The sequence below is a fragment of the Manis javanica genome, chromosome 6, assembly GCF_040802235.1.
Source record: "Manis javanica isolate MJ-LG chromosome 6, MJ_LKY, whole genome shotgun sequence".
Classification (NCBI taxonomy): domain Eukaryota; kingdom Metazoa; phylum Chordata; class Mammalia; order Pholidota; family Manidae; genus Manis; species Manis javanica.
In genome coordinates this window covers 116,423,656-116,567,834 of record NC_133161.1, presented here as the reverse complement: position 1 = coordinate 116,567,834, position 144,179 = coordinate 116,423,656, and the positions used below count along the sequence as shown (strand labels likewise).

General features: G+C 38.4%; 3 protein-coding genes and 1 non-coding gene across 6 annotated transcripts; 2 read left to right on the top strand and 2 right to left on the bottom strand.

Moving 5' to 3' along the window:
• Positions 1–8,247: 8,247 nt before the first annotated feature.
• On the bottom strand, positions 8,248–21,110 carry MSANTD4 (Myb/SANT DNA binding domain containing 4 with coiled-coils). Of its 2 annotated transcripts, none has more exons than XM_017675545.3 (3): positions 20,896–21,110; positions 10,845–11,456; positions 8,248–10,495 (listed from the first exon to the last, which is right to left on the bottom strand). In XM_017675545.3, exons 2-3 carry the CDS (start codon positions 11,304–11,306, stop codon positions 9,920–9,922), a joined length of 1,038 nt encoding a protein of 345 aa, XP_017531034.1. In that variant the 5' UTR covers positions 11,307–11,456; positions 20,896–21,110; the 3' UTR covers positions 8,248–9,919. The 2 variants fall into 2 exon arrangements, with proteins under 2 accessions (XP_017531034.1, XP_017531033.1); XM_017675544.3 differs by having other exon boundaries at positions 20,949–21,110.
• A 1,530-nt stretch (positions 21,111–22,640) lies between these two features.
• LOC118967717 (U6 spliceosomal RNA) lies at positions 22,641–22,747 on the top strand. The gene has a single exon (XR_005054936.1). It is a non-coding gene; the product is annotated as a U6 spliceosomal RNA (small nuclear RNA).
• Positions 22,748–61,318: 38,571 nt separating this feature from the next.
• Positions 61,319–97,684, bottom strand: KBTBD3 (kelch repeat and BTB domain containing 3). 2 transcript variants are annotated; one of them, XM_017675543.3, is made up of 4 exons: positions 97,529–97,663; positions 85,333–85,406; positions 72,493–72,737; positions 61,319–69,175 (listed from the first exon to the last, which is right to left on the bottom strand). In XM_017675543.3, the coding sequence occupies exons 3-4, from the start codon at positions 72,723–72,725 to the stop codon at positions 67,573–67,575; spliced, it is 1,836 nt and encodes a 611-aa protein (XP_017531032.1). In that variant the 5' UTR covers positions 72,726–72,737; positions 85,333–85,406; positions 97,529–97,663; the 3' UTR covers positions 61,319–67,572. The 2 variants fall into 2 exon arrangements, with proteins under 2 accessions (XP_017531032.1, XP_017531030.1); XM_017675541.3 differs by lacking the exon at positions 85,333–85,406 and having other exon boundaries at positions 61,322–69,175; positions 97,529–97,684.
• Positions 97,685–97,810: 126 nt separating this feature from the next.
• Positions 97,811–135,323, top strand: AASDHPPT (aminoadipate-semialdehyde dehydrogenase-phosphopantetheinyl transferase). Its single transcript, XM_036994709.2, has 6 exons — positions 97,811–98,103; positions 99,729–99,954; positions 123,393–123,514; positions 124,145–124,306; positions 131,585–131,656; positions 133,391–135,323. The coding sequence occupies exons 1-6, from the start codon at positions 97,921–97,923 to the stop codon at positions 133,553–133,555; spliced, it is 930 nt and encodes a 309-aa protein (XP_036850604.1). The 5' UTR covers positions 97,811–97,920; the 3' UTR covers positions 133,556–135,323.
• The last annotated feature ends 8,856 nt before the right edge of the window (positions 135,324–144,179 follow it).

Below are 144,179 nucleotides of genomic sequence, written 5' to 3'. Positions count from 1 at the left end.
GAACAAAACAGCAGTGGAATTACAGAACCCAAAAATGGACTAACAGGTACCAAAGGGAAAGGAACTGGGGAGGATGGGTGGGCAGGGAGGGATAAGAGGGGGGAAGAAAAAGGGGGTTATTAAGATTAGCATGCATGGGGGGGAGGGAGCAAGGGAAGGGTGGGCTGCACAACACAGAGAGGACAAGTAGTGACTCTACAACATTTTGCTAAGCTGATGGACAGTAACCGTAATGTGGTTGTTAGGGGGGACCTGATATAGGGGAGAGCATAGTAAACATAGTATTCTTCATGTAAGTGTAGATTAGAAATTAAAAAAAAAAAAAAAAAAAGAAAGAAAGAAGGAAAAGGGGGATTACTCCTTAACAGGATAAAACTATTGGTAAATCAAAGATCAACGCATGCTTTAAATATCCTTAATGTTGATCACTTAAAGGGTGTCAGATGATCAGCTATGGAGGTACTCTTTCCTGATAATATTCCTTTCTCATAATTTAAAAAAAAAAAAAAAAAAAGCAGTTACTGTGTGCTGACCTCCAATGAGTTCTGCACAGTGGTATAGAGGGCATGTCAAAGTGTGGGCAAAGGGTCTGTTTGTTTCTATGCAGGAGATCAAGGCCTAGCTTGGATACCCAGAAAATGAACTAAGATATGATATGAGGAGGAGCTTCCGGCATCAGCACTCTCTGGAGGACTTGTGCCGGGGGATGATCATCAAAAAGCCTCCACAGGGATTCGGACGATGCTGCGGTTGTGGCTGCATCCAGCCCACCATCTCCTGGACTTGCCATAAGAATGAGGAGGGAGATGTCTAGGCTGGCATGTGCATACAGTGAGACAACGAATTTGACTGGATCTGTACTGTTGGAACTCAACCAGGAGTTGGGAGGGGTGCAAGTTGTAGCACTCCAAAATCTCATGACTATAGACTATCTATGGTTAAAAGAACATATGGGATGTGAACAGATCCCAGAAATGGGCTGCTTTAATTTGTCTGATGGTTCAAGTACAGTTGGACAATATCCATCATATCATAGATAAATTTTCACAAATGCCTAGGGTGCCTAAATGGTTTTCTTGGCTTCACTGGAGATGGATGGTAATTATAGATTTGCTTTGTTTATGTCACCGTATTCCTATTATGTTAATATATGTGTGCAAATTAGTTAGTAGTTTAAAACCTATACATACTTAAGGTACTATACAAGAAGATATGTCAAAGAAATAATCAATCCTCCCAAGTTTCCCTCATATGCTACATCTATAGCTTTTCTTCTTCCTTCCTAATTACAACCCTTAAATAGAATTCGTGCCTCATATCGAATTTACCGAGTATCATAATTCCTCCAGGTGGTAAAGATACCTTGAGACAAGTGCTGGGCATAGAAGCCACAGGGCATAAATCTGCAAAGAAGTAAAAAGCTAACCTTTGCAAACAATATGGCTTCTCTCTCACTTACCAACTTTACATTTCCCTGTATGGCCCCGGAAGATGACTGGTTAGCCAGAGACGGGTAAGATTCCTCAAGGGAGGAACAACCTAAGACAGGCACAGTCGCAGGGGGGCCATCAGGTGAGAATTTGGGGATCAACAGAGGTGAGACTCAGAACCTCACCCCCCCTGCTTTGAGAGAAATCTTCTGCATCCGTGGATGTCTTGATGCCCTTGTCTAGCCTGGATTAATACTTAGTCCATAGGCACACACCTGATCATCTGATCATCTACATTTGCCTTCTTACAGCACTAAACTATGTTTTCTACCTTTATCTTGCATCTACCTACCACTTCAGCATTTTATTAAAAATAAAAATAATAATAATAGTAGGAGAAATGGGGGATCAACATATAGATCAAGTACAAAAATCAAACGAATATTCATATTTGACCTGATTGTTTATAGGTCATATTGCATGATCAAAACCGAAAGTTTCTGTGATGACTGCCCTTGTACTGTTCACCATGTAAGAATTTATTCACTATGTAAGAATTCGTTCACCATGTAAGAACTTGTTCGTTATGCTTCAGAAGATTGGAGACTGACGAGAATTAGGCTTGAGATGGATTAATGATTGTACATTGAGCATTGACCCCCCTATACTGAATTTTACTGTTGTTAACAACCATTTGATCAATAAATATGAGAGATGCCCTCTCAAAAATAAAATAAAATAAAATAAAATAAATTTAAAAAAAAATTAAAAAAAAAATGGAACAACCATGGGACTCCTCTGGGGGAGGAGCAGTCCCCTCCCCAGGCTGTGAAGCACTGCACGCTCTGCCCCTACACCCAGGATGAGCTGGTGGACGTGAGCATCTGGTATAGGCAGAGGCCATCGGAATCTCTGCCTACATGGCTTTTATGTCTCTGGGATATAGGGGTCAAAAACATTCTTATGTCCAGTACTGAGATGCGTAGAATGGCTTCCCTGACGATTCACCCTTCCCTACAGCAGCAGTTGCAAAATGCTTGTCATGCCTCAGGGAATCAGACGCTCCTGGAATGGCTGACAGCTGCCATCAGGGTAGTTTGGTCTCATCAGGGTGATTTACCATATTTTCCCAGTAGTTGGAAAATATATGCAGAGCTCCAACAGGTACTGTGGGAATTGGGTATGAAAAATATCATCAATAATATGGACCCCCAGGGCCCTGATGAGTAGGTGTTCACTGTAGGAATGAGAAACCTGGTGCTGCATACAGCTCCCACATCTCTCTTTGGGTCCCTAGTGACTACTCTTGCCCCCACATAGGACAACCCATAAGTGACACTTTAGCAGATCTGGGGGAGGGTGAAACAATAAGGGCACAGAGGGAAGTATAGGCCATGACAGAAAGGAGAAGTGCAAAAAGCCCCGTGAAGGTCTCAAGGACCCAGATGTGGGCTGATTTGATAAAGGCCGGGGCAGTGAAAGAAAAACTCGATGGGCAGCCCAATAGAATATTGTTAGAATATTGTTAGAACTGTGGCACCAATTAAAGCCAGAGCAGCAGTTTCAGCTGCTAAGGTTCAGGACACGGAAACCAGAGTCAAGATGGAAACCAGAGTCAAGTTTTGCCTGTGCTGTGTCCCTGCAAAACTTCATGGGAGACAGTACTCAGGATTCACCTGAGCCCTCACACCCACAGGAGGATGCTTGGACATCGTGGTATGAATGAGGGGGGTGGTCAAAGTCTCCACCTTGGGGGACATGGTGGGGACCACAGGCCAGATGTAGAATTAGCAATTCATTGGTCCCCTGTGAATGTACAGCATGTCCTGGCACTGGTGGACACAGGAGCTAAATGTTCTTTGATTCATGGCAACCCTGAGCATTTTCCCAGAACCCCTACTATGAGAGATGGCTATGGGGGTAAGGCACTTAAAGTGAAGAAAGCCCAAAACCCACTAGTGATATGGCATTTACCCCAAAAGGAGTATACTGTGTACATCTCTCCTATCCCTGAATGTATTTTTGGGGTAGATATCATGCAGGGCCTGTGGTGACAGACCACTGCAGGTGAGTTCAGACTGAGGGTATGTGTGGTAAAAGCAGTTCTGAGGGGACATGCTAAGCACCCACCTGTAGCTCTGCCTGTACCTCAGCGGGTGACAAATACTAAGCAGTATAAATTGCCTGGGGGGCACAAGGAAATTGGAGAAACTCTACCGAAGTTGGAGAAGGTGGGCACCATAAAGTCCACTCATAGTCCTTTTAATTACCCAGTGTGGCCACTGAGAAAGCCAGATGGCTCCTGGCGTATGACTGCAGACTACAGGGAATGGAATAAAGTCACACCCCCTTTGCATGCTGTTGTCCCCTCTATAGCAGACATTCTGGACACCCTCAGCTGTGAACTGGGAATGTATTATTATGTAGTAGACCTTGCTAATGCTTTCTTCTCTATTGACATAGCACAGGAAAGCCAAGAACAGTTCGCCTTTATGTGGGAAGGCCAGCAGTGGACATTCACTGCCCTTCAACACAGATATCTCCATGGTCCCACCATCTGTTATGGACTTGGAGCCCAGGACTTGGCCACATGGAAGAAACGGCAAACAGTGTGGTTGTATCACTACATTGATGATATTATGCCCACATCTGATTCTCATTCAGAAGGGGCAGTTCCTAGACTGTTTTAACATCTACAGGAAAAAGGATGGGCTGTGAATAGCAGCAAGGTTCAGGGACCCAGGTTGTCTGTAGAATTCTTGGGGATTGTCTGTTCAGGTGAAACTAAAGTTATTCCAGAAGCAGTCATAGACAACGTCCAGGCTTTCCCCACCCCTACCACTGTGGCAGCATTACAAGAGTTTTTGGGTCTTTTGGGCTACTGGAGAGTGTTTATCCTGCACTTGGCACAAATTCTGAATCCCTTATACTGGTTGGTACAAAAGGGCATCAGATGGGACTGGGATGAGACATGTGCAGCTGCTCTTACTGCTGCCAAGTGGGCAGTCAAGGCCGTACAGGCTTTTAATGTAATGGACTCATCAAAGCCCTGTAAACTTGATGTTTGTGTAACTGAAGATGGTTGTGGATGGGATCTTTGGCAGTGGCTTGAATGGACACGACAACCTATTGGAGTCTGGTCACAACTATGGAAAGGAGCAGAGGTCTGGTACACCTTGATAGAGAAGCAACTGGCTGCTGTGTACCATGCCTTGCTGGCTTTGGTGCTCATCGCTGAAACAGCTCCGACCAAAGTAATAACCACCTATCTGATCATGGAGTGGGTGCAAGACTGGACCCAAAGGCCACGGAGTGGCATGGCACAGACACATACACTGGCCAAATGAGGCACATATTTACAGCAGTGCAGTGCCTGCTTTACTACCCCCTTAAATGGAGAAATCCAATGCTTCTTGGGACCAGTGACCTATACCAGTGGAAAGCAGGAAGAACTTGCTTTTGAGCCATTGGTAGTCGAGACTCCTTTATCAGGCCTAAACCTGAAGATGCTTGGTACACAGATAGTTCTAGTTGTGGGCAGCCCCCAAAGTGGAGGGCTGTTGCTTTCCATCCTAAGACTGAGACAATATGGATGGAAGACAGAGAGGGGAAGTGCAGCCAATGGGCTGAGTTCTGGCCAGTATGGCTTGTGATCACCCAGGAGCTCTCCCCCATAGTTGTCTGCACTGACAGCTGGGCCATCAATAGGGGCTTGACCCTGTGACTGCCAACATGCTACCATGCCAGCTGGATGGTTGGTCACCAGCCTCTTTGGAGGCAAGAGCTGTGCCAAGACCTATGGGCCTCTGGTCAGACTAGACTGTTACTGTCTATCATATGACTGGCCATTTGCCTTTGGCATCCCCAGGGAATGATAAAGCAAACACTTTTGCCCAGGTGCACTGGCTAGAAGGAAAGCCTGTCTCTGATGTGATCCAATGGTACACCAGTATTTGTTGCATGCGGGGCTAAAGACAATGTGGCTGTAGCCCGTAGTTGAGGCTTACCTTTGACCTTGAAAAAGTCAGCAGAACCTGAAGGAGTGCCTTGTGTGCTTTAGGAGGGTCTTTCATCGAGTCCCACAGCAACATGGGACAATAGTAATGGGGCCTTGTCAGGTGGCAAATCTATATTTGGCCTCCGCCCATATCAGGATATCGGTATGCCATGAGTTGTGTGGACACAGCTACTGGACTTTTGGTTGCTTTTCCTGCACATCTTTCAGATCAACAAACCACCAGGGCCTAGAGCATCTCTTTGCAGCCTATGGCTGGCCACAGGTGATTGAGAGTGATCCAGGCACCTACTTTACATGCATTACAAGAGTGGGTGCAGCAATTAGGAATAAAGTGGAAATTCCATGTACCATATAATCCCACCAGGGCAGGTATGATAGAGAAGTACAATGGTTTGTAGAAATCTCATCTGAAGTCGGACACCAATAGTCGGCGGAGTTGGTCAGCTGGCCTATGGACAGTGCTGCAGTGTTTGAATGAGAAGCCACGTAAAGGAGCCTTGAGCCCTGTGGATATGCTCACACACCCTGCTGCCTCTCCTGTACAACTGGACATCCAAACCAAAGAGGAGTTATTGAAGCCAGGATATGACCAGCAGAGCAACATCCTGCTGCCAGCCCCAGCTGCATTAAGCCCTGGAGACACTGTCGAATGGACCTGGACCTGGACATTTCGACACATGGACCAGCAATGGCTGGCCCTTCTGGTACCTTGTGGGAAAGGCCTGGAAGCTGGCCTCATGTGTATTCCTGGATTAACAGTTGAATGGCCCCCAAAGGCTATGGTAGTGAACCCAAAACGTCCAGGAGGCAAGAGCATCTTGCAGGGAAGTTTCGTTTCGTCTTTATGGTGTGTGCATGTACTCCCATAACCCTATATATTGACCCATCTGTAACTCCCACAGGGAGGGCGGTGAAAGTCTGGTATAATAGACCAGGATGAGATTCCATTTCTGCCACTGTCCTATCACAGGATCACTCTCTTGCATGTATCCTACCTGATGGGCAAGATTTGCCTACACTGGTGTCATTAAAACATGTATCTTATTGCCCTTGAGGTTGTCTCTTACAGTCCTTGTGGCCTGAATGTGCCCCTGGCTGCAGCTGCTGCTTGATGATTGCTCTGAACCCTCAGCTACTGCCTGTGCCTGTGGAATGGATGAGCTATGGACTTAATCTGCATGACTTTGAACCTAGCTGAATCCTCCAGCTTGAGGATTGTTATAATTTTATTGCTCTAGTTATTATCATCAGTCTGGTCACAATGCTCCAGTTTTCTCACCTAGGGACAATTTCGGAAGAAGGGGAACAAGTAGATTGTAAGGCGAGATTTCTGGAGGGGTGTCCTATGGGTAAAGTTGTAACATTTCCAGAATATCTCGCCTGACTTTGTGCATTTGCATATCCTCAGGGGTGGAGAGAAGTTTGTCTCTATGTCAGTGGGTTATTACCTGGGCAACCAAGGGTGTGTCTGGACCTGAGAGGTTAAGGGGAGGGGCTGGCGTGCCTGCTTCCTTCTGGTACTCAGAAGATGGTGCTGGACTGGAGTTTGTAAGTAATAAATGGGTTTTAAACTTTCTCCCTTTGACTAATTTCGGTTTTTTGAGGTATTTTGCCCCGGGTTTTTCTCTCCCTGGACTTACACTTACAAAAGGGATGGGAAGGTGTTCCTTACAACCAGGATTGACCATCAAATGTCCCTATCAGGGCATTTTTACCCAGACTTGCTAAACCAAATAGGCTTATCAAGAAACCACTGGTGTAATCAGAAGTATCCCAGGCAAACCAGAATGGAGGTGTAGTAGACTGATTCTAAAAATGCCCACAATTCCTCACCAGGCCTTTATCCCCATCTTTTGTAGAAGTTCATAGCTCCTCCTATCAAGAGGTGGACCCTATTCTTTCTGCATATGACCTTGAGAACCCAGCCAAGATCAGAACCACCAACTGATCAGCCTAATTTCCTCTAAGAGCAACATGAGCCACCAAGTTTTGGAGTGGTTTGTTACACAGCAATAGCTAACCATTATTACTTACTCCAAGCATTCCCACCACTTCCGAAATGCAGCAAAGAAGCTTTGTACTGGAATGAACCAACCCAAACCACTTACAGATGGGGCAGGGTTAAGAAACCGAAGGTTCTTTAACCAAAGCCCTAGAAGATATTAAGTATTTTTTTTATTTTAGTTTTTATTTCCAAGAACTTAATATTGTTCCATCTAATATTACAGACTATCTTTATATTTACTTCTAGGAAATTAAAATCTACTAAGATCTTAAATCTAAGTAGTATCACCTTGCATTTAAGTAGCATCTTACAATTTATGTAACATTTTACTAAAAAAAGCCACCAAAAACTATAAAGCATAGGCAGAGCAGGTATCATTATGCCCAACTGACAAATGAGGAAATCAAATCACAGGAAAATTAAATGACTTTCACAAATACTAAGAGGCAAAGCTACAATACTTAACAACTACAACTACAAACTTTCACTATTCCTTCTCTGTAGAGCTCTTATGCCAAAATCTTGGGTGAGTATTGGCATGTATCATCTTTCAGGTATTTACTTGAATTACATAGATGAGGTACCATTTCTTTTCTTACAAAAGAAGGGAAACATGACTTAGCTTAATGGTTGTTCTGAGGAGCAAAGAAAATAATATATGAAAAGCACATCGCACAACACCTAACACAAATATTAGGCCCCCTGCCCACACTCACCATGATAAGGCTTTCTTCCAGGCTTGATAACCTCAACTCTCAAAATACTGAACACACTTGAAATGACAGACTTTCAGATAGTTAGCATAGGCAAATTTTATTTCTATGGTAGAAGTATTTATTTCAGTTATAGAAAAATAACACTATTTTAAAGTCAAAGAAACTAAGCAGAAGTATATTTTTTCCTTGTATACCCATACTCAAATATCACATATGGTTTCAAGACATTCTTAAATTAACAAGGAACAAATGCAGAATCAAGGTAGTATCTGTCACCAGAAGAGATGTATTAAAGCTACATTATCAGCCCTGTAAATCAGAAAACACAAAGTGATCTCGTGCAGTGATTCTCAATGTTAGTGTGCATTAGAATCACCTGAATTCTGGAAAAGCACCTTCAGGGGATGAAGGCAAGGTTAGCAAGCCCTTGGTCTCAGAATAAATACCAAGGGGTTTAAAGATACAAACTGTTCCTTCAGGGAGGGGCAAAGATGAAATACATCACAGTATATGAGACCAGCCATTTACTCACTCTGTGACTTCTCTGAGCCTCAGATTCAGGAATAATAATAGATTTTCTACTCTCAAAAACTGTTCTACAGACTAGATCAGATAGTGTGCAGTAAGTGTCCCTAATTCATTCACACACAGCTACTATCATTTCATCACCACCCTTATTATCTGATACAGAGGACATTCTCCCCCAACCCCAACTCCCACTCCCAAGTAGCTGCTACTATTTATTGTAAAAATTATATAACCACTCTTTGAGTTCAAGTTCATGAACTATTGGTACAATTTTTATATTGCTACCATTTTTACAAGCTTCAACTATTCACTTAACACTAAGATTTCAGTACATGGTTGAAATGAAAATTTTTGTATCTAAACTAAGATAATGGATTCAAAGAAGGGAACTAAAGGATAAGAAGTGTGTGTTGCTTCTAAAGCACCAACAGCTACATGAATGAACTTCTTTTCAAAGTGACCCATTTTAGACAATCTCGATGTTTCCTATATTGTTTTCTGAATCTCAGGTTATTTATGGATGGAAACATGGGAATAAAATACCTATAATCTTCATTAATTCCTATATTAATGAACTACACAGTAATGTTTCAGTTAAGGTTCGGCCATATAAGTAACTACCCACATAAACATCAGAGGCTTAATATTCTGAAACTATAAAACAGTTATAGAGGTGCCCAGGAAGGTTAGGATAGGGTTTATCAACCTCAGTAATACTTACATTTCGGGTTACATACTTCTTTTTTGTAGGGGTGTATCCTGTGCACTGCACTATGGAGGCATCCCTGGCCTCTACCCACTATATACTGATGGCAACCCTCCCCACTTCCCAGTTCTGACAACCAAAAATGCCTTTGGACACTGTCAAATATCTTCTGAGGGTCAAAATCACTCCTAGTCAAGAACCACTGAGCTAGAACTATACATAGACATAACTGTGAACTCTGAGTGCACAGATTATACAAGACTATGTAATTTTACTAATTTAAAAAGTACAGCACAATAGTTTTGGCTGTACTGTTTATGCTAGGGCACATAATTTTTATAATATACTACTTATATGCATTCAATTACCCACATATATCTATCTTTTTCTTATTGAAAACACTGGCATTAAACAGGAAAAAAAAACATAGCTAATCCTGCAACCATTTTTATATTACCTAATATATGGGAAAAATCTACGGTTTACAAACATTTGCTAAGTGGAGACCTAGATAAATCACTGCAAGTGTCCTTCCTTCTGAATTCGAAGCCTCTCTTTCTCTACTTGTAAGCGTTCCTTTTCAATCTGCAGCTTCTCTGATTCAAATTTCAAAAACTGCAGCCTGTCTTTTTCCAGCTGCAAGCGTTCTCTCTCAAGTTTCAGCTTCTCTGTTTCTATGTCCTGTGGCTGAAGCATGGACTTCTCTCCTTGACCAAATTCATTTTCCAAAGACGGTTTCTCTGAGCTGACTATCTGTAGCCTCAACTTCTCTCTTTCAATCTGCAGCCGCTCCTTCTCCAGCTGGAGTCGTTCGTGCTCCATGTCTAAATGCCGCAGCCTCTCCTTCTCAATCTGTAGACGCTCCTTTTCTACCTGCAATCTTTCTGCTTCAATATCCAGTCGCCGTTTTTCCAACTCTAGTTTCTGTTTCTCTATGTTTACAAGCAAATGGGACTCATCATACGCAGATCTGGATGGGGTTGAGTTCAGAGTAAAAAACTCATCAATGTGGGGGAAATCCGGAAGTTCATTTTCCCTCCTGGAATCTGGTATGACCGATGACAACATTTCTTCCTCCTCCTCGATCTCAAACTAAAAGACAAGGGAAAAGCAATTTTCAGTATGTATTTCTCCTTTATGGTTGGTATTCTGTCTAAGCATTTCTTAAAAGCTTTCTGTACTGCCTGAGCACACAAAACCATTTACTTTGAATTTTGAGAAACATTTACAACAAAGCACCTGATGTCACTAACGTATGTAACTGAGAGTATATTTAGGTGAGAAGGAAGATTAATGATGTAAAGAAAAAGTTATATGTTATATATGTTATATATTAAGTTAGCTTGAAAATCTGGGAAATTCTTCATTGTTCCTGGACTGTCACAAACACGCCAGAACCGGAGGAAGGAAGCGAGCAAGGGGTCCCCAGGCCAGTGCTCACCTCAGGACTCTGAGCATCTCTCTCTTCCTGTTCCACTTTGACCTCCGTTAAGGGTCCACCTGCATCCCTAAAATCCGACACATTCTGCCAATCAAAATTTGTATCGCTTCGAAAGCCGACCTTCTCGTCCATCTCCTCCGTGAGGGAGTCATCCGGGTCGGAGCAGGGCAGCGGGAAGCCCGGGCCGGCGAGCCTGACGTCGGCCTTCACCCTCTTCCTCCGCATGAGCGCCCGCCAGTCCAGGTACCTGCGCTTCACCTCGGCGCCGGTCCTCTGCTCGCCCTCCCCCACGGCGTTCACGCACTGCGCGATCTCCTCCCACGCCAGGCGCTTCATCACGTTGATCGTTGTATTGAGCTGCTTGGAAAAAATGACTTCCTTCCTTTTCGTAATTTCTTTCAAAAGGGTCTGGGTTTCTTGAACACTAAAATTGCTTTTCCTTTTCCTTTTCAACTGCTTCATTTTTCTAACTTCGGTGTAGTTTTTTTACAGTAAGAGAAGATGTGAAAAGAATTTGAGGAATGCTACCAAGTACAAAAATGAAAGACAATCCCGTGTTGGCACTTTGCTTAAATCAGGTTTCAGCTAGTAGCACAGCAGGCTTGGAAATTCCTAAAGAGAAGAGTAAAAGGTCGATCAACCTGCAACTTCTGCAATGTAGTTCAACCCAATAAGCCATATACATAACTTAAAAAAAATAAACCTCTAACTATGGCTCAAAACTTACTATATTTCTGTCTCTACCAGCACCACCACAGTCCAAACTACTGTCCTCACTCACATGGGCTTCTGTACTGTTGCTAACTAATTGCTTGTATTAACTCTTGACCCACACGCTACCTCATCTTCTCCATTCTACTGTCCCCAATTCATCTTCTCTAACTACACTGGCCTTCATTTCAACCACCCATTCTTGTCAAGCTCTTCCCCTGTTCAGAGCCTTTGAACACAATTCCTTCTGCCTACGGAATGGATTGCTCTCCTTTCTTGGCCTACTTAACTCCCCCTGGATTAGACATGGGTTCCTTGGTGAAGCCTTTCCTGATAAGCCAAATTACTCTAATGGAAGGTTTGGCTAAAAACCTTTCTTCCTTTTCCTTGTCTAAATCTGTGCTAATATCCAGCTACAAGTCTCTCTCTTTCCATTTTTACTATGAGTGCAGCACTATCTCTGCTCACAATCATTTCCCCAGAGCCCAGCAGAGTTTCTGGGACATGGCAGGCACACCATAAATATTCCTTCAATGAATGAATGAATGAATGAGTCAATTTGCCGAATAGCCACTAGTTTGAGATATCAAAAAGAAAAAAAATTATAGACTGTGGAATAATTTTAGAGGAACACTGGAAGGCTGGGCTACAAAATGAGGAAGATTCAGAAACAGATTTGAGGCAATGTAATCTGATCAAAGAAGTGACAGCTACTTACATTTTCTCAAATTAAAACTCATTTTTAGGTTAAAGCTACATACCAATTCTAAGTTTGGAATAAATTTTCCTGAAACAACAAAAATATTATAAGGATATGATAGAATTAAATAAAATAAAAGTGGCAAGGATTTTTCACAGACACCCCACCTAATTATAAAGATTAATTAAACTAGAAAAAAAAATTTGGAATTCCTAAATCTTGTGGAGACTGATGCACATTTCATGGTCTGCCACTGTAATTCTGTCCCTCTATGCGCACCATATCCCCCTATTCCTGCAAACCAAAGGATGTGAACAAAAGCTCCTAACACAAAACCAAACAAGGTTTGACAGTATATTTGCTTCTAGTTAATGCTTTTAATTATTTGCCTTTCTTTGAAGAATTTCAGTCCTTCACACAATGTTCTGGGCCATTTTAATTACAGTTGAAGATCATGATACAGGGAAGTAATTGCACTTGGAGTCTCCAGGAAATAAATGAAGGAATTTTCTTGTGACAAATTTTAAAATACATTCTGAGTGGGAAAGATTCTCTTGTAAACATTTCTTTTAGATGGATGCAAAACAGAATATTCAATTTCCAGAAGACTCTCATGCTGTCATAGCATCAGAGGGTATACCTGCAACTTGGTAGAAAGGTAAACTTTTCAGGCCCCATCTCAGACCAACAGCATCAGGAACTCTGGGAGTGGGACCTAGCAACTTGTTTCAATAAGACCTCCAAATGACTCTTATGCATGCTGGCATTTAAGAACCACTGTGCTAGACCCACACTAGTAAAAAAAATACTTCGCACACCTTGATTTCAAGTGTTATACAGTGCATCTGATTGGCAGAATCTGAAGGACAGCCCAAATCCTCATCACAGGGGAGCTGGGAAATGTAGTTTTCTATAATCTAGCTCTTGCATTATGAGAATGAACACTGGAAAGTTGAAAAAGGTGTTGAGGGAGAATCTTCTTTGGAAAAGACAAGTACATAAAGGGGAACAAGGCTGAGAAAGAGTAAGGGTTATATACACAAACCATGTTTTCTAACTTCAAATTCATTCAGTGACACTGCTTATGACAATTTTTTCCTCTCCAAAATGAAAGGCTGTATGTACACAATGAGATTGTTAAGGTCCCTTCCAGCTCTTACCATTGTATGATCATAGTATTTCAGGCCTATGTGAAGAAAAATACCAAATACCCATTAAGTTCCATGTCCTGTCATTTAATCTCCACCGCAGCACTGAATGCAAGATACTAGCATTTCTTTTTGTAAAACAAGATTCAAAGAAATTAAATAATTTGTACACTATGTAACTAAATGACAGAACTTAAATCGGGTTCTCTGTGCCAGGCCATAACTCCTTCCACTTTATTAGTAGCTTGTGACAGCTTCATCTTAGAAATATGTTGCTAAGTTTAGAGATGTCTTTTAGAAAATATTCAAAAAGCAGATTCTTATCTCAGTGGAAGGTTTTGATAAAATTCTACAGATGGGCAGAAAAACTGTTCAGTTTCAACTAGGGATATTTCACTCTACCTTGGTTTCTTTTCTTAAATACCTTAATACCTGCCAACTAAAGATTTTTATTAGGGCAAAAAATATTTCTCTGGTAACTGACAATAAATGGAATCATCTACTGGAGTAAAAATAAAGCAATTGACTAAGACTAACTAAACTTAATCAGAAAATGCACAAATCTTTTCTATCACTGAGCCTCTTCTTTTTAGGACTTAAAAGTGGATGAAATTCCTTTTCTAAATTCTAATAAAATTGTTTAATTATGATTTCACTAACATGTTTATGCATTTTTTCCTTTCCAAATCCCCAGTAATCATTGTTCAACTGACTGTGTATGTACATAACATTGCCAAAAATATGCCCATCACTACATTTTTGTTTCCAATCATTCATGTGAAAAAAACATTGCCTGAACTGCCGCTTGCTGCTCAAATGGAGGTCAGAGGGAACTAAAAATTCACGAGAGCAGAAAACAAACTCTCAAGAAATCATTGTCAATTTCATACACCCACAATAAGGGCAAAGGATGTAAAAAACAAAAATTTGCAAGCAAACTACTTCTAAAGTAGACTTACAAAATAATAAAGTAGAAATCCACTAAGTTGGAATGTATTATCAGTGGCAACATTTTTTATCTTGTGCTAGGCAAATACTGCACTTAAAAGTTAAATATAAGCTCCATGTCACTAGAATATAGCAAACATACTCATAAATTAAAACATCACAAGAGGCAGTGTAGGTCAGTGGTTACGGGCACAACCTCTGCAATCAGACCGTCCAGGTGAGAGTCCTGGCTCCGCCACTTCCTGGCTGTGTGGCCTTAGTTACTTAACCACCATATGTCTAATTTCATTTGTAAAATAGTATCATTTCATAGAAATACTGTAAGGAGTGAAAGATTTACTAAAATATGGAGAATAGTTCCTGGCACACACTAGGCAAGTGAGTGCATCAAAGGCAAAATCATTAAATTTTGACAAAAGAAACAGAAAGGTTGTAGCAATATTTGGTATTGTTATAGTTCTCCGGTGAAGTGGTAGGTCTGTGGGTCTTTATTATTATGCTTCATAACAATACATGCTTTATTAGTGTTATGCTGGCGCCTCCTAGTACAAGCTGGCAAAGTCAGTTGTGCACATCTCTTCCCAGCCCTACATTCAGCAATGTCATCATGTTGGGAGCTAGAAACTGGCCAAGATGGAAGCTTTTACACCACAGAAATGGCCAAATGTTACAAACCAGAAATTTCTTTTTTGGGGAGTGGTCAAGGAGCTGTTTTACTAGCATGCTTACAGCTACATTATTCTTGCATATTTAAAATACTACCTACTAAATATTAGGGCAATATGATGTTTAATTTGACTCCAAGTCTGTCTAGTGAACTGTCTAGAAGACTTGTAATTTTAGAGGATCACATTTAAATAGACTCTGGCCTAATCCTTACACAATTCAAGTTATCTAATGGGCTGGGCAAGCATTCAGCTTTCCTATAGAGGTGACTGAAGAATACTCAGGCAGTACTATGTTTATAAGTCACATAAAAAAGAACTGAAGCAAACTGATTCATACCAGCCCAAATATGCGGCTTCTTAGTATCTATGCTGCAGCTTACTTCAAGGTATTACTGAAGTCAAAATGGCATTTTCCTTACTCTAACACTTGCTCTTCCACTATGAGGATCGGGGGATGGTAGGCCACCTGCTCCAAAGGCAGTATCTTTAATCTATAATACTGTGCCTAACAAATAGGAGGAGGTAAAAAATAAAAATATAACTTAAAATAAGCTGTTTCAGCGATAGGAAAGACAGTAGAAAGTGAAACAGAAAATAAGGAAGGTAAACTAGCAAAACTGAACCTTCTGTGAGCAAAACATAGATATAAAAGAAAAAAGGCAGCCAAGTCAATACAGGCAAGAATTAGTTTATGAGATTAAGTTAAGGCCTTAGATTTTATCTGAACCACCTACCCTATAACTTTGAGAATAAGTTAACAAGTTATACAAAATTCTGGAAAGAAAATTTCAAGTAAACAGGCTATGTGGCTACTTAGGCATCTACCTATGAACCAATAATGAGCAGGTTATCAAAGAAATATTTTCAAAATGGAATCAACAAGTTAGATGTCCTTAAAAATAGAACAGAGAGCTACAGTTACATCAAATTCCATATCAAATTAAATATAATGTATTAAGGATAACTTTTTGTTTCCACAGATACAGAATGTTTCAACCATTTAAAAGCTTCGTAAACCATTTTAAAAGCGTTATATTTTTAAGTTAAAATCATGGTAAAAATACGTATTCATCAATAGGGGATTGGATGAATAAATTATACTACAGTCAACTAATAGAATAATGTGATAAATGTCACATTAGAGTATGAATGAGTTAGCAAATTATTCCTGTGTAAATGCTAGTTACTGCAGGCCAACAAAATCAGAAAGGGAATGTGTACATGTCTGTGTGCCTCACTCTACACAGCTTCACTCACTCTGCCCACCACCAGTCACCAACTCTATAGTCATTTCTGTTCAGCTGTAAGACTGTTAACCCAGAGCACATTTGTTTTATTTTACTTTGAGGTGATTCACAGAACATTAAAAATGTACTTACGAAGGATTTTTATTACAGAAAAATACATTTTTAATAAACCCAATATCCACGAATCTCTGCCAACTAAAAACCTACCAATGTAACTAATAATAATTTATTTTTTTCCTAGAAAATCATGTTAATTATATACATTTATGAATTACACAGATTACATATTATACATATTACATGAATATGCAGGAGTCCATTCAGATACATTCATTAAAAAAGCAGTGACTGTTGAAAATGTTGAGATATAAAATTATAAAATTATTAATTGGAAGATAATTAATTGAAAACGGAAAACTGAGATGTCTAGAACGAATCTAAAAGACAAATGAAGAGACAAAGAGGGAATCATCAATGTAAAAACTTACCAGTATAGTAAAAAATACAAGATAAAGAAAAATTACAAAATTGAAAAATTCTGCAGATGTTGCTTACAGCAGTGCCCCCCACTTTGTACATAGGAATCGCCTGGAGCTCTCGTTAAAATGAAAGTCTGACTCAGTGGGCTTGGAGGAGGGCCGGTAGATCTGTATTTCTACAAACTCCCAAAACGATGCTGATGCCACTGGTGCTTGGACTACACTTGGAGTAGCAACAGTCTAAGCACACAGCAGCACTATCCAACAGAAACGTGTAATCCATTTATGTAACTTTAAAATTCTCTAGTAGCCATGGTAAAGCAAAACAAAAACAAGGTGGAATTAATTTTAACCTATTTTACTTACTACCATATATTCAATACATTATTATTTCAACATATAATCAATATAAAAAGTATTAATAGAGCTTCCATTCTTGTTTTTTCCTTAAGTCTTTCAATCTAGCATGTATTTTACAGTTAGAGCACATCTTATTTTGTACAAGTCACATTTCAAGAACTTAACACCACATATTAGTGCAGGTCTAAGCAGAGTGAAATCACAGGGAGCTTTTTAAAACTTCCTATAACCACTCTCCACCTCTGACCAATTAAGACAATCTTTGGAATAGGGCCAGATATTGGGAGTTTAAAAAGCTCTCAAGTAGGTCTTAAGTACTCTTACCACACACACACACACACACACACACACACACATATATATAACTATGTGAGTTGATGGATGCCTTAATTATCTTGATCTTGGTAATCATCCCAAAATATATTATGCATATCAAATAATCATGTACACTTTAAACATATACAATTATATTTGTCAATTATTCCTTAATAAAGTTGAAAAAAAACAAACACCTCTCTAGGAGATTTGCAGCCAGGATCACGAAGCACCCTGCTAGAGAAATCAGTGTTAAAAGTTTCCTTGCTCAAATGTACACAGAGGCAAGGGGAGTGCAAATACTGTAGCTTCTAAGAAATTTTCCTTCACATATCATTAAGGAAAGGCCTCATCTGCCACAACATTTACACATAGACAAAGCTGTCTCTTTTTGGAAAAATATGCCCTATAGAATGTTATGTCAGATGGAAAAAAAATATCTAATTATAAGGACCAACTCAGACTCCTGTGTGTTGGAAACACCTCAAAGGAATGAATACAAGCCAAACCAATTTAGTTTTTTAAGAAATGGACTGCTCTGTTTTGAGAACCAAACTTTCTTTTAAGTAGAATGCCTTTAGACATCCATCCACATCCTTATTAGAAAGAATTAGGACTGAATTAGAAGTATACATCCATTAGTAGATTGAGTAATTAAGACACATTGCTGCATTCCACACATATGTATTGAAGACTTTCCATACACGTAACTGTACTCTACTCTTCCTCTATCCCTGTTACAAACCTTATCTAAGCCCCACCTATATATCTTCGTATCTAGTTTTCATCCTTCTTGCCGCCTGCTAAATCTTCAAAATCCAGTGGGTATTTTACACTACATTTTACAACTCAATTTGGACTAGCCACACTTCTGAGAGTTCAATAGCAATATGTGGCTATTGGCTACTGTATTGGTCAGCACAGTTCTAGCTTTCATGATACCTGCCTTAGGACGATCATATGTTCCTTTAGCCCATCCTCTCCCCTTCCCAGATTTCTGCAGTTTTGGCTAGCCAATGACTACTTATCCTCAGCACTCAGCTTAAATGTGTTCAGGACGCCTTTGATCCCCTTCATGGAAGTCTAATAGCCTTGCTACAATGTTTCCATTCACTACATTTTACATTGGGAGCAATAAGGGATCAAAAGTGAATACATTACTCTTGCTATCAAATAATTTCTAATCTAGCAAAAACTGTAAAAGGTACATGCATAAAAATTATACATGAAAAAATCGTAAGAGATTATAAACTCAGTTATAAGTAGACTGACTACCTAGACTTGTATGTTAATTCTACCACTTACTAACTGTGATCCTAAACAAATTAACCTTCTAAACTTATTTCCTCATCTATGAGACTAGAATAATACTCATAATGTTCTGAGGAGTAAATGAGATAATCCAGTTAAGAAGCTTACAATACTTAAGATACAGTAAGCCCTCAACAAGTATCAGCTATTATCCATTTTCTAGTATAGTGTCTGGACACAGTAAGCAAATATTTTTTTACTGGATGAACAATGTGAAAATGTAAAAAAACGCAACAAGAGAAATACTAATAAAATACCCTGGTGTGCAGAAATAGGAGAAATCTTTGGTACAATGAAGGAAGGTTGTGAGAAGGAATTAGCATTTGATTTGGGTCTTATAAAACAAATAGATTATAAGAGACAATAACAAAGGAGAGAAGTACTAGGCAGGGGCCAAATGCCAACAAATCTTTAAAGTTGGCTTAGTAAGGCCTTATACTTTGCTGAAAAACTTACTGCACGAGACAAATATATCTGTCACAGTTCAAATAGTTTTGAGATTCAGGCAGGTAATCTTCTATATGCTGGCAAAATAACTGTAATATACAAAGTCTAACAAAATGTAAGTATGTAATACAAAATGAACAACAATTGCAGTTGTCAAGGGAACCCTAATTTAGGCAGATAACCATTAGATTTTGCTGCTCTCGGAATCTGAGATTAGTTTAGTAACTGGATTGTGGTAAATATAGGTACATGGTAGAAATAACAAGTCATTTTAAAACTATGCCTGAGTCAATATATTTTTAAGATTTTGGTAGCAGTTGTTATTTGCATTTCCTATTTTTGCCTAGCAATTTGTAACCCCATACCTCTGACAAAAAGTAGTATTCCTGTCCTTGACCTATGTTAACCTGATGGACTATTTCATAGACAAAAAGTACTTCAACACACTTTAACCTCACTGAAATTGACCTAGGGATTATTTTAGTTTTCCAGTTGGTTATGATTTAATTGTGTGAAAACCTCTAACAACTTCTGATTAATGTAAGAAAGTACCAAAATCAACACACCTTAAGTTGCAAGCTATGCTTGCACAGACAGAAGCTAAGCTATGTTCCAGGAATGGCTTTTTTTTCTGTTTTGGCACTCATGTAACAGAGCATGGATTTCTGTCATCCATTACCCAATAATTCACTCAAATATTTACTGAGCTTCTACTATGTGACAGACAGATATTCTTGGTGCTAGGGATATAACACCTCATAAAATGTCAAAACATGTCATTTTAAAGGTCAGATACTATCCCTTTTATATTGGTTGTCTTCCCTATCTTTACAGAGACAATTCTGTCACTGCAACCTCCAAAGTCATAGATCTTACATGTCCCAACAGAAAGAACAGCCATTTTCCTGAAATCCCATCTCACAGCCATTCTTTACTGGTTGGAAAGAGGTTTGATGATAAGTAGTTCACCTACATAGTCCTCGTGAAGATGTACCTCCAGTGGCATATTGTAACTGGGCAATTTTTCTCAAGGAATAATACTTGAGAATTAAGTTCCTAAATACTGCCTAAAACGGAACCACGAGGTCTGAGGATAATCAGGCAGTAAATCCTGGGTCCAAAATTTGTTTTAGGTAAATTCATTAGGCTGTTCAAGAAGAAAAGCTTCACGAAATCCACAAACCTTCCCCAACCCACACCCCGATCTTCTTTTAAGTGTTCCCCCAACCCCTAGCCTCACGTTCTTATAGGAAATTCACTTCCCTGCAGTACGATGCTTTTCTCTATAAACTTGTGGTAGGTAAAGTTTACTTAAGGGTCACAGGTTAACAAAATACCCCTCCCTCCCTCCCCGCCGCTCTCTTCGGGTCCGCCCTGTACCAGCTCCGGGGAAGAACTGAGGAAGATGATCCCCGAGAAGACACCCCGGAGAAGGGGGCGCGACCCGACGGCAGAGCGCAGCGGCTGCCCCTGGTGGGAGACGGAGCACCGGGGAGGAAAAGCCTTTCTCAGAATATTAGTATCCTAACTGGGTGCCGGAAACTTCGGCAGCCGCCAGAGGCCTGGGCCCTCCCCTCCCGCCCGGGGCAGGCGGCAGCCGTGACGGGTGCTTCTCCCGAGCGTCGCGGTCCCCCACGGCGCGGAGCCAGGGCAACAGCCGGCGGCGGACAGACACCTGCCGGCCTCCGCCGGTACCCTCCCCGCTGAAGGCACCCACCAGCCGCGGCGCCGCCGCCTCGGGGCCACCTCCTCCGGGACCGAACCACTCACCTGCGACCCCGGCGGCACCTCCGCCCGGTCGCCGCTAAGTGGAGGGTCGGAAAATAAGATGCTTCATTGATTCCCCGCCCATGACTGGGACCACGTCCCTGTCGCCACGCACTGGCTCGCGTGGCTGCCACTCGTTCGAGGTGGCCCGCCCATTGGTCTGGAGAGTATTGCCATTCTGGCTGAGGGCCCGCCCCAGGTCTGGCCTCACAATGGGAATCGAGTCCCAAACCGGTTCCGGGTTAGTGCCCTGGAATTCCGCCCCCTTGTGATCGTGGCCTTCCGCTCTGCGGTCGGTCTTTGGCGCGAGGCTCTGTCAGTCAAGCGGGTTCTAGAAAGGATTGGCCCCTAGAGATCAGCCGGCTTCGCCGTTCCTCCTGATTGGGACCCTGGCCGCTCCGTCTCCAAACTGTGCTCGGCCCTTGACCCTCGCCAATTAAAAGGGCAAAGAGAAAGTGGGGCCCTTGCGTTGCCTCAGGCGGTTCCTAGCACAGTATCAGCGCGCGCTCGCCCCTCTGCGACCTAGCTTGGCTTTAACCGTTCTACTGAGCCTACCCCTGACAAAGGTCACCAGCGGTGTTCTGGCTAAATCCGAATGTCACTTGTCAGTCCTTATCTTACGTGACTCCCCAAAACACATTTGACTTGTTGACTATTCGTTGTTTCTCAGAATATGTGCAGCTCCTGGCTTGCTGCCCTCTGCTCCCTTGGTCAGTGTACCCTGCTGGTGCCTCTTTCTCTGCCCTCTCAAGTTTAGTGTTACACGCGAACCCGTCTGCCTGCCCGTAGCCTTTATCCAGGCCTCTATTGAGTTCCTGAGTTACATCAGAGCCTCCGTAGCGGCCTCTCAACCAGACGCCGTTCTCCAATCGTAGCCAAGGCGTGCTGCTTAAGGTTCTCAGTGGAGTTAGACTCATCTCAATAAATCACAAACTCTTCACAAGAGTTTCTCCTACTTTTTCCTCAGGCTTCGTCTTCCATCAGCATTCTGCCTCTTCCCTCTTCCTTTCCTTACCCCAAGTCCTTTGCTCTTTCACTTCCCAATCTTGACAGTGATCTTGCAACCTAGTTAATCCTGGAAAACTTTTCCCCTGCCTCTTCCCTTTTATGCTCAGGATTCGTTTTAAAACCTAACTTTATGAAGGAAGACTTCCTTTCTCTCCATTCACCCTAACTCCACTTCTGAGATGTCCCTCTAATGTAGATTTGGCAGATAAAGGACAGAATGCTCAGTTAAATTTGAAATTTGAGTAAAATCTTTGGTAGACGTATGTCCCATGCAATATTTGGCATCCTGTATTTTTATTCGCTAAATCTGGCAACACTGCTCCAGCATGCTTCCATCACAGTGACACAGGGACTGTTCTAAGTTTAGGCAGAGTAGGTTGAGGGCCTCCAGAGAAAAAGAAGAGCAAGCTGATTACAGTCAGAACAATGTAACAATGTGCAAAGAAATCCCTATCAAAACTCTTTGTTAAGCATTACTCAAAGTCAGAGTCACACTAATTCGCTAGGGTAAAGATACCAGACTAGGAATATAAACATCTTCAGTGAGATCAGTTAAAGCTCAAAAGGCCAGGAGCAATTTGGCCCTGGAATGTTTGAGTGTTCTGCAGATAAAGAGAAATGTCTCAGCATAACCCATGACTTCATTGTATCAATTAGATCATGACACTGTAAAATTTACCTTAGCCTGTGCCCTCTTCGGCTACACATATACTAAAATTGGAACGATATAGAGAAGATTAGCATGGTCCCTGCGCAAGGATGATATGCAAATTCATGAAGCGTTACATGTTTTTGAGGCCAGTTTGAAAAAGACATATGCACCCCTATGTTTATCGCAGCACTATTTACAATAGCCAAGAAATGGACGCAACCTAAATGTCCATCAGTAGATGAATGGATAAAGAAGATGTGGTACATATACACAATGGAATATTATTTAGCCATAAGAAGAAAACAAATCCTACCATTTGCAACATCATGGACAGAGTTCGAGAGTATTTTGCTCAGTGAAATAAGCCAGGCAGAGAAAGACAAGTATGAAATGATTTCACTCATCTATGGAGTATAAGAACAAATAAAAAACTGAAGAACAAAACAGCAGCTGACTCACAGAACCCAAGAATGGACTAACAGTTACCAAAGGGAGAGGGACTGTGAAGGATGGGTGGGAAGGGAGGGATAAGGGAGAAAAAGGGGAATTATGATTAACACACATAATATAGCAGGGGGGCACATGGGAAAGGCAGTATGTACAGAGAAGACAAGTAATGATTCTATAGCATCTTACTGCGCTGATGGACAGTGACTGTAATGGTATGTGGGGGGACTTGATAATAGGGGGAAGTCTAGTAACCATAATGTTGTTCAAGTAATTGTACATTAACGATATCAAAATAATAAATAAATAAATAAATAAATAAATTGCCTTAGCCTTCTAAAAGGCCCAGCTTATTTTTAACTGTAGCTATGTGCTGTGTTTCCTTCTCTAATCCTAATCAAGTAATCTGCAACCTAGGAACGAGATTAATTTAGTAAGCAATCCCAACTATAAACAGCCCAAGAAGTTAAGAAGCAAGATTCTTAACACACTTTAGCAAACAGGCAACACCCAGCCCACCTTGCGGGTAGGGCTGGCTGTCTTAATTGACATGCTCCCAGAGGAAAACTGCTAACCTGAGAAAGAAACAGAGCAGGAAATTTTCTGTTACTCATCAAAAAAGAGCATTCTGGGACCACTCAACAAGTCTGCACCCCTAGCCCTTTACCCCCATTCCTTAAATCCTCAACTGTGCATAAAACCCCTAGACAACAGGCCGACTATGAGCTGTCTTGTCCCCTCCTGGCATGAGCCCGGAGTTCTGTCCTCTCACTTTATCTCTAAATAAAAGCCTCTACCTAGTGCTCCTACCTTGAGTGTTTGCAAAGTTTATTCTCCAACTCCATGAACAAGAACCCCGGCATCAACAGTCAGTGTCTTTCCTTTCTTGTGACAGCTCTTATCACATGTCCCATGTAGATGGTTCTTATTCATTCTAATTCCTTTGTTTAGCAGTGCCTAGAATATAATAGATACTTAAAAGAGATTTTGTAAATAAATAATGGAATATTCTGGATGAATGGTGAACCCTTGCTAGAGTCCTGGAGGAATTCTCTTCCATAAAATAGGAAGTACTTATGAAATACAATCTTTGAAATGTCAGGAAGGATAAGTTTAATCTTTCAGATTTTTACTTATGACTTTTTGTAAGAAACATGTATACACTTTTGCCTAAGTAGAACAAGAAAATTTCTGTTGTTTTGGAAAAATATGAAAATTTATATATTATAATTTTGGGTTTTGTTTGTGGTGGATGCTTTGAGTGAGTGCAGTGAGAAGGTAAGAGAATTATCCATTCCTATATGACCAAACACATTCTCTCTCTCCCCTTTCAAAGTCGGTCAGCCACTTGAATCTATTTATTTACTTCAGTAACAGGGATAAGACCTAGAATAAGTCAGTAGGTGTTAAGAACTGTTGCTTTCATATCATGAACTCTAAGATTCTTCCAATTAACCTATTTGTTTGTTGTGGGAACTTTTCCAAATACTCCATTTTTTCCTCAGTGTGTGTAAAATTTCAATATTTGCAGAATCTCTTGCCTGGCTTTAGTGCATCTCCACACAATGGGTGTTTCTAGGGGGTGGAGAGGAATAGTTCATCTTCTTATTAGTAGGTAATTAGGAGGGTGAGCAAGGTCTAAACTGGACAAGAAGGTTGGGTGGGGTCTCCTTCTGCAGCCTGGTTACTAGAGACATGGGGAAGCAGAAGTGGACAACTGCTTGTAAGAAATAAACTTTATTTCTTCCTTTGACTGATTTCAGTTTCAAAGGTATTTTGCCCTGGGATTTTCCCCTGGAATTACACTCAGCTACATCTTGGCTGAGTCAGTGTGGATCAACAGGGAGAAAGTGAAGGTAAGCCTATGTGGGTAAAATTGTAACATTTCCAGAATATCTTGCCTGGCTTTAGTGAATTTGCATATCCTCAGGGGTGGAGAGAAGGTCCTCTCAATGTCAATGGGTAATTACCTGGGCAACTGACAGGTGTGTATGAACCTGGGAGGTGAAGGGGAGGGGGCTGGCTGGCTTGCTGGCTTCTTCCAGAGCAGAGGAGAAAGACGGCCCTGGACTGCAGTTTACAAGCAATAAGCAGGTTTTAAACTTTATTTCTCCCTTTGACTGATTTCAATTTTTAGAGGTATTTTGCCTGGGGATTTGCTTTCCCTGGACTTACATCTGGTGCAGTCGGCAGGGTTCCTCTGAACCTGAAATCTGTCATAATGGGTGCGACCTTCGGGAGGGCTGCTCCTGTGGGTGGTGTGGAAGCCCCAGTAAAGGCAGCAGCAGAGGGTGCCACTACACCTGTTATTAGCCCCCCAGCTGTGGGGCTTCCAGATTGGGAAACCTAGTGGGGAATTGGTCTAGGGTGAAGACCTCCTAGAGGGGTGGGGCCTTCCCCAGAATTGGGGAAGGGGGGAAACACTGGAGGCTGCAGAATTAGCCCTCCGTGAGTCGGAAGACTTTGGAGATCATAGGGGTCCATGTAGTGGCTGGCATTGTACGGTCTCTTTTCATCGAGATAGTGGAAAAGTGTTACACAGGAGAAAGAGTGAATTATCAAGAGGCTTAGTGAAGAGAGAGGGGGCCTTAGGTGGCAGAGAGCACACACTTCAGCATCGCTTGGAGGAGCTGGACAATAACCTATGGGATCCTGTTAAAGAGAGACAGTTACTGAAAAGGTAGGTCATGTTCCTAGAAGATTCCTCAGCAGCAGCGAGGGTAGAGATGGCAGGAAAAGCCACATTACAGGAGGCCTTGGGGGAGGAGCCATTGGTGGAGGGCCTATTTTAAAGGTCCACCAAGCTGTAATTAAGAAAATAAAAACCGCGGTCTCCTCAGGCAGAGGGGCAGTCCCCTCTCCAGGTTGTGGAGCACTCCACACTCCACCCCTAGAGCCAGGATGAGCTGGTGGACATGAGTGTACAGTGTAGGCAGAGGCCATCGGAATCTCTCCCTACATGGCTTTTACATCTCTGGGATACGGGGGGTGGAAAACATTGTTATGTCGGGTACTGAGATGAATAGACTGGCTTCCCTGATGACTTGCCCTTCCCGCCGGCAGACCTTGCAAAATGCCCATCACGCCTCAGGGAATCAGACGCTCCTGGAATGGCTGACAGCTGCCATCAGGGTAGTTTGACCTCATCAGGGTGATTTACCATATTTTCCCAGGAGTTGGAAAATGTATGCAGAGCTCCAACAGGTACTGTGGGAATTGGGTATGAAAAATATCATCTATAATACAGACCCCCAGGGCCCTGATGAGGAGGTGTTCGCTGTAGGAATGAGAAACCTGGTGCTGCATACAGCTCCCACATCTCTAGTGACTACTCTTGCCCCCCACATAAGACAACCCATAAGTGACACTTTAGCAGATCTGGGGGAGGGTGAAACAATAAGGGCACAGAGGGAAGTACAGGCCATGATAGAAAGGAGAAGTGCAAAAAGCCCCGTGAAGGTCTCGAGGACCCAGATGTGGGTTGATTTGATAAAGGCCGGGGCAGTGAAAGAAAAACTCGATGGGCAGCCCAATAGAATATTGTTAGAACTGTGGTACCAATTAAAGCCAGAGCAGCAGTTTCAGCCACTGAGGTTCAGGACATGGAAACCAGAGACAAGACCTCATGCCTGTCCTGTGTCCCTGCAGAACTTCATGGGAGACAGTACTCAGGATTCACCTGAGCCCTCACGCCCACAGGAGGATGATTGGACATCGTGGTATGAATGAGGGGGGTGGTCAAAGTCTCCACCTTGGGGGACATGGTGGGGACCACAGGCCAGATGTAGAATTAGCAATTCATTGGTCCCCTGTGAATGTACAGCATGTCCTGGCACTGGTGGACACAGGAGCTAAATGTTCTTTGATTCATGGCAACCCTGAGCATTTTCCCAGAACCCCTACTATGAGAGATGGCTATGGGGGTAAGGCACTTAAAGTGAAGAAAGCCCAAAACCCACTAGTGATATGGCATTTACCCCAAAAGGAGTATACTGTGTACATCTCTCCTATCCCTGAATGTATTTTTGGGGTAGATATCATGCAGGGCCTGTGGTGACAGACCACTGCAGGTGAGTTCAGACTGAGGGTATGTGTGGTAAAAGCAGTTCTGAGGGGACATGCTAAGCACCCACCTGTAGCTCTGCCTGTACCTCAGCGGGTGACAAATACTAAGCAGTATAAATTGCCTGGGGGGCACAAGGAAATTGGAGAAACTCTACCGGAGTTGGAGAAGGTGGGCATCATAAAGCCCACTCATAGTCCTTTTAGTTACCCAGTGTGGCCAGTGAGAAAGCCAGATGGCTCCTGGAGTATGACTGCAGACTACAGGGAATGGAATAAAGCCACACCCCCTTTGCATGCTGTTGTCCCCTCTATAGCAGACAGTCTGGACACCCTCAGCCATGAACTGGGACCATATCATTATGTAGTAGACCTTGCTAATGTTTTCTTTTCAATTGACATACTACAGGAAAGCCAGGAACAGTTGCCTTCACATGGGAAGGCTGGCAGTGAACATTCACAGTCCTTCCACAGAGATACCTCCACAGTCCCACCATCTGTCATGGACTTATAGCCTGGGACTTGGCCACATGGAGGAAACTGCAAACAGTGCAGTTGTATCACTACATTGATGATGTTATGCTCACATGTGATTCTCTTGCAGATTTAGAAGGGGCAGTTCCTAGACTGCTGCAACATCTACAGGAAAAAGGATGGGCTATGCACAGCACCAAGGTTCAGGGACGTGACTTGTCTGTGAAATTATTGGGGGTTGTCTGGATGGGTAAAACTAAAATTGTTCCAGAAGCAGTCATAGACAAGGTCCAGTCTTTCCCCACCCCTACCACTGTGGCAGCATTACAAGAGTTTTTGGGTCTTTTGGGATACCAGAGAGTGTTTGTCCTGCACTTGGCATAAATTCTGAAGCCCTTATACTGGTTGGTACGAAAGGGCATCAGGTGGGACTGGGATGAGACATGTGCATCTGCTTTTACTGCTGCCAAGCAGGCAGTCAAGGCCACATAGGCCTTGAATATAATGGACTCATCAAGGCCCTGTAAACTAGATGTTCATGTATTAAGATGGTTAGGGATGGGGTCTTTGGCAGTGGCTTGAACGGACATGCCACCCTATTGGATTCTGGTCACAACTATGGAAAGGAGCAGAGGTCTGGTACACTGATAGAGAAGCAACTGGCTGCTGTGTACCACGCCTTGCTGGATGTGGAGCCCATCTCTGCAACAGCTCTGACCAAGGTAATAACCACCTATCCGATCATGGGTGGGTGTAAGACTGCATCCAAAGGCCACAGAGAGGAGTGGCCAAATGGGGTGCATATTCACAGCAGTGCTGCACCTTCTCTACTACCCCTTAAGTGGAGAACTCCAATGCTTATTGGGGCATATTGAACAATGCTTATATTGTTACATTATATCAGTGGAAAGCAGGAAGAACTTGCTTTTCAGCCCTTGGTAGCTGATACTCCTTATCAGGAGGGAAAAGGCCCTATACCTGAAGATGCTTGGTACACAGATGGCATCTGTCATTGGCAGCCCCCGAAGTGGAGGACTGTGGCTTTCCATCCTAAGACTGAGACAATATGGATGGAGGATGGAGAGGGGAAGAGCAGTCAATGGGCTGAGTTGTGGGCAGAATGGCTTGTGATCACCCAGGAGCTCTCCCCAATAGTTGTCTTCACTGACAGTTGGGCCGTCAATAGGGGCTTGACCCTGTGGCTACCAACATGGTACCTTGCCAACTGGATGGTCGGTCACTGGCCCCTTTGGGGCAAGAGTTGTGGCAAGACCTACAGGCCTCTGGACAGACTAAGACTGTTACTATCTATCATGTGACTGGCCATTTACCTTTGGCATCCCCAGGGAATGATGAAGCAGACACATTGGCCCAGGTGTGCTGGCTAGAAGGGAAGCCTGCTTCTGATGTGGCCCAATGGCTACACCAACGTTTGTTGTACATGGGGCAAAAGACAGTGTTGGCTGTACCCCATAGGTGGGGCTTGCCATTGACCTTTGAAAAAGTCAGCAAAGCCTGGAAGGAGTGCCTTGTGTGCTCTAAGAGGGACTTACACTGAGTCCCACAGCAACATGGGTCAATAATAAAAAAAACAATACCCCTTATCAGGTGGCAAATAGACTATATTGGGCCTCTGCCCATATCAGAAGGATATCGGTATGCCATGACACATATGGACACAGCTACTGGACTATTGTTTGCTTTGCCTACATGTTGTGCAGATCAGCAAACCACGAAGAGGGGTCTGGAGCGTCTCTTTGCGCCTATGGCCAGCCTCAGGTGACTGAGAGTGATCAAGGCACCCACTTTACTGGACATGTGTTACAAGAATGGGTGTAGCAATTAGGAATAAAGTGAAAATTTCATGTACCATATAATCCTACTGGGGCAGGCACAATAGAGAAATATAATGGTTTGTTGAAATCTCATCTGAAGTCGGACACCAAGTCTACAGGGCTGGTCAGTTCGCGTATGGACAGTGCTGCAGTGTTTGAATGAGAAGCCACATAAAGGAGCCCTGAGCCCTGTGGATATGCTCACACATCTTTCTGCCTCTTCTGTACAATGTACATCCAAACCAAAGAGGAGTTATTAAAGCCAGGATATGGCCAGCAGAGCAACATACTGCTGCCAGCCCCTATTGCACTAAGCCTTGGAGACACTGTTGAATGGAGCTGACCTTGGACGTTTCAACATATGGACCAGTGATGGCTGGCCCTTCTTGTACCTTGGGGAAAAGGCCTGGAAGCTGGCTTTCTGTGTGTTCCTGGAGTAACAGCTGAATGGCCCCCAAAGGTCACAGTAGTGTACCCAAAACATCCAGGAGGTAAGAGCATCTTGCAGGGAAGTTTTGTTTTATCTTTATGGCCTGTGCATGTACCTCCCATAACCCTATATATTGACCCATCTATAACTCCGACAGTGAAGGGGGTGAAAGTCTGGCATACTAGACCAGGATGAGATTCCATTCATGCCACTGTTTTATCACAGGACCACTATCTGGCATGTATCCTATCTAATGGACAAGATTTGCCTATGCTGGTGTCATTAAAATGTGTATCTTATCACCCTTAAGGTTATTTTCTCCTACAGTCCTACAGTACTTGTGGTCTGATGCGCCAACTGGCTGCTGCTGCTGTGTGATGATTGCTCTGGACCCTCAGTTACTGCCTGCCTGTGGAATGGACTAGCTATGGACTTAATCTGCATAAGACTTTGAACCTAGCTGAATCCTCTGTCTTGAGGATTGTCATAATTTTACTTCTGTTGTTATTGTTATGTCACTAGTCTGGTCACAATGCTCCAGTTTTCTCACCCAGGGACCATTGCAGAAGAAGGGGAATGATTAGATTGTAAGGCAAGATTTCTGGAGGGGTGGCCTTGAGGTAAAATTGTAACATTCCCAGAATATCTTGCCTGGCTTTAGTACATTTGCATATCCTCATGGGTGGAGAGAAGGTCATATCCATATCAATGAGTAATTAATTACCTGGGCCCCAGAGGGCTTGTCTGGACCTGGGATGTTAAGGGGAGGGGGCTGGCTGGGTTGCTGGCTTCTTCCAGAGCAGAGGAGAAAGACAGCCCTGGACTGAAATTTGTAAGCAATAAACAGGTTTTAAACTTTATTTCTCCCTTTGACTGATTTCAGTTTTTAGAGGTATTTTGCCCCAGGATTTCCTTTCCCCAGACTTACAGCCTAAATGCCTGTTTTTAGTACCTCATTACTAATCTGATAATCTGCTTCCCCATTTGATTTTTCTTATTGTTCATTTCAGGCTAGAGATTTGACCTAAGGTACTTACACCCATATTTTGGAGTTGACCTGTCCAGCTATGGGCCAGTATCCAAATAACACTTGTGTAACATGGGGGAAAATATGTTCCCAGCCTGGTGCAAAGAAATCTTTGAAGCTGAAATCAATCAAAGGGAGAAATAAACTGGGAGAAATCATTTATTGCTTACAAGCCGTCATCTACTCCTACTCACCTGTCTCTCGTTACTCAGCCCCCAAACCTCTCCTACAGGGTGCTGTAATCACCTATTGATATGGAGAAAGACTACTGCTCTCCACCCCCTGAAAACTCCTGTTGATATGGAGATGCACTAAGGTTAGGGGAGAGATTCTGGAAATATTGCAGTTTTCCCACACCTTGAGAAATGGCTAATACAACAAATAATTGAATTTTAATTACATTTAATTTTAATTAATTGTAATTACAAAACTGATACTCCATTCAATGACTAGATAACTTCTAAGTATGTGTGAAAAACTTCAGTTATGTGAATCTACTTTTTCAACTACAAATTTGTTGAAACCTAAATTCAGATTGATTATTTCTGATTTAAAAAAATTAGCACTTGAATCCTGAATAGCCAAAGCAGTCCTGAGAAGGAAGAATAAAATAGGGGGAATCATGCTCCCTGACTTAAAGCTCTACTAAAAAGTCACAGGAATCAAGACAATTTGGTATGGGCACAAGAACAGACCCATAAACCAGTAGAACAGTCTAGAGAGCCCAGATATAAACCCAAGCATATATGGTCAATTAATATATGATAAAGGAGCCATGAAAATACAATGGGGAAATGACAGCCTCTTCAACAGCTGGTGTTGGCAAAACTGGACAGCTACATGCAAGAGAATGAAACTGGATTATTGTCTAACTCCATACACAAAAGTAAACTCAAAATGGATCAAAGACCTGAATATAAGTCATGAAACCATAAAACTCATAGGAAAAAACAGGCAAAAACCTCTTGCACATAAACGTGAGCAACTTCTTCATGAAAATATCTCCCAGGGCAAGGGAAACAAAAGCAAAATGAACAAGTGGGACTATATCAAACTAAAAAGCTTCTGTACAGCAGAAGACACCATCAGTTGAAGAAAAAGGCATCCTACAGTATGGGAGAATATATTCATAAATGGCATACCTGATAAGGGGTTGACATCCAAATTATATAACGAGCTCATGCACCTCAACAAACAAAAAGCAAATAAGCCAATTAAAAAATGGGCAGAGGAGCTGATTAGACACTTCTCCAAAGAAAAAATTCAGATGGCCAACAGGCACATGAAATGTTGCTCCACATTGCTAATTATCAGGGAAATGGAAAAAACCACAATGAGATATCACCTCACACCAGTTAGGATGGCCAACATAGAAAAGACTAACAACAGCAAATGCTGGCGAGGTTGTAGAGAAAAGGGAACCCTCCTACACTGGTGGTAGGGATGTAAGCTAGTTCAACCATTGTAGAAAGCAATATGGAGGTTCCTCAAAAAACTAAAAATCGAAATACAATTTGAACTGGGAATTCCACTCCTAGGAATTTACACAAAGAATATAATTTCTCAAAAAGACATATGCACCCCTATGTTTTTTGCAGCACTATTTACAATAGCCAAGATATGGAAGCAACCTGTGTCCATCAGTAGATGAATGGACAAAGAAGTAATGGTACATATACACAATGGAATACTATTCAGCCATAAGAAAGAAACAAATCTGACCACTGACAACAGCATGGATGGAGCTGGAGGATATTATGCTCAGTGAAATAAACCAGGTGGAGAAAGATGAGTACCAAATGATTTCCCTCATTTGTGGAGTATAACAACAAAGCAAAACTGAAGGAACAAAACAGGAACAGACTCACAGACACCAAGAAGTATCTAATCTGCTTTTAATATGCTTCATTGTGTTCCTCAACAGTTGGATCTCCTTCCTAAATTTGTTCCTGAATTCTTGAATATTTTTCTGTACCTCCATGAACATGTTTATGATTTTTATTTTGAAATCTCTTCAGGAAGATTTATTAGTTCAGTCTCATGCTATCCTTTTTCTGGTGTTGAGATTTTGCTTTGAACCAGGTTCCTTTGACATTTCATATTTGTATGTGGTGCCCTCTAGTGCCCAAAAGCTCTACTATCTGGACGTGCTCAGCCACTGGAGTGATGTTGGTGGTTGCAGGGGAGTGGTGTGCTGCCTGAGGGGAGGAAAGACCTGTTCCTGCTTCACTGCTGCTATGGTCTCCACTTCCAGAACAAGTGGGCTGAACACATAGCTGTAAGCCTCTATGTTCTGTGTTTTTAGCTGCTGTAGGTGGGGTTTCCCTCTGGCTGGCCTGACGCCAGGGCAGGGTTTGCCAGTTTGCAAGCCAGGTGCGGGCTGGCTGGGAGGAAGGCCCAGCAGGTTGCGTATCATGGAGGGGGTCCTTGGAGCTGTGAAGCCAGCCAGGGGGATGGAGCACCCAAAGATCGTGAAAGTTCCCAAAGTTCTGGGCATAGTACACCTGGACAATTTTGTCTACCTGTCCTTTATCCCGAGCGGTAAGCTCTGTTCAATCCTTTCCCCTTTAGCAGCCCTCTCACTTTTAGGAAGTCTCTCAGACTGCCCACCCAGATCATCTGGATATGAATTCCTGTCTTCCAAAAGCAGTTGGAATCTCTGTCTCTCCAGGTATTCTGCCTGTCTTAGCTTTCCAACCCTACTAAATACCAGAGCACCATGCAATGTAGGTTCGTGCTCTCAGAGCAGACCTCCAAGGCCAGGTGTTCAGCAGTCCCAGGCCTCCACCCCCTCCCTGCTCCATTTCTCTTCCTCCTGCTGGTGAGCTGGGGTGAGGGAAGGGCTTGGGTCCCGCCGGATGATGGCTTTGGTATGTTACCTTGTTCTGTGAGGTCTGTTCTGTCCTCCAGGTGTATGCAGTCTAGCGCAGCCTTTTTTCCTGTTGCTCTTTCAGGATTAGTTCTATTAATTATATTATTCTACTATATGTGGTTTTAGGAGGTGGTCTCTTTCTCTCCTCTCACACCACCATCTTTAATCCTCTAGCCCTTCTACCTTTTTATCTCCAGTACCTAGAACATCACCCAGCACTTAGGCTGGCAAAAACATATTTGATGAATTGAAGTGAGAAATGACAAGATAAAATTCACTGTATTTTGCCCTCTGTGGTGATCACCAGATTGCTTGCAATTTTCATCCTCTGTCAGATAAATTGTAAATTAAATTGTAAAATGCATTGAAAGCTTTAAACCATCAAATTTCATGTTTCTAAAAATTTATGTTGAATGGAAAGCTAAAATGGTTCCTATAGAAATTGTTCCAATTATTTTCCTTTAGAGTTTTTTTCTCTTATAGCTGGGAAAAATAGGAAATGTTAGGGCACGAACTATTTAAAAATAGTAATTATTATAGAAAGAGGTGGGGATTGCAGATTTTAGTTTCAAAGATTAGCCTGGCATCAAATCTTGAGAAGTCAAATGGGTCCTGGCATTCTAACATGCACCAGTGGTTGGGGTGCCATTTGTGTTTTTGGTGGCAAGTTTGGTTTTTACTGGAATAGTTTATGAAATAGTTTGGGTCTGTGGTCATTGGAAGAATCATTAACAATATTTTTTCAAAAAATCATCCTGTTCTTCATTCCAGAGCACCTAAACATAAAGTTGCCCATAGAAGAAACAGATCAATTGCACATCTATTCTTGCAATTTGAAATGTGTGCCCTAGTGACTTTCTATTTGGAGCTCAGTTTTAAAAATCATATATAATATTCTATTTATCTCTCCTGTTTGACAGTCAAAGAGGCTTCTTGTTGAATAACAGTTTCAGCAGTTTTGTGCACTGGTCACCTGTTTCTTTGATTCCCCTGTAGAATGAGTTTTATTTATGCAAAATAGCCTGTTTTGTTTATTTATAGATCACATCATCTCAATACATCCTGAATATTTAGTGAAAAGTCGACCTAGACTTTTTTGCACTGTTTCAACAGAAAAATGTGCATAAATTTCATTTTAGTAGGAAAGCTTAATCATACTGTTTCCTCATCTTGAGAAATACTGTGACTTTTTGTAACTTCTTTGTTGTGTTTATATGTGTGTGTTCTTGAGTTCCTTTTATAAGAATTATATATTTGGAATTGGGATCTTATTATTCACTGGCCTGTTCTCTTTCCTCAACACATTTTAAAAAATAAGTATTGAATACTCTTCTGTGTGAAGTACTGACCTAAGGGCTTCATATGCATTAATCTATTTAACTATAATAACCATGGGACATCTACTAGTATTCCTCATATTTTTTAGAGTTGATGCAAAAAGATGTTAAGTATCTTCCCAAGGTTGCACAATTAATGTGGTAGAGCTGGAGTTTAACCCAGAGACAGTCTGTACACTTAAACCCTACACTGTATCATCTCTCAAAATGAATGTGATCACTACCTGCAAGGAGATTGCTTTAAAGATGGCCAAAAGCTATGAAAAGACTCTAGTGTAGTAGGGGACAGTAAAACTATCTTTTTCCTGACATTTGTTGGTGGGTATTGTAATAACCTCAGAGGTAAGGATCATGTCACTTGTCTTTCTTTTACCCCTGTACCCTGTACAGACTTTATATTTACTGTTCATTCCCAAACAAAATTAGATTTCAGGTCATGTAAGGGACAATGGTCATATAGTTTCTTTCAACAGTAGTCTTAGTGAACAGTAAGTCAATGAATCTCTCATTGCTTAACAGCTGACTGAAGCTTTTCTCTGTGACATTGTGCATTGCTTTTACTTCGCTTCTTTACCAATTTCCATGGAACACCTAAACACTACAGCCTATGTTGTCTATAGGCAAAGTTTGTTCCTGTTTTTTTCTTTCTATTGAGATGATTTGGTTTTGGGGAGTAACAGTGGCTGTGAACAATATACAACAACAATAACACAAATGTAAATGGGATCCTGAGTTGGCCTAGAAAACTTGCCTTTGGTTACTCAACTTGTTTGTATTTTTAAAGACAGGAGCTGTGATTCCTGGCAAGACTTTTTGGACTATTCAACTATAGAAGCAGGAGAAAAGATAGAGAGGACACAGCATGAGTAGGGAGAAAAACACTTAATAAGATCCAGAAATAGAGAGTACTTTGAATTTTAAGCCATCCCCTAACCCAAACACAGAAACATTCTCCTTATACCATTTCACACATCACACCATTTATATATGCAACTCCAAGATACAAAAATACAGCTGTAAACCATGGTTAACAAGATGGGTACAGACGATCCTGTTGATCACTCCTTTTAAAAATAATTTCTAACTTCATAAAAAGATAAAAGACATTATCATACTTTTATTTATAGTCTGTATCCTTTAGTTTCTGTTTCAGTATGTCATCTTTTGTCTCCATATTACAAAGGAGAAGGCAGTTATGGAGTGGTCTGTGGCTTGTGCCGTGATTACTGGTCTGCTGAGACCACCTCTTGAGTCAGCCAGCTTCTGCTCTAGGTTCTTTCCACTATACCATGTTCTACTTCTAGGAGTCATGTTCTTCCACCTCAAGTAGCCTGTTCTTCTATATCAAATTATTTGATTTCTTAAAAACTTCATAACTTGAGAAACAAAAGTCGTGTCCTTCCCACTCCCATTCCCATTATTCCTTGCTAGAAAATATAAAAACTACTACATTTGCTGGATGCTTACTAAGTACTAGCCTTTGCACGTATTACCTCTTTAAAGGGGTTATTACAGTTAGAGAAACTGAGGCATGGAGTTTAGTATATACCATCATTTTATGCAAAAGGAAACAGGCTCAGAAAAGTTGGGAGGCTTAGTCAATTGACATAGCAAGGAACTGGTGGGACTGCGACAGTGCCCTCTGATTCCAGCCCGATGCCTCCTCTAGCTATTATCTCTCTGTGCCATAAACACTTTTTCTAAATTGTTACAGAGATGAATAAATCAGTGGCAACTTATATAGCTGTTGATAGCCCAAATAAGCTGGTAATATACCAATAACTCCTACAATATAAGCCATAAGTCATATAAAACATCCCTCTCAGAATTTTTGGCTCTGTCTCCTTTCAGATCCCTCTGTCTACCTTTTCATATTTTTTGGTTCTTATTTTACATCACCTTCATTACATTATCACTAAATTTCATTTTTAATATCTTCTTTTCTATACTGCATCCTCAATACTCCTATTTTTCTTCTAAATCTCTCCCTATTTTTTCCATTAATCAAAAATGTGAAGCTGAAGTATGTTTCTACTGTTGCATATAATAATTTCATAATAATGTAACAATATTCTGGTTCCTAATTATAAGTTCAAAAGTAGATGAATAGATCATATATTTCCTTAAACACTAAAAGCCCCTTAAGCCCCAAGTAATTACTAATTTTTGTGGCCCTTAATTGCCATTATTTTATTCAGTTCTCCTAAAAAGAAATGAGATTCTCTTTTATCCATTAATATTTGATGTTAAATTACAATGTCATAAATTAAAGCTATTTTTAAACATGAAAATAAGTTGATTTTTGATAACAAAAAAAATGGTTTACTTTTGCTCTACTTTCTGAGGTTTTCCTTTATATTTTTCTACTTTCTAAGCATGTTTTCCAGTTTGATTAAAGTTCAGCAAAGTGTGTCTCATGTCATCTATGTCCTAGTGTTAGAAAATACTGTATCTTGTGCATTAATAGTACTGGCTCTCTCTCCTTCTTGGGGGCTGAAACGGACTTTATTTTAATAGAATTTGGAAATGGTGTCAGAATCCAAGGTTTCATTGCTATAGCAACGAAAAATAATGGAAAGACTAAATGTCAAACACATTCAGTGTTGCCATAGTGACAATCAGTTGCATTACCAAATATGTTTACTGTTATATTCTGGACAGTTTTTAAAATATGCTCATCTCTATGAATGCTCAAAAAGGGGAGAAAAAGTTCAAAATCATTTAAGACAGAAAAAAGGCTTTCAAAAGATGAAAGCAATTTGTTTCACTGTCCATTATTTAATAAGAAACCCACAGAGTCCACAAAAAGGATATAAGGGAAATAGAAATTCTCATTTCTGTTCTTATAAATAAGTGTTCTTGTATTTGCAGTCAGGGAAATTGAAGCATGGAGTTTAAGGCATGTATACATTGTCATTTCATGCTATTTCAAACCATTTTTTATGAGTTTCTGAAAATAGGACTTCTGTCACATTGAAATGAAAACCTTTTTCTTTTTAAGCAGTAGCACTTGAGGGTACAAGCCTGCCAAACAACTGAGCCTTAGACAGAATGATTAAAGCAGGCAATAATTTATTCAAGTCTCTTTGATTATCTTCCTTTTCCTTTCAACAGTCTCCCCCACTTCCTGATGAAACATTCACATTATAGTAACTCATCAAGGCCCTCCCCATCTCACAACTTACTAGTGACCTTGATTTGTACTTTTCTCTTCCTCTTCCAGTAATTATTTCCACTAGGCAAAAGCTAGCAGAGACAGGGGTCATGCTCACCTGCACCACTGAAAATGCTGTTCTTAGCACAGTGCCTAGCTCACAGCAGGACATAATAAGTATTAATTGAATGAATGAGTTTCTATCAAATGATAATCTTTGTTTTAGTCTTTCTGAGACTCCACTAGATGATTTAAACACCAAGTTCAAAGTAATGTATAAACAGGCAGCAATGGCCTAAGAGGTCACTTTTCTCAAAGAATAGTGTACTTTAGAAATGACTAGTATTTAAAGATTCATTTTGGTGGTGGTGGTTTGGAAGCCAAGATGCATTTATTCTATTGAAGCAATGCACTAAATGATAGTTAAGTTTCTGGGTTAACCAGTAAAAATTGTGGTCAACCCAGAGTCTTATTGTGCCTCAGCTGTAAAAATAACAGTACTACTTCCATAATTTCTAATTCCTTTCATTAAACTGTTTCAGTTGTACAAAATTAACTTCTATTTCCATTTCAGCTTATCTCCACCAACCACAATGGTACTTCTGGCAAAGAAAACATTCTTAGGTACCAGTAATGTGCTGGTTAATCATACTTCTGCCCCCTGAAAAATGTCTGTGTCCTAATTATTGGAACATGTGAACATGTTACCTTATATGGTAGAATGGACTTTTCTCATGTAATTAAGGTTCTTGAGATGGGGAGATTATTCTGGATTATCTTGGTGGGCCCAATTTATTTCATGGGTCCTTATAAGTAAAAGAGGGAGGAGAAGAGTATCAGAGTGATTGCGTGGGAAGACACGACCGGCCATTGCTGGCTTTGAAGGAGTAAGGGAGCCATTAGTCAAAGAAGGTGGGCAGCCTCCTGAAAGATGGAAAAGGCAAGGCAATGAATTTTAACCCAATGACTCCAATTTTGGAATTCTGACCTCTAAACTTAAGAGAATAAATCTGTATTATTTTAAGCCACCAAGTTTGTGTTAATTTGTTATAGTGGCTATAGGAAACAAATGCAACTTTCTCATTTACATTAGGAAATCATTTAGCATCCATTTAAAAACTCTTCCATTACCCACTACCATTATCCTTATGTTCTAGTGAGGAAAAGAACTCCAATCATATGGAAAATATACAAAATAGCAATAAAAATTAGAAAAAAGCAATCACTAAAAGAAAGACCAGCAAAAGTAAAAATTTCACAAATATATTAATGTTGGAAAAACCACAACCAGAGCAAACCAACACAGATGATTCGATAATAACAATTTCCCCTCTAGAACATTTTGGGAGTTCCAGTGATCTGCATATGCCCGCACACACACAGGAAGTTTGCTGTGTTGCCAAGCTGTGTGAAGTCAGAGTCGCGGGGCACTCATGTAGTACTATTTTTGGTTCATGAGCATCGTACTTCATTAACTCTTACTAATTCACAAGGTAAATTCCTTGAATTAGCCCTTAACCACTTGAAAAATTAAAGCTTTGGGATGGATTCTTAAAAGCTGAAAACAGCCCTTGGTTTTGGAACACCTCCAAGACAAACAGTACTGAAGACCGAATTTGAGAAACAGTGCATACTCATTCTTCCTGCAAGTTCTGTATGATGGATTGGAGAGGAAATGCTCATTGTGTGCATGAGATGAGAAACTTGAATAGGGTTTCAAGGGAGGTGAAAGGAAAAATTTTCAAATTTTGATTTCTGAGAGATTATCCCATTCATTAGGCAGGTCACTATAAATGGATTCTTTATGTTGAAATACTTCGGTTTGTATTTTTCTTTTTCATTCATCTGTACATGTTTCAAAATATATCTCTAGAACATAAGGAATCATATTTCAATTTGTATAATTAAAAATTGTTACAATCTAATCTAGGTATTAGAGTTACCTTACTTGATAAAAATAATGTGGTTGTGCTGCTATATTTTCTAAGGCTTCATAGAAAACTGATACCAGATACTCCAAATATTAAGACGGGAGCCATTAACCACAGGACTGTAAGGCTCTCTACAGGTGGTCTACTTCAAATGATTGAATGTTTGAATCCCATCTCTTCATCACCACTAAGAATTTTCTACCTAAATCTTCCCAATTCCTTTAATTAGTTTTCATAATAGGATTTTAAGCCTCTATATATCTCTCTACACCTTTAGAACATTTCTAGTGTTCTCTTTTAAAATGTGATAGGCAATATTCTAGATATGAAATGGGTTCTCCCCATAGCAGAATAATCAAGCCATCATTTTCCTTAATCTACAAAGTCTGAGTGCATCAATCTGTTCTTTATTTTGATTGCCACATTTATTCAACAACATTTTTTTACTTTATTTTTGTAATTAAGGTATCATTGATATACAATGTTATGAAGGTTTCACATGAGGAACATTGTGGTTATTACAGTCACCCATATTATCAAGTCCCCAACACACACCCTATTGCAAACATTGACCATCAGCATAGTAAGATGCTATAGAGTCACTACTTGTCTTCTCTGTGCTATACTGCTTCTCCGTGACCCCCTTACATTATGTGTACTAATCATAATGCCCCTTAATCCCCTTCCCTTTGGTAACCTCTAGTCCCTTCTTGGAGTCTATGAGTCTTCTACTGCTGATTTGTTCCTTCAGTTTTGCTTTGTTGTTTCACTCCACAAATGAGGGAAATCATTTGGTACTTGTCTTTCTCTGCCTAGTTTATTTCACTGAGCATAATACCCTCTAACTCCATCCATGTTGTTGCAAATAGTAGGATTTGTTTTCTTCTTATGGCTAAATAATATTCCATTGTGTATATGTACAACCACTTCTTTATCCATTCATCTACTGATGTACACTGAGGTTGCTTCCATATCTTGGCTATTGTAAATAGTGCTGTGATAAACATAGGGGTGCATATGTCTTTTTGAATCTAGGATCTTGCTTTCTTCGGTTAAATTCCTAGGAGTGGAATTCCTGGGTCAAATGGTTTTTCCATTTCTGGTTTATTAAGGAACCTCCATACTGCTTTCCACAATGGTTGAACTAATTTACTTTTCCCCCAAGCAGTGCAGGAGGCTTCCCCTTTCCTCCACATCCTCACCACCATTTGTTGTTGCTTGTCTTTTGGATGCTGGCCATCCTAACTGGTTTGAGGTGATATCTCATTGTGGTTTTAATTTCCATTTCCCTGATAATTAGTGATGTGGAGCATCACTTTTGGCCATCTGAATTTTCTCTTTGGAGAAGTGTCTGTTCAGCTTCTCTGCCCATTTTTTAACCAGGGTATTTACTCTTTGGATGTTGAGGCATGTGAGTTATTTATATATTTTGTATGTTAACCTGTTATTGGATATTTCATTTATGAATATATTCTCCCAGACTGTAGGATGCCTTTTTGTTCTACTGATAGTACCCTTTGCCATACAGAAGCTTTTTTACTTTGATGTAGTCCCATTAGTTCATTTTTGCTTTTGTTGCCCCTGTCTGAGATGTGTTCAGAAAAATTGCTCATGTTTATTATATTCAAGAGACTTTTGCCTATGTTTTCTTTTAAGAGTTTTATGGTTTCATGACTTACATTTAGGTCTTTGATCCATTTCAAGATTACCTCCGTGTATGGAATCAGACAGTAATCCAGTTTCATTCTCTTACATGTAGCTGTCCAGTTTTGCCAACATGAGTTGTTGAAGAGACTGTCATTTCCCCATTGTATATCCATGGTTCCTTTATCATATATTAATTGACCATATATGCTTGGGTTTATATCTGGGTTCTCTAGTCTGTTCCATTGATCTATGGGTCTGTCTGTTCTTGTGCCAGTACCAAATTGTCTTGATTACTGTGGCTTTGTGGTAGAGCTTGAAGTTGGGGAGCATAATACCCCCAGTTTTATTCTTCCTTCTCAGGATTGCTTCAGCTATTCAGGGTCTTTTGTGGTTCCATATAAATTTTAGAACTATTTGTTCTAGTTTGTTGAAGAATGGCATTGGTATTTTGATAGGGATTGCATTGAATCTGTAAACTGCTTTAGGCAGGATGGCCATTTTGACAATATTAATTCTTCCTACTCAAGAGCATGGAGTGTATTCCCATTTATTGGTATATTATTTAATTTCTCTCATGAGTGTCTTATAGATTTCAGGGTATAGGTCAATCATCTCTTTGGTTAGATTTATCCTATGTATTCTATTCTTTTAGATGCCACTGTAAATGGAACTGTTCTCCTGATTTTCTGTGAGTTCATCAATTGTATATAGGAATACAACAGATTTCTGTGCATTAATTTTTTATTCTGCAACTTTGCTGAATTCAGATATTAGATCTAATAGTTTTGGAGTGGATTCTTTAGGGTTTTTTATGTACAATATCATGTCATCTGCAAACAGTGACAGTTTGACTTCTTCCTTACCAATGTGAATGCCTTTTATTTCTTTGTGTTTGATGATTGCTGTGGCTAGGACCTCCAGTACAATGTTGGATAAAAGTGGGGAGTCTGGGCATCCTTGTCTTGTTCTTGATCTTAGAGGAAAAGCTTTCAGCTCTTTGCTGTTGAGTATGATGTTGGCTGTGGGCTTATCATATATGGACTTTATTATGTTGGGGTACTTGCCCTCTATACCCATTTTGTTGAGAGTTTTTATCATGAATGGATGTTGAATTTTGTCAAATGTTTTTTCAGCATCTATGAGATGATCATGTGGTTTTTGTCCTTTTTGTTGCTGTGTGTGATGTTGGATTTTCGAATATTGTACCATCCTTGCATCCCTGGAATAAATACCACTTGATCATGATGGATGATCTTTTTTATGTATTTTTGAATTTGGTTTGCTAATATTTTGTTGACTATTTTTGCATCTATATTCATGAGAGATATTGGCCTGTGATTTTCTTTTTTTGTGGTGTCTTTGCCTGGTTTTTGTATTAGAGTGATGCTGGCCCCATAGAATGAGTTTGGAAGTATTCCCCCCTCTTCTTCTTTTTGGAAAAATTTAAGGAGGATGGTTATTAGGTCTTCTTTAAATGTTTGATAAAATTTAGCAGTGAATCTGGTCCAGGGCCTTTATTCTCATGTTGTTTTTTGATTACCAGTTCCATTTATTTGCTGGTAATTGCTCTGTTCAGATTTCTGTGCATTAATTTTTTATCCTGCAACTTTGCTGAATTCAGACATTAGATCTAACAGCTGCTCTGTTTCTTCCTGGGTCAGGCTTGGAAGGTTGTATTTTTCCAGAAAGTTGTTCATTTTTTTCTAGGTTATTCAACTTGTTAGCAAATAACCGTCCATAGTATTCTGAAATTATTCTTTGTATTTCTGTGGTGTCCATAGTGATTTTTCCTTTTTCATTTCTGATTCAGTTTATGTGTGTACACTCTCTTTTTTTCTTGATAAGTCTGACTGGTGGCTTATCTATTTTGTTTATTCTCTCAAAGAACCAGCTCCTGCTTTCATTGAATCTTTCTATTGTTTTATTCTTCTTAATTTTATTTATTTCAGCTTTGATCTTCATTATGTGCCTCCTTCTACTGACTTTGGGCTTCATTTGTTCTTAATTGTGAATTTAGACTATTCATTCTGCATTGTTCAACTTTCTTGAGATAAGCCTGTATTGCAATATACTTCTCCCTTAGAACTGACTTCACTGAGTCTCACATATTTTGGGTGTTGAGCTCTTGTTTTCACTGGTCTCCATATATTTCTTGATCTCTGTTTTTATTTGGTCATTGATCCATTGATTATTTAGGAGCATGTTGTTAAGCCTCCATGTGCTTGTAGGCATTTTGTTTTCTTTGAATAATTTATTTCTACTCTCATTCCTTTGCAGTCTGAGAAACTGGTTGGTACAATTTCAGTCCTTCTGAATTTACTGAGGCTCTTTTTGTGGCCTAATATGTGATCTATTCAGGAAAATGTTCCTTGTGCACTTGAGAAGAATGTATATCCTGCTGCTTTTGGGTATAGAGTTTTGTAGCTGTCTATTAGGTCCATCTGTTCTAATGTGTTGTTCAGTGCCTCTGTCTCCTATTTTCTGTCTGGTTGATCTGTCCTTTGGAGTGAGTGGTGTGTTGAAGTCTCCTAGAATGAATGCATTGCATTCTATTTCCCCCTTTAATTCTGTTAGTATTTGTTTCACATATGTAGGTGCTCCTATGTTGGCTGTATAAATATTTTAAATGGTTATATCTTCTCATTGGTCTGACCCTCTTATCATTATGTAATGTCTTTCTTTGTCTCTTGTTACTTTCTTTGTTTCTTCATCTATTTTGTCCTATACAAGTACTACAACTTCTGTTTTTCTCTCCCTATTATTTGTATGAAATACCTTTTTCCATCCCTTCACTTTTAGTCTGTGTATGTCTTTGGGTTTGAAGTGAGTCTCTTGTAGGCAGCATAATGGGTCTTGTTTTTTAATCCATTCTGTAACTCCATGTCTTTTGATTGGTACATTCAGACCATTTATATTTAAAGTGATTATTGATAGATATGTACTTATTGCCATTGCAGGCTTTAAAATCATGGTTACCAAAGGTTCAAGGATAGCTTCTTTACTATCTAAGAGTCTATCTTAAACTCACTTAGTATGCTATTTCAAACACAATCTAAGAGTTCTCTTTTTTCCTCTCTTCTTTTTCTTCCTCCTCCATTCTTTATATATTAGGTGTCATATTCTGTCTTTTGTGTGTATCCCTTGACTTATTTGTGGGTAGCTCATTTAATTTTGCATTTGCTTAGTAATTTATTGGTCTACATCCTTTATTATGGTTTTATTTTCTTTGGTGACAGCTATTTAGCCTTAGGAGCACTTCCATCTGTTGCAATCCCTTTAAGATACCCTGTAGAGATGGTTTGTAGGAGGTAAATTCCCCCAACTATTGCTTATCTGGAAATTGTTTAATCCTCATTTCAAATTTAAATGATAATCTTGCCAGACAGAGTTTTCTTGTTGGAGGCCCTTCTGTTTCACTGCATTAAATTATCATGCCACTCCCTTCTGGCCTGTAAGGTTTCTGCTGAGAAGTCTGATGACAGCCTGATGGGTTTTCCTTTCGCATGTGATCTTTTTTATCTCTCTGGCTGCTTTTAATGCTCTGTGCTTGTCCTTGATCTTTGCCATTTTAATTATTATATGTCTTGGTGTTATCTTTCTTGGGTCTCTTGTGTTGGCAGATCTGTGCATTTCCAAGTTGAAAGATTATTTCCTTCCCAACATTGGGGATGTTCTCAGCAATTATTTCCTCAAACAGACTTTCTGTCCCTTTGTCTCTTTTTCTTTTTCTGGTACCCCTATAATGCAAATGTTGTTCTGTTTGGATTTGTCGCACAGTTCTCTTGATATTCTTTAATTCCTAGAGATCCTTTTATCGCTCTGTGCCTCAGCTTCTTTGTATTCCTGTTACTAATTTCTATTTCATTAACCATCTCTTCTACCTCATCTAATCTCCTTTTAAATCCTCCCATTGTATGTCTCACTTTAGATACTGTATTTTTCAAAGTTTCCATCTCTTTCTTGAAGTCCTCCCTAGGGTCTTGAATATTTTTCTGTAGCTCTGTGAGCATGCTCATGATTTTTATTTTAAAATGTTCATCAAGAATATTGGTGATTTCAGTTTTGCTTAGCCCTCTTTCTTGTGTTTGACACATTTTAGTTAGTACAAGATTCTTTTGCAATTTCATATTTCTAATGATTACTATGGAATAATGTTTGTGTAGGTGATGCCCTCTAGTGCCCAGAAGCTCTTCTCTCTGCATCTGCCCCACACCTGAAGCGATGGTGGGGGTCGCTGGTGAGTGGCACTGGTCCCTGCCAGGAGGAAAGAGCTCTTTCATGCTTCTCAGCTGCAGTGCCTGCTTCCACTGCCAGGGCTAGTGTGCAGAGCATGGAGGGAGGATCCTCTGCATTACTCCTTTGTGGCTGCCATAGGCAAGGCCACCCTCCAGCCACCCTCCAGCTGGCCCCACAATGGTGGGGGCAGGAGATTTGGGTACTGGTGCCAGCCAGGAGGATGGAGTGGCAGACCGTGTAACATGGTTTTGGGGGCCTAGGGCCTGCATTGTCAGCCAGGGAGATGGAGCTCCTGAAGCTCCCCAAATTTCCCATCCTGTGGGGCTGAGGGCACCAGGACGATTTCGTCCACCTGTCCTTTCTCCTGAGCAGCAAGCTCTGTGTAGTATTTGCCCCTTTAGCAGCCCTGTTGCTGTTGGAAAGTGTTTTAAAGTGCCTGTCTTTCATTAATCCCAGAGCAGCCAGTTGGGTGTATATGTTCTCCACAAGCAGCTGGAATCTCAGTCTCTCAGAGTATTGCACCCGTCTTTGCTTTCCAGCCCCTCTAATCTCCAGAGCACCATGGAATGTGGGCTTGTGCTCCTGGAGCAGATCTCCAGGGGTGGGTGTTTAGTAGTCCTGGGCTTCTGTTCTCTCCCCGCTCTGTTTTTCTTCCTCTTGCCTGTTTGCTGGGGTGGGGAGAGAGCTTGGGTCCCTCCAGATCGTGGCTTTGCTACTTCATCCTTTTCTGTGAGGTCTCCTCTTTTCCCCAGATGTAGGCAGTCTGTCATGGTCTTCTTTCAGGTTGCTCTTTCAGGATTAGTTGTATTTGCTCTATTTTTGTGTTATAGGTGGTTTTGGGAGGAGGTTTCTGCCTCGCTTCTCATGCCACCATCTTGTTTTCTAGGCTCTATTCAACAAAAATTTATTGGCAATGTATGTGAATAAAACAAATATAAATCCTTGCTCTCATGGAGTTTATATTCCATGACCTGTATCATAGAGTTATAAATCTATAAGCCCTAAATTTATTTTGAATTTACTTAAAATCTAATTTACCAGGTTGTGGCCATCTTCACAGCCCCTTTAAGCCACTGCTTGTTATGAGATGTTAGCTTCTGCTCTGTTCTGAAAATATTTTTAAAGATTTTATAGCCTACGGTGTGTAAAAGTTGCCATTCCTTCACAATAAATATCTTTAAATGAAGGTGAACACTTTCACCCACTTTTTACACTTATTTTCATTTAACTCAAAATTATTTACTATTTGCTTTTCTCCCTGAAAACATCAAATGAGAATGAGCAGAACTTTAGTGAGGTTTCTTAGAAAACAGAGCAAAAATAAAAATCCAAAAGACAACCTCCGCACTTTAAGAATGATGAAAAGCAGCAATTATGCACAAATGCAGGCACACAAAAGCATGCTTTTTAGTTAATTGCCAAAATGACATCAGTGCACTGCTAAGAACACTCATTATGAAACACATCACCCCACATTCTCTATGTTGGCCATTTGATTACACTTGTTTCCATTCATGCATGTGGACTTTGGACATTATTTTGAATTATGCCATAAAGAAAGTGGGATGTGATTTTTGTTCTATGCAGGGAAGAAAATGGTTTTGCGTATCACTGACTAAAGTAATAATTGTTATTTCAAAACACTTCCAAAAGCATGAGGTTCTACTTTTCCTGGGAAATAAAGATACCTAAGGTCTTTTGATTCAACATAAATCCACTGGCAGTTTCTCACAACTAACAAAGTGTGTTATTTGTTGAACATTCTAAAGTGATTGGTTGTACTTCTCCCTCACCCCCAAATCTAGTCAGTCTTTTATTTTCCTTCTTCAGTGTATTTTTCAAAACTGTTCCATTCCATTTTCTGTGTTCTGGTTTTCAACACCTTTTATCTATAGAAAGAAGTGGTCACCCCAAATAACTCCCCTACTCCAACCCATCCTGTTCACTGCTGCTCAGATTCTCATCCTGGAGCCTAGACCCCGCCTTGTTACCCTCTTCTTCAAGAACCTCTACCTCTCATCCTGCCTCCTACTGTTCTTTTCCATACCAATATCTCATTTACAACCTCTGAATATGTACAAGATAACTTTCATTTTGTTTTCTTAACCATGAACTAAGTAAGCTCTTTGGCCCTCACTGGTACTTTTATCTGGGATTTTATACATGTGCGAATTTTTGTCTGTATTGTTTGCTTAGAGGAGAGGTGAGGGAAGGTGAGGGATCTATGTGTTTATAGGTTGTGTTACATTCTAATAAATGAGTGGGTTCCTATCTCTTTAGCAGGAAGGTGGGTTAGAGTATCTTAGACAAACATTGAAAATTGGTAGGAAGAGTAGACACGACAATAGAGTCTGCCTGACAAGAAAAAAACCTCAGGGACATTACAGGATGAGAGGTTTCAGTGAGAAATGGTGAAGGAACAGCAGGCAGAGTTGGAGATCTGCTGGATAATAAGCTGTGCCTGCTTGGAACAGTAGGTGTTGGGATCCCAGCAACACAAGAATTTATAGTAGAGGCTGTATGAACAGTGGGTTTGGGCTATTTCTCTAAGCATGATTAAATCAGCTTGGTTAAGAAGAAGAGCACAAAATAATCTATAATCCATGGTTGTTTTAGACATTTAATCAGATGGGTATATTTTAGCCATTAAAATGAAAGTTTAAAATATATGCACTTATTCTTTTTGTTATTCTTATGGAGCAGTTTGATACAGTGGAGATATCACTGAATATAGATTAAAACCGAATTTATGGAAGATCATATTTTCCAAAGATGACCATAACAGTATCTCCCAACCCCAATCTCCATTAAGAGAATGAGTCTATTTCTCTCCCTTGAATCTGGGCAGGCCCTGTGATCACCTTGACAAAAAACAAACAAAAAAACAATGACAACAACAATGACCAGAGGAAGTGGTGCTCTGCCAGTTTCAGACATAGCCCTTAACTGACTTGGCAGCTTCCATTTCTGCCTCTTGCAAGGTGGCCATCATATGAGAAACCTGACCACCCTAATACTCCCAAGTGTGTGAGAAGTCCACATGAAATGGAGAGGTCTTGAAGGGTAACATACGATGTAGAGGTGGAAGAACACCAAGAGCGCTGAAGTGGCAGGCATGGGTGAAGAAACCATCTTGGAAGTTGAGTCCTCACCATCTGCCCCAGCTGATGCTTCATGGATCAGAAACAAACCAGAGACCTTCCGGAATTCCTGATCCAGAAAATGGGAGGGTGGAGAGATACAATGTTGGTTCTAAAACACTAAATTTCGGGCTGTTTTGTTACACAGCAATAGATAACCAAAATATGGTTCTTGTTCTATTGCTGTCATTGAATAATTCAGTGACTGAAGAAACTCTTCATCTGCCTCTACAAGATGTGGCCACCGATCCCTGCCTATCTATCTCGTGTACTTGTTGTGATATTCAAAGAAGATAAGAAGGTGGAAGTGTTACCAGGTGAGATATTATTGCTCCTTGAGAAAATATCTATGTGTCTATAATCTTGATTTGTGTGTGCCTGTGTATGTATGTTTTCATTCCCTCATGACCATTCCTTCCAATGCGAAGCAAAGACCTTTGAAATTATGTTACTTGATTCCCTTTGCAGCCTTGGTGGTAGCTTTCAATTAAGGTGGAATATCTTTTATTGAACATACAAATTACCCTATTATACAATTATAAAATAATTATCTTTTATTAAACATAGAAATTACCTATTATGTTATTTTATAAGAATCTTTTAAACTATTACTAGCATTTTTCCTTCCAAATATGTTTTACATTTTGGTCCAATATGATTAGAAAGCATCCCTACATTTTTTAAATTATGAGAATGATTTTCCAATCCTGTGAACAAATCACAAAGCCTTAAAGGAATTCTATGGCTCATTGTTTCTTGACTAGTGTAATTTGAAAGAGGAAATAAAAATCAATTGTGCTTCTCTAAATGATAGAAAAGCTATGGAAAATTTTTTAAATGCAGTAAAGTTACATTGTCTATTGGTTTTTATTTCTATAGAGCAAGCATATTTTTAATTTACAGTCAGCAGAGAGACTTTTAAATCTGCAGAATTGGTCGATAATGTAGGTCAGTCATTCTCAAACTTTGAGGCATTCTAGTTAATGAAGGAAGGGCTCACTTTTCGATAATAATCCCCATGGATGACAGCCTTCTAATGTCTAAAGGCTAAATTTCTTCTAGTTATAAACTAGAAAATATTGACCAAGTGAGGTTTCAAAACTGTGCTACTTCCACCTATGATTTCTTGGAATTAAGTATTCTAGTCAACTTAATCATCTGGTTAATAAAAATTTTCACAGAGAAGCAGTGTGGTTTCAAGAAATGATTCTGTGTTCTATCTTGAGCTTATCTTCTTGGCTGCTGTGTGTCTTTGGGCAAGGTGTACTCATCTTTTCAGTCATAAAGTTGAGATTAGACATCTACATGAGTAGGGTTGTGATGGTTAATAAGAAATTTATTAAAGTATCAGTATGCTTTCTGTCTCAGAGTTGTAATTGGAATTTGTTGATTCCGTATCTGTCTTTGAGGCAGGACTGGTCATTTTGCTGCCTTGTCACTAATATCAGGCTTGTCCCTTGTATAACGTTGCTGTCAGCCTTACTCTCACTACTTGTTATGCTCCTGATGGGTCAGAGGCAGACTCTCCACCCCAGAGGCTTGTATTTTAATCTTCCTTAAAGTCCCCTTTTCTAGATAAGCTCCCCTTGAGGTTGGTTAGTAGAAACTTGAATCCTGCCCCCAATCTGGTGCCACACCTGCCCACAATCAATCAGGGTGCCAGGAGACCTTCCAGAGGTTAGGGAAGCCATTGCTGCTTCCCTCTACCTCACCCAACACACACAACACCCTTCTTTAAGACTTAATTCTAGTGTCTCTTATCTGACACTCTAGTTCCAGTGTCTGTAGGTGCATGTGAATAGAGCTCCTAGTGATTTACACCTTATGCTGCAGTTCCTAGTAGGTACGATCTGTTTCCTAAAGCCTTGGGATATTGCATCTAAAGATTCCAGATTGCTTGTTGGTGATTTTCTATGTGGCAGTTCCTTTCTTAGCACTATGAAGTTGCCTCTGTATCGAGTCAGAGGTCAGATTTGGGACTAGGCTTGTAAGAGCAGCATATGACTGCAGACTCCGCCTCCATATAAGATGTTTCTTTGATTTGCCTTTCTAACATGGTTTAAAAGAAGCCAGGACAAGAAAGGAAAGGAAAGAAAACAGTGCCCTGAATTCTATTCCATTTAAGAAAAGACATTTCAGCAAGTAGGCCACACATATTTGCATCTTTAAAAAATTAAATCAATATAGTAATAAAACAAAAATCCATTAAGCTATGAAATAGCAGAGCTACAAATCTATGTTGTCTTTAATGAATGCATTTAGTCAAGGGATAAAATGTACAGAGGAAAGGCTAGATGAGTCCTTGGCTTTAAATAAATTTAATCTTAGAAATACTGTTCTAATATGCATCATCTACTACTAAAAAGATGATGGTCAAAAATGCAGTTTATGCAAAATAAAATGGAATCAAAGTGTGTTACAAGGTAGTGAGTTCCCACTCACAGGAGTTTCATGTAATCACTATATTTTGATAATTTACAGGAATGTTGCATAGTTATTCTTCACAGGGATAATAATAGTCTTTGCTTATGCCTTCACAGGAATATTGCCTTCAAATTTTTAACTCCTCAGAACATTCTCCCTTGAATCCATGAGGTTAGGATGTATATTATTCTTTATTGCAAAAGATATATGAGTCCACTTTTAGAACTTGAACACCCATTGGACTTGGTTGAGAACTGGTCATGTTCAAAAGAGAATAAGAAAAAAAAATGCAATTTATGTTACCAAAAGATACCAGAAAAGAACATTGAATACTATTTTTGAGACTGCTGAAACATTGTCATTAAATGTTTCCTGAGCATCCACAGGATGGACAGTATTCTAGCAGCTGCTTTGGGACCACTGTAATTTTAATTAGAGCAGTGTTTGCCCTCAGAAAATTTAGAATAAAGTAAGAAGTAGGTAAGCATTAGATATTATATAAATATATTGATTTATGTAATATTAAGTATAAAATTTGTTAGATTATTAAGCAAAGTTATTATTTAAAAATTGTATTACTTCATACTGTTCTCTTTATCTTTAAACCTGCACCCTGAGTTAAAAGGCCATACAATTCTATTTGAAAATAAATATACAACTTAAATTTCAAAATTAGACTGCTAATAATAAAAACTAACCCTTATATGGTGCTATTATGGACCTGGCACTATTAACAGAGTACTGTATATGTTAACACACTGAATTCTCACAGTGATCCTATGATGAGGACACTACTACTTTCCCATTTTTCAGAGGAAGAAACTGAGTTAGTAAGATGCTAAATACCTTACTGATAGAGCCCTCTGACTCCACACACCAAATCCAAATGAAGGGAATTAAGAGTGAAATAAGAATGACTTGTTCAAATAAACATAATTTCACATTGCAAAACTGATTTTTTTCTCTCAAACGTTCACAAATACAGGACAGTTAAAAGTATAAGACAGAAAACACTAGTTTAAGAAAATTATGGGTTTTGAAAATAAGATTTTTTATTATAGGCATTTTCCTGATGAAGTACCTACTTTAAGCTATGATGACTAATACATTAGCAGGAGTTAGTTTATATGACAGGTCTCTTTAGATATAGGATATAGGTAAGAAAAGTGAGATAAGGAGGGAAGGCTAGCAAAGGGAAAAAAGGTAATTAACCTCTCTTGACAATTTGACCTGGAACTGGCCTTAACTGAGATATGTATGATTTACCTTTAAAAGGTAATTTCATCACATGTAACAGTTAATGTTGGTTATCAAACTATTCTGTAATGTATTTAAATTGCCTTTGGCATTTTAATGTGGTACAGATAAAATATACATGTTTCTAAATCCTCCTTTAGTTATCCAACAAATATGTGTTAGGAGCCTCTGATGTACCAGGTGCTAAGTACTGGAGATATATATATCAGTGAAAGGAAATAAACAAAGATGCCTGCCTTAACAAATATAAAGACTACCAGAGGGAGATGTAGCTATGTAGTATGTTAGAAGATTAAGGATAAAGGAAAAGCAGAATGTGAAGGTTTGGAGGTTTTAGGGGAATGGGGATGATTGCAGGTGTAAATAGTGTGTGGAGGTCAGCATCACTGAGGTGACATTTGAGCTGATCTTTGAAAGTGCAGGTAGCTCAGGGAAGAGTATTCCAGACAAAGGAAACACAGTGTAAAAGCCTGTAGGAGGAATGGCTGTGCTAAGTGAAGGGGAGCACAGTAATAGAGGAGGCCAGAGAGGGGAGAGGAAACGGGCCCACTGCATGGGCTCTGGTGTTCCTGGAGAAATTTGGAACCAATGGAAGGTTTTGAAATTACCTGATCTACATTTACCTTAATGGTTTCACTCTGGCTGTTGTGTTGAGAACAGACCATAGGGGTATTAGAGTGGATGCAGAAAGACTAGTCAAGGGACTGTTAGAATAGTCTACATAAGAGATGACAGTGCCCCAGGTGGAAGCAGGGGAAGTGGTGATTCTGGTTATTTTCTGAAGGGAGACCTACAGATATTCCTGATGGGTGGAACGTAGGGTGTGAACAAGAGAAGTTGAAGATGTCTACAAAACCTTTGGGCGAAGGAAATGGAAGGATAGAGATGCCATTTTTGTGTGTCTGCCCTGTAGGAAGCTTCAGAAATCTTAAGGTTTTGATGTCTATTAGACATCAAAGAGGAGATAATATGTAGGAATGTTGATACATGAACTACAGAAGAGGTATGGATCAGGACTATGCATTTGGAAGCCTTCAGCAAATGGATTGTTTTTAAGTCCTTGACATTGGATGAGATCACCCAAGGAGTCAGTGTAGATTGAAAAGATAAGAAGTCTTAAGAGCTGACCCTGGAGCACCATAACATTAGGAGAAGATCAAGGAGAAGAGAAGGAACAGGCATAGGAGACTGAGGTGCAGTGAGGCAGAAGGGAAGCCAGAAGGCGGTGATGTTCTGGAAGCCCCATGACAAAAGTGTATCAAGGAGGAGGGAGTGATGAACTGACAGGTCATGTAAGGGAAGTGTCAAGAGTCTGCTGGTGGTCTTGACAAAAGCAGCTTTGGTGAAATGACTGAGAAAAACCTGAGAGAAGAAAGAGAAGAAATGGATGCATATGGAGAAATGGGGCAAGTACTGGAAGGTATATGGAGCCCACACGTTTGTATCCTGATGGGAATGATCCATAAAGCTGAGGAAAAAGATGCTGAAGGGGAAAGGAGGAAGAATTGCCGACCTGAGAGGGGATGTGCTCTACTGGCAAGTCGGGAATGGACACAGGAACCATGCATCTGTGGTAGTGCCCCTTGTCTGTGGTCTCGCTTTCCACAGTTTTGGAGACCCACAGTCAACCATGGTCCAGAAGCAGATGGTCTTCCTTCTGACAAATCGTCAGAAAGTCAGCAGCGGCTTCATACTATATCATAATGCCTACATCATTCTCCTCACTTCATCTCATCATGTAGGCATTTTATGATCTTAGGAAGAAGGATGAGTACAATACAGTAAGATATTTTGAGAGAGAGACCACATTCACATAACTTTTTACAGCAATGTTGTTATACTTGTTCTATTTTATTATTGTTAATCTCACACTGTGCCTAATTTGTAAATTAAACTTTATTATAGGTATGTATGTATAGGGAAAAACATACCATGTATAGAGAGTTCTGTGTTACTCGTGGTTTCAGGCATCCACTGGGGGTCTTGGAATGTATCCCCTGTGGGTAAGGGGGGACTACTGTATTGTGAAAAGAGGTAAGGCAGAGTATGTGGATAAAGATGCTGGTAGGTGGGTAGATGTGGTTGGTGGTGGGAATTTATAGAAATCCTCATCAAATCACTTCCGTTTTGATTTTGCAAAATATGACAAAGCAAGAGAGACAAAAGATTTGAGTATGGAGGCATGTCTGCTTATAAGTATGAGAGTGATCATAAAGTTTGATGATGGAATTTAAGCAATTTTTATCTTTTTACAAATTTACCTTGCAATGGCAAGGGAGAGGAAATAGAGGGAGCAGTTTGAGGGAATATGGTTGCCAAAAAAGAATAGTGAATAGAGTGCAAGATAGTGGCAAGGAGGCTGGAAAGAGGCCAGATTCTGATGTGTCAGTATTTACCTCCTAGAGAGAACTCAAGTTGAATTTGATATTGTGGTAGATTGTTAAAAATGGCACGCCATGAATCACACCTCTCCATTTCTTCTGCACCCTTCACAACATATATTTGTTGTTTGCTATGGAGTTTATTTCCCACCCCTTGAATCTGTGTTACTTTGTGAATTCCTTTGACCGAAAAATGTAGGATGGTGTCTGGGATGTCAGAGGCCAGGTCTTGAGGACCTGTAACTGCTGTCAGTCAGAGAGAAGCCAGGCAATCTGAAGAGGTCCAGGCTATTTAGCTGGAGAGAGGCCTCACAGAGAAGAACGCCCCTCGCTCGGTGCTTTCCAACAGAAACTTCACTGTGAGGGAGTGCACTACATTGTCCATGTGGTAGCCATTAGCCACAATGACTACTGAGTACTTAAAATGTGACTTGTAACTGAGAAATTTTTAATATTTAAAAATTAACTTCTGATTTAAATTTTTTTTTAATTTAAAAAAATTTTGACTAATAGAATTTTTAATGTAAATAGCACATGTGGATAATGCTTACTCTACTGGACAGCAGAGCCCTAGGGGAGAGAGGCCTCATGAAGAGAACTGAGGTGCCCACTCACCCCCCTCAGATGCCTGAGACCCCCGAGCCCTAGGTGAAGCTCCCCAGCCAATGCCACGTGAAACAAAGGCAAGCTGTCCCTGCTGAGCCCTGCCCAAATTCCTGACCCACAGAACCATGAGCATAATAAAATGGTTTTAAGCCGCTAAATTGGAGGTAGTTTGCTATGTACCAAGTAGGTAGCTGAAATAGATATGGCGGCAACAAGGCCCTGCCGTCCTGTGAAGACCTGTCTGGGGTAGCCTGCTGGCCTGTTTTAGGTTGACACATGAATGCCCTCTGCCTTTCCATTCAAAAGGTGATAGAGGATACATGTTTGTTATTCTACAGTAATGGTGACTGCACCTAGGCCCCAGCTTAAAAAATTAAAATACTCCAAGTAGAGTGCGCAAGAAACCGTCCTCCTTTATTGAACATCAGGGTCTTCTCACCCCTACTTCTCACAGTGGAAGTTTATAATAAGGAAGCCTGGGCCCCAGCCACTGGATTTGAGTGTCTTGATTCTTTGGTTTCAACGAACCTGTACGTCCAGATCCCTCCTACTCCCCATAGATGTTTTTTTTTTTCATTTTTTTCTCAGAGACATAGATTGTCACAACTCCTGATCGTATGTACACTTGTAGCCCACTTGAAGCCAGAGATGTTGGCTGAACAGGGTTGAGGAATGACAGTTTACAGCAGCTGTTGATCTAATTCCTCTTACAGAATCACTGGTTTCTCCCCTTTCTACAGAGGTCCTGATTGTGCCTTGTTAGACATTCCTGGTCATGAGGAATTTCACTACTTGCCTCTGCTTTCTTTTACTCCTCCGATGCTGCATTAATTACATGTGCAAGATCAAGGAGGGTTCTTAAATTATTGAGGGATCATTAGACATAAATGGAATTTTTCTTGACTAATCATTCTCATTTTATATCTCCAAATACTGATAAGCTGACTTCTGCACATTTTCTTAAGTCTGTGTTATTTTGGTGAGGATGAATGCTTGAGGAACAGATGAGAAATGGTAATCTCACTCTATTTACCAAGTGAAAAAATATTAAAGTAGTATTCTACATAATGTATGAGAGTTTGCCAACATGACACATTTTGTATGGCTGGCTACATATACCAAGCAAGGTAGGAGATCATTGAGAAAAAAATTTTTGAATTTTGTTCATTCAAAGATTTACACATTTTTTGGCATGAAGTTTGTGAAAATAGATTTGAAACTCCTTCTAGACTGCTAAGTGCTCTCACCCATTTTATGACTGCTCTAGGGTTCAATGATCTGGTTGTCTGACACCTCTGCTCACGTGTGTGCAGGAGAAATGGGCTTCATTCTCTATCTGGCATTAGCCACAGGAGCTATGGTTCAACTTGAGAGCTACAGGTCAAGGAGCAAAAGGGAATTCTCATTTGGGAAAGGCAAATGTGTAAGCCAGAGAACTTGCTAAGATTCAAAGCCCTGATAGAGAGAAGCGGAGTGGAAAACAAAAATGGGGCCAAATTAAAAGTGTTAACAACAGAGGTGAAACAAAATCACATCTGGCAGAACCAGCAGGATGCTTGTGAGCTCAGGAACAGGGAACTCATCGGATTTTCTTGCTATTATAGCTTCAAACTTAGAATAATGATGACACACATTAGAAGCTCAAGAAATGGTTGTTGAATGAATAAATTAATAAATGAGAAACTCATGGTTGAACCTAAGAGGGATTGTTTAGGGCCAAGTCAAAGCTAAACTGTGTATTAGACAAAGTTTTACTTTGTACCATTAATTCCCTCTACCATGGTAGAATTGGGTACTTTTCAGATTTAAAATTTATTTTTAAATTGTAGAATGTAAGACTGTGGTAGCATGTTGGAGAATTAGGGGAAAAGTGCTTCTGATGAAATCAAGAAAAAAGACAAGGAGACAGAGACATTTATTGGATATTTCCCATTGCCAAGCCCCTATGCCAAGCAGGTCATATGCATTATTTGATTTAATTTTCACAGCACATTTTGTGGGAGGTACAACTATTATACCATTTTACTGATAAAGGAACTGTCATGCAGAATGTTCAAGTAATTTACCCAAGCTTAAAAAGTTTACTTTTAAACTACTATGGTGGGAGTGAGATTCAAACCCAGGCCTGTCTGACTTCAGAGCTGAGATCTCACCCTCTACCTCAATTTATCTTTTAATAGGAATTATTTGCAATGCTCACTAAAAGTAAGAGTTCTCAGTATGTGAATCTAGAACTTAGGAAATCAAAATATCCAAGAGTGGGGTTCTGGATTCCTTATTTTTAAGAGGCACCCCAGATAATTTGTTTTTTGAAGCAACTTTTGAAGAACACTGTCTAATACTATATATTCCTGGTAGACATCCCATTACAAAAACTATTTGTTAGAGGTTCAGTAATTCACTTATCAATAGAAGATTTTAGATGATTTAAACTACTGAATAATTTGTAAAAATTCTTAGAAACAAATGCATATTAATGTATGCTTGTAAGAGAAATGTGAACTGTATTTAAATGAATACTACTGTGGCAATATTTTACTTCTTCAGGAATAGATACAAGGTGAATACTGTTTGCAAAAGAACATCAAATTTATTGACTTGTTTAAAAAAGAGCTATAAATAGTTTGAGTTACAATTAATGTTTCATAAAATAAAAGGGTGGTTAATCTCTAACAAGGAAACATTAAAGCTGATTGGATTTTTGAATCTGAAAAAGCCCATAGGGAAAGGCTTTTCTTGATTAAAAAATTTAAACACATTTTATAGTGTATATTTTGGTCAGGGTTAGGGAATTGTAATTAACTTCCCATGGAAGATTAATTAATTACCACTAGAGCAAAATCAGGTTAAACAAGCCTTGAACTTGGAGAAAATGCAGAAATATTTATCAGGTGCAGTGAAACCTAACACTATACATACTAGAATGATCTGTTTAGTATTTACGCCTAAATTCTATTTTAAGATAGCTCCCACAGATTCTTAAAGTTTTTTATGAATATTAAGTTTGCTATATTTAGTTTTATTAAGCTTTATGGAAGTGTTTAAAACTGAAAAATTTAATAAGTGGAAAGAGACTTTATCCTGAAAACACAGGTTTTATAAAAGCATCTTAAAATATAGTCTACAGTGTTAATTAATTTCTATTAGGTAGATTGGTTTAGTTCCACATTGCTTAAAATATCAGTATTTTGTAGTTTTAACAAACTCAAAACATTTTATAAACATTATTTTAAAATTACATTCATAGTGAACAGCTTTTTTAAAGGATTTTAATTTTTTTCTGGAAAATATACACATAAATCAAAATCTGCATATTGGCTAAATTGTTACAAATATTTTTTGACTAAACATACTTTGTAATTTACCTTGTAAATGCATATAGCCTGTAGCACAATTTTAAGTAACTCTTAGTGATCAGAAAGGGGACAAACTGCTAGTTTACATGCTCTTTTCAAATTATTTTCTGTATGGAGGTTAAATTTTGTCATGTGAGTGGCTACATTTGGGGAAAGGGGCAAATTCAGGCAGATTAAGAATTTAGGAAAAGAATTTCAAATACCAGTGCATCAGACTGAAATTGTTAACCATTCTATTTTAATGACTAAAGTGGAAACCTTCACTGGGGGCCAGCAAGTAGTAAAATACTGACCAAGACAGGAGACCTCTGATTTGAGGAGATCATCCCCACTAACCTGGTAACAGTCCAGTTCCCACAGTATCTTCACATGTTTAATAAACTCTGCTGAAGGCTCCTGTCTAGGAAGATTAATGAGAAGGGGATGAGTCAGTGTTTGAGGGCAAAATGAACTTCAGAAGGCTGGAGGCACAGAGAGAATTAGAGGTAATTACAAGGGAAGAAGTCTGGATAAGTGAGTTTGGACCAAGGATTAAGGAAAAAGCACCAGAGGGCATAGGAAATTCAGAGAAGGAAACTGTCCTTATGCAGTCATATGGGATAGGGACAGAGTTGATTTTTCAAGGTTTGGGTTTCCAAAAAGGGACTCTGTTTCAACCTGGGCAGTAGTCTAGAAGAATTACTGGGGAGCCAAGGTCATTTAGTAAATCACAACTCCTTAACGTAGGAAAACTAGAAAATATGATAGAAAATGGGCCTTTCCAGAAGAGGAAAAATCACAGGAACTGGAACTGAGAGATCTGTCCAATGTAGAGATTTAAAAAGTTTTCTCGTGGTACTGCTTAGTCTCTCAGACTTTGGGCCCCTTCATTAGCTCTACCCCTGAGCAAGCTTGTGGGCATAGGACATGATTCAGAAAGGAGGTTTAGACAGTTAGGAGGCAGTTAGCTGTGATGCTGGGGTTCTTGTTTGCGGAGTCAAAGAATGAACTTAGCAAACAGTCAAGGTAGGAGAGCCAGGGAGACTTTCATTGAGCGATACAGTGAGAGGACAGACAGAGCTCCTGGCTCATGCCAGAAGGGGACAAGAGAGCCCGGGGTGGTGTGTTGTCTAGGGGATTTATAGGCAGTTGAGGATTTGGGGAAACCCGATAAAAGGCTTAGGGGTGTGGACTTGTTAAGTGGTCCCTGAATACTAAAAATTAACACAAGAAATTTACTGCTCTGATTTCTCCCTGGGTTACTGATGTGGTAGTCTAGGAGCATATCAAAAGGTTGCCTGCCCAACCCCCAAGGTGGGCTGAGGTATTATCTGTTTGCTAAAGAGTAAGTTAAGATTCTTACTTATTAAACTTCCTGGGTGTTAAAATGCAGTCTTATCTTTAAGGTGGTGGAATCCTTCCTGCCTTTTACTATGCTGTTTACAGCTGGGTCTGCATGCTCAATTAGTTGCCCAGTTTGCAAACTCACCTCATCAGATCTGGAGGAGGAAAGACAGCACATAGGCCTGGGCCTTCAGCATGCTAAGGTGAATCTTACACATGATTACAAATGATTAGTGTAATAAAAACATGTGCTACTTTTCTTTATCTGGGGAATATTAACTGATCTCACTGAAGAATGACTCTAGAGCGTAATGTTCAACAGAGTTTTGGTAGGGGGTTTCCTTGCATGTAGTTACATTGCTCTGACTGTAACTATCCTGCCTTGCTTTTTCCAGAGGCCCTCATCCTATTCTAAGCTTATGGTCCCTGACTCAGCTGGTCTTGTGTGCCTGGTGTCCAGTGAAGCTGGGTTGGCCAGTGCCTTGCCCTGTACATTCAACTGGCTTCTGCTGCTGTCACTTGTGGCTCATGGACATTTGTTCTGTTCTTTCTTAGTCAGGGCCCATTGGTCTCTTGCCACTTGTGGCTCACCTGAAGTTTAGCTGGTATTCTATTCTTTCAGACCAGGATGTCCACCTTGAAGTCTATATTATAGGACATGTCATCACAGCTACAAAAGCTTCTGACAGCCCCCCACTTTCACCATCACACTTGCAGAAATGCTGAGATTCATCAGAGCCATTCAGGGCATCTGGGGAATGGGGTGGCAAGAAAATGAGAGGCTTAGCATCCACCTTTATCTACTTCCTTTACTTTTAATAACAATAAATACAAACAGAATATGTATTGTTTGCTGAGATACATTTTAATAAATTAATAATTTTATTGAAGTTTTACTACATGTTAATATAGTTAACATGAACCTGCAAAAGTGATTTTATTTTTCATAGCATATGGCAGAAGCCCACATTCCACTAATAAGAATATGAAGTAATTTGCTTGTATATGCAGTGTAAGTGGCTTTGAGCAGTTTCCCCCCAAGTGGGGTGAAAGTCACGAAAGCTTTTATGCTCCTGTAGAAGTTGGAGGTTGCATATCTACTGATGAAAATTGCCATTATTGTCTTATCTATTATTGCCTTTGAAAGGAAAAACAGAATTAGTTAATTAAAATTCACTGAGAAAAAATAATCCCTAAAGCATTAAAAAAATAGGTAGATAAATGACTTTGAATCTGTTATTTCACTTTTAAGAACCAGCTATACATACACTATACAACAATCAACTATACATGTTCTCCAAAGGTGGGCAGTGCACCATATAATACAATTTCACTCTCAAAAAAAAATTGCTTCATTATTTTCTATACACCAAAAAGACTGAAGTTGTATAAACGACCTAACCAAAATTTTCTCAGTGACTTTGAACATGAAATGATACCAATTACAGAAAATTAATACATACATTAACAGATAAACCTAAGAACAATGAGAGCATTCCAAAATGTAAAATCCTAACATAAATCAAAATTTCCTTTGTACATGAAAATAAGTTGCAAAATATACAGTTATATGGAACACATTCAGTAGCAATATAACTATAATAAATATATTTTGCTTCGCATGTTGGCTCAATAGAGTATCAGTTTATTACATGCCTTATTATATATAGGCACTGTGCTAATTGCTAGACCGAGAAATGATGAACATGTCCCTATTCCTAAGAACTTCCAATTAAATAAGAAACAAACCATGTAAAGAAATATTTAGACCAAATATTTACATCACAAATATTTGTCACACACAGAGGTCTGTACTCTTGAGTTATTCTATCCTCCTCCTTACCCTCCAAACCAAAAGCATAATTTGTTTAGCTAGTTATGATTAGCAATGCTGTTAAATTTAATGAAATACATAAAGCTACCTGATTATAGTTATTTAGTAATGGCACTGTTTTATGGAAATAATCATGCCCTATCCAACTGGACTAATACGTGCAGATGAATCTCCACATTTAGATCTTGATTACCATAAGGCTGGTCTTTACTGATTTGTGAGATTACCCTCTCATTAAACACCAAGGATGTAACTGTTTTGGTTTCTATTTTTTGAATACTTCTTAGGGTCTTTTTAAGGAGTACTTCTAAAATTATGAAAACCATATCCAAAGACAAATTATTGAAAGACTTACTAAAATTTGGCTTTAGAATTCCTCTCCCAGAAAATGTGTGTTTGGGGTTATGTTGATTGTGGGGGGTGGGGCAGAAGGAGAGAAACACAGCAAGTCTCTAGCCCAAACTGCATTTCTAAGAGCTAGAGAACTGGTTAAGGGAATAAAATACCTGAATTTTCAAGATTCTCCAATACTGGTCTGGCTTAACTCACCAAAAGGCGAAAGAGCTAGGGACACATTTTCTGAGGCAACTGTACAAGAGAGGGAATATAACCCTGGCCATTGTGGCAGGTTTTAATGTGCTAATAAGCATTTGAACAAGAAGGAAGATTAGGCCTTGATTTTAGAGGAATGAAAGACGTATCAGTTTCAAATCCTGGTGGAGACAGCAACCTCAGACCAAGGACTGGACGTCACTATAGATGGAGGCAGAGCTGCTTTCAATATTAGGAAGAACTTTCTAATAGAACTGTTAAAAAATGGAGGTAGTAAGTTCTTTACCCCTGAAAGAACTGAATTAGAAATTGAGAAGAATCATGTCAAGGTGTTCCAGAATTTAAAGGGGCTTTTTAGACTAGGTTAGAAGCTGTATTAGATTCTGAGGTTATTTTCAAGTTTGAATATAAGACTATGATTGAGAAGAGTTATCTTTTGATAACTGTGAGGTGGTATCCTGTGATTATATTCCCTATTTAGACATTGAATCTGATTAAGCATCACAGTGTCATCAAATATTATTTATTTATAAACACACCTAGATTTTTAAGATATATTCTTTTAAGTTACACAATCTTTAGAATCACAACAGTTGGCTATATAGCTACATTTACAGTGAAATAAGAAAAATAACTCAGGAGAAAATTTTAGGTACTGGTTTTTCAGTTTTTATTATTATAAAACAATGTATGCCTGTGGCAGACAGAAGGAAAAATCCCTATTAGCAGCTCACTATAAATGTCAGCACCATTTACAGACTTTTTCCTGAGTAATAAGAAAGAAAGAGAGAGGGAAAAGGGGAGAGGAAGAAGGAAGGAAAAGGAAGGAAGGGAGGGAAGGATGGAAGGAGGGAAGGAAAGAGCGAAGGGAAGAGGGAAGGGGAGGAAAAAGGAAAGCAAAGGAAGGAAAAGCAGGCAGGCAAAAAACAAATGCCTTTCAATAATAATGGTCTTAAAATGATGTAGTTTTAAGACTTGACTCCTACTGAAATCTTGAGTATGCAGAACCATTGAAATCAAGTTACTCAGGATGCCTAAAATGCTACATTGGATTAGGAAGCAATTAGTCATGTCAGAAAACTTTTAAGATCAAAGTGTGTAAGTAGAATGTAGAAATCTTTGGTTGTGCGCTCCTGTGTAGGAATTTATTGGGCTAATCATCCGCCACATGCACAGTCTTTGATAACTAGTCTTATCCTAAATATGGCTTTATAAAGTGGAGTTAAAATTGTTTCTTAAATTGAAAGAAATCTACTTCTCTGCATATTCCTGCTTTTGTTTTTAGGTTGCCATCCAGAGTTGCCCTTTGTAAGGTATTCTTGAGTGTGTACATTTTGAATGTGAACACTCAGTTCTAAATGTAAGTTTCCAACCAATGGACCCAGTTAAAACTGAGAATGATTTAAAAGTAACACTGTATGTTTAACAATGTATTTAAGCACTGTATTTATTGCTCCCAAATCTCAAAATGTACAGGTGCTTCCCCTGTACTTGACTCTAATTTTCAAGTTGTTTAGTTTGAGCTAGGAATGTTGAACACATATTCAGTTGCTTTTCTTCCTATCTGGGAAAATGAAATCATGTTGCACGATGTGGTCATTCTCAAATAACAACCTAGCTTTCAAGGACAGCATGTAATGGATACTGCTGTGATGAAGACCTGTTCCCCTCCCCAAACCAGAGCTGTTATAGGAATGTAGTTCATTTTGAATATGCAGACATTCTTCATACTACTCCATCTCACAGGCAATAGATGAAAAGGTGCTCTACATTTTAAATTAAATTTGAAGATAGTTCTAGGAATGTCCATTAACTTTGAATTAATCTCATATAAATGTTGCATTTAACCTTTTTTATATTCAATAATGCCATATACCTACTTTCACTTTTAAAATACAATACTAATACAATATCAGAATCTTGTGTGCCTAGTCCAAATGCAGTGGCGCAAGGCAAATGATAAAGGATTTAGAAATGTTAAACAGGATTTTTCCACAATAATGAAAGCAGTATGGATAATGAGCACAATTATTTTGACTCACACTGTAGCACTGGCTGAAGGATGATAATGAAAGGAAAGCAGATGAATGGAGCAGGTTATAGATAAAGGGATATTAGTTCCTCTCACCTAAGCAGAGAAAACAGCTTCTTCTGGGGTTACTGGAAATAGACTTGAGAAATCACTGTCAGACATCCAGAATGGAGGGTGAAGCCAAGTGATATATATGGTTCTTTGACAGTGAAACCAGTGACTGGCAAGATCAGAACGAGAGAACCAGTTCAGTTATTGATCATGTGTGTACATGTTTGGGCTCCTTGAGGATTTTAAACTTACAGAACCATTTCTCAGTAGAGTAAATAGATTGAAAGTGCTCTAAGATGCAAAATTAGAACAAGATGAGTTATTAACAGAATCAAGCTCAGCATAGATTGCTGTGCAAAGGAAAAATAACAGTGAACAGGAAGAATTTGGGGTTTTATGATTAGACAGTAATTTAGTGCAATTATAAGTGATGATGAGCACTCGGGCAGATGTAAAGGGGTGGCAATAAGTGAAAATGATTAAAGGCAGACTGTCTTATATATTAGAAAGTGTATTAAATCAAATGCAGAGGGAGCCTCCTAGTCTTGATAGCAAGGGTATTTCTAGAGACATTACCATAAATCAGCTGCCAGTGAGAAGGATGGTGGGAGTCAAGATGATGTAATAGTGAAACAAGATCAAGAAGAGATTCTATTTTAATTTACTGTCTTCTTTCTGGAAGAGATGAACAATTCCTAGAGTCAGTGATCAAAGCAATATTTATTTTAAACATTTTGATTAGTTATATAATGCTAAAACTAACAGTTCAGTAAATCCACATATAGGTCACTCACTGTTAATGGTCTTTCTCAAATGTTTTCAAAGTCACATATACACACACAAAAGCCTTCAATGAATTTTTTTTCTTACACACACACACACACACACACACAGAAATGCAAAGGCAAAGGACAATCAACTAAGATAGGTAGGAAGGAAGGCTACCAATTCTACAGAATACTTTTTATGCAACTGTCTAGGGGCAGTCCCTGATTTTGGAATTGCATGGTAATATCATCCAATATCCTGTTCAGTTTTGAAAAATATACTCAAACCTTATGTTTACATAAACATATATGGTAAAATAAAAGGACCTTTTATTTAGGCATATTTCCACTTAAGAATGCATCTCCAAAGAATATGTACATTTATTACAGTATGTGGGAAACTACAGTTAATTTTGGAGAAATCCAATCTGTCCATTACCTGAGATATAAATCAAGGGTCTTAAAACCTAAAATGCTTGTATCTTAACTGATAAAAGAAACATATCTTCTTGCCAGACAGAATCATCCTAGCTGAGAACAAGGATGATGAAAATCCTTTCATTGTTTGGGCTAAAGATAATTAAACATCTAAACAGATGCAGATTCAAATTCCATTAATACCGAAAGCCCAGTCATTTTTAAAATTTACAATATAATTCACTATATAATTTACTGAAGTAGTAAACCAACCCAGTGCTTTACAGTTGGTATATATCATCACAGAAAACTGATATGGTACTAATTTAAACACTGAAATTTCTTATTGCAACTCAAATTTGGACATCTAAAGGCTTAAGAAATGCACAGTAATGATTCACTTATCTGGAGGTCAGATTTTCTACATCCTCAATTATACTGGAATCTGACAATGACACAGAAAAAGTATGTTAAGGACTACCATCCCAGAATTCAAGAACTTCACCCAGTGGGTTACATGTTAAGATAAACTCAAGTCAAGTATAACTTAAGACCAGTAATGAAATCAAGAATGTTAATTTAGTGTGCTTGAGCCAGAAAACGAGAGGAGGGAAATGACACTGCTAGAAGTTGAAACCAGCCTACACTGAAAAGTAATAGAATCAGCAATTTTAAAAACATTTCAGTAACTGCTGATAGCATTATGACACTATAACATGGTACATTATGTTCTTAATGAAGACTTGAATCATAAAAAAAAAGTTAAGCTATGTTTAGCATATAGTTTAGAAAGCCAGGGAAATACACTGCATTTTAGAAAAATTTTTGCCAAAAAAAAAATGGAGAAAGAAAAGGGCTTGAAGGGAGCCAATCAATGATCAGAAAGGATAGGAATTCAACAACTCTTACACTTGTAGTAACAAGGTAGGATTCTCATTTCTTTTTAAAAATGTATTTTTCACTCCATATACTATGATGTGTAAATAATAATTCATTTTTACTACTTTGAGATTTTTCCCATCTAAATAGTACGAATCTGTGAATTTTGTTTTTACTAGTCTTTTGTGGATAAAGCACTTTAAAAATCAAAACATCAAAACTCATCACCATTTACATATGAAAATAGTATGTATTTTGGATTCTCAAAGATTAACTTATACTTAATATAATTTTTGGTAAAATGTATTTTGTACTTTATGTTTCTGGCAACTGCTAATTCATATATAGTATACATTCAGAGTAATCTCTAACAGAAGGTACATTTTATTTTATTAAGATGAATAGACCTTTTTAACCAACTATTAAGGTTAACAAATTCACTGTAGATTTCTAGAACTGGAATAGCTTTAGAATGTCTAATCACAGTCTATTACTTTTAGAAATGACTAGAAAACCATGGATCCCTGTATTTATTAAACTGAATCGCTTGGCAGTAAAATTCAGTTAAGGCTTTTGGCATTGGTGAAACTTCTTCCCACTCAGACCTGCTGCTGTGGTAGACCTGCACTTCATCTGTGATTTCATCTGGGGCATAATCACCACCTAATATATAAATTTTATCCTCAATTCCAACTGCACCTGCATTAAAGCCTGCACATTCAAAAGATCCTTCACCCTTCCATACACAAGTATCTGGACAAAAACTATAAACCTTATAGGTGGAGAGGTCACATATATACAGTGTGCAATTTACTGGGACAGCTTTAATTAGTGTTGCATGAAAAAACTGCCCAAACTCTGCTACCAGTTCAGACCACTGGTCAGTTGTAGCATTGTACTTAAAAAAGCAATCAAGGGATGGATTAAAGGCATCCGTAATCTCTACCTCTGATCCAAGAACATAAATGACATTTTGGCATGCACTTGCTTCAGGATAATATATGCCCCTGGGTAATGGACTAACCGAAAACCATTCTTTGGAAAGAGGGTTGTAAGATTCAACATCTAAGAGACTTCTAATGTCCTGCGACCCTCTAGTCTTTCCACCTATAACAAATAATCTATTGAGAGCCATAATCGATGTATGCATGGTTCTTGGTGTTTTCATAGGTGATACCAGGAAAAAATCATTTTTGAATGGACAGTAGCACCAGGTCTGATCAGTGGCATCATGATATGACTCTGCAATATGCAGCCGAACTGTTCTACAGCATGGCCCTTTGCAGCCACCTGTCAAGAATATTTTCTCTCCATAACTAGATAGACTAGATCCTGGCAAATCAAGCAAGTGTGATTGTGGCAGTATTTTCCACGAATCAGTTTTAATATTATAGCAAAATGTATATTGATTTTCTCCATTTTCCTCAGTTTTGTGAACAAATATGTATTTTTCGGTTGTGGATGGTCGAGCATCAGGGAAAAGTCCACCAGAACCTTGCACACACGTAATTGCATCCATGATTATGTCAAAACAGTTTGTGTTTTTGAGCAAACACTCTTCATTGAGCAGACAGTCTTGAAGTGTCTCCTCAGATAACTGATGTAATCTTACTTTTTTAATCAAATAAGGCAGATGTTTTTGCCTTGATTCTAAATTATGTTTAGTCCAACTAAGGACAACTTTCAGTACAGTTTCTTCTTCAGGAACATTTAATTCATCTGATTCCAGACATTTTTGCAGTACTCCAAAATTCATCTCTAAGAAATCACTGGACTTAAATAATAAAAAAAAGTGATGTTGTACAAAGTATAATGCATGATCAAACAAACGGGTAGAGCCATAGCTATCTGATATAGATAATAACTGTAAACAATTGACAAGATTAATACTTTTTATTAAAAAGTCACTGCAAGCTTTGGATAGGAATGAAACTTGAAGAAATGATGACAACTGGAAGAACATTTCCACATTATCATCTGTTATCTTTGTTTTTCCAGTATAGGCATAATCAAGAAAGGCTTTTACTGCTTTGGAGGACAAATTAGTAATGGTGACACTTCCACCATCTCTTTCTTTCATGTTTACTTCAAACATAGCCCTGTAAAAATAAAGAACACAGAGGAACAAGTAAACAGGAATATTCTATTCCATGATAATTTTCAACATTACCTTAAAGAAGTTTCCTTTAACCTTAGGTTGATTTAAAATAAATTTCTAAAATATATTTTAAAAGCATTCTAATATGTTATTTTAATATCTAGAATAGTTATATACCATATTATTTGTAAAAGATATGTATTACATAATATACCATATTATAAAATATATGTTATAGCTGAGTTATAGCAACTAATCCAAAGAAGGCTATATAAAGATTCAAACTTTGTATACTGATTTGGTGTTCTGATATATTATTCATAAAATTAGTCTAAAACCTCCCTAATGGCTGAATTTCTTTTTTTATAGGTTAATTAGTATCAACTCTGTATGTGTTAACTCAAATTACCTAAAGTATGTAATGCTTTTGGGTATAGGATTTAAACGTCTCTTTCAAATTAATTTTCAATTTGGCAATAGTGAAGCATGTGAAAGGTGGAATACAGTGAGACATTAGATGTCTCCAGTAAATCTGTGTGGAGATATCCACCAACTAAGACAAACTTAAATAAATATCTAAAAAGACACATTTGATACAGCACTTTAGGAAAAAGGGAATGTAATCTTATAAAACTAAACAATAACAGTGTACCATATCAAGCCAAGAAAAGTAAAAATAAGTTTTCACAGAATAGCAACTGAGAAATGGAGCTGGATTGCCAGATTTGAACAGTTAGACCAGTTTGAAAGTTCTTCATAATAAATTCTAATTTATTCCCACATGGTAAAGTTGATAGAATCTAAGGAACTGGGAACTTTTTTGGCTCAGTTTAAGCAAAAATATCAATTATTTGGAAGTGTTGGACAGGACCCTAAGATGTATTTCACTATTGGTTTTGGTAAGAAAACTACTGCAGTCTATAACTTATATCCAGTTATTCATTTTTACACTTTAAACCCCTTATGGTGGTTGTCAGTGGAGCAGCAAATGGAGATTAAAGTGGAAAGAACTCTAACAAAGAACTAAGGACTACCAGCTGTTCATTACAACTGAGGATTTACTTGGTTTTGGTTCTGGTTTATTACTGGTTTGTATTTGTGCCAGTATTGTCCAGGATCTCTTTGTGAGCAGTGCCCCTAGGGGGCACTATTCTGGGGGAAAACCCATTTAATTATTAGAATCAACTCAAAAGGGTAACTCAGGTTACTAAAACAGCACTAACAACTGGCTTAAAAATACGAGGGGCCTTCCAGATACGGAATACTCTTTAGGAAAAGGTAGGATAACAAAGTGCCTTCCCAATAGGCCATTCAGTACTTCTAATAAGAAAACAAGTATAATTGCAAAAATAATATACATGTCATATAGGCAAAATATTTCAACAATACATATCAACTTAGAAATACTAACCTGCAAAAATTAGATCATTATGACACTGATAGTCACTTTTGGGTAATATTAAGAGCATGGCCTCTAGAACTGGGCTGCTTGGGTAGGTACCTAGCCTGTCACTTACTAGCTGTGTGACACTGGTGAGGTGACATAATGTCATTGTGCTTCAAATTCTTCATCTGAAAATGGGGATACTCATAGTACCTATTTCACTGAGTTATAAAAGGAATAAATGAGTTAATCAATGCAAAGTATTAGCTGTTATTAACATGGCTGTAAGAAAATGTTTTGTATCAGATCCTAAGTATTTTTTAACTGACTATAAGCTTCTACATTTTGAGAAGACAAGTGTAAGATTATGTTATTATATTTCATCCTACTCATCTTTGAAGTATCCAATTAACATCCATCTCAGATTTACCATTGTATAAAGTGGTTATACAAAATATGTGATTCCTTTTTGATCTTGTCTCCAAAATCATTATAAAGGGCATTTATCATGCTATTTTCTATATATTTTCCCTCCCAGTACTCCAGTGTGTTTTATTGTAACACAAATATTATGAATTGATGGACTTATCATACAAGAGTGTAAATTATAGAATTTCCATTCTATATTTGTACAATTTTTACATAAACTGTATAGTCATTGAGTAAAATACTATGTATAATGAAGGACCTAGGTCTTTATAAAACTCATTTTTGCACTTCAAAACAGGTAGAAAATATAAAAATATATTGTTTTAATAGTAATTAAAAAAACTTAAGGCAGATCTATAAAAAGCTAGGAGTAGGCAGAGCAAAGTAATATGGAAAAAAATGATGTGTTGATATATTTAATTAATGAATAACTTCAACATGAAGAGTAGAGGACTATTAATTCAAATACTGACATGTGTATTTTATTTTATTAATATAAAAACACTATAAGGAAATCAAGCTATATGTTCACACCAGATATTTCTATTTTTTTTCTAGGTTTGGAAATAGCAGCAGCAGCTAACAGTAACTGCAGCTAACATTACATATACATAATTTAATTCTCATAATGACTCTGAATTAGATTTTATTTTTATTATCTTAATTTTTTACAAATAGGGAAACTGAGGCCTGAAGAAGTTAGAACTTGCCCAAGATCAGATGTCTTAATAATTGGTAGAGCTGGGATTCAGATTTAGGGCATTCTGATTAATGGTATTACCTTCATACATTTACCACAGTACTAAGGTATAAGTCTGACCCTTAACATTGCAGAATCAGAAATCTACTGTCCTCACAGTGGATTCTTACAGTGTCACGACTAGGATATTCCCTATAGGATGATCTACAGGGGGAACCAAATTATATTCAGAAGGCTTCCTAGAATCACAGCAAGTTTTGTGCCCCACAGAAATGCTTCTGGAAGTACTTTTCCTCATTATAGGAATATCTTTACCACAGAGAGGAGAAATCTTGAAATCCTCTGGGTTAGAGTCCCTCTACCATCTGTGGACATAAGACATGACTGAAATGTTAATCTTCTTCTCATACTCCTCATTTTCTTTGAATTTTGCTTCTATTTTTATCAATCTGTCCTTTCCTCTTTTTCTAAATGATACAGTGCAGGGATTCCCCCAAACAACACTGGTACCAGATCAAAACTATTTTTTTTCCCAGAATATTTCAGGGGGCTCATGGTCCACAAAATTGGGAAGGTGTAAATGGCTTGGGAAGACATAGATGGCTGGGAAGACATGAGCTGTAAAAAAGGTTGTCCTAAATTTTCATACTCAAAAATCATTAGTTAATTTGGTTCTAATTAGCTTTTTGTTAAGAATTAAAAATTACTGTTGTTTGCTCTTCTGGGGGAAAACTGAGTATAGTTATAAAAATAACTTAATTATCCATCTCACAAAATCTGAGGCATAGATAGAAAAATAAAGTACCTGAAAAAGTCACTGCATGCTGCTAACACACAACGATGACATGGGATTATTTCATCTTTCATGATGATTTTGAAATCATAAAAGACATTCTGTTCTCTGAAATTCTGCAATACACTTAAGATTTTCTGTCCATGATCTTCTGACACAAGGAAGTTATTTTTCTTCTCAGATGGAATTCCATTACATGAGCTTTGCTGGTTGAAATTATATGAGTTATCCATAGCCAATTCCATCTGTCCTTAGAACTAGAATGAAAAAAAAATCACTGAGGTAGTACAGCCCTGGTGAAATTTTCAGATCCAAAATGTGCCCTAAAGGTACACAAAAATTCTAAGATCATAAGATAGTAAACCTTGTTCTAAACATTTGTTTTCATGATATTTAATAAACTTTTGAATTTTTGTAAATACTGAGCTCACTGGAATAAAAAGTACATTATTAAGGAATAAAGTTCAAGGCTTTCTAAGTTGTATATATGCCTTATGTAGGGCCTTACTAAATGACTTGACTTGTGTACATGTAGAGCTCTATTTACACAGTAGTTATCATTTGGATATGATACAGGTCCCCTTCCCCTCCCATCTATTTTCTTCTGGTAACAAAGCAGACGTTACAATGTTGATCTCGAAGCATAAGTTCATGCCTTCTGGGGTTAGATTTTTAAAAGATGATTGAAAAATGCAAGGTGTTCAACTGTATTAATGAGTTATGGCCTTTAGTAATGAAGAGAACGGCAAACATTGATCCAAGTTGGCCTATTTGAAATTGGGAAGGAAAACAGTAGACAGCTTTATTTACAAAGGCCTTTTAAACATAAGGTCAGAAAACTAAGTTAATTCAAGGCCAGATAATTTGACTTTCCCCAAATGCAAATTCATTCTAAGCATAAAAGTTTACACCACCAAAAGCAAGGAAGTGGGAAACAGAAATGAATAGAAGATGGGAATTAGGGGAGCCAGAGAAATAGGGGACCTTGATTCCTTAGGGCATTTCTACTCAGGTTTGCAAATCTATCACTTTGCAAATCACCCCAAGTCAGTTTCTGAAGACAACAATCTGTTATCTCTCATGGTTCTGTGAGGTTAACTGGAGCTTTCTGCCTGGGGTCTTTCATATGGTTACAGTCAGACTGCAGCTCTGGCCGAAGTCATGTGAGGGCCTGGCTAGGTGAGAGGAACACTGTGGTTTCTTCATTTCCATTTCTGATTCTTCAAATGGGATAGCTGAAGCAGATGGAGCTCCCTTCCCACTCTCTGTGTGCAATCTCTCTATGTAGTTAGTTTATACTTCCTCATAGCATGTCAGTCTCAGGTTAGCTGCCTTACATGGTGGCTTGGTTCTCCTAGAGGGGGTGTGTTAAGCCCTTGTGGAAGCTAGACACTGGAGTAGTCTGAATGATTCTACAGCATCAATCAAAGCTCCTTCTAGGACTGAGTCAATCATTGCTGTGTTGTCCAACAGAGTAAACCATAAGACATGTATAGCTATTTAAACTTAAGTTACCTAAAATTAAATAAAGGCTGAGTAAGAAACAATCTTTCTCCTGCCTTACTCTTTGAGCTGGGACATTAGGCTTTCAGACTCGGACTGCAACTTTACTATCAGCTCTGCTGGGTCTCCGGCTTTGTCATCTGCAGACCTTGTGATTTCTGTCTCCATAATCACAAAAGTCAACTCCTTACAGTATATCAATACCTCTCTCTTTCTCTAACTGGTACTGCTTCTCTGGAGAACCCCTACTAATACATGCAGCCAGTGGCTATTGCATAGCAAAATAAAGAATATTTACATCATCACAGAGAGTTCCATTGGATATCTCATGTACTATATGAAGAGTAGTGTGCCTATATGAATGTGTGTTTGTGTGCATGCACATGTGGAGGGGAGTAATTTGATGCAATTGGCAGTATTATTGGAAAAATTAGTTACCAGCAGTAATTTTGTGAACAGTGCTCTAAATAGCTCCAAGTAGGGAGACATATTAAGAATGAGAGCAGGTATCGTGGAGGGAGAGAGAGAAGAGAGGATTGGAGACAGGTCTGAAGAAAAGGCAGAAAACCGTTGTATTAGAGTTCTCTAGAGAAACAGAACCAATGAACAGTAAGCTATATATATGGCTGTAAGACTACTGGTTTCATATATATATATACACCTACTGGTATATATGTCATGTGTGTGTGTGTGTGTGTGTGTGTGTGTGTGTGTGTGTGTGTGTGTGTGTGTGTGTGTGTATAAAATAAGGAACTGGTCCACAAAATTATGGAGGTTCCAAGCTCTGTGGTTGGCAAGCTGGAAACCCAGGACCGACAATGGTGCAGTTCCAGTCCAAATCCAAAGGCCAGAGAACTAAGACAGCTGGTGATATAAATTCTAGTCCAAAAGTTGGCAGGCTGGAGACCTAGGAAAAACTTTTTTCAGTTTGATTCGAAAGGCAGGAAAGGATTAATGTCCTACCTCAGCAGTTAGGTATGTGAAGCTTCTTCCTACCTAACCATTTTGTTCTTCAGGCCTTCACCTGATTGGATAAGGCCCACCCACAGTGGGAGAGAACTCTGCTTTACTCAGTCTATGGATTCAAATGCTAATCTCTTCCAGAAACACCCTCACAGACATACCCTGGAAAAATCTTTGACCAAATGTCTGGGTACCCTGTGGCCCAGTCAAGTTAATATGATCAATCAATGATCATAGTACAAATTTTTATTTAGCAGTGTTGATAACATCTGATCTAGGATGAAGAAAAATATCCCAAGTTAAAGTGGGTATAAAGATAATTATGTATGGCTATTGTCACAAGAGTAATTCCTCACATCACAAGGCATACTTCTTAGGTCACTTGTAAAACTCTGTTTTTTATTTGAATGTTTTCCCTCCTTTTCTAATAACTGTAACATCATATATCTTCTCAGGGGTATGATATAATGTGAAATAGAAGAAGGAGCGATGTTTTAGAATTGTATAGATTTGAATTTCAATGCTCTTTCAGCAATTTACTTGTGATATATTTGAGGTAAATAACTTCTAATCTTTGATTCTCATTTTCTTTACCTGAAAAATAGGCATAAACTATAAACTTGTGTTGTTGAGATTAAAAATATATGCTAAATAATTGGAAGTTAGTACTTATTTTCTATAGAAATAACATAAAAGCCAAGGAAATCATATATATGGCATTAATCAAGAGATTCACATTCACAAGGTGGGGTGAGGGTGGGAGGGACAGGAGAAGCAGCTCTAGTAATTCCTACAGTTTAAGAGAAAAGTTGAACATAAGAGTTATCACTATAAAATAGTTTTATTTGGAGTGTCAAGATCAATGGAAAGGAGACATAAAATTAGTGAAGACTTGAGCCAGTTTCTCTTATGATGATAGAAAGGGATATTTATTGTGACTAGCCAAGGAATATTTATACTACACAAAAGAGTACACAGATAGCCAAAGCAATCCTGAGGAGGAAGAAAAAAGTGGGGGGGATCTCACTCCCCAACTTCAAGCTCTACTACAAAGCCACAGTAATGAAGACAGTTTGGTACTGGCACAAGAACAGAGCCACAGACCAGTGGAACAGAATAGAGACTCCAGACATTAACCGAAACATATATGGTCAATTAATATACGATAAAGGAGCCATGGACATACAATGGGGAAATGACAGTCTCTTCAACAGATGGTGCTGGCATAACTGGACAGCTACATGTAAGAGATGAAACTGGATCACTGTCTAACCCCATACACAAAAGTAAATTCAAAATGGATCTATGATCTGAATATAAGTCATGAAACCATAAAACTCTTAGAAAAAAACATAGGCAAAAATCTCTTGGACATAAACATGAGCGACTTTTTCATGAACATATCTCCCCAGGCAAGGGAAACAAAAGCAAAAATGAACAAGTGGGACTATATCAAGCTGAAAAGCTTCTGTACAGCAAAGGACACCATCAAGGTATCCTATAGTATGGGAGAATATATTCATAAATGACAGATCTGATGAAGGATTGACATCCAAAATATATAAAGAGCTCACGCACCTCAACAAACAAAAAGCAAACAATCCAATTAAAAAATGGGCAGAGGAGCTGAACAGTTCTCCAAAGAATAAATTCAGATGGCCAGCAGACACATGAAAAGATGCTCCACATCGCTAGTCATCAGAGAAATGCAAATTAAAACCACAATGAGATATCACCTCACACCAGTAAGGATTGCCACCATCCAAAAGACAAACAACAACAAATGCTGGCGAGGTTGTGGAGAAAGGGGAACCCTCCTACACTGCTGGTGGGAATGTAAATTAGTTCAACCATTGTGGAAAGCAGTATGGAGGTTCCTCAAAAAGCTCAAAATAGACTTACCATTTGACCCAGGAATTCCACTTCTAGGAATTTACCCTAAGAATGCAGCAGCCCAGTTTGAAAAAGACAGATGCACCCCTATGTTTATTGCAGCACTATTTACAATACCCAATACATGGAAGCAACCTAAGTGTCCATTAGTAGATGAATGGATAAAGATGTGGCACATATACACAATGGAATATTATTCAGCCATAAGAAGAAAACAAATCCTACCATTTGCAACAACATGGATGAAGCTAGAGGGTATTATGCTCAGTGAAATAAGCCAAGTGGAGAAAGACAAGTACCAAATGATTTCACTCATATGTGGAGTATAAGAACAAAGAAAAACTGAAGGAACTAAACAGCAGCAGAATCACAGAACCCAAGAATGGACTAACAGTTACCAAAGGGAAAGGGACTGGGGAGGATAGGCATGAAGGGAGGGATAAGGGTGGGAAAAAAGAAAGGAGGCATTACAATAAGCATGTATAGTATGGGGGGGACACAGGGAGAGCTGTGCAACACAGAGAAGACAAGTAGTGATTCTACAGCATCTTAGTACGCTGATGGACAGTGACTGTAATGGGGTTTGTCGGGGGTACATGGTGAAGGGGGGAGCCTAGTAAACATAATGTTCTTCATGTAATTGTAGATTAATGATAACAAAACAAAACAAAACAAAATAAAATAAAATAAAAAAGACTATACAGAACAGGCAACCAGGCATGATCTCTACTAGATAGACAGACAGGAGTGAATGCTGTGCAAAGGATCCAAGCATCTTATCAGTAACACAAGAAGGCTGTAGTGTTACTCCTGGTCTGTTTTCCACTGAGTGATGTACTGTGGTATCAATAATGTGCGACAGCCATGTAGGGCCTCTCCATGGCCTCCTGCAGAGAACCACAGAACTGATGGGAGACTCAGTCCATTCACCTGGGCTCCCTTTGGAATTGCTCTAAAGTCTCATCCACTTAAAGACATGCATTTAAATCCTTCTGCATATTAGAGGAAGATGCTGGGGAGTGAAAGATAAATTTATCTCCTATAATCTTAGATTCTTCTGGGTTTTTAGAAGTTCTCTCAAAGTTTAGGATTGTAGGTGTTGGCAAGGACATGACAATCTAAAGCATAAATTACTACCCTGACCTCCAAGTCAGGGAGAGAGGGAGGAAAGGACATGAGTAGATACTCAATGTCTGTTTCACAGCACTTTCAGTCTGTATAATATGATTATGTATGTGTATGGAGACATACAATCTGCTTTTCAATTCTTTAATGTGGCCATGATTACCCTCTGGAAAATACCAAGGTTCAAGTAATATGCTGATTTGTGTCTCTTGTAACTCTACCATTTTTATTATTTCTCATCTAGACGAATGGCCTCTATATTCCCCAAGCCAGATATTTGGAGGTCACCCTTTATTGACCATATCTATTTTAAAGCCACTTCCTTCTCTCCATAATTACTGCCACTCCTTTAACTGAAGCTGTCATTATTTTCACTTGAATCGCCATAATAACCTCCACATTCATTTTCCTTATTCTATATAGTTTTATTGAAAATATTCTTGGTTTCGAACTTGTGCATGCATTGGGAATACAAGTGGGCAAAGGATCCTTGCTATTACAGGCTTACAGGCTAGTATGGAGAGAAATAAGTAAGAAGTGTGCTAAGGGTAATAATAATAATAGAGGTATGAACAGTGTTATGGAAGAATACAGGAAGGACAAAACTCAGCCCTGCTTTCAGGGATGGGGGGGACAAAGCAGAAAGGAGAAGGGGATTGAGGAAGATATTCTGATGAAAATGGTTCTTGAGAACTTAAAGAAAAAATGAAAAATCATTACCAAACAAGGTGAGAAATACATTTCCAAGAGAAAAAATTACCAACGCAAAGGTACAGATGCAGGAATTATCACGGCCCCTTGAGATAAATACAAAGTTGAAGACAGGATAGGGTAGATAAAGCTAACGTGATAGATGAGACTGGCTCATGAATGCACAGGGGCTTGCGTTTCATTCTATAGGTAATGAGGATTAAAGAAGGATGTAAAGTATGAGAGGCATTATACCATTGAATTTACTTTCAAAAAGATCATTCTGCTGGGAATATACACTGAGTAACAAAGGTGTGGCTCTTATTCTCATGGAGCCTACTGTCTAATGGGGCAGATATGAATGTTCACTGGCATGGGTAATGAGAATACCAATTCTTTAAAAATTCAAACGTTTTTAAATGAGAAACAAATCATTTTCTTGTTAAACCACTGAAAGGGATTTATTACACATAAGATCATCTTAATTAATGCATATTACCTTTAATCCCAGCAACTCGATAAACACATTTATTAATCTAAATATTTATCTGTTGATTCTTTATTGTTTTCTCCATTAAAAATTACATTTGTAAAAAGTGCTTGTTTTCTTTCCTATTTTTTTACAGATTTTCTTGAACTATAGTTGTAGCTAAGACCTTCTGTACAGTGCTGAATGAAAGCAATAATGCTTTGCAAAACTTTTAAATTAATGTTACTGTATGTGTGCATGTATAATTTATACCTAATTATTATATTTAATACATATATAAATAATTTGAAACTTGGATTAAGTCAATTATTGAGGTTTATAGTTCATGGATAAGAAGTGAACCTGATGATGTATATATATATGGTAATTTTTATTTCTATGACTAGTAATATAAATAAAACTTTTTCAGACATTTTCAAGCATCAAACTAATAATAAATATGTCAAACTAATATATGCACAGACATTCATTTTAGTAAAGTGGTTAAAAGTTAAAGCCTTCCATGTTTGCTTTATATAGAATGGCCAGAGAAGCTAAAATTTTCTACTTTCTTTGTTTGGTTTGAGTAAATTTCTATAAATACACTTCATTTAATCCTCACAAGTAAAAGTCAAAAAGGGTGCTGGAAAATGCATGAAAGGGAAATGAGGCTCAATCCACATGATGACTAAAGCATTGAAACTGATAAAAATCAATCAAGGAAAATAGGTAGAATTAGTAAAGAAGAGGGCCAAGGATGTAACACCAAGGATAACTAGCCTTAAAGAACAGACAATTTAGGTGAAGTACATATACAGCACTTGTTATATACAAGGTGACTGTCTAGATGAACTGCAAATACAGTGGAAAATATTATGGAAGACACAGAATGAGGAAGTTTTATAGCTGAGGAAGAACAGGGAGAGAAATGGAGGAAAACTAGGAGAGGTGGTGGAAACCACAGAAAATAATTTCAAGTAGGAAGTGTTACCTACACCATCAAAAGCTGAGGACAGGTTAGGTAAGGTAAGGACTGAAAAGAATTGACTGATGAGTTGTGGGTGGAGTGGAGGAGAGGCCAGATTACAACAGCTTTAAGAGGGAATAATAGACACAATCTGTATAAATTATTTTTCTAAAACATTCAGTGAAGTGAGGACTAGAGGACCTAGTAAATTCTAGGAAACTTTGTTTTAGATGGGAGAGATATGAGCATGTTAATACACTAAAGAGAAAGGGGACACAGGGGAAAATTTGATATTGGTTAAAACAACCTAAATCCCTTTCACCTACATCCACATCGCAGAGAATTTTTTTGGATCTTTAAACTAATACATGAGAGAACAATATTACATGGTAAAACTCCCATTTCTGTTAACAAGTAAACATTCATAGGCAAATAAATGGTTAGAGACTCTTAACTTTTATAGTTATTAGTGAAATAACACACCTGAAGTACTAGAATTTATAATAAGCAATCTGTATAGTTATTTCATTCAATGCTCATAATCCTTTAAGGCTGGTATTAATAATGATTTTTTTCAAAATGGGAAATTGAAGTTCAGAGATTAAATAATGAGCCTAATAACACAAAACTAGTAGAAATACACTTGTTTCCCTCAAAGCCCATGCTCTTTCAATACTCTTCTGGCTCTGAATTTTAATATCAATTGAGCCCAGAAAGTAATTTTAGTGCTCATAAGATGCAACCATGAATGTAAGGGTCAAAAGTTACCATGGCAATTTACTATTATTATGAATAAAAAGACATATGATGAAGATAATAATAATAATAAGAAGAAGAAGAAGAAGAAGAAGAAGTAACACTTACAGAGCCAGTACCATGTGTCAGGCACTGACCCAAAGGGGTCACACAGTATTTAATTAAATTCCTGTAAGTATTACCCTTATGAAAATAGTAAGGCTTCTGCTTCCAGTAAGGTGTAGTGGTCATAATTTTCCCTATTTCTCCTGCTCAGTACAACTAAACGCCCTGAAAAAATATAAAATATGTATCACAAATATATGAAGAAAGCTGGTGAACTTAGGACTCAAGAGACCATACAGTGGTGAGCTCCTTGGGTTTTATTTTTGCCTAATATGTCTCAGATACTGACGAAGCTGACAACACTGAACACCAATGGACACACACATAAATAGTTCCAAAAAAACTAGTCTCATTAGCCAGAGGAACAGGAAAAGGAGCAATCTGGCAAGGCAGAAGAGTTCTGACCATATCTGACATACCACAAAAAAACTGAGTCTCTACACCTGCCCATGTCAACAAAAGTGGAAAGGAGAGCCTAGAATTCCACCTCTGCTAGGCTGCGATGAGGGGCCTCCACTCTCCCCTTCCCATGCCCCACTGGACTGGTGTCAAGAGAAGGCTGAGTGGGAGCCAGGATGTTAATCTCTGCTAGAAGGTGACAAGTGTCCGCCACCTCCTGGCACACATCAGTGGAGATAACATGGCTCATGGGGAGCCTGTACTTCTACCCCAGCTGGCAATGACACTGCATCCCTCCCTCTCCTTGCTGGGGTGGATTGAGAGGCCTCCTGAAGAGTTAGGAATTTCATCACCACTCAGTAGAGATAAGGTCGCCCCCACCTGTCAGCAGAGACCACACAAGGAGCAGCAACAAGGCACTCGTCCTGCCCCAGTCAGAGTGGGATGAGAGAGTGCGGAGGGGGGAGCCTGAATGCCCAGCTCAGTCTACAGGGAAAAGGAGCCTCTCCTGCCCCAGGTGTCAGCACAGGTGAGGCAGGAGATCTGGACTTCCACCCTGACCGAGCTATAATGAGGTGGTTACCTCCACAGAACATTGTCAAAAACACCCACTAAAACACAAAATGTAAACAAGATTTAGAGTCTTATATATTGGATATATATCCAAGAGCCAGGAATATACCAAACTGAATGAGGAAAAACAACCAATAGACACCAACACTGAGATGATGCAGATGTCAGAATTATCTGCCAAGAACTTTAAAGCAACCATCATAGAAATGCTTCAATGAGCAGTAACACACATGCTTGAGGCAAATGAAAAAAACAGAAAGTTTCAGTATAAGAAACAAACGAACATTTTATAACAAACACAATAACCAAATAAAATGGAGAAATAGGAAAAAATTAGCTTGATGACACAACATTAGAAACTACACAATCTGAATATTGTGTAATACAATGAAAAAACAGGCTGAAAACAGAAGGAACAGACTTAGAAATAAATGAGCAAGATCAGAAGAGCATGTGAGATTGTGATGAAAAGCCTATTACTCTTGTCTGACAGCGGAGTAACAAAAGAAGAGGAAAAAGAGAGTCAGACTGTAAAACTACTTGAAGTACTAATTACTGAAAATGTCCCAAATTTGGCAAATGATAAAAACCTATAGATTCAGGAAGCTGTGAAGCCCAAACAAGATAAATCTAAATAAATCTATGCCAATGCACATCATAGTCAAACTTCTGCAAACTAAAGACAAAAAAAATTCTTGCAGGCAATGAGAGAGAAGCATCTTACCTTATAAGGGAAAACCAATTTGAATGACAATGGCTTTACCATTAGGAATTATGGAGGACAGAAAGAATGACATAATAATTTTTAAGTGCTGAAGTACAAGAATTGTCAACCCAGAATTCTATGTTCATCAAAAATATCCTTTCAGAATGAAGGAGAAATCAAGACATTATGAGGTGGAGGAAAAATAGATTTCTCCTGAGCAGACGTACTCTGAAAAGATGAATAAAGAAGTTCTCTAATCAAAAGGTTAATGATAAAAGAAAGAATCTTGCAATATCATGAAGGTGTCAAGACAGAATAGAGTAAAAGAAACAATATGGTTACATACAACAGACTTCTATCTCTTCTTGTTTTGTAAATTATGTTTGATTATTGAAGCAAAAATTTTAATACTGAATAATGTGTCTCTCAATGTATATAAAAGATTTAAATTTAAATAACTTGAAATTTAAGATATTTAAAACAACTATATAATGAGTATATGAGAGAGGGTAAATGAAAGTAAAAGCATAAAGTTTCTGTTTTACTCAAACTGGTAAAAGATTTACACAAATATTGTCATAAAATATATTTTTTCACACAATATGTAATATTGTAAAATACTTATCTACTTAATATAAAATATACATGCTGTATTATAGTTAGCATATTTACTAAACATATATATTATACATACTTATTATTTAATCTTACATATAGCTGAATCAAAACGGAATTCTAGAAAGGGTTCAAGTAAACCACAGAGAGACAAAAAACAGAGAACAATTAAAAAAGACTTAAGTATGAACACATCAATAATTGCACTAAATGTAAATGGTCTGTGTACACCAATTAGAAGACAGATACTAGCAGAGTAGATTTAAAAAAAAATTTAACCCAACTCTGCACTTCCTACAAATAACTCACTTCAAATAGAATGATATAAGCAGGGTGAAAGTAAATGGATGGAGAAAGATATGCTATGCAAGCATTAATTAAAAGTAATCAGGTGTGAATATATTTATATTAGAGAAAGTAGATTTCAGCAAAGAAAATTACAAGGGACAGTAAGGATTATCATAATGTTATTCAACCAAGAAGATATATCAAATGTAATTGTGTATATATCAAACAATAGTGCTACAAAATATGTGAATCAAAAACTGAATGAACAGGGAAAATAACAGATGAATGTACTATTATAACTGGAGATTTAAACAACCCTCTCTCTAAAATTAATAGGACAGGAAGACAGTAAGCCAGCAATGATATGTCAAAACTCAACATCATCAACAAACAGAATCTTATCAATATTTATAGAAAACTCCACCCAACAACAGAATACACATTATTTTCAAGTGCCTATAGAACATGCACCATATCCTAACCCACAAAACATATCTCAAATGACTTAAAAGAATTGAAATCACACTGACTATGTTCTCTAACCACAATGTAATCAAACTAGAAATCAAAAAGAGAAAGATAACATGAAAATCTCCAGGCACTTGGAAAATAACATACTTCTAAATAATCCATAATTCAGAGAAAGTCTCAAGAGAAATTTTTTTAAAAAACCACCAAACTGAATAAAAACAATTTGTAATACTGTGTATCAAAACAATGCTGAGAAAAATTCATAGCAGTAATGCTTATGTTAGAAAAGAATAAAAGTCTCAAATCAATAATTTAAGCTCCTACTTCAAGAAACTAGAAAAAGGAAAGTATAATAAACTCAATGTAGGCAGAAGAAAATAAATGATAAAGTGCAGAAATCTATACATATTCAATCTAGAATACAGAAAACTGTGGAGAAAATCAATGAAAAAGAGTTTATTTTTTGGCAAGTTCAATGAAATAGACAAACCTTGAACAACACTGACAAAAAATAAGAGAAGACAAATTACTAATATCAGGAATTAAACAGAGGAATCACTACAAACCTTGAAGACATCAAAAAGATATGAGAATACTATAAACTCCACATAACAATTTGATAGTGCAGATAAAATGGACCAATTCCTCAAAAAGTACATATTACAATGCTCACCCAAGATGAAATATAAAATTTGAAAAGTCCTATAACTACTAAGGAAATTAAATGTACCAAAATTTAAAAAAAAGAATTAACACCAAAATCTATACAGTTTCTTCCAGAATATAGAGAAGGATCCCAGATAATTTTACTAAGTCACTATTACTGTGGTACCCTAGATAACAAAAAAAATTCCCAAAACTATAGCTCAATATCCCTCTTAAATACAGACACAAAAATTATTTTTAAAAATTAGCAAAAATTTCAGCTATGTATGAAAGGTATTATGCACTCTGACCAAGTAGGTTGATCCAGGGAATGTAAGGGTGGTTCAGTGTTTGAATATAAAGAATGCAATCCACCACTGAAGCACGCTAAACAAGAAAAACCTTATCTAAACTGACACAGTGCAAGCATTCAAGGAGAAGTGCAACACCTATTCAGGAGAAAACCTCTCAGCAAACAGGGAATAGAGAAATTCCTCAATTTAACAAAAAACATCTACAAAAAAAAATCTATAGCTGAAACTATACTAAGTAGTGAGAGAATGAATGTTTTCATTTTAAAACGAGGAAAATGGCAAGGATGTACACTCTTACTTACCCCACTATTCATCACAGTGCTAGAAGCTTAGACAGCTAAGGCAATAAAATTCTACAAAAGGTACTTACATTGGAAAGGAAGAAGCAAACTGCCTCTATTTTTACAGATGACAAGACTGTTTACATAGAAAATTCCATGTAACCTATAAAAACATTCATACAACTAATAAGTGAACTAGCAATGTCACAGGATAAGATCAACATATGAAAATGAATTGTTTTTCTATAAACTAGCAGTGAACACATGGAAACCAAAATTTAAAATATAATACACTGTATTAAGTAGCTCAAAAATAACAGAAATACTATTAAATTTTGGTATATTTTGGCATAAATCTACCAAAACATGCACAGGGCTTGTGAATTGAAAATTACAAAATGCTGAAAAAAGAAACCAAAGAAACCTAATAAATGGAGAGATATGCCATGTCTATGAATTGGAAAAAAATCAGCATAGTAAAGTTGTCAATTCTCCCCATATTGACTATAGGTTTAACACAATTCCTATCAAATTGCAGCAAGATTTTTTTGTAGGTACAGGTAAGATTATTCTAAAACTTATATGGATAAACAAGGAAACCAGAATAGCTAACAGAACTTTGAAAAATAATAATAATAATGTGGGAACAATCAGTCTAGCTGATTTAAAGACATATTTTATAGTTTATAGTAGTCAAGATTATATGATATTAGTGAAAAGATTGACAGAAAGATCAGAACAGAATATATCACTAAGAAATAGCCCACTCAAGTAAAGCCAACTGTTTTTTAACTCAAGTTCAAACACAATTCAATGTGTAAAGATAATGTTTTAACAAATAGTGTTGAAGCGAATGGATATCCACAAGCAAAAAACTGAACCTGTAAAAATCACACTTCAAACTCAAAATGGATCATACATTTAAATATAAAATGTAAAAACTATAAAACTTTTAGTGGAAAATATAGGAGAAAATCTTTATGACCCAAGGTTAGTCAAACAGTTCTTAGATATGACATTAAAAGCACAATCCATGAAATACAGGAAAAAAGTGAATAGACAGATTTTTATCAAAATTAAAAACTTCTGTTAAAGACCCTGTGAGAAGATGAAGATAAGCTACAGGCTGGGAGAAAATACTTGCAAATGAAATCTGATAAAGGATTTATATCTAGAATATGTAAAGAACACTTAAAACTCACCAGTAAAAAAAAAATCCAATTTAAAAATGGACAAAAGACATAAAGAAATTCTGCAGCAAAGAGAACATACAGACGAACACATGAAAAGATGTTCAATATCATTAGTCACTAAGGAAATACAAGATTAAGAATACAATGAAATATCACTACCCATCTATTAGGTTGGTTAATAAAAAAATAGTGGTAACACCAAATGCTTGAGACGGCACAAAAGCTTGTATCACTCATACGTTGTTAGTGGAAATTATTTAGAAGTTTATTAAAAAGCTAAATACAAGATGGTGACCCCATCTGGCTAGGAAACTTGGCACTTCTGCCTGATTCAATCCCCCAAACAGGAGCCTGTAGTCTGTTTTGCTGCACTGCCTGGGCAGGGAAGCTAATTTTTAACATCATGTAGCCCATCAGGAAAGCTGACCAGGACCAAAATAAGGTTGTACAGTTTCACCATTATTCAGTATAATAGTGGATGTTCTAGCCAGAGCAATCAGGAAAGACAAACAAAATGCATCAGAATGGAAAGGAAAAAGTAAAATTGTCTTTGTTTAGATGACATTTTATTAATAGAAAATCCTAAAACTGCACTGAAAAAAATACCCAATTATTATAAATTAATTCAGTAAAGTTGCAGGACACAAAATCAACATACAAAAATCAGTAGCATTTTTATACACTAACAACAAATTATCTAAATAAGAATAAAGAAAACAATCCCATTTTACAATAGCAACAGAAACAATAAAATACTTAGGAATAAATTTAACCAAGATGAAAGATTTATACATTGAAAAGTATAAGACACTGATGAAAGAAGACACAAAAAAATGGAAAGATGTCCTGTGTTCATGGATTGGAAGAATTAATATTACTAAATGTCTATACTATCCAACCCAGCTTTAGAGTCAATGCAATCCCTACCAATATTCCTAAGTCATTTTTCACAGAAATAGAAAGAACAAAATTCATATAGGACTACTGTAGACTCCAATAGCCAAAGTCCTGAGAAAGAACAAAGCTAGAAACTTCACACATCTTGGATTTAAACTATATTACAAAACTATAGTAATCAAAACAGTATGGTACTGGCATAAAAACAGACACATATACTAATGGGAAAGAATCAAGAGCCCAGAAGCAAACTTACACATATATGGTCAGCTAACATTTGACAAGGAAGCCATGGATACTCAATGGAAAAAAACAGTTTCTTCAATAAGTGGTGCTGGGAAAATTGAATATTCATATGTATAAGAATGAAACTAGATCCCAGTCTCATACTACTCACAAAACCTAACTTGAAATCAATTAAATATTTTAATGAAAACCTGAAACTATAAAACTCATAGAGTTAAAATAGGAAATAAGCTCATTGACACTGGTAATACCAACAGGTTTTTTTTGTACATGATACCCTAAGCACAAGCAACAAAATAAAAAATAACTGGGACTCCATCAATCTAAAAAGCTTCTACACAGTAAAAGAAATGATCAACCAAATGAAAAGGCAATTCATGTATCTGATAAGGTGTTAATATCTAAAATAGATCTAAGAAATTTACATAACTCAACTGCCAAGAAACTACAAATAACCCAATTAAAGATGGGCAAAGCAACCTAAACAGATATCTTTCAAAAGATATTTGAATGACCAACAGGTACATGAAAAGGTGCTCAATATCACTAAACATCAAGTGAATGCTAATCAAAAACCCAATATATCAGCTCACAGTTGTCAGCATGGCTATTGTCAGAAAGATGGGCAATAGCAAATGCTGTTAGGGATAGAGAAAAGGGAATCCTTCTACACTTCGTGTAACTGTAAATTGGCATAGTCAATGTAGAAAACAGTATAGAGGTTCCTCAAAATTTAAATACAAGGGGCGAAGCCAGGATGGTGGCGTGAGTAGAGCAGTGGAAATCTCCTCCCAAAACCACATAGATCTATGAAAATATAACAAAGAAAATTCTTCCTAAAATAGAGACCAGAGGACACAGGACAACATCCAGATCACATCCACACCTGCAAGAACCCAGCGCCTCGCGAAGGGGGTAAGATACAAGCCCTGGCCCGGCGGGACCCGAGCACCCCTTCCTCCGGCTCCCAGCAGGTGGAAGGAAACCAGAGCGGTTTTTTTCTTTTGGCGAGTGCTTTTTGGAAGACTTAAAGGGACAGGGACCCCAGTGCCAGGGAAACAGGACGGCAGGACTGGTGAGCGGGTGCCTGAGACTGGCACCTGAGGACAAAGAATATCGCGCGTTTTTCCCTTTTTTTTTTTTTGGCGAGTGCTTTTTGGAAGCCTTAAAGGGACAGGGACTCCAATACCAGGGAAACAGGGCAGCAAGACGGGTGAGCGGGTGCCTGAGACCGGCCCCTGGGGACAAAGAAAATCACGTGTTTTTCCCAATACTAGGGAAACACGGCAGCAAAACTGGTGAGCGGGTGCCTGAGACCGGCACCTGAGGACAAAGAAAATCGTGCATTTTTCCCTTTTTTTTTTTGGCAAGTGGTTTTTGGAAGCCTTAAAGGGACAGGGACCCCAATACCAGGGAAACAGGGCAGCAAGACAAGTGAGCTGGTGCCTGAGACCAGCGCCTGGAGACAAAGAATATCGCGTGTTTTTCCCAATACTAGGGAAACACGGCAGCAAAACCGGTGAGCAGGTGCCTGAGACCGGCACCTGAGGACAAAGAATATCGCGCGTTTTTCGCTTTTTTTTGGCAAGTGCTTTTTGGAAGCCTTAAAGGGACAGGGACCCCATTACCAGGGAAACAGGGCAGCAAGACCAGTGAGCGGGTGCCTGAGACCGAGGCCTGAGGACAAAGAAAATCGCGCATTTTTCCCTTTTTTTTTTTCTTCTTGGCAAGTACTTTTTGGAAGCCTTGAAGGGACAGGGACCCGAGTACCGGGGAGGCAGGGCAGCAGGACCGGTGAGCGGGTGCCTGAGACTGGCGCATGAGGACAAAGAAAATCGCGCGTTTTCCCCTTATTTCTGGCGAGTGCTTTCTGGAAGCCATAAAGGGACAGGGACCCCAATACTAGGGAAACAGGGCAGAAGACCGATGAGCAGGTGCCTGAGACTAGCACCTGAGGATAAAGAAAATCACGCGTTTTTTCCATCTTTCGTTGTTGCTGTTGTTGTTTTGGTTTGGAGAGTGCTTTTTGGAAGTCTTAAAGCGGCAGGACAGGACACTTAGCCCAGAGGCAGGGAATCTGGGGATCTCTGGGCACTCTAACCCCCTGGGCAACATGCAGCACAGAGGCCCCTCATGGAGATAAATAGCCTCCCAGGGGCTGCCCCTCCAATGGGGCTCCACCATTTTGAAGGAGCAGCCCCAGCCAGGCCACGCCCACAGCAACAGCGGAGATAAACTCCATTGCAAACGGGCAGGTAGCAGAAGCCCTGTCTGCGCACAGCTGACAAGCATAAGCCACTAGAGGTCACTATTCTCCCAGGAGAGGAAGGCCACAAACCAACAAGAAGGAAAGCTCTTCCAGCGGTCACTCGTACCAGCTCTGCAAACTATCTCTATCACCATGAAAAGGCAAAACTACAGGCAGACAAAGATCACAGAGACAACACCTGAGAAGGAGACAGACCTAACCAGTCCTCCGGAAAAAGAATTCAAAATAAAAATCATGAACATGCTGACAGAGATGCAGAGAAAAATGTAAGAGCAATGGGATGAGATGCAGAGAAAAATGCAAGAGGAATGGGATGAAGTCCAGAGGTAGATCACAGATGTCAGGAAGGAAATCACAGAAGTGAAACAATCCCTGGAAGGATTTATAAGCAGAATAGATAAGATGCGAGAGGCCATTGAAGGAATAGAAACCAGAGAACAGGAACATATAGAAGCTGACATAAAGAGAGATAAAAGGATCTCCAGGAATGAAACAACACTAAGAGAACTATGTGACCAATCCAAAAGGAATAATATTCGTATTATAGGGGTATCAGAAGAAGAAGAGGAAAAGGGAAAGAAAGTCTCTTTGAAGAAATAATTGCTGAAAACTTCCCCAAACTGGGGGAGGAAATAATCGAACAGACCATGGAAATACACAGAATCCCCAACAGAAAGGATCCAAGGAGGACAACACCAAGACACATAATAATTAAAATGGCAAGGGTCAAGGACAAGGAAAGAGTTTTAAAGGCAGCTAGAGAGAAAAAGGTCACCTATAAAGTAAAACCCATCAGGCCAACATCAGACTTCTCGACAGAAACCCTACAGGCCAGAAGAGAATGGCATGATATAATTAATGCAATGAAACAGAAGGCCCTTGGACAAAGGATACTGTATCCAGCATGACTATCATTTAAATATGATGGCGGGATTAAACAATTCCCAGACAAGCAAAAGCTGAGGGAATTTGCTTCCCACAAACCACCTCTACAAGGAATCCTACAGGGACTGCTCTAGATGGGAGCACTCCTAAAAAGAGCACAGAACAAAACACACAACATATGAAGAATGGAGGAGGAGGAATAAGAAGGGAGAGAAGAAAAGAATCTCCAGACAGTGTATATAACAGCTCAATAAGCGAGCTAAGTTAGGCAGTAAGATACTAAAGAAGCTAACCTTGAACCTTTGGTAGCCACGAATCTAAAGCCTGCAATGGCAATAAGTACGTATCTCTCAATAGTCACCCTAAATGTAAATGGACTTAATGCACCAATCAAAAGACACAGAGTAATAGAATGGATAAAAAAGCAAGACCCATCTATATGCTGCTTACAAGAAACTCACCTCAAACCCAAACACATGCACAGACTAAAAGTCAAGGGATGGAAAAACATATTTCAGGCAAACAACAGTGAGAAGAAAGCAGGGGTTGCAGTACTAATATCACACAAAATAGACTTCAAAACAAAGAAAGTAACAAGAGATAAAGAAGGACACTACATAATGATGAAGGGCTCAGTCCAACAAGAGGATATAACCATTCTAAATATATATGCACCCAACACAGGAGCACCTGCATTTGTGAAACAAATACTAACAGAACTAAAGAGGGAAATAGACTGCAATGCATTCATTTTAGGAGACTTCAACACACCACTCACCCCAAAGGATAGATCCACCGGGCAGAAAATAAGTAAGGACACACAGGCACTGAACAACACACTAGAACAGATGGACCTAATAGACATCTATAGAACTCTACATCCAAAAGCAACAGGATATACATTCTTCTAAAGTGCACAGGGAACATTCTCCAGAATAAACCACATACTAGCTCACAAAAAGGGCCTCAGTAAATTCCAAAATATTGAAATTCTACCAACCAATTTTTCAGACCACAAGGGTATAAAACTAGATATAAATTCTACAAAGAAAACAAAAAGGCTCACAAACACATGGAGGCTTAACAAAATGTTCCTAAATAATCAATGTATCAAAGAACAAATTAAAATAGAGATCAAGGAATACATGGAAACAAATGATGACAACAACACAAAGCCCCAACTTCTGTGGGACGCAGCGAAAGCAGTCTTAAGAGGAAAGTATATAGTGATCCAGGCACATCTGAAGAAGGAAGAACAATCCCAAATGAATAGTCTAACATCACAACTATCGAAACTGGAAAAAGAAGAACAAATGAGGCCTAAAGTCAGCAGAAGGAGGGACATAATAAAGATCAGAGAAGAAATAAACAAAATTGAAAAGAATAAAACAATAGCAAAAATCAATGAAACCAATCGCTGGTTCTTTGAGAAAATAAACAAAATACATAAGCCTCCACCCAAAATTATTAAGAGAAAAAGAGAATCAACACAAATCAACAGCATCAGAAATGAGAACAGAATAATCACGACAGACTCCAAGGAAATACAAAGAATTATTAAAGACTACTATGAAAACCTATATGCCAACAAGCTGGAAAACCTAGAAGAAATGGACAACTTCCTAGAAAAATACAACCTCCCAAGACTGACCAAGGAAGAAATGGAAAAGTTAAGCAAACCAATTATGAGCAAAGAAATTGAAATGGTAATCAAAAAACTACCCAAGAACAAAAACCCGGGGCCGGATGGATTTACCTCGGAATTTTATCAGACACACAGAGAAGACATAATACCCATTCTCCTTAAAGTGTTCCAAAAATTAGAAGAGGAGGGAATACCCCCAAACTCATTCTATGAAGCCAACATCACCCTAATACCAAAACCAGGCAAAAACCCACCAAAAAAGAAAATTACAGACCAATATCCCTGATGAATGTAGATGCAAAAATATTTAATAAAATATTAGCAAACAGAATTCAACAGTATATCAAAAGGATCATACACCATGACCAAGTGGGATTCATCCCAGGGATGCAAGGATGGTACAACATTCGAAAATCCATCAGCATCATCTACCACATCAACCAAAAGAAAGACAAAAACCACATGATCATCTCCATAGATGCTGAAAAAGCATTTGACAAAATTCAACATCCATTCATGATAAAAACTCTCAGCAAAATGGGAATAGAGGGCAAGTACCTCAACATAATAAAGGTCATATATGATAAACCCACAGCCAGCATTATTCTGTACAGCAAGAAGCTGAAAGCATTTCCTCTGAGATCGGAAACCAGACAGGGATGCCCACTCTTCTCACTGTTATTTAACATAGTACTGGAGGTCCTAGCCATGGCAATCAGACAAAACAAAGAAATACAAGGAATCCAGATTGGTAAAGAAGAAGTTAAACTGTCACTATTTGCAGATGATATGATACTATACATAAAAAACCCTAAAGACTCCACTCCAAACTACCAGAACTGATTTCGGAATACAGCAAAGTTGCAGGATACAAAATTAACACACAGAAATCTGTAGCTTTCCTATACACTAACAATGAACCAATAGAAAGAGAAATCAGGAAAACAATTCCATTCACCATTGCATCAAAAAGAATAAAATACCTAGGAATAAACCTAACCAAAGAAGTGAAAGACCTATACCCTGAAAACTACAAGTTACTCTTAAGAGAAATTAAAGGGGACACTAACAAATGGAAACTCATCCCATGCTCATGGCTAGGAAGAATTAATATCATCAAAATAGCCATCCTGCCCAAAGCAATATACAGATTTGATGCAATCCCTATCAAATTACCAGGAACATTCTTCAATGAACTGGAACAAATAATTTAAAGATTCATATGGAAACACCAAACACCCCGAATAGCCAAAGCAATCCTGAAAAAGAAGAATAAAGTAGGGGGGATCTCACTCCCCAACTTCAAGCTCTACTACAAAGCCATAGTAATCAAGACAATTTGGTACTGGCACAAGAACAGAGCCACAGACCAGTGGAACAGAATATAGACTGCAGACATTAACCCAAACATATATGGTGAATTAATATATGATAAAGGAGCTATAGACATACAATGGGGAAATAGTCTCTTCAACAGATGGTGCAGACAAAACTGGACTGCTACATGTAAGAGAATGAAACTGGATCACTGTCTAACCCCATACACAAAAGTAAATTCAAAATGGATCAAAGACCTGAATGTAAGTCATGAAACCATAAAACTCTTGGAAAAAAACATAGGCAAAAATCTCTTAGCCATAAACATGAGTGACTTCTTCATGAACATATATCCCCGGGTAAGGGAAACAAAAGCAAAAATGAACAAGTAGGACTATATCAAGCTGAAAAGCTTCTGTACAGCAAACAACACCATCAATAGAACAAAAAGGTATCCTACAGTATGGGAGAATATATTCATAAATGACAAATCCAATAAAGAGCTCACACACTTCAACAAACAAAAAGCAAACAATCTAGTCAAAAAATGGGCAGAGGAGCTGAATAGACAGTTCTCTAAAGAAGAAATTCAGATGGCCAACAGACACATGAAAAGATGCTCCACATCGCTAGCTATCAGAGAAATGCAAATTAAAACCACAATGAGATATCACCTCACACCAGTAAGGATTGCCACCATCCAAAAGACAAACAACAACAAATGTTGGCGAGGTTGTGGAGAAAGGGGAACCCTCCTACACTGCTGGTGGGAATGTAAATTAGTTCAACCATTGTGGAAAGCAGTATGGAGGTTCCTCAAAAAGCTCAAAATAGACTTACCATTTGACCCAGGAATTCCACTGCTAGGAATTTACCCAAAGAATGCAGCAGCCCAGTTTGAAAAAGACAGATGCACCCCTATGTTTATTTCAGCACTATTTACAATAGCCAAGAAATGGAAGCAACCTAAGTGTCCATCAGTAGATGAATGGATAAAGAAGATGTGGCACATATACACAATGGAATATTATTCAGCCATAAGAAGATAACAAATCCACCATTTGCAACGACATAGATGGAGCTAGAGAGTATTATGCTCAGTGAAATAAGCCAGGCGGAGAGAGACAAGTACCAAATGATTTTACTCATATGTGGAGTATAAGAACAAAGAAAAACAGCAGCAGAATCACAGAACCCAAGAATGGACTAACAGTTACCAAAGGGAAAGGGACTGGGGAGGATGGGAGGGAAGGGAGGGATAAGGGCGGGGGGAAAAGAAAGGGGGTATTACGATTAGCATGTATAATGTGTAGGGGGGCATGGGGAAGGCTGTGCAACACAGAGAAGACAAGTAAGGATTCTACTATACTGATGGACAGTGACTGTAATGGAGTTTGGGGGGGGACTTCATGAAGGGGTGACCCTAGTTAACATAATGTTCTTCATGTAATTGTAGATTAATGATAACAAAATAAAAAATAAAAATAAAAAAATAAAAAACAATTAAATAAATGACTGAACTTTAGAGATAATCTCACTTGATACCTTTCCATTGAAATTGATACCTAGGAGAGGTTTTGTCATTTACTGGCAGAAGAACATGTCTTTCATAATCTTATGAAGAAGCCACAGAACAGGATCTGGCAAGATGACTATTACTCACAAATTTGTTATTCCTCTATCATTCTAGTCTTCTTTTCCCCCCTAACCAATGCAATAAAAAGTATCATAATAAAGTTTGGGGTTTATTGATAGGCAAGTTATTAACTGCACACCTTATATTTGCTTAAGAAAAAAATGAGGGGAGTAAAGGTAGAATATAAGTACCAATATTAGCTTGAAAAAAGAGTAAAACCTATTCTAAAAGCTCATCAAAAACCTTTACTGATGTATACTATTTGGAAAAGGTAAGGTATACCTGAAATTCTCTCTTAAGTAGTTTACATCCGAATTTGCAAGATACCACACACATAAATAATTCAGGACAAAAAGAGAGGTGTCATAAGGCAGTACTACAATAATTGCCTATATACACAATTAAAAAAAAGTTACTCTGGGTTAGTCCTTAAGAAAAGGTAAGGTTTGAGCTAAGACTTGAATGACAAGTAAGAATTTAAAGGTAGGTAGGGAAGGCATCACGTTAAATCTATAAAGAGTGTCCAAGAGGAGAGTGCTAGGCTAGGTCAGGGCTGGAATAGAGTGTGGGGAGCACGAGCTCTTTAGATTTCTTGTGCAGAGACGTTTTCTTTTGGTATGACATTTGAGCCGAGACTTGGATGATACAGAAGAATGAAGAAAGTGATCATGTGGGAAGAGAATATTCTAGGAAGAGAGGACAAGTACAAATAACCATTACATTTCCCTGCCTGTATATTAGGTTCTATAGATTGAATACACAGAGCTTTGTTCAATGGATGGTAAAAGAAAGGACTATGAATTTCTAAACCTTAGTTTAAATAATTCCACAAATTCTTTCTGATCTCAGTTCTCCACCAGTAACAATAATTACTGCACAGAAGAAAATGTGAGATAATGTAAGCATAAGTGTTTTAGAAACAGAAAATATATTGAAATTATAAAAATCAGTTCAACTAGACAACAGTGGAAAAGTTATGATGCTTAGATACATAAAAAGTAGAGAACTGAGTCATGACCATTGCTGATACGGGCGTTAGTAAGTACATTACATTTTTACATATCTTTTCATTTTCCTTACTGTAGCTTTTTGTATGTGCTTTATCTGCCTTGCCAGATTGTGAGCTCTCTGCAAATGGCAAGCAGATCTTAAATACAGCACCTGATAGAGGCTTTCAGTAGTAAGTTGATATACCAAGCCAGTAATTCATTTTATAGCCCTTTGAGGATCTGTGTACCTGTGTGTTCAAAATCTCATCTACCTGCAAAGGATTAATAGTGATTCATGATATTACAAAATGCTAATGCAAACAAACATAGATACCAAAAGAATAAAACTCATCTTAAAGAAGATGGAAATGATCCTCAGGTAACTGTTAATTACTACTGCCGGCCTTGGTGGACGTTCCCTGGCATCCAAAGATGGGGATTGGCTAAAATATCCACAGTATGGCATTTAATCTACCACCAAGTTTGGCGTTTATATTTATCTGCAGAGAACAACTTTTCGCTGTATCAAAACCCGCAAGGGACTGTGATCATGAGGTGTATCATGTCAGAGTCACCTACAGTCTACACGCAACAGCTGTGGGAACAAGTACATGAATATCGCTTCATAAAGTCTTAATAACTGAGCAAAGGCACAGGGTAACTTTGAAAAGCTGCTTAAGTTATTTAACTTGGTTATCCTGCATTTGAGCAAGAACCTCTGCTATGGTGGAACCACTGGTACATCAACAGTCTTTTCTCCCTAGGGCCCTGGCCCAGGCTTCGCAGTCGCAAAAGAGCACCGGGGTCACTGGACGGCCGCAATGAAGGCTCAGCAGCTCGCGGGCAGCCTTGGATTTCGGCAGCGCCGGAGCCCCGCACTGGGGGCAGTCTTAGTCCGGCCTTCGAAGGCGGGTTCAGGGTGGGCGGCTGTTAGCGGCAGGGAGCGTCCTGGGCTAGGCGGGGGCTTCGGCCGAACGGTGGGAAGGAAGGCAACTCAGGCCTCCTCGAGGCAAAACTCCAGGGGCCACCCTGCAGTCCCCCTAACCCCACGCCGCGGAAACCTCTCCCGCCCCCAAACACGAAGGAGAGGCAGAGACTGCGGAAGCCACGGGAATCCTGTCCTCTGTGGGTCGTAGGGGACCAAACTCAGGGCCCAGGAACAAGGCACCAACGTCCCACCCCTCCCTCAGACCCCAGAGCTCACCCACCTGCAATTGCAGTCTCCGAAGTCTCCACCCTAGTCTCGCTGCCTCCAGAGGACTGACTGCGATTGGCTTGCACCGCTGTCCCGCTAGCTCTCCTCCAAGTGTGAGTGGCGCGACTACCCAGCTCAAGGCCTCGGGTCCCTCCCCCGAAGCGTCGCTCCGCGTGACGTCACAGGCTGCCGCAGAACGCAGAGGCGGGCCTCCGTCTCCGCCCCGCCGCTTCCTCCCGGTGTGCGCGGCCGGGAGGGGGAGGGGAGGGCGGGCTCCGGGTGAGCCGGGCGTTCGTGGCGTGCGCGACGCCCCGCCCCCCGCGCAGGCGCCTGGAAGGAGGGGGTGGGGCACGCTAGCGTCCGCGCCATCAGACCCGAGGTGGCCGCGAGGCTCTTTCCTGGTGTATGGTTTTACCTGCCAAGCGGTTCTGCTCGGTGCCGTCAATGGAGGGCGTGCGTTGGGCCTTTTCCTGCGGCACCTGGCTGCCGAGCCGAGCAGAGTGGCTGCTGGCGGTGCGGTCGATCCAGCCCGAAGAGAAGGAGCGCATTGGCCAGTTCGTCTTTGCCCGGGACGCTAAGGCAGCCATGGTACTGCAGGTCTTTGGTAGAGTCCGGGAGCCGAGGATGAGGCGGGGGGCTGGGCTGCGGGGAGTCTCCTTGCCGCTCTGTCTCCGAGCCCCGCGTTGCTGTGCCCTCGCGGCCGGCCGGGGCGAGTGGTGGGCGTGCTGGGGCCCCGGCGCGCACGGCCTGCGCTCAGCGGTCTTTGTAGTCGCCTCGGCAGCAGCCTCGATAGCTATACAAATTAGTTAACCCCCGCACCCCGTTGTAATTGAAAATAGAGACCCTGCTAAACCGTAAAATAGGTGTATGAAGTAGTTGTATTTTTTGCCCGTAGTGGATGTTTTTATGTTTTAATCAAATTTGATTTTTTCTTTGCGTGGGCTCATACATTGCACATGCCTAGTCGGCCTATTAAATATCCCATCCCTAAAGGCGTCCTGCACAATGTAGTGGGCAGTAGGCCCTAGAAAATATTGACTCTGTGATTAGTTTAGCGTTGCACACGCCGAAGCTGTGGTAGGAGCGTAGACCAGCCTCTTAGCAGTGAAACAGGCTCAGGGAGGATGCAGTCCCAGGCATACGACTAGATACCTTGGAAAACAGTATTTTAAATAGAATTATTTACTTTAGTTAGGTATTTTTAGGCAACACACCGAAAGTTGGATCTCAGTATTACCTCTGCGAATAGTGCAGTTTGAAACAACCTCTATCATTACTTCAAAGAGTCATTTCTTGACTATGTCCCTACATTGAAAATCCTTTTCGTTTGGAATGTGAAGTAAATGAGTTGTTGGGAAGGATATTGGTGAATATATTTTACACTTGTTTATAATGTGTAAGTAACTGAAATTCAAAGTCTTGCAGTTTTTAAAAATCAGTGTTAGAACTGAAGGAGAAAAAACTTGAAAGATATTTTTACAAAATATACTTCGCCCCCTTATACTTTTGGGTATTTTTGTGTGGTTTTAGTGTTATTTCTTTTTTAATAATGGAAGTACGAGAGTGTGGATGGTGGTATAAGTGAAACAAGGTAGGCCGTACATTGCTAATTGTTGAAGCCAAGTGATGAGTATGTAAAGTCTAGAAATACTGGCATGTATGCACAAATATATAGGTACAGCAGGTTATTCACTGGGGGAATTTTTTTATTGCAGCTAAACTAGAGTCAGCCTAAAGGGTCTAATAACAGAGGAGTAGTCAATCAAATTGTGGTTCCTTGACATCATGAAATACTATGCTGCAGTTAAAAGTGTACAGATCAGAACTACATGTACGGACATGAAATAATCCCTGACACAAGTTAAAAAGCTTACGCGTGGTAGAATGTAGAAATTGTAGGATTTCAAGTACGTAGATAGATAGCAAAAGCATAAGCAAATGAACACGAAATATTTAAGTACTTAGAGAAAAGACTAGAAGGATGTCTACTTGTTAACACTGACTACTTGTTGAGGGAGTTGCTAAAGAGGGACTTTAACTGTTTTTTCTGTATTAAGAATTGCTTAAATCATAATGTATTTAATACTTAGGTACTTTTAAAAACCTTTGAAAATTAGTATTTTAGAAACCACAAAAATGAACTTTGTATATTAAAGGCAATGTACCTAAGTCTTTAGTAGACATAAGTACCACATGTTTTATTTACTTAACAGGCTGGTCGTCTGATGATAAGGAAGTTAGTTGCAGAGAAATTGAATATCCCTTGGAATAATATTCGTTTGCAAAGAACTGCAAAGGGAAAACCAGTTCTTGCAAAAGACTCACTGAATCCTTACCCCAATTTCAACTTTAACATCTCTCATCAAGGGGACTATGCTGTACTTGCTGCTGAACCCGAGCTACAAGTTGGAATTGACATAATGAAGACTAGTTTTCCAGGTAATGTTGCATTTTTGTAGTATCTTCCAAGAGTTAACTCTCTTTTTTGTCTCAGTTCTTATCTATTGAGTAATCTCAGTAAACTTAAATATCTGTAATATCCTATGTGTAATATATGTATTATATTTAGGTTTAGGAAAAGTGTGTTTATTACTCAAAGGTAGTGTATATGAGAGAGCATATATCAGAAAAGGGCGTATGTCCTTGAATAGTAGCAGACTTCTGCATAAAGGATAGAGTCCCCATTACTGGGGATTCATACAGTGCTTTCCATAGAGGCAAGTAAAAATACAGAGATTCTCTCTTTAAATTACACCTCAACGAGTTAAGTAAAACTAAGAAAGTATTTTCAAAGATTGTAAGGACAGTTTTCCAAAAGCTTAGTTTATCTTTAATAGATGTTAATCTAGTTGAACTCAGTGAAGAGAAGGAAGAGTCAATTTTGAGTAGCATTCTACTCAAAAAACATAGTAATTAAATTATGAGAACTTTTTTTTATTTAAGTACTTCCTGAAATTCATCGGTAAGCTGTTGGTTTGTTTAAAAAAAAAAGTAGTCTCATTGGTAAAGTATACTTTAATCCTTAGGTAGTATTTTTGCTACATCTAAGTATAGTTCATTTATGTAAGTGCAAATGAAGAATAAGCAATTATTAAAATACAGTTGACCCTTGAACAATGTGGGGACTGTGGTGCCAAAGGCATGCACAGTTGAAAATTTGCGTATAACTTGACTTCCCAAAAACTTAACTACTAATACCCTACTGTTGCCCAGAAGCCTCACTGATAACATAGACAGATGATTAACACATATTTTGTATGTTTTATTTATTATATATGGTACTCTTAAATTTATAGTAGGCTAAAGAAAATGTTTTTTCAAATTGTCACAAATCACTGAAAAAAAGTCTGCATTTAAATGGACCTGTGAAATTCAAACCCAAATTGTTCAAGAGTCAGCTGCATTTAAGTTGCTAATGTTTTGCCTTAGAAATCTGTCACTGGCGGCTGGAGGAGCTGTTAACATGTATTGCAGGGTTGACTATACCCAGGCAATTTTATTAGAACATAGGTTCTCTTAAGTATATCATTTTCATCATCACTAACATTTAGTTAGCACTTGGTATGTACCAAGGTATTTTATTCAGTGCTTTATATATATCTTCTGATACAATTTTCTCAACCACCCTACAATGAATAGACTATTCTTTTCTTCAGAAGATAAGTAGCAGGTTCAGAAGAAAGTTGTTAATAAGAGAACTGACATCTTCCAAATTTATAGTGGAATTTCCTAATCTGTACTCTGCCTCCACCATAGGACCTTGCTATGTCTGTTGGTCTGGATGATTTTTATTAACTTTATCCACACACCCATTTCTGCAGAGATAACTACCTTCCTAGTGAGATTAAACCTCAGTCTTTTAAGGAAGCTTGTGAACCTTCACTCTAAGCTAGGTTCTTTTATTACACTTTCTTCATTCCAATAATATATCTCAGTTTGTAATTATTTATCAGAATAGTTAATTGTCTTTCCTGTGGTCCTGATAAGCTGTATGAGAGCAGGAGCTATGTAGCTACATCTGAGTTGAGTTGCTGTCGTATGGCTTGGCACCCTACCTAGTTCATCATAATGCCCAGCAAATATTTGTCAAATGAATAAACCACTTTCTTGCTGTAGTACGGCTTCAGAGTATGTCTCACTGTCTCTCATCTCTCACTTTCTCTTTCAGAGTCTTTACCTTGCATTTTCCCACCACTTTTTTTTCTGACCTGCTTATAAACCTTTCTATTACAACCCTTTTCTTAACTGTTTAGAAGGAAGCGCTACTATTAATGGCAGGGGTTCTTGAAGTCCCTGAATAAACATCAAGGCATTTTTTAAATTGTTTACTACATTTTGTGTGAATGTGCACATCTGCATTTTTCTCAAGAGAATCTAGTTTTCAGTGGGATCGCAGAAGATTTAAACGGAAAGAACCACTGCTATAAAAGATTCTGAATGAGCATGGGAACAATCCCATATGCTTTCAATACTTCCTGCTGTCCTTATGCGGACTTTTGCTGAAGTCAAATTATTGGAGAGGCGTTGCTCCTTAGAGTGCAGGCAGCACAACTGCGCAGTGATGGTTGGCCCATAAGGTTGAATCTGCTTGGGGTTATGCCTGTTAGACACAGATTTATTACCAGTTGGTTTGAGGGACCCTGCTGGTCAATCCTGGATAAACAAGTAGTTACTAATTGAAACATAGTAAATGATAAGAAGGAATTGAGAAAAATTGAAGATTTAGTTTCCTGTTATATTTTATTAGACTTTTTCCCCCACATATTTGATTGATCTTATTTGACTGATCACGATATCTATGACTTTTCCTTTTGTTTGACTGTTTCATTGCCAAAAAGCCATTGATAAAGCCAGTCACACATGTGGCAAGAGGTCTTTTCAGTTGTCACTAGTATTGCTATTGTGTCAGTAATTTCTGAAGTGCAGTTGGACACAGCATCAGTTATCAGTGAGAGTGGGAAGTGGACACTGGCTGACATCACTGGAGAGTCATTTGAATAGCTCTGCTTATCAGAATAAGTTAGGAAATTGATCAAGGGAAGCCCCAAAGAGTTGCTAAATGATGGAAGGTAAAACTCAGGACAGCAGCAAAGGAAGTATTGTACTTTGTAAGACATTGTTATTAGATTGTCAACTCTCAACATGAGTCAGCCTTTGGGGGCATTATTAGTATATTGAAAGACTTAGTTCTGTTACCCCCATTTTGTCTTCAGGTAAGCATCATGTAGGAAGTTGTGGGATGTTTCCTTCTTGCCACCTTAGCCACTTTCTAGTATGTACAGATCATTTATTTCCCTCTTCCAGTTCTCCCATTGCTGTGTGGCAGGACATGAGGAAATAATTGATAGATCTAGGGAGGTTTGGGTTTATTCCTGCTAGCCAGATGCCCACAGTTAAGGAGATTATTGTAACCACTTCTTTATTCTCTGCTTAACAGAGAGAGAAACATTATACAAAGTAACTGGTTCATGCTTGGCCCTCAGTAAATATTTGTTTAATGAATGACCAGAGAAGAGGGTCGTGATGCTAGGGACCCTTGTATAGGTAAACTATCAGTTCTGTACATTCCTAACCTTGGGGGAAAGGGTTTTGTAGGTTGTCAATATAATTTGCTATATCCAAATGGGAAATTCTGGTTGATTTTTCCTTCGTTTTCTATTTTTATCTACTGTGAAAACCTTTATAGTTTAAAATATAAAAGGGTAGTTTTTTGAATTGTTCAGTGTGTTCCATATTTAGAAAATAAAGTAGGATCAGAAACAGTATATAAATTATTATATAAATTTGGGAAAAGACCAAAATAATTTTTTCCTAGGGCTTTATATTTTCAGGTTTATATTTTAATTATAAACTTCCCTGGATATTAATTGGCAGGACAAAATAACTCAATATTTTGAAATTTAAATACTAATTTAATAGCTTTGAAATGACAGTGACATAAAACTGCTCTTGGGAAACAGCTGTTCCATGAATTAAATACAGTAAGTTTAAAATAAGTGGTGGTATATGACAACTAAGAACGTGGTAGAGCCTATTTCTTGTCTCCTTACCATACCATTTCTTGCACTATTTTAGTAGCCTCCTAATTGGTTCCTTCTTTTCTCTTTTATCCTCACTCAGTTAGTACACTCTCTGTGCAAAGCAGAGTGGTCTTTAAAAATACCTAGAGGAGTTTCCTTACAACTCTTAGACTGGTTCTTAATTAAGCCCAATCCCCTTAACATGACCCATCTTGTTTCATCTACCTCACCATTTGCATTTCTAGCTGCTCTCTTAGCCAACTGTTTTCTGTCCATACTCATCTTTTATTACTTTGACTGTAGCAGACTTTCCTGTTGAAGGTCATTGCAAAAAACTGATCCCTTGGCCTGTTCTCCCCACTCTTGAGACCTGAAGAGTGAGAAGAAGTCAGTACCACCTCAGAGAAGACTTCCCTGCTCTTTTCCTTGGGGGCCTTTCTCATTTGTATTTATAACTTAGTTAATTGATTATTCTCCCTCGTTAGTTAATTGCAAGAACCAGGCTTGGTTTTGCTACAGCATACCTACTACTTAAAAGTATTCAGCACATAGCAGATGCTCAATAAGTATTTATTTAATGTACAAACTAGTTCTCATTTTGCTTGAAATATTCCTTAAATTTGTTGAAGAACGAAAAATGGGTACACAACCACAGTGAAAAAATGGTATATCAGATTCACGTTCCGGTATAACAACTATTCTCATCAGTGAATTATGATTAAAAGTAGTTCTTCCTTTGAGTCTTCTTCCTTACTGTCTGTCCTTATACCTTGACAACCTCCATTTCCATCCCCCTAAGATTTCAGTTTCAACTTTGTTGCTGCTAATAGTCTGTTCCACTATCATGTCTATCTAGACTGATTTATAATCTTCTGAATCTGCATTTTGCAGAATGTGCTTAAAGCATTTTTGTTTTTTTTAAGCTTAGATTTAGAGCCCACAAGTAGCTTAAATAAGTCACACTTACCTTTGTACTCTGAATTTCTTGCTGTTAAACCAGTTTTACTGACTTGGAGTTTTCCCCCTTCCCAGTTATGGATGGGTTTTTTCTCACTGTGCAAAGGATTGGACTGGGGTCATAACGCAGTACTATGTGTACAACACTGTGTTAAAACCTTCTGTGCATCATGTGTTTCATTTTCTTCAGCCTGAGATGTAAGTACTGTTGTTACTGTTTCACAGACTGGATGAAGACATTGGCCCAAGGTGACTTTGCTAAAAAGTAGATCATGGATTTGAATGCACACTATAAAGCTCATTTATTAGGTACCGTATGATATAGAGCTTCTCAATACTAGATTTTATTGATATCTGTTTAAGAATTTGCACATATAAAATCTGTTAAAAATTCTGTGGAACTGAATTAAGTGAATTTAAAGATTTTATGGAGGAACTGAGGTCTAAGAAGAATAGAAAAATACAGGGAGAGGGAACTTGCCTTACCATTTTTAAAAGCTTAGGTTAGACCTTGTAAACAAGATAGTATGGTGTTAGTACAAGAATAGACAACTAGAAGAGCAAAGAATTATAGCTAGTATTTATACATTTATTTCTATTTAGTGGGTAAAGATTATTTATTAATGGTGCATTACTCTAATTACTGGGGGATTACTTACTATGTTTAGATTTGTTCTTTTATAGACTGCCTATTAATAGTGTCTAGTCAGTGTATACAAGTTCTTTATACTTTGACACGTTATTGAGCAAGTCTGATACAAATATTTTTCCCATTCTATGTATTTATCTTTTGAGTGGTTATGTTTTTTGCCTTCTGAATTTTATCTTTTAATTAATTAAATCTCTTTTCCTTGATAAATTCTGAATTCCCTCTTGTTTGAAAAGAATAATTGGTAAAAGATTATTCCAACCATAGGTTATAGAGTCTTACGGATTTTGTTCTAAAATGGTAATATTTTTCCTCTACATTTAATTCCTAGAATTTGTATGTATAGTGTGTTTTACTTCTTGATGGCTAAAATACACCACCACCAACAGAATTGGATGACAGATAAACATGTAAAGTGCCTGCAATTATTAAATACTTAATAAAGGTTAGCTCTAGGGTGGTTGTAGTAGTTGTTATTGTTATATGTATAGAATGGCATTTCTAAAGTGGTGGTCAGGTATTAAAGTCAGCCAGGATGTTTGTTAAAAATGCAGATTCCTTAAAGCTACCCCACACCTACTGAACCAGAATTTCTGAGAATATACCAAGGATTCTGTATTTAAATAATTTCCTAAGTGATTGTTAGACATGTTAATGTTGAAAAACACTGCATTAGATGTAATTTACAGAGCCAATGAGAGATCGTAACCCATCCACTTTTTCATGAGAGAAATGATCAGAAAGTCATTAGATCCTTGTCTCACACTATACCATAAAATGAATTAGAGTTAGGTTTAATAATGATTACTAGAGCGCAATAGAACTGTATATTTGGTTAGACTTTTGAAAAATGGATGCCTCTGAAGCTTAGAAGGATGAGAAGAAGCCAGAAAGTCAGCAGATGATTGATTTCATATTAATCCTCTCTCACACATCAGGGAATATATTTGTGGCAAATAAGGCAGACAAAGGTTAATGCTGTTAATATATCCAAAGCTTGTAAGTATTGATAGTAAAATCGCTTAAAAATTTCCTTGACAAATGGACAAAGGACTTGATAAAACAATTCACTGAAGAGGATATACATGTAACAATAACAACTACCACAGCAACCTTAGAACTAACAGTAAGTACATAATAGTTCCAGGCACTCTACATGTTCAATCCTTAATCTTCTAAGCTCTCTGTCCCTATTTTGTAGTCTAAGAAAGGTCATAGAGATGTTAAGTAGCAGTAAAGAAGTGATGGAGCCAGTATTTGAACGTTGGACTCCAGACGTATAGCACTCAAGTTCTTCAGAGTGTGTGAATGTGTCTACATATAGAAGTTAAATTGTATACATGTGTGTATTAGTTTCCTAGGGCTCCTATCAAAGTACCACAAACTGGTGTCTTAAAACAGCAGGAATTTATTCTCTGACAGTTCTGAAGGCTAGAAGTCAATTAAGATTTTGATAGTACCACTTTCTCTGAAGGTTCCAGGGAAGAATCCTTTGGCTCTTTCTCATTTCCTGGCAGTCCTTGGCATTCTTTGGCTTGTAGCTACATCACTTCAGTTTCTACCTTCATCCTCACATGGTCCATTATCCCTATATTCTCTGTGTACCTGAATGTCTCTGTATAAGAACAGTGGCCCTTGGATATAGGGCCTACCCTAATCCTATATGACCTCATCTTAAGTTCATTACATCTGCAAAGACTATTTCCAAATAAAGTCACATTGAGATACTGTGTGGGCATGAATTTTGGGAGACAGTATTTAACCAAGTGCAGTCCATCCTCTGCCCCCTACCCCTTCTTCTTTATAAACATCCCTCATACAAAATAAATTAACCCTATCCCAGCATGCCCAAGTTTTAACCTATTCCAGCATTAACTCTTAATCTAAAATCTTGTCTAAATATCAACTCTGGAAGTTCCAAATCTCATTATCTGAATCATCTAAATCAAGTATGGGTAATATTCTGGATATGATCCATGGTGTGGGACAAAATTCCTATTCCATCAGTGAACCTGTGGAACTAGGAAACAGACTGCTTCTAAAATACTTTGATGGGAAAGGCATAAGGTAAACATTCCCAAAAGAATCCACTGCAAAACTACTAGGTCTAATATCTGAATTCAGCAAAGTCGCAGGATACAAAATTAATACACAGAAATCTATTACATTCCTATACACTAATGATGAACTAGCAGAAAGAAATCAGGAAAACAGTTCCATTCACAATTGCATCAAAAAGAATAAAATACCTAGGAACAAATGTAACGAAGGAAGTGAAAGACCTATACTCTGAAGACTACAAGACACTTATGAGAGAAATTAAAGAAGATACCAATAAATGGAAACACATCCCATGCTCATGGTTAGGAAGAATTAATATTGTGAAAATGGCCATCTTGCCTAAAGCAATCTACAGATTCAATGCAATTCCTATCAAAATACCAACAGCATTCTTCAGTGAACTAGAGCAAATTCATATGGAACCACAAAAGACCCCGAATAGCCAAAGCAATCCTGAGAAGGAAGAATAAAGCCGGGGGGATTATGCTCCCCGACTTCAAGCTCTACTACAAAGCCACAGTAATCAAGACAATTTGGTACTGGCACAAGAACAGACCCATAGACCAATGGAACAGACGAGAGAGCCCAGATATAAACCTAAATAAGCATATATGGTCAATTAATATATGATAAAGGAGCCATGGACATACAATGGTGAAATGATAGCCTCTTCCAACAACTGGTGTTGGCAAAACTGGACAACTACATGCAAGAATGAAAGTGGATTATTGTCTAACTCCATACACAAAAGTAAACTCAAAATGGATCAAAGACCTGAATGTAAATCATGAAACCATAAAACTCTTAGAAGAAAACATAGGCAAAACTCTCTTGATTATAAACATAAACAATTTTTTCCTGAATGTGTCTCCCTGGGCAAGGGAAACAATAAAATGAACAAATGGGACTACATCATGCTAAAAATCTTCTGTACAGCAAAGAACACCATCAGCAGAACAAAAAGGCATCCTACACTATGGGAGAATATATTTATAAATGATGGATCTGACAAGGGGTTAACATCCAAAATATATAAAAAGCTCACATGCCTGAATGCCCAAAAAGCAAATAACCTGATTAAAAAATGGGTAGAGGATATGAACAGACACTTCTCCAAAGAAGAAATTCAGCTGGCCAACAGGCACATGAAAAGATGCTCCACATCACTAATTATCAGGGAAATGCAAATTAAAATCACAATGAGATACCACCTCATACCAGTTAGGACAGCCAACACAGAAAAGACTAGGAACAGCAAATGCTGGCGAGGATGTGGAAAAAGGGGAACCCTCCTACACTGCTGGTGGAATGTAAACTAGTTCAACCACTGTGGAGAGCACTATGGAGGTTCCTCAAAAAATTCAAAATAGAAATACCATTTGACCCAGGAATTCCATTCCCAGGAATTTGCCCTAAGAATGTAGGATCCCAGTTTCCTTGCACCCCTTGTTTATCGTAGCACTATTTACAATAGCCAAGATATAGAAGCAACCTAAGTGTCCATCATTAGATAAATGGATAAAGGAGATGTGGTACATATATGCAGTGGAGTATTATTCAGCTATAAGAAGAAAACATATCCTACCATTTGCAACAACATGTATGGAGCTAGAGGGTATTATGCTCAGTGAAATAAGCCAGGCGGAGAAAGAAAAGTACCAAATGATTTCACTCATCTGTGGAGCATAAAAACAAAGCAAAAACTGAAGGAACAAAACAGCAGCAGAATCACAGAACCCAAGAATGGACTAACAGTTACCAAAGGGAAAGGGACTGGGGAGGGTTTGTGGGAAGGGAGGGAGGGAGAAGGAATAAGGGGCATTACGACTAGCACACACAATGTAGGCAGGGGCACGGGGAAGGCAGTGTAACAGAGAAGACAAGTAGTGACTCTATAGCATCTTACTATGCTGATGGACAGTGACTATAATGGAGTATGTGGTGGGAACTTGATAATGGGGGAAATCTAGTAACCACAATGTTGCCCATGTGATTTTATATTAATGATACAAAATAAAAACAAAAAAACCAGTAGTAGGTCAGATTTGGTCCATGAACTACATTTTGCTAAGTCCCATTTTAAGCACTGGATAATTGTTCAAAGTCTCTGTGGCTATGTGTTATCTATTCTTGGAATTGTGTATTTATCACTTCTCTACAAAGCTTCGATCAGAACCAGTAGTAGATGCACATGTCTCTTTATACTTACCCTGTATCACTTTTCATGGTTAACTCAAATACTGATAGGTAATTTACTACCTATATCCAAGCTCTCCAATACTGTTTTGTGCTTTTATTGTATTGTTACAGCTTATACAGTTAGCAACTTTGAAAATAATCCTAAACTATAAATAAAAGTGCCCACTGTCAAAAAAAAGAAAGAAAAAAAGATGGACATTAGCATTTCAAAAGGGAGAAGTTGAAAGAAAAATATGTCATGGGTCCTAATAAGCAAGTTTGAATCCCAGCAGGGCAAGTTACACTAGGTTTCAAGGCCTGAGAATAATCCTCTGTGGCTCCAGTTTTCTGTCCTCTATCCTCTAAGGGCCGCCCCACCCTCTCGCCACCCTGTCTTTGGCGTCGTTCCTTTTTCTTGAAGGATAACACATTTGCAGCCCAGTAGCCCTAGCTCTCAAGTCTCTTTTCTTGTCGGTGTGTGTTGATACATGTATGTGTTGATAAACGTACGTTTAAATAAACACACTAAGAATGGTTGAAGTTCAGGACTGTGCAAGTGAAGAGTTTCCATACCTACATTACATTTCAGTTTAGTGCTTTTTCACTTTACGCCACTTGTATTGAGGCCTAAAAGAGTCCCTTTGTCAGTAGCTACTAGAGACTTTCTACATGTAGTTTGTGAAATCTATATTAGCAGTTCAGATATTTTTGTTTTACTCTGGGTTTGTATCTGAATAAATTTCCAGAGAAGTGAGCTGATAAATCAAGCATTATCATGTACATATTAATTCAGAGTTAGAACTGTCTTCTTCCACTGAAGCAATAGTATTTGTAATCCAGTACTTATAAAATGAAACTAGTAGAATTTCTAATATGTCTTATTATCCAAAGTGAAATTTTGTTATTTTAGAGCTGGACCCTTTAAGAATGGTGAACTTTAATTGAGATGCTATTATATATATATATATGTATACACACACACACACACACACACACACACATACATACATCAGTGACCTTGATTTGTAGAGAAATTGATGGAGGTGTGCTTTGAGGTGTAGAACTAGTAGGATTTTTTTTTGTAGGCTTGAAATAGCAGCTAAGCATATTATATATTATTCTGTAGGTGACTACTGTACATTTAATAAATTTTATAGTTGCCATCTGGTGTTGATCAGTTGGTCATTGCACATTAACACTTAGTTAATATCTAATACTGCTTCCCCTAAAGATAAAGCTTAAAAATAGGGAATCTAGTTTTCCTAAACTTGGTTGGTGGTTCTGTATAAATTTTTCAGTCATTTTATGTTTCTTTACATATAAACTTAAATGTACAATGTAATGATTAAGTCTGTGATTGTATAGACATGAGTGTATAATGGTATTATTAGGAGGACTTTCCGATTTATATCTCTGATAATTGTGATGTCCTCAGATAGTCTGAGGGACAAATGTACTGTTCTGCTATTTCCTACTGATTTTTACAAAAAAATGTGAATTTCCTAGGTAAACTACTAGAGTACTCACCCACTGTGTATTCCCACCATAATGCCACAGTGTGGCGATGTTGTGCTTTGAAAGGCTATTTACTAAACCATCTTTTCCTGTTGCCATCAAATCTCTTATTTTGTGGAATAGATAAGATAGTCTCAAAAGTATTTAAAAACATACTCTATCAGATACTTTTTTAGCTGTACGGAATCAGTTATGTGATTGCTTTCCAGTGATTGTGCTAGATTGTTTATGTTAATCAGTTCATTTTTTATTTGCATGCATATTTTAAGTTTTTTTCCTTGATTGCCCTATCATATTTAAAAATCAAAGGGCTTCTTGAAGTTTGTGAAGAAACTGAACAAAATTACAGTATAGATGACAAAAGGGACAACTTTTTTCTTTCTTCGATAAAATAAACGCAATAGATAACCCTCTGACCAGACTTTTTTTTTTTTTTTGAGAGGGCATCTCTCATATTTGTTGATAAAATGGTTGTTAACAACAATAAAATTCTGTATAGGGGGATCAGTGCTCAATGCACAATCATTAATCCATCTCAACCCTAATTCTCATCACCCTCCAATCTTCTGAAGCATAACGAACAAGTTCTTACATGGTGAACGAATTCTTACATAGTGAATAAGTTCTTACATGGTGAACAGTACAAGGGCGTTCATCACAGAAACTTTCGGTTTTGATCACGCATTATGAACTATAAGCAATCAGGTCAAATATGAATATTCGTTTGATTTTTATACTTAATTTATATGTGGATCCCACATTTCTCCCTTTATTATTATTATTATTTTTATTTTTAGTAAAATGCTGAAGTGGTAGGTAGATGCAAGATAAAGGTAGAAAACATAGTTTAGTGTTGTAAGAGAGCAATTGTAGATGATCAGGTGTGTGCCTGTAGACTATGTGCTAATCTGCGCTAGACAAGGGCAATAAAACATCCACGGATGCAGAAGCTTTCTCTCAAAACAGGGTGGGTGAGGTTCTAACCTTCACCACTGTTGTTCCCCGATTTCTCACCTGATGGCCCCCCTGCGACTGTGCCTGTCTTAGGTTGTTCCTCCCTTGAGGAATCTTACCCATCTCTGGCTAACCAGTCATCTTCCAAGGCCATACAGGGAAATGTAAAGTTGGTAAGTGAGAGAGAAGCCATATTGTTTGAAAAGGTTAGCTTTTTACTTCTTTGCAGATTTATGCCCTGTGGCTTCTATGCCCAGCACTTGTCTCGAGGTATCTTTACCACCTGGAGGAATTATGATACTTGGTGAATTCGATATGAGGCACGAATTCTATTTAAGGGTTGTAATTAGGAAGGAAGAAGAAAAGCTATAGAGGTAGCATATGGAAGAAAACATGGGAGGATTGATTATTTCTATGACATATCTTCTTGTAGAGTACCTTAAGCATGTATGGGTTTTAAACTACTAACTTGTGCACACATATTAACATAATAGGAATACGGTGACATAAACAAAGCAAATCTATAATTACCATCCATCTCCAGTGAAGCCAAGAAAACCATTTAGGCACCCTAGGCATTTGTGAAAATTTGTCTATGATATGATGGATATTGTCCAACTGTACTTGAACAGTCTGAGAGAAATCAAATTAAAGCAACCCATTTCGGGGATCTGTTCACATCCCATATGTTCTTTTAACCGTAGATAGTCTATAGTAGTAAGATTTTGGAGCACTACAACTTGCACCCCTCCCAACTCCTGGTTGAGTTCCAACAGTACAGACCCGGTCAAATTCGTTGTCTCACTGTATGCACATGCCAGCCTAGACATCTCCCTCCTTATTCCAATAGCAAGTCCAGGAAACGGTGGGATGGACGCAGCCACAGCCGCAGCATCGCCCGGATCCCTGTGGAGGCATTTTTTTTTTTTTTTTGAGAGGACATCTCTCATATTTATTGATCAAATGGTTAACAACAATAAAATTCAGTATAGGGGGGTCAATGCTCAATGTACAATCATTAATCCATCTCAAGTCTAATTCTCGTCAGTCTCCAATCTTCTGAAGCATAACGAACAAGTTCTTACATGGTGAACGAATTCTTACATAGTGAGTAAATTCTTACATGGTGAACAGTACAAGGGCATTCATCACAGAAACTTTCGGTTTTGATCACGCATTATGACCTATAAACAATCAGGTCAAATATGAATATTCGTTTGATTTTTGTACTTGATTTATATGTTGATCCCACATTTCTCCCTTTATTATTATTATTATTTTTATTTTTAATAAAATACTGACGTGGTAGGTAGATGCAAGATAAAGGTAGAAAACATAGTTTAGTGCTGTAAGAGGGCAAATGTAGATGATCAGATGATCAGGTGTGTGCCTATGGACTAAGTATTAATCCAGGCTAGACAAGGGCAGCAAAACATCCACGGATGCAGAAGATTTCTCTCAAAGCAGGGGGGGTGAGGTTCTGAGCCTCACCTCTGTTGATCCCCAAATTCTCACCTGATGGCCCCCCTGCGACTGTGCCTGTCTTAGGTTGTTCCTCCCTTGAGGAATCTTACCCGTCTCTGGCTAACCAGTCATATTCCGGGGCCATACAGGGACATGTAAAGTTGGTAAGTGAGAGAGAAGCCATATTGTTTGAAAAGGTTAGCTTTTTACTTCTTTGCAGATTTATGCCCTGTGGCTTCTATGCCCAGCACTTGTCTCAAGGTATCTCTATCACCTGGAGGAATTATGATACTCGGTAAATTCGATATGAGGCACGAATTCTATTTAAGGGTTGTAATTAGGAAGAAAGAAGAGCTACGGATGTAGCATATGGAAGGAAACATGGGAGGATTGATTATTTCTTTGACATATCTTCTTGTAGAGTACCTTAAGTATGTATAGGTTTTAAACTACTAACTAATTTTCACACACATATTAACATAATAGGAATACGGTGACATAAACAAAGCAAATCTATAATTACCATCCATCTCCAGTGAAGCCAAGAAAACCATTTAGGCACCCTAGGCATTTGTGAAAATTTGTCTATGATATGATGGATATTGTCCAACTGTACTTGAACAGTCTGAGAGAAATCAGACAAATTAAAGCAGCCCATTTCTGGGATCTGTTCACATCCCATATGTTCTTTTAACCGTAGATAGTCTATAGTCATAAGATTTTGGAGTGCTACAACTTGTACCCCTCCCAACTCCTGGTTGAGTTCCAACAGTACAGACCCGGTCAAATTCGTTGTCTCACTGTATGCACATGCCAGCCTAGACATCTCCCTCCTCATTCCTATGGCAAGTCCAGGAGACGGTGGGCTGGATGCAGCCACAACCGCAGCATCATCCGGATCCCTGTGGAGGCTTTTTGATGTTCATCCCCCGGCACAAGTCCTCCAGAGAGCGCTGATGCCGGAAGCTCCTCCTCATATCATATCTTAGTTCATTTTCTGGGTATCCAAGCTAGGCCTTGATCTTCTGCATAGAAACAAACAGACCCTTTGCCCACACTTTGACATGCCCTCTATACCACTGTGCAGAACTCATTGGAGGTCAGCACACAGTAACTGCTTTTTTTTTTTTTATTAAGACAAAGGAATATTATCAGAAAAGAGTACCTCCATAGCTGATCATCTGACACCCTTTAAGTGATCAACATTAACGATATTTAAAGCATGCGTTGATCTTTGATTTACCAATAGTTTTATCCTATCAAGGAGTAATCCCCCTTTTCTTTCTTTTTTTTTTTTTTTAATTTTTAATCTATACTTACATGAAGAATATGCTCTCCCCTATATCAGGTCCCCCCTAACAACCACATTACGGTTCCTGTCCATCAGCTTAGCAAAATGTTGTAGAGTCACTACTTGTTCTCTCTGTGTTGTGCAGCCAACCCTCCCCTTTCTCCCTCCCCCCCATGCATGCTAATCTTAATACCCCCTTCTTCCCCCCCCTTATCCCTCCCTGCCCACCCATCCTCCCCAGTTCCTTTCCCTTTGGTACCTGTTAGTCCATTTTTGGGTTCTGTAATTCCGCTGCTGTTTTGTTCCTTCAGTTTTTCCTTTGTTCCTATACTCCTCAGATGAGTGAAATTATTTGGTATTTCTCTTTCTCCGCTTGGCTTATTTCACTGAGCATAATACTCTCCAGCTCCATCCATGTTGCTGCAAATGGTTGGAATTTTCCACTTCTTATGGCTGAGTAATATTCCATTGTGTATATGTACCACATTTTCTTTATCCATTCATCAACCGATGGACATTTAGGTTGCTTCCAATTCTTGGCTATTGTAAATAGTGCTGCGATAAACATAGGGGTGCATCAGTCTTTCTCAAACTTGATTGCTGCGTTCTTAGGGTAAATTCCTAGGAGTGGAATTCCTGGGTCAAATGGTAGGTCTGTTTTGAGCATTTTGATGCACCTCCATACTGCTTTCCACAATGGTTGAACTAATTTACATTCCCAGCAGTGTAGGAGGGTTCCCCTTTCTCCACAGCCTCGCCAACATTTGTTGTTGTTTGTCTTTTGGATGGCAGCTATCCTTACTGGTGTGAGGTGATACCTCATTGTAGTTTTAATTTGCATTTCTCTGATAATTAGCGATGTGGAGCATCTCTTCATGTGTCTCTTGGCCATCTGTATTTCTTTTTTAGAGAACTGTCTGTTCAGTTCCTCTGCCCATTTTTTAATTGGGTTATTTGTTTTTTGTTTGTTGGGGCATGTGAGCTCTTTATATATTCTGGACGTCAAGTCTTTATCGGATGTGTCATTTTCAAATATATTCTCCCATACTGTAGGGTTCCTTTTTGTTCTATTGATGGTGTCTTTCACTGTACAGAAGTTTTTCAGCTTAATGTAGTCCCACTTGCTCATTTTTGCTGTTGTTTTCCTTGCCGGGGGAGATATGTTCAAGAAGAGGTCACTCATGTTTATGTCTAAGAGGTTTTTGCCTATGTTTTTTTCCAAGAGTTTAATGGTTTCATGACTTACATTCAGGTCTTTGATCCATTTTGAGTTTACCTTTGTATATGGGGTTAGACAATGGTCCAGTTTCATTCTCCTACATGTAGCTGTCCAGTTTTCCCAGCACCATCTGTTGAAGAGACTGTCATTTTGCCATTGTATGTCCATGGCTCCTTTATCAAATATTAATTGACCATATATGTTTGGGTTAATGTCTGGAGTTTCTAATCTGTTCCACTGGTCTCTGGCTCTGTTCTTGTGCCAGTACCAAATTGTCTTGATTACTATGGCTTTGTAGTAGAGCTTGAAGTTGGGGAGTGAGATCCCCCCTACTTTATTCTTCTTTTTCAGGATTGCTTTGGCTATTCGGGGTCTTTGGTGTTTCCATATGAATTTTGAATTATTTGTTCCAATTCATTGAAGAATGTTGCTGGTAATTTGATAGGGATTGCATCAAATCTGTATATTGCTTTGGGCAGGATGGCCATTTTGACGATATTAATTCTTCCTAGCCAGGAGCATGGGATGAGTTTCCATTTGTTAGTTCCCTTTAATTTCTCTTAAGAGTGACTTGTAGTTTTCAGGGTATAGGTCTTTCACTTCTTTGGTTAGGTTTATTCCTAGGTATTTTATTCTTTTTGATGCAATTGTGAATGGAATTGTTTTCCTTATTTCTCTTTCTGTTGGTTCATTGTTGGTGTATAGGAAAGCCACAGATTTCTGTGTGTTAATTTTGTATCCTGCAACTTTGCTGTATTCCGATATCAGTTCTAGTAGTTTTGGAGTGGAGTCTTTAGGGTTTTTTATGTACAGTATCATATCATCTGCAAATAGTGACAGTTTAACTTCTTCTTTACCAATCTGGATTCCTTGTATTTCTTTGTTTTGTCTGATTGCTGTGGCTAGGACCTCCAGTACTCTGTTAAATAACAGTGGGGAGAGTGGGCATCCCTGTCTGGTTCCCGATCTCAGAGGAAATGCTTTCAGCTTCTCGCTGTTCAATATAATGCTGGCTGTGGGTTTATCATATATGGCCTTTATTATGTTGAGGTACTTGCCCTCTATTCCCATTTTGCTGAGAGTTTTTATCATGAATGGATGTTGAATTTTGTCAAATGCTTTTTCAGCATCTATGGAGATGATCATGTGGTTTTTGTCTTTCTTTTTGTTGATGTGGTGGATGATGTTGATGGATTTTCGAATGTTGTACCATCCTTGCATCCCTGGGATGAACCCCACTTGGTCATGGTGTATGATCCTTTTGATATACTGTTGAATTCTGTTTGCTAATATTTTATTGAGTATTTTTGCATCTACATTCATCAGGGATATTGGTCTGTAATTTTCTTTTTTGGTGGGGTCTTTTCCTGGTTTTGGTATTAGGGTGATGTTGGCTTCATAGAATGAGTTTGGGAGTATTCCCTCTTCTTCTATTTTGTGGAACACTTTAAGGAGAATGGGTATTATGTCTTCTCTGTGTGTCTGATAAAATTCCGAGGTAAATCCGTCTGGCCCGGGGGTTTTGTTCTTGGGTAGTTTTTTGATTACCATTTCAATTTCTTTGCTCGTAATTGGTTTGTTTAACTTTTGTGTTTCTTCCTTGGTCAGTCTTGGGAGGTTGTATTTTTCTAGGAAGTTGTCCATTTCTTCTAGGTTTTCCAGCTTGTTGGCATATAGGTTTTCATAGTAGTCTTTAATAATTCTTTGTATTTCTGTGGAGTCTGTCGTGATTTTTCCATTCTCATTTCTGATTATGTTGATTTGTGTTGACTCTCTTTTTCTCTTAATAAGTTGGGCTAGAGGCTTATCTATTTTGTTTATTTTCTCAAAGAACCAGCTCTTGGTTTCGTTGATTTTTGCTATTGTTTTATTCTTCTCAATTTTGTTCATTTCTTCTCTGATCTTTATTATGTCCCTCCTTCTGCTGACTTTAGGCCTCATTTGTTCTTCTTTTTCCAGTTTTGATAATTGTGATGTTAGACTATTCATTTGGGATTGTTCTTCCTTCTTCAAGTGTGCCTGGATTGCTATATACTTTCCTCTTAAGACTGCTTTCGCTGCGTCCCACAGAAGTTGGGGCTTAGTGTTGTTGTTGTCATTTGTTTCTATATATTCCTTGATCTCTATTTTGATTTGTTCATTGATCCATTGATTATTTAGTAGCATGTTGTTAAGCCTCCATGTGTTTGTGAGCCTTTTTGTTTTCTTTGTAGAATTTATTTCTAGTTTTATACCTTTGTGGTCTGAAAAATTGGTTGGTAGAATTTCAATATTTTGGAATTTACTGAGGCCCTTTTTGTGAGCTAGTATGTGGTTTATTCTGGAGAATGTTCCCTGTGCACTTGAGAAGAATGTATATCCTGTTGCTTTTGGATGTAGTGTTCTATAGATGTCTATTAGGTCCATCTGTTCTAGTGTGTTGTTCAGTGCCTTTGTGGCCTTACTTATTTTCTTCCTGGTGGATCTGTCCTTTGGGGTGAGTGGTGTGTTGAAGTCTCCTAAAATGAATGCATTGCAGTCTATTTCCCTCTTTAGTTCTGTTAGTATTTGTTTCACAAATGCAGGTGCTCCTGTGTTGGGTGCATATATATTTAGAATGGTTATATCCTCTTGTTGGACTGAGCCCTTCATCATTATGTAGTGTCCTTCTTTATCTCTTGTTACTTTCTTTGTTTTGAAGTCTATTTTGTGTGATATTAGTACTGCAACCCCTGCTTTCTTCTCACTGTTGTTTGCCTGAAATATGTTTTTCCATCCCTTGACTTTTAGTCTGTGCATGTGTTTGGGTTTGAGGTGAGTTTCTTGTAAGCAGCATATAGATGGGTCTTGCTTTTTTATCCATTCTATTACTCTGTGTCTTTTGATTGGTGCATTAAGTCCATTTACATTTAGGGTGACTATTGAGAGATACGTACTTATTGCCATTGCAGGCTTTAGATTCGTGGCTACCAAAGGTTCAAGGTTAGCTTCTTTAGTATCTTACTGCCTAACTTAGCTCGCTTATTGAGCTGTTATATACACTGTCTGGAGATTCTTTTCTTCTCTCCCTTCTTATTCCTCCTCCTCCATTCTTCATATGTTGTGTGTTTTGTTCTGTGCTCTTTTTAGGTGTGCTCCCATCTAGAGCAGTCCCTGTAAGATGCCCTGTAGAGGTGGTTTGTGGGAAGCAAATTCCCTCAGCTTTTGCTTGTCTGGGAATTGTTTAATCCCACCATCATATTTAAATGATAGTCGTGCTGGATACAGTATCCTTGGTTCAAGGCCCTTCTGTTTCATTGCATTAAATATATCATGCCATTCTCTTCTGGCCCTTAGGGTTTCTGCCAAGAAGTCTGATGATAGCCTGATGGGTTTTCCTTTATAGGTGACCTTTTTCTCTCTAGCTGCCTTTAAAACTCTTTCCTTGTCCTTGATCCTTGCTGTTTTAATTATTATGTGTCTTGGTGTTGTCCTCCTTGGATCCTTTCTGTTGGGGGTTCTGTGTATTTTCGTGGTCTGTTCGATTATTTCTTCCCCCAGTTTGGGGATGTTTTCAGCAATTATTTCTTCAAAGAGACTTTCCCTTTTCCTCTTTGTTCTTCTTCTGGTATCCCTATAATACGAATATTATTCCTTTTGGGTTGGTCACATAGTTCTCTTAGTGTTGTTTCATTCCTGGAGATCCTTTTATCTCTCTCTATGTCAGCTTCTATACGTTCCTGTTCTCTGGCTTCTATTCCTTCAATGGCCTCTCGCATCTTATCCATTCTGTCTATACATCCTTCCAGGGATTGTTTCACTTCTGTGATCTCCTTCCTGACATCTGTGATCTCCCTCCGGACTTCATCCCATTCCTCTTGCATTTTTCTCTGCATCTCATCCCATTGCTCTTGCATTTTTCTCTGCATCTCTGTCAGCATGTTCATGATTTTTAGTTTGAATTCTTTTTCCGGAGGACTGGTTAGGTCTGTCTCCTTCTCAGGTGTTGTCTCTGTGATCTTTGTCTGCCTGTAGTTTTTCCTTTTCATGGTGATAGTTTGCAGAGCTGGTACGAGTGACAGTTGGGAGAGCTTTCCTTCTTGTTGGTGTGTGGCCTTCCTCTCCTGGGAGAATAGCGACCTCTAGTGGCTTATGCTTGGCAGGTGTGCGCGGACAGAGCTGTTGCTGTGGGTGTGGCCTGGCTGGGGCTGCTCCTCCAAAATGGTGGAGCCCCTTTGGAGGGGGAGCGGCCGGGAGGCTATTTATCTCCGTAAGGGGCCTCTGTGCTCCATGTTGCCCAGGGGGTTAGAGTGCCCAGAGATCCCCAGATTCCCTGCCTCTGGGCTAAGTGTCCTGTGCTGCCCCTTTAAGACTTCCAAAAAGCACTCTCCAATCCAAAACAACAACAGCAACAACGAAAGAGGGGGAAAAAAAGGAAAAAACACACGAATTTTTTGTCCTCAGGCGCCGGTCTTAGCACCCGCTCACCGTTCTTGCTGCTCTGTTTCCCTAGTATTGGGGTCCCTGTCCCTTTAAGGCTTCCAAAAAGCTCTCGCCAAAAGAAAAAAGAAAAAAAAACTGCTCCCGTTTCTTTGTTCTCCAGCGTCGGCCTCAGGCACCCCGCTCACCGGTCCTGCCGCCTTGTTTCCCTAGTATCCAGGACCCCACACATGCACTGTGTCTGTGCTCTGGTCCGGAATCCTGGGGCTGGGTGTTCAGCAGTCCTGTGCTCTCTCTCCCTCCCTACTGACTCCTCTCCACTCGCCAGGAGCCAAGGGTCCCGCTGCGCCGGGGCTTGTATCTTACCCCCTTAGCGAGGCGCTGGGTTCTCGCAGGTGTGGATGTGGTCTGGATGTTGTCCTGTGTCCTCTGGTCTCTATTTTAGGAAGAGTTGTCTTTGTTATATTTTCATAGATACATGTGGTTTTGGGAGGAGATTTCTGTTGCTCTACTCATGCCGCCATCCTTGCTCCGCCCAACTTTTTAAATTGTAGGCTTTTTAGTTAATATTCTATTAAAACTTTTTAGATAATACTCAAAATATACAATGCTGTCTTCCAAATCCAAGGTAGCTATTCTTCCCGTTATTGTTATACACAGTGTGCCACAATCTATTTGAGTAAACAGTTTATGATTTAACGTAAGTATAGTGCTCCCAGTTTTTTAAATCTCCAGATACGCTTTTGTTCACTTTTGCAAGCTAGCTTTCTTAACTCTCTTTACTATTCTTAACTCTCTTTACTATAGTATTTGTCAAGCCTCTATGTACTAGTAGTGCTTCATTTTATTAAGGGGCTTAAGAAAGGTGTTGGAGAACAAGCATCAGACTGTCAGAAGGGTCCATGACCCAAAAAGGGTAATCCCTTGCCTTGGGACTCCTACAAACAAAGTTTAGTATTTCAATACTGTTGCATGAAAGTGACTTTATAACTTTGCTGGCCTACATTTAGGAAATAATAGCCTTCATCAATAAGAACAGATACAAATAGTAGACATTAATTGAATTCAATGAATGGTTTGAAATTAAGTTATTCTTCTTGAGAAGAATAGAGGGCTAAGGAGTAAATAGTTGAATTAACTGAGTCTGATGATGAATTAACTGAGTCTGATGAACTTGAAAATAAATGCGAGCTTTGTCTTGGTCTAAAGCACCCCATACACATACATCATTCATTGTAAGATCTTCAGAAGTATTTCCTGGTTAAACAAGAGGTGACTATTTTAACTGTTTCAAAGTGGAGATGGTGGGGGAATAAAACAGTTCTGAGAGAGAGCTGACTTTTAATGTTTTTAACCCTTGAGGTAACTGTGTGAATGGCAGTTGGTTACTATAGGAGAAACTGTCAACTCCTCATGAACGTCAGGACTGTGTCTGTTTTGGTCATCATGATATTCCCAGCATCTAGCACTTGAGTGAATGATCTGAAGAGGAGTTCTTAGGGGGATTTGACATTTTTTTTACCCCAAAACATACTTTGCTGCATAAAAAGTATCTGTAGAGGGAGGGTATAATAGCAACTGTCATTTTAAGTTGTAGTCAACCATTTGGGAGTGTCAGATTTTGGAGGTCAGTATTTTATTCATTTTTATTTTATTTTATTTCATTTCATTTCATTTTATTATTTTATTTTATTTTATTTTAATCTGAAATTCAAGTTTTTTTTTTTGAGAGGGCATCTCTCATATTTCTTGATCAAATGGTTGTTAACAACAATAAAATTCTGTATAGGGGACTCAATGTACAATCATTAATCAACCCCCAGCCTAATTCTCAACAGTCTCCAATCTTCTGAAGCACAACAAACAAGTTCTTACATGGTGAACAAATTCTTACATAGTGAATAAGTTCTTACATGGTAAACAGTGCAAGGGCAGTCATGGAGGTCAGTATTTTAGAAATGGGAAATGGAGTTACAGTAGGCAGGCTGTGTTAACAGAATCTGCCAAGGGACTACAAGAGGTTTTTTTTTTTTGGAAAATAATGTAATGAACTAAGGATGTAGAGCAACAGAGCATTTAGTTAGTAGCTTATCAGTTGATAGTTAGCATTCATTTATTTATATTGTCAACATTTGTTTACCTACTTTGGGCTAGGCTGTCTGACAAGCCAATTAGTCTAGAAGTATGTGAGGGCAGGAATCAAGACTGATGTGTTTTTAACTGTTAGCTCAATACATATTTGTATAATATTTATACATGTTCTGCATATTTATAGAATAAATAAGTGAATGATGACAGAAAGTTCCTACCTAGTAGTAAAAATAGACAAACACATAGTTGTAATATATTGGAAAAATATGAAAGGCATACCATGCATTTTTAATTTGTCTTAGACCTTAAATCTGAGAAATCAGATGCTTTGAGTTAATTTGTCATTTATTTTTAGAATGCTGTGTAATATTTTGTTGACTGTAACAGTAGAGCTAGGGATGTATTTCAGACTTTTTAAAAATGAACTTATTTCACAGCAGCATCCCAAAAGAATAGAAATTAAAACCTATTTTTATTTGGAGTAGTCAAATTAGAAAATATGTTGAAAAACAGTTATTGTGAAGACAATCAGTGTATGTTAGTTTTCCAATGACAGTTGATTATTTAGGATAAAAGAACAGTCCTCAGCTTTCTACCAGTTCTCAAAAAAATAATAATAAAAAAATTATGCCCTTTTTTCTTGTTATATAGCAGAGTAAAATTTTAAACCCCAAAAGAGTTTAGCTCTATTTGAAGAGTGTTTGTTGTGGATTTCTGATATTCTATCATATATAGAACATTTCCTACTAGTTTAGAATTTATAACAGGTGTGGCTGCTAAATTTTATCAGGTTTTTGGGAGGCATCTATTGATACAACCATATGGTTTTTCTCCTTAATAATTATTTGATAATTCACAGAATTTCACTATTTCTGTTGAACTCTCCTGTTTATGAGCTAACTCCTGCTTGTCATTGTGTGTTATTCCTTTAATTTCCAACTTTGATTTGTTGATATTTTCTTTAGGATTATTGTGACTGTATTCAGAAGTAAGGTTGGCATGTAGTTTTTTGTTTTGTGCTCTTTGACAGGTTTGGTAATAGAACAGCTATTTTTAATTCTGTACTTCCTCAATTGACAGGTCGTGGTTCAATTCCAGAATTCTTTCATATTATGAAAAGAAAGTTTACCAACAAAGAATGGGAAACAATCAGAAGCTTTAAAGACGAATGGACTCAACTGGATATGTTTTATAGGAATTGGGTATAACTTCTTTCTAATTTTGAGAGTTAAAATATATGATGATTCCACTGTCTTTGCAAAAATAGGAGCAGAAGTGCTTTGTTTACTCAGTAGTTCGTGCAGTAAATAATTGCTTATTATTGGGGATCTTCATGATTTTTGTATACATGAATAATGCGTACATTATTACAATAGCATTTAACAAAATTGAATGTATATTTAATGCTCAGAAGGTACTTACTTTTAAAAGTAAAACAAGACATATTGGTCACCATTTATAAATAATGTTTAGTGTTTTCTGTCTCAAGGGCACTCATATATGTGAGGCCTTATTTAACAAACATGGTACTTACTGTCTGCCAGAAGAGTTTACTTTAAGCCCCTCATAAGTTAGTTAATTCTCACAGTAGCTCTATGAGGAAGGCACTGTCATTCTTATGTTATACTTGACAGAAGGGAGATGCAGGGAGCTTAAATCATTTGCCTTAAGATCACTCAGCTGGTTTGTCCCCATGCTGTTATAAAGGGTTAAAAAGTAGCTTACAGTCTTTGGTAATATAGAGTTAAAAATCCATGTGTGCTGGCTCTATAGATTTTCTGAAAATTTTTACCTACTTTAACGCCTTAAGAGAAAATGTCTCTGTATCTTAGGCATTGAAAGAAAGCTTCATAAAAGCCATTGGTGTTGGACTAGGATTTGAATTGCAGCGTCTTGAATTTGATATATCCCCATTAAACCTGGATATAGGCCAAGTTTATAAAGAAACACGTTTATTCCTGGATGGGGAAGAAGAAAAAGAATGGGCATTTGAGGTAAGAAATTTATCAAAATTGCTAAAAACTGTGAGAATTTCCTTATTTTGTGCATAAATGTGCGATTGATTTGGGGAAGCCACTCATTGAAACTAGATACAACTAAAATCTAGTCTTGGTGGTTGAAGGTGAAAATAGGTACACTATGAGAGCATATAACATTTAACCTGATACTTGAAAGGTAAGTAATAGAGTGAGGTTAAGTAAAATGAGCAGGAATAAAGGCTGTGAAATAGAAAGAGCTTTGCAGGTATAAAAAAAGTCAAAGGAAGATACTTTACCATGTTGAAGGATTTAAGAGGGATTCTAGGTTAGGGTAGTAAGATCACGTGGGCATTATTGGTTGAGTTAAAGACTTTGGTCTTTTTCTATATTTGGTTTCTGTCACTATCAATTCTTCGTTGCTAGTGAGTGAAAAATCAACACAAATTCATTTGAGCCAGACTGCTGGAGGAATTCATAACCAGGCAGCAGAATTTGCTAGAATTGGGAACTGAAAAACTCAAAGCTCTTACTATCTCTACAACCTGACTTCAGTTTTCTCCCACCCTTGTTTCTTATTCTATATAAAAGTGTTCTTAACTTCTCTGTTCTGTGTGGCAGGAAACATGGCTGCCTACTACTTTTGCATGTGACAATTTGCAGTTCAAAATCTCATGGAGATTGGTGAAGTCCAATCCTTAAGAGTCCTGGAGAAGAGCCTGGCCTAGCTTGGGTTAGGTGCTTATCTACTGGCTAATCATTGTAGCGATGGTAGCTACTCTGAGTGGTCCAGTTTACATTAGGCATCCAGAGCCCAGCAGATAGGTTGTAGTATAATGTGGTAGTTCTGCTGTGATCACCTGAATAGTGCAGAGAAGGTTGGTACCCAGAATAAGGAGTTAGTGTTGAGTGCATAAAATAGAAGGTATTCACTAATTTTCTTAAGAGAATTTAACAGGTATTAAGTTGGAAGTGATACGTCAGATTGGTCTTCTAAGAACAAGTACTATTTGTGATGATCTGTGGAAGTTAAGGAATGAGATGTCGAAAATGTTATGAGGAATTCTCTGATTTGTAGGACCATCTGTTGGAATACTGAATACTAGAGAGCAAGTGATATGTTAAGTTTGAAACACCTAAGTGAAGGTGTCAGGTCACTGAATAGAACGGAAGGCTGGGCCAGTGGAAAAAAAATCATTAACATGTGGCTATTAGTTGAAGCCATTGTATTTAAAGTTGCAGCTGTAAGATTACCTGAATTAAAAGAAGAAAAGGCCTAGGACTGAGTCCTGCAATATCAATATTTAAAGGTCGTGTGGAGGAAACAGAAAGAATGATCAAATGGACCAAAGTAAAATAAGAGTAGTATTGGGCAGAAAGTATTTTGAGAAAGAATGCTGTATCACTGCTAAGAGAATGAATACGGTAGGGATCCTATCAGTTAAAGCATAAATTATATTTAGGATACTTTGCTTTAAAAGAAAGTACAGTTTTTAAAATTTGTAACCAGAATTATTAAAAAATAGTTTCATATTTAAAGGGGCAAGCCTCAGCCATTTCGCTCATGTGGAGTGAACTAAAGTAAAAGTTAACTTATTCTTAATGAAGCCAGATAAAAAGTTCTTACTATGCATTTTTAGCATTCACTTTTCGCACCTGGATTCAATAGAAAATAAGTTTTATAACTGGAAAAAAATCAGATGTCACCTAATGAGAAAACTGAAGCAAGCTGTGATTAGCCTTTTACTGCAGTCATACTCGTGATGCTTAATAATTTGTATCAACATGGAATGGAAAAGGCTGCTTATGTTATATATGTTATTATGGACATAATGTTTAACTGATGACTAGTGAAACAAATCATCAAGACAAATTTATACATAAAAAGGCTTGTTGGAGTAGGCAATGGTAAAAGGTAGCTATGTTGTTGAGTTGGGGGGTTAAAATTTACCATCAACCTTTTTTTCTAACTTTTTTTAATTGAAATGTAGTTTGTATACAATATTATATTGGTTTCAGATGAACAACGTAGATTCATTAATTAAATATATTATTAAATGCTCACCATGATCAATGTAGTTACCATCTGCTACTGTACAAAGATTTATATTATGAGCTATGTTTCCTATGCCACACACACACACGCTATGCTATGCTATGCTGTGCAATATAGTCCTTATGTGACTAAATTACTTTATAATTTGACTTAACACCAACTTTTTGACTTTGGCTGATATTGATACTGCTTTCCTGAATATAGCTTTTAATTTTATTTTTTTAAAGAATATATTTCTGTTACATGAAGTAATTGCAGTTTTGTTATTAAATTGAATATAATTTATTTTAGGATAGATTTGATCTAACTTGTTTTAAAAATTTACTTCTAGGTAGATAACATTTTTTCTTCCAATAAGTACTTTTGATATTCTTTGTAACTTGTTAGGAAATGAAGATTTCTTTTTTGTAAAATATATTTCATATTTTAAAGTAATTTATTTACATTTTTCCAGGTTAACAACTAAAACTTATGTTATTTTTGTTTAAAAGTTAACTGAATTAGCGTTAGGTGGGAAATCTTACTGGTTTTCCATGTTTAGTTCAAAGTGTTTAAGGTCTTTTAGGAAGACAATAACCATTACCCAGGTAACCACTTACATTGTATTTTTAAGAAGTGTCTCATGTATTACAAAATGTTTTTCAAAAGGAAATGTAAAGGGTGTTAAGTAGAATTCTCCCTTTGGCATAAAAAGAAATGGCAGACAAATCCATACAGTACTTCTTAGGATGGCAAAACTGGCCCTCTGAATGCTCCTCAAGCCAGTCTGTGCAAGTGTGTCCGAGGCTACGATCCTGGTTGGGTGAGGAGGAAAGAGTCAGCCACTGGGCCAACTGGGCTTTACTTTTGTCTGAGTTCCTGTGGACCAAATAGATGCTGTGGAATGGGGCTTAAAGTATCTTTTGACAGGACCCTACCTAAACGAACTCCAAAAGAAAAGTAGTGGCAGGAATTATAAGAAGTCAGCTCTTAACGTACTGCCAGCTCCAGGGAACTGTCCGGGGCTGAAAAACTGCAAGTGGTTCTCTGAAGATGGCGCAGATGACCCCCGCCATCAGGTGGCCGGTATTTGGATACTTGACATGACCCAGGCTTTCAAAAACTGGATCACAGTGGTGTTGGTCATTACTTTGCCCTTCTCTTTCAATCCCCTTCTGCTTTGCTACCTACCGTAAAGACTCCAGAGTGCAGGAAAAAGGGAAGAGTAGGAGGAAGCCTAGGGGGATAATGTACATTTGTTTTAGGGTTAAACTGGGTTTGTTTTTAGCTGAAAGTGACTGAAGAGCAATAGGTTTGCTTAAAGGCTTGTCCAAGAGGGGGAAAGGGAGATCCGTCAGAGAGTATTTGAAGGCAGCTATGGAAAAATAAATTCTTTACTGTTTGCCCATTCCGTGTACCAGTAAGGAAGATAATGAAAAAAACTATGTTAGGTTTATATATTTAAGTGTGGATTGTTTATTACACAATAAAGAGGTCTAGAAGGGGAGAATGAATGTAACAGAAAGAGTCTTGTGGTGTGGACAGCCAGAAACACGGGTTGAGGGGAAGTGATGAGCCTAGTGCCAAGGGAAGTGTACCTCGAGTCAAATGCAGACAGAAGGGTCCTGTCACGGCCTCTTAAAATACCTTTAGGCATGAGGAAGGGCTGCGATTTAAAGCTCTTCACTGCCTTTCCTTCACCCCTTTCCATTCTCACTGATGCTCACTGAATTTACCCATACTAGAACTCGAGGCAGCATAGTGAATGGGGAGGATCTGGGGTTAGGAAGAGAGGTGAAATCAGTCCTTTTCCCTGGTGGAAGCTTCCTACCCTGCATAAGGTTCGAGCTAAGGGTAAGAGGTGGAAGAAGCTCTGCAGGTGATGAGAATAAAATTTACTTTGGATCAAACAGGATAAAGTATCATGATTCAGAGAAAATTTGATACTTGAAAATGACCAGAAATGTTGTGTATGAGATGTGTTCAAGATTTCATCCAGGGAAAGAGAAAAAGGAGTTGTCAGAACTTCTTACTTAAAGGGAAATGGCGAGAGAGAAGTTGCTTTCTCTTACCGTGCTCTGGAGTCTGGTTCCTTTAGTAAACTGAAAACAAGGTACAAGGGTTCAGCCCTCCCCGGTTTTTTACACCTAACTCCAAAAGAAAGAACTGCTCAGAACGACTTAGCAGCAATCTACTCCCCTCTCCTTTCCCTACTGTGTAGATACTACTTCCTGAAACGTCTGGAGTCACAGCCACACAACATCAGCCTTGTGTGTAGGGTTTTTCCCCATATGTATTTGGTGGCTGGCTGTTCTAGAAATTGTTCCCTGAGTTGGAGACAGAACACACCCCTAGTAAGAAATACATGTGGGAGACTATAGTTTTCATTAACTAATGTGTGTAGTCAACTACTTCAAACTCAGCATTCTCTTCACAGTGTGAGGACTCTCTAGCTAAGCTGAAGAAAAGTCCCATTCCTGAAGGCAGCATGAGGAGAATACCTGCAGGACACCAGAATCAGGGTCAAGGCTGTATAAAACAATCCTGGCTCCAGGTGTGGATCTGGAAGTTTTCTAGTGGCACCCATGTAAACGGTGTGGAAGGCTAAGGACAGTGGCCTCATTCAAGCAGAGCTAAAGGAAGGACAGTGTCGCATAGGACATGGTGTAAAATTCCGTATCCCAGGGGAGAATGGAGCATTTACCTTGAAGGTGCAAAAGTGTTGTGTTATTAACTGAAAATCGTAAAGAAGATGGAGATTTTTAAAAATACCTGCTTGGTACCTTTAATAACATTTAAGAAGAGTATGTATGTCTGGAATGGAAGTGGAGAGCCTTAAGGTGGGAATAGGTTTGTCATTAAAAGAAACCTCTTAGTAGAAGGGAGTCTGTGCAGCGTGTGGAAAAGGGGACAAAGACTAAGCCCAGAAGCTCTTATATTTAAAAAGTGCACTTCATCGCCACTTTCTAAAATGTAAGGCATTTTCCCAAGCATCTGCCCCTTTCCTCTCACGAATCCACTCATGACCAGCAGCCTCAAGCACTCCAGCTTCACATTCCTCTATTTCTTGCTGAAGACTGTGAAGAAGGCTATGCACCTCAAATCTGCAAATAAGTCAGAATCATAATTGCCCTTCAAGTTACTTTTGCTTTCTGAGTTGGCTTTTTTGATTGTACCATCATCTAGTCATCCCAGATAGAAAGACCTGTTTTTGGTTCTTCCTCCTTTGTCATGCCAGTCAGTCCAGTTCACAGTGACATCCTCCCCTCTGAGAACTCTTCTGGCTCCTGCCACCCACCTAGTTTGGGCCCCCTTTGCATCTGAGTTGGACTAGTGTAGTAGTCTCCCAACTGGGTTCCTATTCCGTATTTTGCTTCAGGCTTCATCATTTCCCCCTATGTACTGCACTTTGCAGCCAAATTACAACCTACTATCTGCTATTGAATATCCAAAACCCTCTTCTATTTACATTTATTGTTCTTATTCTTCCATGACCTGCCCCACTCCAGTCTCCTTCCTGCCTTCTTTAATAATTTAAGCCCAACTTAGGTGCCCTCTCCTTCTTGCTTGTAAGACTATGCATTTTTCTTTCTTATGGCATGCCACATTTTGCCTCATAATCTCCATATTTATCTACTTGTTTCACTTCTCCAGTGCTCCATGAGGGCAGGAGCATTACCTTTATTATTCTATGTGTTTCAGAGCTGAAAATTCTAGCTTGAGCATAATCGAGAACCCATTATTTATTGCAACAAATCTAAAGGATTTTCCACTTGCCTGAATATTGTATCTTATACCTGGAAAAATAATGCTATAGAAAAATATATGAACTCTTATACCAAGAGGAATCATATTGTCACAGGCTTTCAATTTTTATAACTAGGTTCTGTTACAAAAGTTATGACCAAAAGACTTGCAATAATGAGATTAAATAAAAGAAATTCTTTGCTTTGCATTGAAAGGAAAATGTTTAAAAAATAGAAATGTTAACATGTATGACATATTTTTTCATACTTTTTTTATTGGGGGGAAAATTGTAGAATTTGAATGTTTTAAGTTAAAGCTTAAACCTTTTTTTCTTCATAAGAAAATGACTTGTTAGTTTCACTGAAGCAGAGTAATCTTTGCAATCTAATGCTAAACTATTTCCTGTAAAAAAATACTCTTGCTGCCTTTGGGTTTCTTGAAGATTATGGGAAAATTATGCTGTTCACAATTTTATGGGTAAAAAATTTTAAACTTAGAATCTTGCAAATTTAGAAGGTTTTGAAAATTAAATCTCAAGTTCACCAGCATTGTGTGAACTAGCTTAGCTAGCTGGCTTGATTGCTGGTTTTACTTCTTTTTCCAACTGATGCTTATTATATGTATTGTCCGAGGGAGAAAGGATTTAGGGCAAAGTTCCTCACCTCATGGAACTTCCTTTTTGGGGGGACATTGAATATTAATGTTTTGATAACTGAGTCATTGTAAAATAGCTTCAGTTTTCCTGTGTCAATTTTCATATTTACATGCCGCTAATAACGTCTGAGTAGGTATGATGAAGCTTTTTATTTTGAGTGGATAAATAGAGCAGGGCATCTTGGCATTTTAACGGACAGACTAAATGAAAACTCATTTCCCAGTTACCTCTGATTCTGGCCTTACATTCAGACACTACAATACTGATGAGCTAAGTGGTTTTCCAAAACTAATTATAGCCAGAACATCTCTGTGTGTTATAATGTTCATATTATTAATATATTCAGTATAAGGAATAAGGGGAAGACCATGTAACAAATATTGTGAGCTTGTTTTTAGTTAAAGGGAAAATAACTTTGACCTTAGCTTTACTTAGCTAGCTATAATTTTTCCTTCTTTAAGCATATTTTCTTAAACTTTATACATGTTGAATGTTGTTTTTTCCTAATTTGGGTGTGAAGATGGAAAGAAGAGGGTAAAGGATGAAAAGTCCTTGAGTAATACTATTTCTGATTGTAATTGCCTAATTCAACTGATGTCTTACGGAAAAATGCCTTAGTAAAGTTCCTTTTCAGTAAAAATTTTAATATTTAAGAGTAAAGGGCCAAAAATGTATGTGACTTGAATGGTTCAAAGGAAGTAGGGGAATGTATGTGTGTGTGTGTGTGTGTGTGTGTGTGTGTGTGTGTGTGTGTGTGTGTGTGTGTGTGTGTGTGTGTGTGTGTGTGTGTGTGTAGAGATTAAGTTTTTAAAAATATAAATAAAAGTATGTCTAAATTTGCACTATTTTTATTTTTCAGGAAAGTAAAATAGATGAGCACCATTTTGTTGCAGTAGCTCTTAGGAAACCCGATGGATCTAGACATCAGGGTGTAAGATTTTAAGATTTCTCTGATTTTTTTATAAAAAGCATGAATCAATATTGAGTTTATTCTTTATTAATGGAAACAATTATTTGGTTTATATCCTGTTAGAGTTTTTTTTTTTAAGATTATAAATTTACAAGTTTTCATTATCAAATCCTTAAGATCATCTGGAATTTCATAGAAATTTTTTTTAAAGTATGTTACTTGTTTCCTCACATTCAAATACACTTAAATATTACAAAGAAAAAATTTTGGTAGTGCTGTCTTACTTATATTTTCAATTGAAATTCAGGATAATACTATGATAGTTTTCCTAACAGTAGTTTATATCCCAGGGAATTGGGGCTGTGTTGAATATAAGGTATCATGTTGAAGGGTGGCGAGTAATGGAATTATCTGGCAAATTAAACCCCTTTCCCCTTTTGTAGTAATCTAAATTATTCCTAAAGTTTCAGTGTCAAACGTGAGAGACCTTACGTCATATTGAAGCATATCACTGGTCTCAATACTTCAATCACAATGTTTTTACTTTCTTGTATTATTGGTAAGTGATGAAGAAATTAAAAAAAAAAATTTAAGGATAAGGACTCTTAGCCTACATATGGTTATCATTCTGCTGAAATATTTATGAAATACTTACATAATATATAATTATAACAATGTTATAGTCAAAACTATATATATATCATTATTTTTCAGGGAATCCATATGAAAGAACATAGCATAGTTATTATATATGCATCGTTACCTCTAGATAAATAGCTCAGTGTGCAGATCATGCCTTTCATAGATTAACAAAGGATTAAAAATCTTAGATTATCCTTAAAACAGATGGCATGTTGATATTAACCCCTGCTATTTAAAGATGTTCTGACCCAGGTTGCCTGTCTTTGTCTGCTTAACTCTCAGGTGCTCTAAAATACCTTGTTTCCATAGACCTGTATATTTTTTGCAACATTTACACATGAAGTACTTCCTTTTTATTTCACTGGAGAGAGCCTGTTTATATAAGGCAGCACTGACATAGTGGAAAAAGAACAAGAGTACTGTTCAGAAGACCTGGGTTCCAGGCCCAGGCCTGCTGTTTAACCTGTGCTGTAAACTCATGCACATTGGTTGGTGTTTCCTTAGCCTTAGTTTCCCCAGCTATAAAATTGAGATAACAAACATCAGCATAATTGCGAGACATAAATCATAAAATATGTGCTTGACCTTGTTAAAGCACTATATAAAAACCTAAATATTATGACTAGAATGTATAGAATGTTTAAGTCTATAATGCATTGAGTTGTGAACAAAGGCTCTATTTTAAAGTGTAAGGTAAAGTTTACATTTGAAGTTGAGTGAATCATTTCCTCAAGAAGTGTTTCATCTCTGAGGTTATGGCAAATTTTTTCAACTCCAGCCTCTAGAGTATTACTCAAAAGTTTGCATAGTGGTACCACCTCTATTAGAATAGCCCACATGCTTGCTAAAAGTTAATATTTTGGGACCCCATTTTAACTGATCTGCTGATTCAGAATTTTTAGATGTGGTATAGTAAAGCCATGCCATAATTACTGTATGTACAAGAAATTAGAAAGGTTGTTTTTGTTTTTCATAGTCAACACTAACATAAGAAGTAAAGAATTATCTAGAAATCCTACTGTGTTGTGATTTAATACTACTGAAATGTAATTTGGTGTTATCTCATTAACATGCAGTATTAACAATGAGTGTAACAACCAATTTCCATTTTAGGTTTCATCTCAAGATGATTCTAAACCAACCCAGAGGCAGTTTACTATTCTCACCTTCAATGATTTAATATCCTCTGCTGTTCCTATGACCCCTGAAGATCCTTCATTTTGGGACTGTTTTTGCTTCACAGAGGAAATTCCAATTCGAAATGGTACAAAGTCATGATGATATGGTTCCTTAAGTAATAAAGGGAAATGTATTCATTAAAAAATAAATGCTGATAGTATCAACTTTTATTTCAAAAATCAGTTTTTAAAAACAACTTCCCTATTAAAAAAGCAGACTCCTAGTTCCAGATAGCTCACTAGAATACATAGTTACCTCTTTCTCCCCAAAAATCACATTGGATCGACAGAAGGAATTCCCTGAAAAATAAGTGACAACATGCTCATTGCAGGAAAAAAAAAATTGCATAAAGAGATATTTAAATTCCTATCTTTCAGAGATTATTCCTAAAACCCAAAATATCTTTCCAGACCTTTTTCTAGCAAATGAATCCATAGTAATATACTGTTTTGTTCTCTTAATTCCACATCTAGTGTTCTTAAATATACTTCAGTGGCATAACTTTTAGTGATGCTAATGTATTCTATTGTATGGCTGATATCAGTTAGGATGCTTTTAACCAGAGGTAACAATGTCCAAACATACATTTAAATAACCAAGGACATTTATTTACTTACCATACAAAGGTGTCATTAAGGACACTTTTTTTTTGCCTTGGCCTCAGTTTATTGGTTTTGCTTTAGGCTTGTGTCCCTCATGGTCTTAAGAGATGTTATTGTAACTTCCAACTTCACACTTATTAAAATTGTGTCAAAAAGGCAGGAAAGTCCATGTCTCCTCTCTTCGCCATTTTATCATTGAAAAAGACTTCTCCCAAAAGCCCCCAGAAGCTTCCTTTTCGGTGTCCACTGAGACAGACGATGTCCCTGAGTGAGCTCATCTGTGACCTTATCCTGTGGGAGGTAGACTCTGGGTAAGGAGGACGGGAAGGCGGGCCTGGGGACACGGTGTTCAGGGGAAGCCCACTCCCTGCCGGAAAGACAGTGTGCCACCGTTTACTCACTTTTTCCTCTGTGCTAGACATTTTTGATTGCCTGCAATTTTTACTATAAGCAGTGGTGCATTGAATGTCCTTGTGACCACATTTTTTAGGTAAGTGCTTAATTATGCTTAGGTTTCTAGAAGTGGAATGACTGGTTCAAAGGGCTTAAACATTTTTAGAGCTTGGTAAGTACTGCCAAATTGCTCTCCAAAAAGTCTGTATAATTTACACTTCCAGTTAGTGTTCTATATGTGACCACCTCTTTACCCTTCACTTGCATACAGCCTGGTCAACTGTAGATTATCCCTTCTTTACAAATTTAATCTTTGCCAATACAAATGAAAAACAGTTTTGTTTTTTTAATTTGTGTTTTTTTCATTGCAATGAGGTTGATATTATCGTTGTTATTGGCTATTTATATTCCTTTTTTATGAACTGCCTGTTAATTGTCTTTGCCTCTTTTTATTTTGGTAAATAGGACTTAATTTACAGTGGGAACATAATATGTAAGATACCATGACCATCATATTGATGACAAAACCTGTTACGTGGTCATGTTGCATGTCTCGGAGATTTAAAGTTCTTGTTATTGTTAATATGAAGAAGTGAAACAACTAAATTGTTTCTGTCACAAAAACTACAAATTTGTGTGTAAATTTGTAACAGTAGATACTTTGCTTAGTAAAAAATACTGGAATGTTTTAAATTTTTTTACTTTATTAAGCATGCCCAAATATTCTAAGAATAGTAAATAACGTGTTTGTAAAAGATCAGGTAGCATTTATAATAGAGGAAACATTGTTTTCCCTAGCATGAATGTAATAATGATATGAGAAACTGTCATCTTTCTTGTCATAATAATAATAAATGATTAACATTATTGAACTTTTGAGTCAGACACTGCTAATTTTGTTTTTGTTTTTTAAAGTTAAACCTTTAAAAAAGGTTTACATAGTGTAAAGAGTCAAATATATCTACATTTTCTAAATGAAAAATACCACTGCTTTGACTTCCTTGTCCCATTTCCTGATTCCAGAGCAAGCTCTTTCAACCCTTTAGCTGATTTTTTATTACTATATATCTAAGTAGTATGATTATATTGCTTTTACTTGATTTTCAAATTTTAGACATTAATTCCTAATAGAGCAATTAGGTTTCCCAACCATTACTGCCTTCCTGCTCCCCCTTTTCCAGCATAATTATATTGTAAATTCAGTGTTACATTACTGACTTTGATTAAGATTATTGCATTACAAAGATTGTTAATGCATGACTGAGTGGTGTTATTCTTAACCTCCTTTATTTACTTGAGTTAATAATTGACTTCCTTTGCATAGGTTTCTGTGTACTTACTGCTAAGTCAACCCAAAACTCAACTGGTTGTGTGAACAGTTTCTCCAAATGTTCAGACATCACATCTCTATCAGTGACATCACATCTCTATCAGTTTCATCCGTCTTGAAGGAATCACTGCAGAAGCAGTCTGTTCTGCCCAGTCTGGGTGTTTTGCCTTCTGTGGCTGGTGCATAACTGTCATCTCGCAATCTCCTTTCACCAGGGTCCTGAGGATTGCTTGCCTCTCCCGTGCGTTGGATTCCCTGATTTTCTTTTTCCCATATATATATCTCATGTCTTCCTTATCTTGGATTTACTCTTTCATTTGTGTGGGTTATATTAAGTAGCTTCCTGAGAAAAAAGGGGCATTTGAGAGAAAATTTTGAGACTTTATATGAGAAAGGGGCAGTCTCGTGCAGAGCAGTATAGTTGGTCTAGCCACTGCTTACTGAGATTACTCTGTTCCCCTCTATCACCAAAGCCCAATGTTTGGTACTGGCAATTTGAGTCCTGTGCTGGGCTGGACCACAGTACTGCTTTATATTCATGTTTGGCTGGGTCCAAAACTGTTCTTTGCATTGTGCCAGCCTGCCCAGTGTATAGCCTTATTGGTTTTTATAAGGAGTTTCCTGCATGGGAACTCTGATGGATTGATTTTAAAAATGGATCTATGTATGTGTGCGTGTATGCCTGTTCATGTATGCATATATAAACTCAGGAATCAAATAGATTTGGATAAACTTTCAACTAAATTTTTCATTATCTTTACTACTTAGTGTCTGAAACTCAGAAACCAATTAGATTTGGGTAACTCAACAACCACTATTGCCATCTGAACTTGAAAAAATGAATTTATACATATGTGTGTATATACATCTTTGATCAAAAATATGCCTGAACATTCTGTCTACTAGTAGTCAAAAGGAATGTGAAAAGAGCTATTGATAATTTTAATTTATGGGGAGAATAAATACGCCATCATAGTGTGTGTGCATTTGGAATTAGCAAAGGTATTTGGACCCATCTCCAGTTAGTATCAGGACTTCTTTGTCTAGGGTATTTATGTTAAGAATAGCTCTTCCTTTTTAAGTGTTTCACATGTATCAAACTATTCAATCCTCATAACATAACCTTTTAAGTAGGTTTATTATCTTCATTTTACTGTTGGGGAAAATAAAGTACTGAGATGTTATCAACTTTCTGAAGATCATACATCCATTGAATAGTGGACTTGGTATTTAACCCATGCAGCCTAGATCCAGAGCCTGAACTCCATGATTAGAGTGGTATATTGGTAAATGTTTAACAAGCAGTCCTGGGACAGGGATGATGGGGTCTGGTAGTTTGTGTTTCTTTTGCTGATTTCATGAAGTAATGTCATGGTGTAACCAACACCTAGGCTTAACACATGATGCTGTTTTGTCATACTTGATTCAGACTTATTCCCCACAGAAGCAACTGAAGACTTCCCACCCTGTCACCCTTCCTCTCTCCCTGGTGATAATCTCCATCACTTGTACTTGTATTCATTAAATACACAAGCATGTGTATCATTGATGGTTGATGCATAGTGTTATGTATTTATATCCTATATTTGCCCATTACGATTGAAACACCTTCAATAGAGTACCCATGTGTTAGGCCACTCTCCTACTGGCTTAGACTGGAAGCCCAGATCTTTGGTAGTTCTGACAGTACCCTACTTTTCCTGTTACCCTTCCTGTGCTCTTTCATGAGCGGGAAGCCTGCTAAAATGGCTTTCCTCCTCTAAATCCACTCCACCCTTTGCCCTGCTCAGTACCCCAGGAAATTGACTTCTGTGCACTATGTTAACCAGAACCCCTTTCTCCTGGTTGGCTTTTGCAAATGGGAGAGACCATTAGGAGAAGACTGGGTGGAAAGGAAAAGAGGTCCAGGGTGTTTTCTCGTTTTTCCCTGCATGCAGGGGTATGGAAATACAGTAGTCCTCCCTTATCCACAGTCTTTCACTTTCTGCAGTTGCAGTTAGTCAACCTGATCTGAAAGCAGTTGAGCCTCTTGACAAATTCAGATGGTCAGCCTGCTGTTATCTCACAGTAACTCCATCACTCACCTTAGTCCATCACATCATGCAGGTGTTTTATCATCTGTCATCACAGAAAGATGAGTCAAGGTAATCTGTGGGAGAAAGGTCTTTCCCGAAACTTAATACTATACTTCTTATGTTATTGTTGCTAATCTCTTATTAAATTTTTTTTGGTATCATTAATCTACAATTACATGAAGAACATGTTTACTAGGCTCCCCCCTTCACCAAGTGCCCCCCACATACCCCTTCACAGTCACTGTCCATCTGCGTAGTAAGATGCTGTAAAATCACTAGTCTTCTCTGTGTTGCACAGCCCTTCCCGTGCCCACCACGAACTATACATGCTAATCGCAATGCCCTCATCTCCAGAAAACATTGCCAGTCTCAATGTCAAGGAGCTTCTACCCTGTTTTCTTCAGGGAATTTTGTAGTTCCATGTCCTAAATTTTGAGTTACATTTTGTGAGTGGCATAAAGTAATAGCTCAATTTCATTCTACATGTGATTATAGTGTTTTCCCAGCACCATTTATTAAAGAGACTATCCTTTTCCCATTGAGTATTCTTGGCTTCCTAGTCAAATGTTAGTTTACATGCGTGGGTTTATTTCTGGGCTCTCTTCTGTTCCATTGGTCTATGTGCCTGTATTCCAGTTACATACTGTTTTGATTGCTATAGTTTGTAAACATAGTTTGAAATCAGGAAATGTTATCACTTCAGCTTTGTTCTTCTTTCTTAGTATTGCTTTGGCTATTGGGGTCTTCATGGTTCCATAGCAATTTTAGGACTGTTTTTTCTGTTCCTGTGAAAATGCCATTGGAATCTTGATAGAGATTTCACTGATCTATACATGGCTTTGGGTAATACAGACATTAAAGAATATTAATTCTTTCATTCCATGATCACAGGATATCCTATTTGTTTTCATCTTCTATTTCTTTCATCAAAGTTGTGTAATATTCAGTGTACATCCCACTGTCTCTAGAAATGTGGGTGCTGTAAGGCCCTGTAGAGTATGTAGGTCCTCCAAACGCCCATACATTCCTGTAGTGGAGCCTGCAGCCCATAGGCAGGAGATGGGGCAAAGTCCTCTGATGTCTGGTATACAGAGGGGCAACCTGCCCACTTGTACTGTCCTCAATATTCAGCCCAACACTGAAACCATCTGCATAGAAACAGGAACAAATTGCAGAGGCCAGTGGGTTGAATTCAGAGCAGTTTGGTTGATGATCACTTAAATGAGCCCTGGCTGATCACCCTGTGTACTGACGGTTGGGCTGGTCTGAAGGGATTAACCCTGTGGCTTGGACAATGGGAAGCCAAGGTGTGGATGCTCATAAATAAGCCCTTGTCAGGGTCAGGATATGTGCAAAGACATTTGGGTTCACTTGCAGGAACCTGAAGCATTCCTCACTGTTTTCCATGTCCTGATTTGTAAGGTGATGACACCCCTGGCATTGGGGAGTCTTATGTCTTAGCCCAAGAATGAGCCCAGAGACTGATCCTTTAATAGATATAGCAGATTGGGTGCATAGGAAAAATGGCTATCATAGGTGGAATGACATATTGCCAAGGATGCTAGATTTGCCCTTGAAATACAGTGATTTAGTTAATGTAGTAACAGCAAGTCCTATATGTTCTGAAAAATGTCCAGACAACAACTAAAGGAGCCTGGGACCATCTACCTGAGTTCCCTAACAGTGAGAGATTGGCAAATTAGTTAAACTTGCCTCCTTACTCAGTGAGGGCTCTAGATATGCCTTGATTTGTGTAGACACAGCATTTGGCTTAATGTAAGTTCTTCCCTGTTGCCACACATAGGGAAACCAGACTGCCACTGTTAGGGGATCAGAGAAGCTGAGTATCATACATGAATATGCTTGATGAATAGACAGTGCTTAGGGGTCACATTTCTAAGGTCATGATACACAAAACTGGGCAGAGAACATTACATTGAATGGAGGTTCCATCTCCCTATAAGATTTGTAGAAAGGAACAATGGAATATTAAAGCAAAGGATTAAATTACTAACAAGTAAAACCACCTTTGCTGGATGTATTCAAGAACTGTCAGAAGCTTTAATACATTTGAATAACCTGTAGGGCCTGTTGCACCTTATGCAAGACTGGGGACCCCTGGCAAGACATCCAACTTTGTTCAGGTATGGAGGTCCTAGGATACAGCCATTGTCCAAACACTAACCGTAGATCAACATGCTGTATTGCTGAATACACCGAGTCCCGTCATGCCTGGGAAAGGTGTCATCCACTGGGATTTGCAACAGGATGTCTCACAAGGATGGTGAGTCACCTTGCGCCCCTAAGTGAGGGGAAGTTATTCAGTCTCTGCAGGGATCCCGTTATCCTGCTGCCAGCCAGACCTGTTGAAATGCAGTGATACTTGGAATGGAACACGACCCACTGAAAGAGAGGGAAGGGTAGGGATCTGGCCTGGTCCATCTCCTCACACCTCACAGTGCTGCCTTCCCTGGCTTGCATGTATGGTATGTAAAACCAGGTCAAGTTCCTAAAGCTGCCAACCTCTCTCTCCTTAAGGCCCACTAGGTGCATTTTGTTTTCTGCTAGTACGAACATTTGGCTGTTTGTTTATTCCAATGGCCTGGAGGAAATTATAGCGCACAGAGAAGCCCTTACTAAATTCACCCAGTAAGCCCTAAATGATAGTCAGCAAAGACTGTCTTTACTGAACACTGAAATGTCTCTGATGAGGACAGCTGTCCTTCAAAATGGATGGCCTTGGACATTATTACTGCCTTGCAAGTAGACACCTGTGCCATTATCCAAACAGAATGTTGTGTGTGCATACATGATGAGTGTGCTAATGCACAGTCTTTATTAAATCATTTAGGACACAAATAAATTCACTGAGTGTTTGCCTCGCAACCTGGGGGACTTAATAAATCAATGGTTCAGATCATGTGACTCTTAGTGGAAAAAATATTACTTATTTTGGGAATCATTGTCTTAACCTGTGTTTTTCCCTGCATATGGCTATACTGTTGCTGTAGCATCTGCCTCCAGAGCAGCCAGATAAGGAAACCCCTTGCTGACCACTCAGGGCACACTGCAGATGAGGGGGGCATGTGAGATTTTAAGAGCAGTCATGGGGATGTTGGAGGAGTTCATCAAGAGCACATGGCTATCGGTTGATCTGGAAGCTGGCTAACTGGACACCTCATCCCATCCCTTGTCCTTGGAATGCGTGTTCCACCCGCCAGTTCCACACTAGGAACTGTTCCAAGGATGCAGCCTTGAGGGAGTAAGGTGGTGAGGAGACCGTCTGGATGGTACACATGACTAAATCCAGTTAAGACCTTCATATACTCTTTAAGATTTTGGTAGGTGGGTGTGGAGATCTGCTTGTCTTGTGACTGCCCAAAACAAATACCAGATGTAACTGAGTTCCCTCACTTACTAAAACTGTCACCTACCAGTCTGGACTGCTCAGCTCTTTACCTTGGTCTCTCCTTTACCTCTGTGTACATGGATCAGTTTGCAAACCAACAAAATTTATTCCTAAGTATTATATTGTTTTTGATGTTATTATGAATGATTGTTTTATTTGTATTCTGTAGTTCAGTTAATCTATACAAACACAACTTATTTTTGTATGTTGATTTTATATCCTGCAACTAGTGAATCCATTGGTTAGTTCTAACAGTTTTTGGGTGAAATCTTATGGGTTTCCTACATATAAAATCATGTTATCTGCAAACAGACAATTTTACTTCTTTCTGATTTGGATGTCTTCTATGTCTTTTTCTTGCCTGATTGCTCTGCTAGGACTTCCAGTACCTGTTGTATAGAATGGTGAGAGCAGGCACATTTGTAATGTTCCTGATCTTAGCGGAAAAGCTCTCAGCTTTTACTATTGATTATGATGTTAGCTGTGGGCTTGTCATATATGGCTTTTGTTATGTTGAAGTACATTCCTTCTATTATCAATTTATTGAGGGTTTTCATCATGAAAGGATGTTGAAATCTGCTGAAAACTTTTTGCATCTATTGAGATCATGATTTTCATCTTTCATTCTATTATTGTGATGAATCACATTTATTGATTTCTGTATGATTTATTCTTGCATCCTAGAGATAAATCCCCACTTGATCATGGTGTATGTAGTATTTGGTGCTGTTGAATTTGGTTTGCTAGTATTTTATTCAGTATTTTTGCTTCTATATTCATTGGGGTTTTAATCCTGTAATTTTCTCTTCTTGTCCTGGCTGTCTCTGACTTTTGTATAAGGATAATGTTGGCTTTGTAAAATGAGTTTGGGAGTGTTCTCTTCACCTTTTCTTGGAAGACTTTGAGGAGGATTGCTATTAATTCTTCTTTAGATATTTAAAGAATGTTTCTGGGAATTTATCCTCTCTAGTTTGTCCAGATGGCCTCACTCTTAAAAGTGTGTGTTACTTGTTCAGGCTGATAGGAGGGAAAAGACAGTGTGAAGCAGCAGCAAAGTACAGAGAGGGGAAACAGCTTGGAACATTGGCTATCTGTGTTGGGCGCAGGTGAATTAGGTGAAAGAGTATTTAGCTTCTAAAGTTTACCAGTTGGTTGCAAGGGGAGCTATAATGCGATGTGAATGGTAGGGAGGGTGGTTGTCCTCAATAATTTGTTAGGCTAAGGGATTTGAATTTTATTCTATAGATTATTGGAAGCCATTGGAAGGATTTTAAGCAGTGAATTACTTAGATGGTTAATTAGGAAGAGTATGACTGCATAAAAGTCTTCCCTCAGGCTTTGTCTGAATCTCCCATGAGTCAAAAAGGGGGATTTAATGGAACTGTTAAATCAGATGCTTCATCTTTCTGATGTACTTGTTTGTCATCCACAGTTAGGTAAACTAAAAAATAGCTGATGTATAAAAAAAAAGATGAGTGTATTCATTGATAGATAAATCCTCTCATTGCCAGGCTAGACAGAAGTGACAAGTTACTTGTCTATCATCTTCCCCAAACCTGGGATTGAATGTTCCATAGGGCACCTCTGTAGCTCAATAAAAACCTTTATAAGAATTTACAAAGCTCATAAATCTTAATGAGGCTGACTTCAGAGGTGAGAAAAATCCAAAAAAATATATGAAAATAAAAAGCTATCTGCCTGCCCAAAAATTAATTCTAATCCAGATAATAGCTTGGCTTTATGCATTCTTTACTCATAGCAGAGTATAGAAATACTTTGAAAATAGAATACTTTGAAAAGAATATAGAAAGACATTGATTATACATTAGTTCTCAAACTTCAGGACTTTTATTTATTTATTTTGTGAACATTGAAAAACCCAATATGAACCATAAAGACCCCATAAAATTATTAGATGTAGCTAAGTGTGTTGTTTCATCTGATTTGTATTATACTCATAGTTTTATTTTTATACGTTTTTGTGAACTTAGCATAGCATTTATAATCTCTACATGCAGAAACTATATGAGAAACAATTTAAAAGGCATTTCTCCTGTGCTAGATTCTCTGCTTGCAGTGCCAAGCATAGCTGGAACTACTTAACAAAAGGTACACTTCAAAAAGAAATTCTGGGTATGCAATGCAGAGCTTGAGAATATAAAGATGCAGATAAACATGAGCATTCTAAGTGATGGTTACCAGACTAAGTCCTATGCAAGGAAGATACACACAGTGTTCCTGGAGCTGAGCCTTTAGGCCCTTCATGGCTGGGAGGGGAGGAGTTGAGAAGTAAAAGTATAGTTCTGGTTTTAGGGTGGTAAGAAGAGTAACAGACAAAGCTTTTATTGAATGAAGTATTTACTTGATAATCTGAACGGACAGGACTAGTGATTCTCATGGCTGGTGACAATGCTAACATATCTAATAAAGAACTTTGCTCAGATATTTGACTAATAATTAAATGAGTGAGCAAACAGTCTGAAATGAAAGAACAAGTGTAAATTAACCCCCTGTAGTGTTCAGGTTTATTAGCTTAATGACAGCTGACACTTCAGGTGAGATACCAGCAATGTCTGGAGAGAAGGAAAGCTCAAAATCCAAACTACACACTCAAAACTATAAAGCTGGCCAGTAAAAATTATATGTTTTTGAGTAAATACCTGTGTTTGCTTAAAGAATATACTTGAGGAATGTGCTTTTAAGTTCTTGATGCTTTATTCCATTAAATAAAATACATTGCATGTATTTGACAGATGATTAATAAGCTATAAGTAAATACCTGTGTTCGCTTAAAGAATATACTTGAGGAATATGCTTTTAAGTTCTTGATGCTTTATTCCATTAAATAAAATACATTGCATGTATTTGACAGATGATTAATAAGCTATGTTTTGCATTAAAAGTTTGAGTTGTT

Excerpts from the sequence above, each read along its gene's own strand:
- MSANTD4 (XM_017675545.3), bottom strand. The coding sequence starts at position 11,306 with ATGAAGCAGTTGAAAAGGAAAAGGAAAAGCAATTTTAGTGTTCAAGAA. Across the intron at positions 10,496-10,844 it reads GAGATGCTCAGAGTCCTGAG|TTTGAGATCGAGGAGGAGGA; the intron begins GTGAGCACTGGC and ends CTTGTCTTTTAG.
- KBTBD3 (XM_017675541.3), bottom strand. The coding sequence starts at position 72,725 with ATGGAATTGGCTATGGATAACTCATATAATTTCAACCAGCAAAGCTCA. Across the intron at positions 69,176-72,492 it reads GCATGCAGTGACTTTTTCAG|GGCTATGTTTGAAGTAAACA; the intron begins GTACTTTATTTT and ends TTATTTTTACAG.
- AASDHPPT (XM_036994709.2), top strand. The coding sequence starts at position 97,921 with ATGGTTTTACCTGCCAAGCGGTTCTGCTCGGTGCCGTCAATGGAGGGC. Across the intron at positions 124,307-131,584 it reads AAAAAGAATGGGCATTTGAG|GAAAGTAAAATAGATGAGCA; the intron begins GTAAGAAATTTA and ends TTTATTTTTCAG. Across the intron at positions 131,657-133,390 it reads ATGGATCTAGACATCAGGGT|GTTTCATCTCAAGATGATTC; the intron begins GTAAGATTTTAA and ends TTTCCATTTTAG.